The sequence below is a fragment of the Abrus precatorius genome, unplaced genomic scaffold, assembly GCF_003935025.1.
Source record: "Abrus precatorius isolate BTA unplaced genomic scaffold, Abrus_2018 Scaffold7, whole genome shotgun sequence".
Lineage (NCBI taxonomy): Eukaryota > Viridiplantae > Streptophyta > Magnoliopsida > Fabales > Fabaceae > Abrus > Abrus precatorius.
This window is the reverse complement of record NW_020874417.1, coordinates 26,193,163-26,337,341: the sequence shown is the minus strand read 5'-3', so window position 1 is coordinate 26,337,341 and position 144,179 is coordinate 26,193,163. Positions and strand designations below refer to the sequence as shown.

General features: G+C 28.3%; 10 protein-coding genes and 1 pseudogene across 14 annotated transcripts; 7 read left to right on the top strand and 4 right to left on the bottom strand.

Moving 5' to 3' along the window:
• Positions 1 to 33,826: 33,826 nt before the first annotated feature.
• LOC113871681 (putative F-box/FBD/LRR-repeat protein At4g13965) lies at positions 33,827 to 48,261 on the top strand. The gene is made up of 2 exons (XM_027508780.1): positions 33,827 to 33,906; positions 47,385 to 48,261. Exons 1-2 carry the CDS (start codon positions 33,827 to 33,829, stop codon positions 48,259 to 48,261), a joined length of 957 nt encoding a protein of 318 aa, XP_027364581.1.
• A 3,845-nt stretch (positions 48,262 to 52,106) lies between these two features.
• Positions 52,107 to 55,321, bottom strand: LOC113872987 (probable mitochondrial import inner membrane translocase subunit TIM21). The gene is made up of 6 exons (XM_027510911.1): positions 55,038 to 55,321; positions 54,784 to 54,962; positions 54,620 to 54,668; positions 53,638 to 53,757; positions 53,144 to 53,332; positions 52,107 to 52,552 (listed from the first exon to the last, which is right to left on the bottom strand). Exons 1-5 carry the CDS (start codon positions 55,176 to 55,178, stop codon positions 53,159 to 53,161), a joined length of 663 nt encoding a protein of 220 aa, XP_027366712.1. The 5' UTR covers positions 55,179 to 55,321; the 3' UTR covers positions 52,107 to 52,552; positions 53,144 to 53,158.
• A 4,520-nt stretch (positions 55,322 to 59,841) lies between these two features.
• LOC113871680 lies at positions 59,842 to 65,027 on the top strand. The gene is made up of 6 exons (XM_027508779.1): positions 59,842 to 59,982; positions 61,478 to 61,695; positions 61,778 to 62,015; positions 62,115 to 62,200; positions 62,652 to 62,743; positions 64,747 to 65,027. The coding sequence occupies exons 1-6, from the start codon at positions 59,842 to 59,844 to the stop codon at positions 65,025 to 65,027; spliced, it is 1,056 nt and encodes a 351-aa protein (XP_027364580.1).
• Positions 65,028 to 66,194: 1,167 nt separating this feature from the next.
• Positions 66,195 to 72,615, top strand: LOC113872073 (testis-expressed protein 2-like). The gene is made up of 7 exons (XM_027509314.1): positions 66,195 to 66,563; positions 67,002 to 67,219; positions 67,865 to 68,552; positions 69,206 to 69,572; positions 70,103 to 70,188; positions 71,041 to 71,235; positions 71,633 to 72,615. The coding sequence occupies exons 1-7, from the start codon at positions 66,351 to 66,353 to the stop codon at positions 72,302 to 72,304; spliced, it is 2,439 nt and encodes an 812-aa protein (XP_027365115.1). The 5' UTR covers positions 66,195 to 66,350; the 3' UTR covers positions 72,305 to 72,615.
• Positions 72,616 to 73,195: 580 nt separating this feature from the next.
• Positions 73,196 to 77,212, bottom strand: LOC113871679 (annotated as a pseudogene).
• Positions 77,213 to 79,608: 2,396 nt separating this feature from the next.
• LOC113872631 (probable aquaporin TIP-type alpha) lies at positions 79,609 to 80,849 on the bottom strand. The gene is made up of 3 exons (XM_027510333.1): positions 80,717 to 80,849; positions 80,299 to 80,549; positions 79,609 to 79,992 (listed from the first exon to the last, which is right to left on the bottom strand). Exons 1-3 carry the CDS (start codon positions 80,847 to 80,849, stop codon positions 79,609 to 79,611), a joined length of 768 nt encoding a protein of 255 aa, XP_027366134.1.
• A 1,296-nt stretch (positions 80,850 to 82,145) lies between these two features.
• Positions 82,146 to 84,289, top strand: LOC113873409 (UPF0426 protein At1g28150, chloroplastic). Its single transcript, XM_027511514.1, has 3 exons — positions 82,146 to 82,289; positions 82,365 to 82,511; positions 83,913 to 84,289. The coding sequence occupies exons 1-3, from the start codon at positions 82,236 to 82,238 to the stop codon at positions 84,087 to 84,089; spliced, it is 378 nt and encodes a 125-aa protein (XP_027367315.1). The 5' UTR covers positions 82,146 to 82,235; the 3' UTR covers positions 84,090 to 84,289.
• A 1,158-nt stretch (positions 84,290 to 85,447) lies between these two features.
• On the top strand, positions 85,448 to 86,220 carry LOC113871678 (NDR1/HIN1-like protein 6). The gene has a single exon (XM_027508778.1). It carries the CDS (start codon positions 85,471 to 85,473, stop codon positions 86,218 to 86,220), a length of 750 nt encoding a protein of 249 aa, XP_027364579.1. The 5' UTR covers positions 85,448 to 85,470.
• Positions 86,221 to 88,311: 2,091 nt separating this feature from the next.
• LOC113872691 (coiled-coil domain-containing protein 12) lies at positions 88,312 to 93,052 on the top strand. The gene is made up of 2 exons (XM_027510440.1): positions 88,312 to 88,836; positions 92,411 to 93,052. The coding sequence occupies exons 1-2, from the start codon at positions 88,410 to 88,412 to the stop codon at positions 92,470 to 92,472; spliced, it is 489 nt and encodes a 162-aa protein (XP_027366241.1). The 5' UTR covers positions 88,312 to 88,409; the 3' UTR covers positions 92,473 to 93,052.
• A 3,154-nt stretch (positions 93,053 to 96,206) lies between these two features.
• On the bottom strand, positions 96,207 to 104,205 carry LOC113872155. Of its 3 annotated transcripts, none has more exons than XM_027509473.1 (13): positions 103,941 to 104,183; positions 103,005 to 103,056; positions 102,242 to 102,513; positions 102,084 to 102,158; positions 101,933 to 101,991; positions 101,661 to 101,796; positions 101,003 to 101,099; positions 100,832 to 100,898; positions 99,206 to 99,304; positions 98,447 to 98,536; positions 98,161 to 98,315; positions 96,898 to 96,999; positions 96,207 to 96,782 (listed from the first exon to the last, which is right to left on the bottom strand). In XM_027509473.1, exons 3-13 carry the CDS (start codon positions 102,492 to 102,494, stop codon positions 96,638 to 96,640), a joined length of 1,278 nt encoding a protein of 425 aa, XP_027365274.1. In that variant the 5' UTR covers positions 102,495 to 102,513; positions 103,005 to 103,056; positions 103,941 to 104,183; the 3' UTR covers positions 96,207 to 96,637. The 3 variants fall into 3 exon arrangements, 2 of the variants coding, with proteins under 2 accessions (XP_027365274.1, XP_027365273.1); XR_003505841.1 differs by having other exon boundaries at positions 96,212 to 96,782; positions 98,207 to 98,315; positions 102,242 to 102,510; positions 103,941 to 104,205; XM_027509472.1 differs by having other exon boundaries at positions 96,252 to 96,782; positions 102,242 to 102,510.
• Positions 104,206 to 129,893: 25,688 nt separating this feature from the next.
• Positions 129,894 to 132,381, top strand: LOC113872361 (dof zinc finger protein DOF4.6). Of its 3 annotated transcripts, none has more exons than XM_027509863.1 (3): positions 129,894 to 130,032; positions 130,505 to 131,421; positions 132,125 to 132,381. In XM_027509863.1, coding segments are annotated over exons 1-3 (942 nt in total). In that variant the 5' UTR covers positions 129,894 to 130,008; the 3' UTR covers positions 132,126 to 132,381. The 3 variants fall into 3 exon arrangements, with proteins under 3 accessions (XP_027365664.1, XP_027365663.1, XP_027365662.1); XM_027509862.1 differs by lacking the exon at positions 132,125 to 132,381 and adding an exon at positions 131,524 to 132,090; XM_027509861.1 differs by lacking the exon at positions 132,125 to 132,381 and having other exon boundaries at positions 130,505 to 132,090.
• Positions 132,382 to 144,179: the final 11,798 nt, after the last annotated feature.

Sequence of the window (144,179 nt, the reverse complement as noted above, 5' to 3'; positions counted from 1 at the left end):
TTGAATATTCAATTATAAGAACACAAAATTTATAAAAAAAAATTAACGTATAAATTATAAATTTATAATATTATCAAAATTTCTTAAATTATACAATAATTTATATTTTTCATTTTTTTTTAAGTTACAGTTTAAGAAAACAAAAAGAATTACGCTAAATAAAATAAAAGACAACATTAGAAAATTTAAAAGATAAATTATTGTAAATATATTTTTAAGATTTTGTAAAATTTAAAGAAAAAAGTGACTAGCATTTTTATTTTTTGTCAAAATATTTAATTATATTATTATATATTATTCATATTTTATCATTATTATTTATATTATTATCTCAACTTTAATTTGGTTATTAGGATAATATTTAACGAAATTTTATATACGACTCGTATATTTAATTCTACATATTAACATGTCGTAATTTTGATTAATAAAAATATTAATTTTTCATGTTACGTAAAAATATTCTTCTCTTTTTAGTTTTTACTTTGGTCATAATTCAATTTTTTTTTAACTATTTTATTTTCTTCCTCTTTCTCTATCATAATTTGAGTACTTTAAAATAAAATAATTAATAATAATTAATACATTATAATGATATATAATACATTATAATAATGTATAATCTATTAATGTAAATATTTTATTTATTATTTAACATATAATTATAATGAAAAATTTAAAAATTTTAAATAAAAAATAATTAATAATAGTTGATATATTAGCATTTGGTCACAATATATTTAATTGTTATTAAATGTTATAATAATTATTATAAATTCAAAAAAATTAAATAAAATAATTAATTATGATAATTGAAATTATTTAAATACTATTAAATATCATAATAATAAATTAGTAATATGTTTAAAAAATATCAAAAGTTAATCAGATCTAGTTACGTCTTTTAATTTTTTATTTACAATATTCAAATATTTTTATTTTTACATTATTTTAAATTAAATTTTGATATTATAAAGTCTAAATCTTCACCCTCAAAAAAATTTGTACAATCATATAAAATAAAAACATAAATTAGTCTTTAAAATGTTATAAGAATACTTTATCTAATATTTTGAATATTAACATATTAAACTATATTTATTTATCAGTATTTCATATATTTAGTATGTGATTTTTAAATTTGTTTATTCAAATAGAAATTGTAATGCTTTTGATGATTTTTTTTAAATATTTAATTATAAATTTAAAAAATAGTGTTTCTTGATTAAAAAAATTAAAATATTTTTTTAAACTTATAGTTCGTTTTTGAGACATAAAGTAAAATACAAGCAATTAAATTAGATTGAGTAATTAAAAGCGTATCAAATATTAATATTACAATAATAAGAACAACATACACAAAGAAAAAATATATTTAAAAATAATACTTATATCTTAATACAATAATAGATCTGCAACAAAATAGTTAATATTAAATGATTTATCATAACACAGATTTTAAGCTAAGTATTAAATGTGATATTTTAAAATTATAAGTCAATAATCTATACATAATTTATTAAAAAATTTATATTAATATTTTGCTTCAATTTATTTGTGAAATAAAAATACATTAATTTATATCGACCTTACTTCAAAATATTCCATATATATTAAAGTGTATCTCATATTTGAAAAATAATGTTAGTTATAAAGTCAGGGATTAACTCACAGAGAAAATTCAAGTTATTAGATGAAAAGTTATTTATCAATAAAATATTTTAGTCATTAAATAGAACCAAGCCGTGAGAATGTTATAAAGTCAGTTAAAGCTGGTACTTATAAACATGAAAGATATTCGTTTAACAACTACTTTATCATTCATCAGAGATAGAACTTTTATCGTAAGTACCAAAGAAAAACAATTTATCCTGTTCATACTTAATTAGGTTTAGTTGATAATGATTAAAATAAATAAAACTTACTGACCCTAAAATGATTTTATTTTACGAAGACCGGTGTTGGGGTTGGAGCCTCGGGTCTTTAAACTCGCGCGATTGAAACGTGCGATTACAAAGACACTAAATATTTAATTTATCAAAGCCAACCAAATAATTAAACCCCAGACTTTCCCCTCTTATCATCTCAATACGAGTAAACTAAAGCCACCTATCAAGTTACTGTATACTCTTATTATTTGTGCAGAAAGGGTTGCATAATGCGACAACTGATACCCATGTCCCAAAAAATTATTTCACTGGATAACCTCTGCACCAGACAAGCAAATCCTAAGAGGAAAATACTCCTAAAATACCAAGTGTCATACAGCTAGCTTCTTCAGACAATTAATAGACTTGGAAATTAAATAATTATTTTTAACTAAAATTCGCTTAAATTTAGCTAAAGGTTAATTTTTTATTTTTTAATAAATTATTTATTTTAATTAGTATGAGCCGGTGAATCAAACTCATCTGATAAATTTTTAAATTAGATAAATAAGTTATAAATTTGTGAAAACAACTTAGCAAACATACTCTACAAACTTAATTATTCGCAAATTAAACTTAACACCAACTATAATTATAACGTATTCAATTTAATTATTCTAAAAACTTCATTCATCAGCTTTAGCTAATGTGCTGATGTAGATTAAAAAAAAAAGTTTACCTAACCTTTTTTTATATATAATAAGAGAGAGGTGGTAGGTGAAATTAATGAAAATTAATATCTCTTTTCGTTTAGGTTAATATTTTTTAAAGAAGACTTGTTTGGTAGCCGCAGCAGTTTCAACGCATGTGCATGTTGGCCACTTGATTAATTATTTATAACAGTATTGTGTTTAAAATTAGACTAGTTGTAAAGAGTCAGACATTACTTTACAATTATTTGGTTAAATTATAATTAAATATCGATCAAATAAGTTAAAGTCCTCCCAATTTAAAATTTTAATAACTTTTTAATATGTATTTAGAGATGTATGATAAAAAATTTATTAACATATTAAATTCTGCAATATTTTAATAAAAATTATTACATATAATTTTTTAATTATGTGTCGTTATACAAGTTAAAGACTCGACAAAACTTTAAACTATTCAATAATTGCTATCACGGACGATTTAAGAAACTGAGATTGTTAATCCTATAAAAAGTTTATATTTGTTAAGAAAGTGTGTGCAATGGTTGTGAATTTCTTTTTTCAAGTAAAGAGGAAGGAAGAAAACCGCTGTTGGCATCGTGACAAATGGAATAAGGACATAAGCAAACCTTAGCGTTTGACGTAATCACGATGCGAAGGTATCGTGATATGAAAAATTTTAAGCATTGTATTGAAGATATTTATAATAACGAACCCATGAATTGAATTTCAAGCAATATTACGGTAATCTAATGCATGTAAGTCATATAATTGAATTGAAAAAGTTTGTAACAATTGTGTATATTAGCAATATTTTTAAAGTTTTCTGTGAGATATTATTAAAGTCATTTTATTCTAGGAGTGATTGATATTGTAAAATACTTTTCATCAATAATTTATGAAGTGTGGTAATAAGTAAAGTAATAGAAAGTTGGTTGGAGCTATTACAAATAGACATACATTCTTGAGCCATGAATCTAATGCTTTATCTTGGACTTATAGTGTTGCAATGTTGGTGTCTCTATGTTTTGACCACCTATCAAGTTTTGTGGTATTAAGTAGATGAATAAAAATGGAAAAAGTAAGTTATCATCAAGGTAACAATCTTATTATAACAAATGGTGATGAAATGTCATTAGGAGGAGTTGGTGTCCTTTATTGTTGATAGTGCATGATTGTTGTTTAGGTTGGCTTATCGAATAGAGAGAGAATAATTAGAGAAGTGGTATAATTGATAGTATTGAACCTATCGCAAACATAAATAACATGATCAATATGTGTAGTGGTGTTGTTCGTAGGAAATGCAAGCATATGACATGTTGTAGTTGCTCTAAATGTATGGGTCATAAACAATGTAAATATTGTTAACATGTCATTAATATAAGTCAATCATTGAGAATGAAAAATAATTGTAATTCTTTTTCAAGGATCTTGTGTTTTCAAGAAAGTTATAGAGAGAAAAGCATAGTATGAGTTTATGTAGTTTCTGTAATGTATGGTTATGTTATAATTTTTCACGTTTTGACTGTAAAGAAGATTTAATCATGTTTGGTTATAATTGTTTTGCATAAAACTTAGTGGGATGGGATAACTTGAAGACATCAAAATGAAATTATCATGACTGCTATATTATTGTTAACCACTGCTACTATTGCTGTTATAATGTTTCATTATGTAATGTTGATAAATTTGTTGGAGAGTTTGACGAGGTGATAATGTTTGTACTAACCAAGTTTGATGGATTATCACAACTTCATATTTGTGAACTTAACATTGTCGGTGTAATATTATTTTACTTTTATTAGTACAATTATTTTACTTTTATTGGTACAATTTGATAACTCAATCAATGAGATACAAAATGATCATTATTCTTCTTCAAGCAACATGTGTTGTGAAGATATAAATCAACTCACTTTATCATTGTAAGTTGAAAATTGAGAGAAAAATATTATTAATAAGTAATTTAGTTTATTTCACGTACAAAAGAGGTTATTTTGGTCCAATCTTAATTATCATTCAACAAAAAGCAAACAATAGGAAGATTTATTTCAGATTCAAAAATTGAAGAATTAGTGAGATCAATCAAACATTTAATACCAAGAATCTAATGGTCAATCCAAAATTTAATTTAAGGTCATTTCCTATTATCCAAAAATAACTATATCTAAGAGCAGCCTAATTATTAGCAATGTCTTTTTAAATACTAGACACTGATTTAGATTTTTTTAAAAATAAGATTGCCATATGAATCAAATTTATATTTAACTATTAAGATTTTAACCCTTAAATTTTTAGGATAGTTGATCATCCTCTAACCTAAATTAAAGTTTATGTATATCTCTAAAACCTAAAACGCCGTTGCCTTTTGGTTGATCGATAATTTTCCATAAAATCAAATGACATATTTTATTTGATCAAGTAGAACCTCAAATAAAACTCCAACAAAGTTTATTAATTTCATCTTAGAAGAATAATTTAAGATTGAATAATATAATTTAAAATATTCATAATATTAGTATGAGCTAAGGTGATTCTACCAACGAAAGAGACAGAGTTAGCTTTTCAATTTGATAATTTTTTTTCTTAAAGTTATCTATTAATATTGAATACAGACCTTTTTTAAAACTTATACTAAAATTGGAAATTTTTAAATAAGAATTAAGACACTTAGATCAAAAAAATTCTAAATGTTTAACTAAGTTCTTTAAATTCAAGTTAGAATTAGACAAAAAGAAAATAAAAAGATTTTCTTTAGTAATATGTTAATCGGAGACATAATAGAAACTTTCTATTTCAGAATTAATTAAATTAAGCTAATTAATAGAAGAAGTGTTGACAACTAAAATTAGATTATTTGTCTAAAAATAAATGGCAGTAAAAATCTAATTTATCATAACCAAGAATGCAATTAGTTAAAAAATGAAAAAAATTCCTGACTCATCTCAATACGAGTAAATTGTTTAGAGATTTTATTTTATTTTGACAAACGCACCAAATTTTTGTGTAGTGGATGAATAAAAAGATTATTGCATTTATAAGGATTGCTAGATATTTTTGTAATTTCTATTATTCTAATTAAAATAATAAATTTCTAAATATTTACAGATATATAAGTGATTTTAAATTTAATATTAATTTTTGGTTGTTTGAGTTCATAAAAAGTAAATGTACAATACAAATGAAAAGTGAATTAAATTAATATGATTAGATTCTGGATTGAATTTTATCAATCATTCTCCTCATACTTTGGTAATTACATACATTAAACATGTTTCATAATTATAGATGTACTCTCTTCATATTCTCTTGTTTTGATTTCATGCATACAAGTTTCTAAGAATAATTCCTTAAATAATAATTCCTTATCTATTCAACAAACACTCTAATATTACAATCAAGAGCTATTTAGCATACAACACATAGAAATCTAAACCCTAAACCCTATAGTTATAAGATGATTTTCTAACTCACCCCAGATTCTCAAATCATGCATCATTCTCGGTAAAGTAGAATCAAATATTACAAACATAATGAAATCATCATAACTTATGAAAATGAACAAATATATTAAAAATACCAAAGTGTTTAGAGTATAAAGATTACAAGTCCAATAAGGGTTTAACCGTCCACGACATACATTACAATAAGGGAAAGAAAGGAAGAGTTTAGAAAATAGTTCTCCAATGATCTTCACCACTTTCTAAGCCTCCACAATTGTTTTGCACTTCCCCAGTAAAATCATTAATTTTGGGACTCCCCTTTTCTCGAGCTGAGTTTTCTTTCTTATGGAGTAATAAATGAATTCTCACTGAGGCGATAATTCTTACTGAAGCGAGAAGACATTTCTCGATCAAACCATAGGTTTCACTCAAGCTGGAAAGGGATTCTCACTCTTCTTGCTCAAGCGAGAATTATGCAAAAAGTTAAGTCTGCAACATGCATTTTTGCTCAAGTAAGGAACTTCTCACTTGAATAACACTTGGTCAATCTGGGTGACTTCACATTGGTTTTCCTTCAATCCTTATTAAGCCTTTGCTCTAAGAAAATTTACACAAAAAAATAATCAAATATTTTTTCTTTTTAAACAAAATAACAATAAATGTTAAATTTAAATAACTTCAAATTAAAAAATGCAAATTTATATTACTTGAAATTAAAAAAATTAAATTATAAACTAAATAAAAGAAAATAGATAAGTGTTCACACATGCACAGTAAACTACTGAGAATTAATACTTATCATAAACTAAAGATTATGTGCCACTTGGTATTTAGAAAGACTCACCATAGATAAGCTAATAATATTTTATTTATAAAAAATTAATATAATATTTAACTTTTATAAATTCACTAAAAATGAGATCATTTATTTTAGAATAAATTAACGGCTGTGATTATGAATGAGAATTATGGGGCTCTAAACTTTTTTTCTTATCAAACCTACTACTCAAACTAGAGATTTATGTTTCTTATTTTTATAATTTTATATGATTAATTGAGGCATGATTCTCTTAAAAATTTTCATTTATTATATTACTTAGTGCAGTTGAATACTTTAATATAAATTATGTTTTAATATATATTGAATAAATCCATATAAACATTTTTTATACTCATAAATAAACTCTAATAATATTACCTAATTATTTAATATTATTGAATATGTAGCCTGTGTGTGGTTGAAATATCTTTTCATTTCAACTCCATTTATACAAGATGTAATGGATGAAAATGTACAAAAACCCTACTATTGAAGGAAAAGGGATGTTGAGTATAAGGTCATTGTCTAACTTAATTCTTGTTTCTTCATCTTGTGATTATCTACAAAAGTATTTCCATTTAATTCCTCGTTAAAAAATTTGTAGATTTCATCTTAAGGTGAATTGACAAAAACTTTGCTATTTGTCCTTTTACTAATTTTTCCTCAAATATATAATTAGTAACGATCATCGTACACAAACAAAAGTGAGAAGAAATAAAAGAAAATTTTAATTGACGTTTTTTGCTAATGTTTTTTAATTGACTTTAATTTCTATTACAAATATACGTTTCTTTTTTATAATCACAATACATTTTCTGAAATCATTTAGAATCATTTAAATAGTATAATTAGCCGGGCACGGGTAACAGTGTAGATTTAATGAAAAATTGGTAACGACAAAGAAAGATTTTTTGTCTTGATATACTATTTTGGAGTACATTTAAATTTATATGCTAATAATAGGCAAGTAAAATAACGTTAATTAATTTTGTCGTGTATTGCGACATATCAATGTTATCATCCGAGCGAAAGTCGTTGGGTCCAAGCGTAGAAATGGAAGAGCAGCGGGCGCGTGTTAGCTGCAGAGTTTTTCAACTTCTTGCAGGTGGGACATGAAAATGTTAATCAAATACAAGTGAACACAAAAACCTTTGTCGCTAATAAACAATGTGATATAAAAGTAAGAAAAATATATATATAAAATAAAAGTAATTATAATAATAATTCAAAAATCAACGACTATTGATTATAAAAGAAAATTTTGCAGACTCAAGTTTTCATCTCTGACTATAAATTTGTAAAAGAAAGTAAGAAGGGAGATAAGGCTCCAACAAAAGCGCATAGAATAACCCACCACAATTAATCTCATAAAGGAAAACCATATGAACTCAAACAGTGTTCACAGCTCAGAAACGGGCAGTGAAAACAAGGAAACGGCGATAGATATTCCGAATGATTTGAAGGGAAAAAAACACACTCAGAAGGTTTGCGTGAGCCGTGTCCCGAAATGCCTGCGTTACGGGAAGACAGAAGCTTTTGTCCCTCACTTTGTTGGCCTTGGGCCTTACCATCAGGACCGTAGTTGGCTCACCATCACCACAGGTTTGAAGATAGGTGCAGCAGAGAGGGTGCTCGGATTGAATGGCGAATTACTTCAGAGCATAAAAGAAATCTACGTCTCTGATGTTGAAGATCTCTACCACGCAGATGTGCCCCTCTCCACTCCCTTGCGTGTTGATGGCTTGTTCTTGTTGGCTTTGCTTTCTCACTGGAGTGCTCCCCAAGACCACTCTTTCTTCTTAACTGGAAAACACGGCCTTCCCCTGGTCAACGCTGTTGGGGTTGAATTGACCATCAACGCTATCATCAGGGATGTTTTCATGCTCGAAAACCAAATTCCCTCTTCTGTTCTTACGCAAATCAGCCTAGCCCTCAACCACAAAAAGCACCAGATTCAACGAGATGGAGAGGTTGATCATGATGAAGGCAGCAACAACAACGCCAGAGAAATTGAAGAAGATGGAGAGGCTGATCATGATAAAGATGCAAAGCTTTTGGGCTCAAACATGCAAAGCTTTTGTGAACACTCATGTCCACTTGTCAAGTCAGAGAAACTCTCCAAAAATCCTCAAGACTACAATCATTTGCTGGATCTCATGTACCATTTGATTGTGCCTGAGTCCGAGTACCTGACTAAGCCTCAGGATGAGGCCGACAAAAGTAAAAAGCACGGTGCAGATAGCAAAACTAATCCTGGTTTCCTAATGATTGTCTTCGGTATCATTATTTTTGTGTTTCTTTTTGGAACGGGTATGCTTAAACCTCCTACCCTTCAGAAGCCAGAGTCTCAGCCAAAGACTGAGACTGATGTTGATGCTCAGGAAGACAGCAAAAGTTCATGTTCTTCCAAATGTTCTTCCATAATTTCCAGATGCGGTTCCTTTTGCCTCGGGATAGTAAAATTTTTGGGGTCCATGATCATTATCGCACTCTTGATCGTGTTACTTATCGTCTGTTGCATTCCCAAGTTACTTAAATGGGTGTTTCTTTCTTTGTATGGTATATTGCAATACTTGTCTGGTCCCATTAAAAATGTTGTTAATAGTGTATATAGTACGCTTTCAGAAAATCAAGGTGAGTTCACAGGCCTCAGGAACTTTACAACGCTAGCTGGAAGATTTAAGAACGTATTTGACGTAATTGGGGAAGACCCAACCAATTCGGACAAAGATTCTCGTCCTCATGTAACCATACCATCCGTCATGGAACTCCACAAAGCAGGGATTCGCTTTCAACCTGTTGAAGGTGGAATCATGACAATGAAATTCGACGAGGCCAAGAGCCAATTTTCTTTGCCAAGTATCAAATTGGATGTCAACTCAGAAATCATCATGAGAAACCTGGTGGCCTACGAGTCATTATTAATTGATTCCGATGGACCCTTAATCTTCACAAGGTACGTTGAAATCATGAGAGCTATTATAGACACCCCTGAGGATGTGAAGTTGTTGGTATGTGAGAAAATCATTGACACCAAGCTAAGTGATGCAGTGGTGGCGGATCTTTTCAATGGGATGAGCAAATCCATTAGGCCTACCCATGCTACAAAATTGGACGATGAGATAAAAAAAGTCAACACCAAGTTCAAAGATTCTCAGAAGGTAAACAAGGCCATGAACAAGTATTCGAAATCTGCAGGGAAATTTTGTGCGGTTCTTGGGGCTCTTGTGTTTTTGGTTCTCACGGCTATGCAAACTTATTGCTCCTTTTATGATTGCTCTGGCACCTCAAAATATGGTAAAACGCCTCAAGGTGGGGATTATAATAGAAATAATTATTTCATAAGTTCTATTTGAGTTTCAGTCCTTCAGTTCATGATTTACAAGTTGAATGTCACTGCGTATGGTCGTTGCATCTTATGGTTGATGTACTGCGTCTGGTTTTATTCCCATCGATGAATGTAATATATCTATGAGATGTTTTAGATGAATAAAAAGGCGGGGACCATTCATACTCAACCGACAAGTAAAAAAGAACTGTCAACTTATTTTATATATACATCTAAACGTTAAGAGTTAAGTAAGGAGGGTAAACGATGAATTTTATCTATTTTAATATATTTATTTTGATAATAAATAATAACAATTTAACTATACGATAGTTTGAGGGCTCATTTAGTGGAAGATAGGACAAAATAGTTTATATAGTATCTTACTTTATTTTTTTATATTAGTATTTTGGTTTATTTTTAATATTTGTTGAATAAAAATATAATATTTATTATTCTTTGAATATGAGAATATATTTATTCTATTAAGATATCATGTTTTACTTTTGTTGTTCGAATTTTTATTTTAAAGAAGATAATGCTTTTATTGTATTCCCACTCATACTATATATCATTTTTAATATTTTATAAAACAGTAATTACTTAAAAAATATAATTTTGATATTTTATAAAAATAATATTATATAAATATTTTTAGTGAAAAATATTTTACTCATTTGATAAAATTTTATTTATTTTTATTATTTTATTTTATTATAATTATATTTATTCAATTATATTTATTATTTAAATATAATTTATATCTTGTTATTTTTTATTTATTTCTAAATTTAAACGAGATTACTTAATATTACTCGTTGTCTTATTCTAATATAAATCAAACATTAAATAAGATAAAACTTAATTTTTTTTTGTCATGTTTTATTTTTATTTTTATAGTTTTCTTTTCTATCAAGTTGACGAACATTTCAAAAATTGAAGACCATTAGAAATTAGAAATAAAGTGAAATTTTGTGAAGACATTAAACAATAAATTCTCATATTCGTCGATCAATATATGAACAGGTTTTAAAATATGTAACTACGAATATATATTTAAAAATATTAAATATTTTTAATTATATAAAACTGTATTAGATATATTTTTAATAATTTTAAATTAACAAATATTTTTATTTTTAATAAAAAAATATTTAAAAGTGCTTAACATATGTTAATGACGCATATTAAAATAATTGATGTACGTATGACGTACATTTTAAGCACGTGAATTCTAAAGAATTTTCGGTGAAAAAAAGGTAGTAGATAAAGTTTAAAAGAAGGTCAATAGAAATATTATATTTTAATACGCGTTCTCATGTAAGAGCTCCACATTTTACCTTATTTCAATATTTATTTATTTTTTAAAATTTGAGCTGCCAATGATTAATATTTGCTTAAAAGAAAAGGGGGAAAATCGAATAATATGATACCAATGGTGTGTTTCCACGATAAGTAAAATAGAAAAAAAAAAAAAAAAAGTAAAGAGAGTGAAAAATTAAGTAAAAATAAAATAATATCATTTAGATGAGTTAATATTTTTTATTTATTTAAATAAATAAAAAGGAGTAAAAAAATAAAATTGTATTATATATAAAATTATATATTTTGTATTTTAAATAATATATAATATTTAAAACAATCTATAGTATTAATTTATTAGTTAATTTTATATTATTTAATTATAAATTTATTTTATAAAAAATTAATTTAATATTATAATGATAAAATAAAAAACTTTAATAAAAATAAAGCTTTATGACGTCAGCAATGTGCATGACATTGGCGTCACCTTTGCAGTTTCAATTCATGCACTTTAGACACAACATGACATGATAACAGATGGGATGTAGATAATATAACGGCTTAATGATCAAAATAAAACATTTTTAAAAAATAATTATCAAATTAAAACAAAAGTAAAACTTATTCCTTATTTGGAGTCTTTTTTTGCCACATCAGCTGTGAATTCATATATAAAGTGGGTAAAATTAAATTTTTACTATTTATTTATTGAAATCGTCTAGAAAAGAGACAAAATACTGCAAATTTAGACACGTGTAGCCTGAATTCGTATAAGGATAAGACGAAAAGGGCAAAAATTTTGAATTAAAGTTTCCCGCCTCCAAACACGTGAGCCAATCAACATATTTCGTCTCTGATTAGGACGAATAGCTGATTTCGTCTTAGTCAGCAATGAAACATATTGATTGGGCCATGTGTCGGTGGAGGCCTTCCCTTATCCCCCTTCTGCGTTTGCACACCTCCATTTTTTCCATTGACGACCCTGTGGATAGCAAATTTCTGGTCGTTTTAGCTTGATTTCAGTGAGAATCTTCATCCATTGCAGAATTGTGTTCACATTCCCTTCATTTGCAGTCAGTGAAGATATTTTTTAATTGAAATTTGAAGGAGGTTGGGAGAACCTAAATCTGCTACACAGTCACTATTAAAGGGGAAGAGAAGGTCGTCGGAGAGAGACTATCGTGCAGGGAATTTGCCACTATTACAGGGAACTCTTACTCGCTGAAAACCGCCATCTCCGCCGCCTGAAATCTGCAATCGAGGTATGGAAAAGATTTTGTATATTTTTTATAAATAGAAAAACGTAATCAAAATTTTAGAAAAAAATAAAAAAAAATTGAGTAATGAGAGAAATTTTAATTTTAAAATTGATATTAAAAATAGAAAAATGAGAACTAAATTTATTACATTTTTAGCTCGTAAAAAAAATCTGATAGTAATATTTAGATTAAAAATATAATAAAAATAATTTTGGTAATTTTATAGAAATTAAAAAAATAAATAAAATTTGTAAAATTAAATTTTTAGTGATGTTTATATTAAAAATTAAGCTGCATTTAGAATTATTCTACTAAATTCAGGTGTCAATTAAAAGACAACTTAAAAATAATTTAAAAAATTAAAAACAATATTAAATAGTTAAATAAAATTTAGAATAGAAAATTAGAAAATAATTGTATCAAATTAGTTGATTAATTATATAAGAAATGATAATTAGAAAATAGTGTACAAAACTTATAACATAAGTTATTTTTTTAAAATTAATTATGATTAAAATATGTAAATAGATATATTTATTTATAATTAAAGAAAAAATTTAGATAATTAAAAAAATTTATATTAAAAATTGAAAGTATTAAAATTAACAACACTAATAAGAAAATTAGTTATCTAATATAAAGAAACAGAGAGATATAAATTAGTTGAGATAGATTATTTATAAAATATAATTTAATTTAGAAAGAAAAAAATTTGAATGTAGAATATAAATTTTTAGAGTGATTGTAATTAGTTTAGGTTAATTATTGATAATTATATAATTTAATAAATGATGACCAAAAAATAATTTAAAATAAACAACTTGTTAATTAGTGTTGTTATTGTATGATATAAGATCTATAATGGGAAGTATTACAAAATTTTGAATGTTTATAGTTTTTAATTAATATATTAATTTCTTTTGACGTACTAAGTTTAAAAAGACATGTTAAATTTAGGAAAAAAATCTATAAAATATTCAAATATAGTAATGAACAGTTTTATTGTATTTGATTTACAATGATTAAAATGAATAAAATGTTATAAATAATTGTTTTGATTTTATTTGTATTACAATGATTAAAAAGACAACTTAAAGGTTATGAATAATTTTATTTAATTTTATTTGTATTACAATGATTAAAATGTTATAAATAGTTTTTGTATTTAAATTATGTGATGAAGAAAGAACAGTTTGGGGTATTATACTTGATGCATGATATGAAATTATTTTGTATAATTTATATTAAAGTTTAAAATTTTGACCATGTTATATTTTATATTTTATGTAGATGGCTTTATCTTCAGGATAGAATAGGGTCATTCATCTTGCACCAAATGATCCTTCATTATTGTGCTTATAGAATATTCATGTGTCTGAACATATTTGGGATGGTCAGGATCATCCTATTTTGAAAATTATGAAGAGTCAATTTTTTCCAGCTGGTTTGGATGGTGTTCAAGAGGAGATTCTTCCACATTTAGAGCTTGCAGGATTTACTGGGATTCCTCACTATGTCAGTTCCCATTAGACCTCTCGTTGATCACTGCATTAGTAGAGAGATAGAGGCCAGAGACACACATTTTTCACTTGCCTCCAGGCGAGTGTACAATCACTTTGCAGGATGTATCTATGTTGTTAGGTTTACGAATTGATGGAAGACCTGTGATAGCACCTATTGGAGTTAATTATGATGATATTGTTGAGGAAAGCCTAGGGATTAGACCATCACGTCCATATTTTGTTGGTAGCTTCTTGAAGACGAGTTGGCTAGACCAACATTTTACCCATGTGGCGATGCATGCACAGAATCCTTTACAGATCACCAAATTTGCTATGGCTTATATGTTGCGGTTGATTGGGGGTTTTATGTTGAGTGATCACTCCAACAGTAGAGTCTAAGTGAGGTACTTACCTTTACTTCAGGATTTTGCTGTCACTAGTAAATATAGTTGGGGGTCTGCAGTATTGGGATATTTATATAGAGAGCTGTGTATGGCCACCAACATTGATCGACATGGTTTAGGTGGATTAGCTGCATTACTTATGATGTGGGCATGGGATAGATTTCCATTTCTAGCTCCTGGAAACCCGCTTCACACACGACTCCATCTTCCATATGCTACCAGGTAATATTAAATATTTATTTCATTAATATGTTTAACATACCTTATGTATTAACAATATCTGTATCTTTTTGTAGGTGGTTGGCCAATCAAAGAAATAGGAAAATGAGGAAAGACATATCTTATTATAGATATAAATTTGACATGCTTAGTGGTGAAGCGGTAAACTTGGATTAACATTTTAGACATATGTTATAGTCATATTTTAATTTAGTTATCATTATGAAAACAAACCTGAATATGATGTATATTGTGTGCAGACAATTTGGTAACCATATTCTATTGATTTGATTAATTCGTTACCAGCTATATGTCGTGAGGGGGTGGATTTGTGGAGGGCTGTTATGCCTCTGATATGTTTTCAGGTGTGTGAGTGGCACTAACCAGATCGAGTAATGTGGCAATTTGGTATGGTTCAACATATACCTCGTGCCCCTTATCAGCCAGATGCACTACATGACTTAACTATGCGTGGGAAGGCAACAGAGAATTGGCAAGAGAAGCTGAGGGATGTTTTAGACATTTGGGAGAGAAGGAGAGAGTGGCTCATGACCAATGACCCCTACATTGGTCAGCTAAGTTTCAACTCTGACTATATGCGGTGGCATAGAGCTCACACTAGACATTGGATGACAAAAGACGCAATTGTCTCATCGTTACTTGTAAGTGTAAACTACATATTTTACATTTACTTATGTGTATTTGTAATGACATTGTTAACATACATATATATTGTTTTATAGGGTGATGGACTTGAGAGAGCCCACTACTTGATGACAGATGGCCATGATTCATTCACCTTTGATGAGATGCGAGACTTATGTCAATCTATGCTAGTTTTGAAGAATGATTTGAACCGCATTATGGAACCTATTTCTTCATCTGATCCTCCAATGCAGAGTGACAATACTGAGGATCCAATTGTAGATGTCGGTCAATCGAGGGACCGTAAGGAAGGCAAGGAATTACAGCGTAGACGCACAAAGGTACATGCGACAGATATGAATTAAATCATGTTACCCAATTTTATCACTTATTTTTTCAAATCAATGTTCTTGAATTTATGGTTGAAATTGCTCGCAATATGACGAATGCAATAAACATGGTATGCATTAGGAGGTTGCCATCCAAGATGTGGGTTTGAAATAGCACTTTTGATACTTTGATGTCTATCAGATATTAAACATATTCTTGTCTTGTTTGTTACGTGGACACGAATTATTGCCAAAAACTATTCCCATGCTGACATAGTCTCCCCTTCAACAATAGCAAATGCTAGTGGTAGGACATAATTATTCCCATCTTGCGTTGTTGTAATCAACAATGTATGACGATACTTACCATACAAAAATGTTCCATTTATTTGAATAATAGGTTTGCAAAAGTTGAATGCTTCCTTACATTGATGAAAACACCAAAACAATCGCTCAAATACTCTAAATCTGTTGTCCTCCTGATGTCCAACAACAAATGGCTTCGTTTCAATCTTATAAATAGAACCTGGAGCATGAAATTGCATGTTCTCTAACCATCTTGGCAATGTCGCATATGATTCATCCCAATCACCAAATATTCTTACAATTACCTTTTGTTTCGCCTTCCAAGCTTTTTTGTATGAAATTTTATATCCAAATTGAGTTGTCATCCTTTCTTGAATTAGACTTATAGGCAATGATGGTTCAAGATTAACCATACCTGCACAAAACAACAATAAAAATTGAACTAAGTATCTTTATAGAAAAAAGATATGACGAAATAAGATATTATTCAAAACTTACCAATTATGCATGACGAAATCAAATCTGAATCTAGTTTGGTATGGTCTTGAGAGATTGTAGGGTTGAGACATGTATGCTTACCCACACACCTTGTTATTTTCTACTTTATTGAATTTTTAAGCAATGATGCTCTTATTCTCCATGGGCACCCGTTGTAACACATCTTTCGAGTCAAATAACAAACCCACATGTAACACATCTCCAATAACCCATGAATTATCTTCACTAATTTTTTCAGCTTCAATTTCTTGGTCTGGGTGTTCCCACTTAATAGATTTATAATGTGGACTTACATTCCAAAAAGGTATTTCACCTACAACTACATTTAAACATACAATATTCATCATTCACAACAAATAAACAATTTAATCAATATACTTTTTAAATGTTACCTCCAACATTTTCTTGTTGTAAATTTAAGTTTGAATCAAAATCACCATCAATGTCTGTATCTGACGAGTTGTTTAACGGAATATGTCCTTCATCAATATCATTTATCTCATCATCACTATTGACTTCATCATCTTCATCTTCATAATTGCATAAATCTCTACATCCTTCAAAATACAAACACTTTTTCAATATGTATTGTCACTAAAAAAATTTAAAAATAAATTACAACAATATAATTTATACCTTCTATAACATTTATATTGACAATTTTCATAGGGTTAGGCAGTGACATTGATAAGCTTAAGTCCAACATATTCGACCCACCTCTTGGACTCTCACCAAATGTAATATCCACGTATAATTCAATAAGAGTTATAATACTTTATTGTTGATATGCACTAATCATACAATCAATGTCTTCATCATCACATATATCCAATGCATTGTATTTTTAGCACTTGAATCAACCATAAAACGAGAAATTATTCTAGATATGACATGATTATTACTAAGATTCAACTTGTCATGAATCTTTTTCTTTAAATTCATATAACTTATCCATCTTCTTATCTTTATCATTTTTTTGTTACCTTCAAATGTCACACTTTCGTTTCCAACAATATTTTTTCATTCAAATACACAATAATAATAATCTCATTCATACTACATTTATAAAAAAAAACATATTAATAATTATTTACAATTATACTTATTTATAAAAAAAAACATATCAATAATTATTTACAATTATACTTATTTATAAAAAAAACATATCAATAATTATTTAAAATTATACTTATTTATATAAATAATATAAATAAATTATTTGTAACACACAAACATATTTTTATTTTTCATATTATTTTATATCATATAAAATGTAATATTTTTAATACATATTCCACATATATAAAATAAAATATTCACAACAACTCTAACATTATTTTTTTAATTAAACAAGTTTATATTAAATATCTATAAACTTTTAAATTTTTTATTAATTATCTAAAATGTTATTTTTTAATTTTAATCTACACAAAAATATATTTGTTAAATATTCATAAATTTTAACTATTTCTAATTAAATAATTAAAACTTTTTAATAACATAAACATTAGAAAAAATTTCAAATATTACTAACTTCAAAATCTTTGCAATCTTCAAACATATAGTTCCCTTGCACTTTCAATGTGATTTTAAATGTGCACTTTCACCATGATTTTCAATGTCCCATTTCACACTTTATATAGTAACATTTGGCTGGATAAAAGGGTGCAGCTGCAAGGGAGGGACCAGTGGGCAAAAAGAAATGAAATGTTTTTTGTCTAAATTATAGAGAAATGAAATGTTTTTTGTCTGAATTATAGAAGAATTAGGGAGCCTTTTCGTCTAATTTGTAGATGAAATAATTAGATTCAACCACGTGTCCAGATCCTATGATTTCATCCTAAATTGAGACGAATAATTAGTATCTTGACACCTGTCCATCGTTTTGCCTCTCATACATACGAAATGCATGACAAATGTCAATATTTACCTTATTTCGTCTCTATTTTAGACAAAATAAATAAATTTAAAATAAAAAAATAATTTCGTTTGATTGATATACGAAATCACATCTGATGTAGCAAAAAAAAAATTTTCAGACAGGGAATAAGTTTTAATTTTATTTTAATTTGATAATTATTTTTTAAAAATGTATTATTTTAATCTTTAAGCCTAATATAACAGCTATTGTATTTTATATTTTTTTCATATATATTTTAAAAAATTTTATCGCGTTATAAATTATATATATATATATATATATATATATATATTACTAGTCTCACATATAAAATAAAAGTGTGAGTATATAATTATTTATAATATAATAAAATGAAAAATTATTTGGTGTACTTTTTGGGTACAAAATGAGTAGAGAAAAGAAAAGAAAAATATGAAGTATAATAAATAATGAGATAAAAAAATATAAAAAATAATGTAAGAGAAAATAAGTTTAAATAAATAGCAGTCGATAATAAATAAATCAACGGCCGGTAGGTGTACACTTTTCTGTCAAACAAAAAACTGAAAACTTTTCTGTAATCGGTAGGTGTACACTTGCACTCTGTATAAATAAAAATATTTTTCATATATTATATTTTTAAGGATATATATAGTAAAAAAGAGGAGAAATAGAAAAGAAAAAGAAAAAAAAAAGGGGGGGAAATAAAAAATTAAGTACGAATAAAATAAATTATTGTTTAAGGATATAGATATAATTATTGTAAATAAAAGCAATATTACATGTTAACCAGGGATAGTAAAATTTTGCACATTCGTGAATTTTTTCAAGTAAAATTTCATTCCAGATAAAAAAAATAAATCATGCTACAAGTAATTGCATGTTTGATAACTTCTTTTTAATATACTTATTTGTTAACAGAAGTACAGAACAGGGACAAATATTATAATACTTGTTAAGGTACATAAAATTATCGAATTATATTTATACCATCACAAACTTTATTTTAACTCAGTTATTTTATGATTTTTAATGTGTTTGAAGTCACTATTGTGATAATATTATAGTAATAAAATATTATATTATTTTCACAAATAAAGTGTTTTATTTTTTAATGATAATATTCTATATCATATTAATTTTAAATAATTTTTAAAAATTAAATTAATATTCACTAATATTCATGCCACATGTAACTAAAATAATTTTGTCAAAAACTCACCTATTGAAATCTATCATAGATATTTAGTAAGTTTTTATTTACAAGTATAATTAGTTAAAATTTATTATTTATGTTTTATTCTATTAACATCTCTAATATTAATGTAAGATATAAAAATTCTAAGACTTTCTGTTAAGTCACTGTATTTTTTATGTGCATGATGTGATAAAATAATTCTTTGATCTTAGTAAATTTTATGGATAAAAATTGTACTATAAGAGTGTTGACAATGAATTTATTAAATGTAGTAATAATTTTTAATAAATCTTTGATATTATCATACTGATTGATAGAACTCAAAATAACAATAGAAATATTATTTTTTATTAAAGTCACAAAAAAAACTATTAAATTTCTCAATTTTTTTTAAAAATCAACTACATCTATAAGAGTGTTAGTCTTAGTAATTGTCAATAATTCTTCTTTCATAATAGCATAATTAATGTCTATGTAGCTCAAATATTAAAAAAAATTTCCTCTTTTAAAATCTTATACAAGGAAGCAAAATTAAATCAAAACATTAACTTTCAATTATTGCAAATCAACTCACATTATGCATAGACTTGTATAATTTTAGTTCTCTAAACCTTCACTTACTTGAAATGTGATGATGTAATTTTCTGAAAAGAAAAGTATGCATAGTAACTCAAAACAGATGAATATATATAATATTTATAAAGTTCAAAATGTGAAGAGCTTTGTAAAAATTCAAATATTCATATAAAATTAAAACGTTAGATAATGAATTTATTATATCATAAAAATGAACCATATACATTTAACAAACTATATTCTTAAAAAATAAAAAACAAAATTATTGAAATGTCAATGAGTCTATATAATTAACTTAAATTTTTTAGACTAAAGAAAGTTCTTAAGTCACAATTGAATAAATACAGACTTGAAGATGAAACTAATAACATTAAACTTACTTTGTTTGACTTGAGAGAGAAATTAAGAGAAAAAAGTAAATTATTTTTATTATTTATTTAAATATAAAATTAAAGAAAAGATAAAAATAATATTTCTTTTACCTATACAAATGAAAAAAAAAATGATTACATTGATGGAAGAAAAAACAAGAACAAGAAAGAAAACTTGCAATCATTTCATTTATGAAATAATGGTATTCGGTGATGAAATCTCCATGTTGACTTTAATTTAAAATAATAGAAATGCATTTATTAATGAAATATATTTTTATTGTAAATATAAGTTTAAAAATAAATAGCGAGGTCAACATATTTGACTTGGTCAAATTTTATCAAAAATTTTTAGGCCATATTCTCCTGAGATTGAGGGAGAGAACGAGGATGTTTTTAAATTAAGAGTTAACACTAATAATATAATAATAATAATAATAAATTATGTTAAACTTAACATACTCTTTAGGTGGCTTAAGTTTAATCTTTTTAATTTAAAACAAATATTTTTAACTTTAACAATAAAAGATTGACTTCAGGGCAAATCTTATGTAGACTAAGTTGTAAATTCTTAATTAGTGATATAAGGTATTATCTTTAAGCTCAAAGCATCCAGACATAATCTAAACTAGTATTCTTCTATATAAGTATTTTTAAATTAAAATATTTTAACAAAAAATTCTTTAAATTTTATTATATAAATATTCCTTTAAAATAAACAATAATTATGTATTGAGAACCTAAATTAATTTTGAACTTTTAAATTTAAAAAATATATTTAATCTTTGATTTTAAAAGAAAGAATAAAGATGAGGATGAGCCACATCCTACCATACTGTTTAGATTATCAATCGAGTGATGGAAATTAAAAGATCTAATCCATGTAAGATGTCAAATTGGTGAGACTCTATATGCCTACTTTGTCCCTTGGAAGGACACTAGGTAAGATGGATCCAACCCAAGTGATAAAGTCAACGACGTGTTTCACATTGTTCTCTTCTGTTCATTATTATTTAAATAATTTTCAATTACCTTAATTATATTTAATTTTTTAAATTTTAACATAAAGATGTTAATTATTATAAATATTATTTTTTTTGTTTTTATAAAGAAAAATTTTTTTTCACTAAAATACAGGATCTAAGCTTCAACTAAAAGAAGTTTAAATTTAATATATTATTAATATTAAATTTTGTACATAGTCAATTAAATAAATAGGTAATAAATATATTTGTTAAATTAATTATTATAAATCTATTAATTTTTATTAATATAATAATTATAATTGAATCACACTTTATACTATTAATATATTTCAATTAGATTATTATAAATAGAGAGGGGAGAGTGACGGTATCAATTATAAGGAAAGAGAGGAAGACCATCACTCAAAAAGAGTAAAAGAAAAAGGAGAGTTACTCTAATGGAAATCCCTAATATATGAAATCTATTGATAGATTACAACTAAGCACCATTGCATTAAATTAAATGTTTGAACATATTATGATAAATATTAAGTTATATAAGTTAACATACTGTCATTTATTTATATATAAGTCTTTAATAGTAAAATAAGTTATAAAAGACATTAATAGTTAAAGAATAATTTTATTATCAAATGATTAAATAATATGAACAATTATAGATATATATTTCATTACTATGGTAAAATAATAGTGTAAAATGATATATATTTTTATAAAATAATATTAAAATTATCTCAAATACAAAAAAATAAATAAACATAATAGGCAGTAAACTAATATAATAATTAAAAAAATTATTAAGCAATGTCTTAGTATTTACCTTTTTATCCTTCGTTAATGTTTTATTATCTAACAAATTTCTAAGCTTTTATATTAAATCTTAGCCATTGAATCAAAAGCACCTGACATCAACAGTTATGAAAAAGAGGGGAGGATATTAGATGCATCTATTTTAATGTCACATTATTCTTTTTAGTCTACCAAACTTTTTCCACCACTTAAACTCAAGCCATTTACTTCCCTTCTTTGAACAATAACTTTTGTTTGGATTGTAAACGAAATTTTTTTTTCCTTTATTATTCAAAGTATAATCTTTTTATACTTAAGTAAGAGACTTGACAAGTGCATCTACTAATCCTTTACAACTTTTGCTAAAAGATCGTCCCTTTAGATACTTGGAATCATTAGACTCAACTAACATTTGTGAAGGTTCAAAAAACCTACTAGTTCTATGAGAAATTTCTATTTTTTCTTTAAGGTCTCTAACTCTAAAGATCAAGAAAGATAACCCAATTAAAGGTCTTTTTTGTGAATCTTCTACTTTTTCTTTGAGATCTTTAACCCTCAATGATATTGTTGACGAAGCTACCAAGGTGTTTTATCCTTTCCAATAGCTTAGCAGCGGGGTTCAATAATTATTAGAACAACCTCCATTATGTAAGTAGCATTTATTTGCTGGAACAAAGTCAGGACTCTTAATAAGGGACTATAGTATTTACATAATGACAAATTATATTATACTTCATTGTTGAATTTTTCAATTAGATAAAATGCATTTACATGTCTTTCTTTATCTAGCTTATTAGTGTATGTGTGTTGTGTTGTGCCATTTTATTGTTACTCCTACAAACCATGGGTATATGTTTGCAATTGGGTTCGTTGCTACATCTAAATTGTATATGCAAATATATAATATAGTCATTTTTTGTCAATTATAAAATATAATATAATATTTTTACTATTTTATTATTTGAATTATTTATAAAAATTATCTAACGACAAACCAAAAGTTAATGCAACTCTTAAGAGAGCACTCTAGCTTATGAGAAAACTCAAAAAAAGCTTTCAATTTTTTAAAACGAGAATTAGAATCTTTTAGATGAATTAAAAATTGAATGGTGCTTACTTCAATGCCTGAATATTAGAGAAGGCATCTAAGGCCTTCTTAGTTAGACCAGTAAGATAGCTTCAATTGAATTTATATTTGAGAGGACATATAGTACCCTCTGTAAGTATTAAATTAATTTCTATATTTAAGGATTTAAGAAAATTTTATTTATTCATCAAGTACTATGCAATGATGGAAATATGTTATATTTAAAATTGGAACCTAAAACGAATAGTCAGCATAAATACATCAAACACATTTCTCTTATTAAAGAATCAAGAAGTTGAATGGCAAACATAACGAGTAATATAATATGTTATACTATTGTGACCAATATTTGTATAGTAAGTAATGTAATGAAATATGTTATAATATTGTTCTCCAAGTTTCTTCAATGCTATATGGGGCCAAACTTGATTGGGGTTCAACCAGTGCTCAAGAGTAACAAACTATTATGCAACAAATTATTAATTTAAAATGGCTTCAGCTAATAAGGAGATTGATTATTCGGCAAACATAAATAGGCAACATGAAAAAGATTTATCTCTAATATATCTTACTCACAAGAAATTGAACAAAAAATTCAATCAGCAAGTACAAAGTTCCCAAGATCTTGCTACTAAATTATCGTAGAAAAATTGTCCTATTGTGAAGTTGAATCCTAAAACATTGTCTTCTACGTTTTCTTAACTTGACAATTCAATCAGTAAAGATTGCTCACTTATTTGATTGTAGATTATGAAAATTAGTTTTAAAATGCAAGCTTTGTACTGAAACAATAGAGTTAGTTAGTTGCATATAGTTATATGTCATGTTTGTATCACATTATAAAGTAATATTATCACACTTTACTTTAAGAGCCCTTTATGTTTTTGAATTTGTACATGTCTGATTTTCTAGAAATACATTGATCACTCTTCTCACTCACCATAAAGTCTATTTGTTTTATTATTAATTGAAATTTATTTATTTTTATTTTGAAATATAATATGTTATACTATTATAACCAATATCTTTGCAGATTATTAAAAATGAAAAACAATGACGAAGATTGTATTAATTTGAATGATGAAACAAATATAAATGAATTTTACCAACAATAACAATGGTTAGAATATTGAAGGAAAAAATGTCATTATAGTCGATAATTGTGTGAAGAACATTGAAGTTAGCAATGACATTGAAGATTATGTTTATAAAAAACTAAATGAGTTGATAGTTGAAGATATATTTGGTCTTGAATTTGCATGAGTTTGATGCATGTGAATTTTATTGGAATTACGCAAAATACCATAGGTTTGTTTCTAGAAACGATGATATTGATCATGATTATAGAGAAAATATTATCATGCAGCAGCTGGTTTACAATAAAGAAGGCTTAAAGGATAAAAAAATGCCTCGAGAAAGTGAACCGAGTTAGAGAACACAAACTTGTGGCTCAAACCAATTGCAAAGCCAAGTTTCAGTTCACCTAGATTATAAGACTTCAACGTGGAAGTTTGTCACTTTTGAGGAATCTCAGAATCATCAACTAATTCCTATACATTATGCCCATTACTGCCTAAAAATCGTATATTGAGTGATGCATATATGACGCAAGTTGATAGTTTGCATTTATATGGAGTAAGAACAACTCATATGACCATCACATAGAAATTGTAATTTTTGGTTGTGCTTGTTTGTTAATGAGAAAACAGAGACATACAAGTGAATTTTAGAATCTTTTATTGAAGCTATGTTAGACAAGCAACTCAAAACACTGGTAACTTACTGATGGTGGTGGTGCAATGAGAGAAGCTATTAAGGAAGTATTTCCAAATGTCTCACACCAACTATGCTTATGGCATCTCCAACAAAATGCAATAGACAATGTTAAAAATTCTAAATTTGTTAAGGATTTTAAGTTTCTAATTCATGCAAACTTCTTTTTAGAAGAGTTTGAACTAGAATAGAACTAGATTATTGACAAATATAGTTTTTCCAACAACCACTGATGAATAAAGTATATAGAATAAAAATAAGGTGGGCAAATGCTTTCTTGTAAGATAAATTTTTTGTCAAGATCAAAACTACATCATTGTGTGAAAGTATTAACTCATTCATAAATAGGCAGTATGATAAAAAAAAAACTAAATTGGTAAATTTTTTGCATAATTTTGAGAGGACTATATAAGAATGTAGACATAATAAATTGGTTTCTGACTATAAGTCTATTTATATGGAACCTATAATGACTACTATTTTATACAAAATTAAAGCTAAAGCTTGCAAAATTTTCACAATGAATAAATTTAAGGTAGTGAAAAATGAGATAGAAACTCTTACGGCTCTAAATTTCCTTAAAAGTTTAGAATATGACAAGAATCTAAGATTGAAGATGAATAAGTTTTGCAATTCAAAGATTGAGTATCTTGTTCTTTATGAGAAGATTGAGAATAAATTTTAGTGCGATTGTTGACTTTTTAAAAGTTACAGTATCTCGTGTGTTCATATTTTTTATGCTATGAAATACGAACATGTAGATGTTAATCCAAGTAACTTAATTTATAAACGATAGATAAAGATATCAAAGATTGATCACATTTTGACGCTTTTAAAGAAAGTTAACAGTAAAAAAATAATTATGTTGCAGAAAGCTACATTGGCTGCTACTTGTGACAAGCTTTGCAATCTTGTTATAGAACAATCAAATGATTTTTTAAAGATTATTAAAAAGATTCAAAAATTTATCATTATTAAAATAAAGATGCGACGTAATTCTGAGAGTAAGTAAAGCATCTTTTAATTTGTTATTGATAACCTAAAGTATGGTTAAGACTAAAGGTGCTTTGTATAAGATAAAATATGGTAAAAGTAGACTTTATTCTCATTGTAAACAAACTGGACACAGTTCAAAGATGTCTGCAACCATATGTGAGAAAAATTTTATGTATTATTAACAAAGAAGATTTATCTTTGATATAAAAAATAATTGATTATGTAATTATAGTATATTATTTATTTAAAATAAAATTTATCTATATTTTATTAATGTCCTTATAAAGTTCTTTATTATTGTTTGATATATATGTGAATGTTTTGAAGTTTCTCATGATTTGTAGAATAAATTTGAAAGGGAGGTACCTTTATTTGAAGTTGAAATAATAATTATGGAGCCAATGTTTCAAAAGTTGTACTCCTTTACATTTATTGTAAACTTCAATAAGGTATAATTGATATTCACTACCTTTAGTTGTGAAATGTTAAATACGTTACTTTATATTCTACAAATTTAGTTAATCAAAGTTAGTTTTTACAAACTGCTAAGTGAAAAAATATGAGTGATTGAATACGTAACCTTTTCATTTTGTTTATTTTTTCCTAATATTGTGGTAGTTCTATTTTGTTTTTATTCTTTTTACTGCTAATTTAAAGTATATTGCGGGTGAGAGTATATCCTAGAAAAAGAAAATTGATCTTAATAGTTTAATGCATAAAAAAGTTCTGAACCTAACTAAGGAAGATATGAAAAGGCAGGTAGGTGAGTACATTTATCATTATTATTACAATGGTGGAAAAGGTAATCCCACTTCTTGTCAATTGGTATTATCTTAGCTTTCTCTTTAAGATACATTTGTTCTTGATAGTAACTTTTTTTATTTCATTATTTATTCACTCATCTATCTCATTATTCTTAACTTTGCCAAAATTTGTTCTTATTGAAATTTCATAGTTGAAAATTTACATTGGAGCATAGCTGATTTTATTGTTGTCTAATAGAATTATTGTGAGTTCATAAGTTCTTCGGTTACACTTAGAACCTTTTTACCATCTCAATCATCTAGCCTAAATTTTATATATGACATCTCAATTGATATCCTAATAATACTATGAGATGTATTCTAGATGCCTAAGCTATGAAATATAAAATGATCCTTAATTCTCACCTCCAAAACATTGCTATCCTCATGCCTTTTTTTCATTTATTCCATTAGTTTTGAATACTTTTTTAAGCTATTAAAATAGTATCTAGCTTGCAAATTATAAAGGCACTTGAATACCTCATTATCTGATTACTATTGTATTATATTTATATTTTATTTATATTTTTATAAATGTGTTTATGTTTGAAATTATTGATCTTACTCATAGATTGCTTATACCAATAAGTATCTTGCAAAATCACAATCAATATAACATTATGGAAAAAGGACATAATTAAAGTATTAACATAAAAGAAATTGAGGTATAGGTTTGTAATTTCCTTTAGAGTAGACTATCAATTTTTTAATTTGATTTGAATATTATCTAACGGTGTTCTTTAGAATTTTTTGCAATTTAGCAGGAACAACACGTAACTGTTACATTATATTCTTTGCTGAAAGATTGACCTACTCCTAGTTTGGAAAATTTTTTGTATTTCTACTCCAACATGAATGGCATTATTAGGAGCAAATGTTGTCAATTGAAGTTTATTCAACAAACAAGGGTAAAAATGGTAAACAATTAGAAAAAATTAGTTTGTAAAATTTTTTTCTCTCATGTAAAAAAGAACGCAAAAGTTACACAACAATTGCTCAAATATTTAAAATAAGAACAAGAATAATGCTTTGAGATCAATTGAACTTTTTATCATATTATTTAAGAAATGTTACAACATAGAATTTGTTACCACGTATAAGTTGAGCAATTCAATATTGCATATCGTTATGGATGCACTTGAATTCACTTTGGAAGAAAAAAGGATCAAGCTTTATAAAGGAAAGGGTTTTTTTCATTTTAATATGTGGTGGCTCATGTTTGGCTACCTAACTTTTATTTCTCTTATCTTGCTTTGGTATAGGTTTCTGGAGATTTATGTTTGAAGGACTTTGGGTTTGGGTTGATTTTTGTTTCGAAAGTCTAAGTTCAAACCACCTTAATGGAAGGATGAAATTTTTGTGTTAACAATAAATAAGTAGAGCTTTTTTTTATGATATACTATATATGATTTATAAATTTGTAGCAATTGATTCATTTAAATATCATAATTATGGTTAATCAATTTTAGAATGCAATTGTTTCTAATGAATTCATTCAGCTACTTGCCATGATTTTGATCATTTACCTTGTAGACCACATTAACCATCATGAAGCACTAATATCAAATTTGTTTCGATTGTTGCACCATATCACAATTGGAATTATGTATTTGCTACAAAATAGGTATTTTGTGATTTCTATCAAGAAAAATGAACTCAAATTTTAATTAGATTCTTTTTCTACATTGTGGCATATAGGCCAAAGACTAATTGGCTTAAAGATTTTAATTGAAATTATCTAAAAAGAAAAATAAACCCTTAGTATGTATTTGATGAAGCATTTAATGTGAAGTAAAACATAATGAAATAAGAAATTCTTCAAACTAACATATGTGTAATTTATTTCAGTTGTTTGATTATGTTAAAAATTATTTCAAGCCTTCAAATGGGGTGAAAGAAGTCAGACTAAAGTATATAGGCTCTATTACAAGAGATAATACTAGCTACAACAAAATGAATTTAAACACCTTCCTTAACCAAAATTACACTAAAAATTTATAAATAAATAGTTATTGTCACCCACCATTTTGCATAAATACAAGAAACCGAAGCAAATATAAATTCTTATGGTAGAACTTTAAAAATGGAACAAATGCATTAATTACATCAATTTTATTTATTTAATTATTTGACATATAATTACTTTAATATCTTGACCAATAAAAATTTATATAAAGAATAAATTAAAAATAATAATTATCAAAGTAATGTATGTAATAATTTCCATAATAAAATATTTGTAACCATAGAAATTTTAGTTTTATTTTATTTTATACAATTTCAAAGTAAGTGGTGACTAATGCTAAAGTATGTGATGAATAAAGTATATTTATTGAATTTGGTATATAATTTTCATTTTCTATTTGTTAAGTAGGCACAAAATAGGTAAATGTATATAATAGAAGTGATTTTTGTATTTTTATATCAAGTTCAACAAATATTTATGTCATACTTTTATATTATAGTTAATTTAATTAGTTAAAAAATTAATTTATCTAAAATTTAAGTATCCCGATAGATATTGAGACAAATAATTATAATAAAAAATAAAATAAAATCTATTACATCAATTAACTATAAGAATAATTTTATTTTTATCTATATATGTAATTTTTATACAACTTTATTTATAAAAAGTTGTTAGGTAGAAATTAAATTAGGTAAGAAAGAAAAATTCTAACTCTTATAAATTAAGCACTATAATTCTTTTTAAGTAGTATTAGTTTATTCATAAAAAATATTTTAGTTTTATAATAGCTTTTTAACATATAAGTAATTTTTAAAAAATATAAATTTTGGTAAACAAAATTATTTATATTTTTTAATTTTACATGTTTACTAAATTTTAAATCTTATTTAATTTTAATAAAATTAAATAAAATATGTGGATAGAAATCATTTTTTTAATTAACATTTTTTAGCACCTTTAATCTCTTATAAATATTTATTTTTATGGTAATGGTTGATTATTTAAAAATAATAATAGACTATATTGTTTCTCACGTTTCTATTATCTGTATTTTCACTTTTTTCTTATGTTTTCAATCTTATGAGCCATATAACAAAACATGCTTAGACATGTCTAAGCATTGAGAGCTCGCACAAAGAGAACTTGCATCTCTAGGCATTAACATGAAAAGTAAGACAACAGTACAAAAGCATCAAGATGAAAGTTCATGACTCAACGAAAGAACGAAAAAAAAATGTCTCTATCCTTAAGATATCATCTTTGTCTAGGTACTATCTTTGAAATAACTTCTTGTACTTTTATTTGTTTTTTTTTTTCTTTGTGAAATATCAATTTACAATGTCCCTATCATATACTTCATGTTCATTTAATTTTGTAGAAGTCTTGAGTGGATTACACACTCTTAGATATAATAAAAATAAATTCAAGGAAATGACATTAATAAGAGATAATTAAAATAACCTCTCAATGATATGCTATAAGGTTGAATCCATAGCATCTCCTATTTTTATATCCAACCAATTCAAACTCCATTACATGAAATTTTTTTCTGAATCATGTCCTGAACAATGTGAAATGGTAATGACAAAAATATAAACGAGCCTATTATAGTTATTATGTTTCTAATATAAACAAGTTATGATGAAAAGGATTGATAATTTGGAAGTAACGATGAGACAAATGAAGGAATAATTGCTTAGTATAGACTACTCATTTTGCCAGACAATGTTTCAACACTTAAAAAATTGACTATGACCATTTGGAGTGCAAATGAAATGATTATGAAAAAATTAGAACATGATCATTTAACATCAACAAAGTTTATTCAAGAAATAAGAGTGGAAATGGTGAATGATTTGAAAAGAAATTAATTGGCAAGAAATTTTTCTCACATGTATAAAAGAACTAGAAACTAACAAACGTTTTGCAAATCACAAGCACACTAACTGACTATTACATTCAACGCAAGTCTACTATTTTGGTGTTTTTATATTTATTATTCATTCTTATTATTATTAAAATTAGCATTTCACAAGTTCTATGTTAGTTATTATATTTAGTGGTTAAAATCACTATTTAAATTAACACATATGCATCTTACATCTTTAAAATATCAAGTTTTGACAAAATGGATAGGTATGTCTAGTTTTTATTATCCAATACAACTTCATAATATATTGCAAATTAAATGGTACACTATTTAATAATCTTTTTTTAAGTTATCACTTTTATTTTATATGGCTTATGGTTTCAAATTGAATTTTACTATTATTTCAATAAAGAAATTTTCATACATACATATGACAATTGGTGCATTGTTGATAGAAATATATTATAAGGTTTAAAACCCAAAGAAATGATTGTCGAAGATGTAATAATATATTTTTCTTTTAAATAGTTATACTTATATTCATTAATATTGTTTGGAATTATTATCATATAGGTGCTTGATTTGGTAGCTTATACGTTAACACATAAAGAAAGATTAAATTTTGAAGACCTAAGATTTTGGTTCATACCTACCATTTTTTCGGTATCATTTGAATTTGTTATTTTAATTTTTACCAATGATTTTATTTAATGTAACTACAATTTTTTTTAACAATGCTAGTATATTTTTAAATCATAGAATATTATCAGTATTCTTTTACGAGTAAAGTTGATTTCGTATTAAAAATGACAAATAATAGAAATTATTTTAGTACTTATTTGATCCATTCTTAACAATGTGAAGATTATTATATTTTCATATATAAATAGATATTTGTCCGTATAAATGAAGAAAACATTAATTGGTTCTTAATTGTTATTATCATTTGAAAAGAGAGTTAGTTGTACTTGATTCATTCCTAGTTTCATTGAAAAAAAAAAGAATTACATAAGAGAAATGTTAAGAAAGTAGTAACTATTATCCACCAGCATTATAAATACAATTTTACCAATTTAAATTTTCGTAGTAAAAGAAATAAAATTTAGATCTTGTAGACTATATATATAGAATAACCACTATAGCATGTATTATTTTACAAATATGATTTACCATATAGATATTCAATTTCAGAATACAAAATTGTGTAACCGAAAGAGACAAGCATTCAAAGGCTTGACTCATAAGTGTAATTTATTATGCTTAATCTATTAACTATTTACAATTGTTTAATAAAAGTTAAACTCACTTAATTTGCTGCATATATAAATGTAAGAATGATTGTGGGGTTTGAGTAGCAAGTTGGATGATACAAATTAATGTGAATGAATACAGAATACAAGTAAAATTAAAAAAATTTCATAATATTTTATAATTGTAATCCAATAGGAAACAATTATTAAAATGAGTTTTTGTTTACAGGTTAATGATGGATAGAGATTGTAGATTAAAATCTTACAACATAATATGTAACAATTTGATCACAAGGTTATTCGAACACTTGGGAAAGATTAAAGAATAGATGAAAAATATTAGATGATCGTATTTCATATATTGTTAACATTATGTTAGACTATTAATTTGTAATGTCTAATAGATATCTCTTTTAGATATAAATTATTTATTATGAATATTTTAGATTATATTATTTCTTGCTTTTGGACTTTATATCAACATTTAACTGCATCTTTTGCAATAATAAGCCAAACTAACCAATCTAATTGATTCTAACTTGAGCATTTTATCAAAATATTAGAATTCATATCATGACACAACTTTTTTACAATCAAGTAAATTGATGAACAAAAAGGTGTGAAATTGGAGCATGAATGTATTCCCTTAAAAAGCTGTTGTGCATAGAAATCAAGTTGAATATTTAAAATCTGAATAGGATTTATCAGTAAAGGTGGATCAATCATTTATTGTGTGACTCGAATACTCATTCAAAGTAATATTTTTCCTTTGAATGAATATAATAGTCATATGTTTCATATTACCTATCAATCATATGCCATTGTTATGTAGAAACAAAATTATCTTGCTCGGTAATTTTGGGTATGATTTGCCCAAGCAAAACACCATATTCATCGTTTACTTTTAAAGGAGCTTGAAATGAAACAAAAGTTAAGAGAGCATTATCACTCCACAACAGCAAAGTGATGTACTTCGTTGCCAATCACAAAACAATTTCTCCATGAAGAAATCCACAACAAAGTGAGCACAAACTCTTGAACATAAAAATTATCCTCTCAATCCATTTAATGAATAGATATAATTCTCAACTTTCTCTCTCATTACAAAATTTAACATCAATGTGCTTAATATAACACTTTAATTTAATTTTCAAAAATAAATTTTGTAAAAATGAGAATAATAAAATTTTCATTTAAATATAATTTCCCATTATAGAATTTCATCAAACATTTCAAAATAATAAGAAATTACAAGTTTATATCAATGACTGTTACAGGACTAATTCAGTTGCATCATAATTTCAAAATAAAATATAAGTCCTATAGCAGTTCATCCATCCCTTCATTGAGCCCGATGCTGATTGTCTTGGTCACCTGAAAAATAAATGTAAAACTGAGTACTCTACACTATCCAACACACACATAACATAGAGACTCACCTTGCACACCAACATGTATTCTAACATAATCTACTCAAGTACAGGCAATCATAGACAACACTTTTAACCATTTCATTTTAATTCATAGTCAATGCACTCACGACACCAAAAACATGTTACATACACATGCGCTTACTGAACGTAGTCATGCTCACTATGGCACTGTGATCACAGATTTACACCATGGATGGTCGTCGGTTACCCCCACATCACGGATACCTCGTGTGCGATCATGAGTTGCTCGGCAAAGGTGTTGGTCAGAGGTCTAGTCAGAAGGAGAGTGTGTGGCCTGTGGTGCACCCACACTCACTGTTAATGTCACCACCACTCTCTTTTTTCTAAGGTATTTCTACCGTTCTCATCTTCTACACCTCCAGTGTATCACTGAACCATTCATAACATATTCACAACCGCATTTAATATGCCTCATTCACACGCATTTCAATTGCATACAACATTCATATTTGCACACGGCACACAGGCCCACATTCATTCACATTACACTTACACACGGCACAAATGCCCATGTTCACCAAACAAGGTTCAATCATACAGTTTTTATAACAATTTTCCTGAAATCATTTTGTTCATCATACACAACATTTCTCAATGTCAATAATACTAGGTTCCACACAAGATTTCCCCTATACTCTATTACAATCAAGTCATTTTCATCCAAAATACACACCTTCCTACGTGTTATTTCAATCACAACTCTACAAGTAATAATATAAATGAATTCTCAAACATAATGAGATAAGGTAGAGTTCTCCCTTACCTCAAATTGAAGACCCACGCACGAAATTAACAACAAGAAGGCTCCCCACACGAACTTAGTCCTAAATACATGGAAGAATTCTATAAGAACTAAGGGAAACCGAAAAAACAGAGAATGGGGATGAGAAACCAAGACCTTAACCATTCAAACTCACCTCCAAGTGTTCCTCACACAAATTCAACCTTTAATCTTGCTCCCAAACGGCTTTGGAGGCAATTTAATCATTGAAATATGGTTTGGGATTGAGAGAATCGAAGAAATTTTGAAGGAGATATGAGAAAAGAAATTCCCCAAACCTTAAACATCTTTAAACTTTCAAGTCGCGACACTCTCACTACAGCGATCTCACTGCAACAACACCCTCTCTCGCTATAGCGAAAATCTCAAAGGAAACTACACTCTGATTTTTGCAGAATCTCGCTATAGCGAGACCCTCTCGCTACAGCGAGACTGCACCCAGAATTACACTCCAAACTGTCGCTCTGTCGCTACAGTGAGAGACCTCTCGCTACAGTGAGAGACCTCTCGCTACAGCGAGAAGGCAACAGTTTCACTCCTTCCTCCTATGGCTCTCTCGCTACAGCGAGAATACCCTACACTATATACTTAGCCTATTTCAAACAATCCAGAAAATCAAATCTCGATACACAATCAACATCCACATCAGATTTTAAAAAAAAAAATACACATGTTTACACGTATATTATCGTCACCATTCTATATTCCTCATTATCATCATTAATCCATATCAATTTATCACGCACTCAAGTGCACACTCTAACATCCATTCACACACACACACACACACACATATATATATATATGTATACACACACACACATTAATAATTAATACTACAAAATTTGGAGTATTATACCTAACAATTAAGTACAACAAAATACTTTATTTTTTGCAACTAGTCACCTTATAACAATTAAAATCTCTATATTGTAAAGGAGTAACAACAACTTTTTGTGCAATCTCAGCTGCAAGGAGAAATTGGTTTCCTTAGAAATTTAACCTTCTTTTTATAAAACCCTTGATCATGACATTTAAAAATAAGTACAATTAATCAAAATATTATAGATAGAAACTTAAAATGATCATGCTTCATAAACTCACACGGTTGTCTAAGAAAAGGGCTTGACTCTACAAAACACTGCCCTTTTGATGGTTTTTCTCTAATAGCATTGTTTAAAAACTTTTGGCTTTTATTCTACATAAGCATGCATAAAAATTAAGCAAAATCATAACTACCACAAATTATATGAAATAACAAGAAAAAAATAAAACAATTATCAAAGACAAAATTCTTATTAAAGCTCTTCTTTGTCTCTTATTCTTGGATATTTTGATTATATCATCTATCAATATCATTACCCATTAAATATATCAAAGTTTCAATAAAGGACTTAAAGTAATACAAAAGGTTCTATAGTGTAAAGGCAAAGCACGCCTAGTGTAAGGTCCATGTTATTCTCGGTAAGAGCAATGAGTCAATTACCTCAATTATAAGTGATTTTGCTACCATATGCTATAATGTATAAACAAGTTAATGAAAAATACTTAATAATAGTATCAGAACCAGTTATAAGAAAAAAGTGACGAATGACATCAAATTGGTAAAATAGATATGTGATATCACATTGATAGAATCAATTATAGGAAAAATATGACAAATGAAAAAAATTTCTAAATAGTAAAACAGAGCATACTAGATCTTCCAAAGAGATGTGTGATATTAGATTAGTATTTTATTCATAAATTCAAAACTTTGTCTCAGAAAGATTTGTGCGATCAAATTAGTCCTTTGATATAGGAATTTTGCCATCAATTTAGTCCTTCAAATGACATCAAATTAGTCACTGAAGTACAAAATTGATGATATTCACCATCATTGAAGAAGTAATTCGATAATATGATGTCATGTTTAAATTTGAAGAAATAAAATGTGTTTGCTTTAAAAGGTGACGGAATGAAGATTTTGATTGAACTCACATGTTCAAATCTTGATAGAAACTAATGAACTATTGTTTTTATTGTTGTAAGAAAAAAAGAAAGTGAGAGGTTATATGAACTTACCTTCTTTAAAACATAGACCAAATAGTGAAAGGTTTTCCAAAAAGTAGTTCACCAAACCAACTTAAAGTGTAGCTGACATGAATTTTAAATAGATTAAAATTAGAATCACAACGTGACCAAAACCTTAGATCACTATGCTAGAAACGAGTTTTTTGAGTGCTAACTTAGATAGCGGTTAATAGAGACCGTTTTGTAACAATATATTTAGAAAGTGGTTAGTGTTGAACCGCTCTCAAATATATACTTATGAGAGCAATTTTCTGTCAACTACTTTTACATCTATACTTCTGAGAGCGGTTCTCTAACCGCTCTCCTAAGTTATACTTTAAAGAGCGGTTAATGATGAATGGATTTTTGTTTTGCATAAAGATTTGTCGTCAACCTTTACCAAAGTATGCAGAAAAATTTGTAGTATCTAGGAAACAAACTTAGGTTGTCTCTAATGACTTTGGTTTGTAACATACATTGAACATGTTGTAAACATTTACTATAAAAGCAATTAAAACAAGGGGGTTTTGTGTGATTCCAATTTTAATATAAAGACAAGTGATGAAATTAATGAATCCAATCAATGAAATGTGCAATCCTTAGTTTGTTCATGTAATTCTATCCCTATCCCTCTCAAGATTCAATATTTTTCCTCTTTCTTTGAATTAGAGTAACTCAAAAACCAAGAATTAACCTTAAAGTCTCATATGAATTAAGCAATTTACATAGGCTCCAACTATTTTTCCTAAGATTACGCAACCTTAGAAATTAACTTAGGATTAAGCAAACCAAGTTAAGAATTTCATTAAAACGAATTAGGGTTAATTAAGCAATGTCCTGTTCATTCAAACATTAATTCAATTCAAGAGTTGGGAAATATAAATTCATAAAGGAAAGGGAATTCTATTGACATTCATACCTAGGAATTCAAGAATCCATGAACTCACTAAGGATTACAAGAAAGTTTAGCCTTCCATAAGGATGGGTCTTACAAATTTAAGATGAAAGCAAAGGGAATTCAATGACATCAATGCAAGAATTAAAGGAAAGTGAAGAGAAATTGTAAATCAAACCCTAAGATTGGCCTTGACTGTCACTCAAGGATCCTAAGCTCTACAAAATTCTCCAAAAGTGGCAAAGAATCAAGTTATGAAAAGGATCCGTACCCTAATTTCTAAAAATCTATATATATTAAGTCTGACGCGACCTCATAGTGATCACTCTTGCAAATAAGAGTGATAACGCGCAGCATTCCTCAGGCTTTTCCCTTTCTGTAGTGATCACTCTTGTGTATAATAGTAAATACTCCGGGGGCACGTAGTTACTCTCACTTTTTAGAGTAAACACGCGTAGACTATTCTGGTTTAGGCTTCACTGAGTGATCACTTTCACTTCTGAAAGTGTTTACCCGCAAAGTTCTTCATCCTGGAGCTTTCTGGAGTAATCACTATCACTTTTGAAAGTGATTACGCGCAGACACTTTATCCTAAGCTTTCTGGTGATCACTATCACTCACGAGAGTGATTACGCGCAGGCTTGGTGGTTCTCTTTAGCTCTGGAGTGATCACTGCTGCTTCTGAAAGTGGTTACTCTAGCCTATCCCTTGAAATCAGCTCCTTGGAGTGATCACTATGGTACCTGAGAGTGATTACTCTCAGTTCATATTTTTCCTAAGAGCCAAAAATTCATGAAATTTGTCTACAATTTCTTGCACAATTATTCAAATGATCAAAATTGCAAAATATATTCACAAAAAGTAGTGGAAATAAGACAAAAATTAAGAAAGCTATAATATTTGACCTAAATGAGATTTTTATGTTATTTACAATCCCTAAGTCTATTTTTCATATTAAAATCATATAAAAAGCTAGACAAAATATCTATAAATTATGGATTCATCAGTTAGCGCTAGCATTGAATTGCTTTCAGATTTATACTTTTGAGAGTGGTTCTCTATTAACTGCTCTCTAAGGTCACTCTTTGAGAGCGGTTAACATAGAACCGCTTTCCAAAGTCTTTAACTTTTATAAATAAAATACGCTTTTATGAATCTCTTCGCTTTTTGTCTTGCTAACTTTTACTTCTATATGTTTTTTTCATCTCTTTAGCGTCTGTAGATTCTCTTCATCTCATCTGCACTAACAAATTGTTCTTTTTTCATATCTGTAGGTATATTTTTTTTCACAGTTCTTTCTAATCTTGCTAACTTTTACTTCTGTAAGTTCTTTTTGTTTCTTTAACGTCTGTAGGTTCTCTTCATTTCCTCTGTGCTAACAAATTGTTCTTTTTTCATATATGTAGGTACATTTTTTTTCACAATTCTCTCCATTCTTTCTCTCTTTCTTTTTCTTTTTATTAATGATAAATCATTCTTTCTTTCTTTCTTTTTCTCTTTATTAATGGTGAGTCATCTTACTAATTTGTTCTCTTTTCTCTACTTACTTGTGTTTGGTTCATGCGAATGTGGATTATTTGGTTAACACACCTTATAAACCTAAGATTCAATTTTGATTTGTGATAAAAATGAAGAAATTTTGAATGTCAAACCTATAAATTAAAATTTAAACGTAATAATAAATTAATTTTAGTTTATAACAGATCTAGAAAATTCACAAAGAAATAAATTTTAGATTTGCGATCATACTTTGGAGAGCGGTTCCAGAACCGCTCTCCAATCTTAACACCTATACTTTGAAGAGTAGTTTCGTGGATAGCGCGAGATTTTAAAGCAGTTCTAAATGCTTTCTAATTTAAAATAGAACTACTCTTAGATCTTTTTTTTGACGTAGTGGATATAGTTTTAGGCTTTGAATTTCATGAGTCATTGTTGCACACTGTGAATACCCAATTTTATCTGGGTCCCTGTCAAAAATAAATTTCAAAACAAAAAAATTAAATATAATAATTTCTTTTTTTAAGAGGTTAAGAAAATAGATTAAAAAAACACTAATTTAAAATTAAAATTAAAATTTTCAATTTTTAAATGTAAAATCAGATTTAGAAATGGTCAAAGTAGTTTGAAGATTTTTAGGAAAATGGATAAAAAGAAAAAAAATTGATTACTGGTCATCGAAAAATAAGGGAGTCTTTATTAGGATCTAGGGTTTTAGAAAATGCCTATAAATAGGAAGCTTAGGTCTTCAGAGAGGGGGACTTTTAGGTGGACACCTTTTATTTTCTTTACAGAGATAATTTGAGAGCACAGAGAGAAAAAAAGAGAGAATTCAAGAGAGAAAGCTCAGAAAACGAAGAGAAATAAGAGATTAGAGAGAGAGAGCTTGAGAAACAGAGAGAAAGAGGAAATAGCTAAAAAGAAATCAACTGAGAGTTAAAGTATATTCCTATAGATCAATTGAAAAAAACATATCTAGAAGGTTGAAGGAAAAGTCGACTTAAAAACTCTGAGTCATCACAAATGAGTCAACAAAAATATAATACACTTCTCTTTATCATTTGGTAAGAACTACTATTTCCTTTCTCTTTTGTTGTTCCTTTTTTCGTTTACTCATTATATCTTTATGTGTTTTTTCTTTTGTCTGTATTGAAAATTTTTCCTTTTACAAATCCTAGTTTATCTAACCTAAAAACTTTTCCTTTTCTTATAAACCTACAAAATTTTTAATTTTCCTTTTAACTCTAAAATTTTTCTTTCTGCAAATCCCAATTTTCTTTTTTTAACATGAAATATTTGTTCGTTTTGTAAAAAAAAAAAATTCTACCCCAAAAATCATTCCTTTTGCAAAATCTTAAAGAATCTAATTTTTCTCCAACAACCTTTTTTTAATGATAAATCCTCTTTTTTTTTCGTAAACCTAAAAACCCTAATGTTCTTTTAACCCTAAAAACCCTCAGTCAAACCCTAAAAAATAAAATCCAAATCCATGAAAATTATTTTTTTTTTCTAACTCTGAGTATTACCTTTTTTGCTAACCCTAAAAACAAACTATTTTTTTCTAACTCTAAATTATTCTTTTTTGCGAACCTTAAAAACAATATTTGTTTTTCTAACCCAAAATCATTCTTTTTTCTTTTTGCAAGGTCTAAATCAAACTATTTTTTTAACCCTAATATTTTGCAAATTATAAAAATTTAAGTTTTTCAAATCTTAAAAATTCTTTCTTTTCATAAATTCTAAAACCCCTAATTTCTTTGCATATCTAACCTAAAAAAAAACTTATTTCCTAAATTGAATAAGAGTTATTTACTCATTATTTTTGTTTGCTCTTGTATTTGTTTATTTGTTCTGTATGTCTCTCGTTTGTTTCTTTTTTTTGCGTGCAAAAATCTCATATTAAAAGGTATATCAACTTTTCATTATTAAAAAAATATGAGTCTTTTGAATCCACGCAACGGCCAAGTAATTTTGATAGAGTGGAAGATCCACCTTCAACGTTGCTTGGCTCGTAAGGGTTTATTGAATAGTCGTGTGCTAACTTGAACCCTGTGCAGGAGTGGATTTACTTAAAAATGATAATAATAAAGAAAATCAAGTTTTTTACAAAAAAAAAAAAAAAGAAAGAAAATCTTTGAAACTTATTCAAACATAATTTTTGAAAAAGAACTACGTGGTAGCTTTGATTCTTCTGTTGCATACGGAAGATACGTAAGAGTGGGAACCTGACCCGTCAAGTCCAATTTTTTTAAATTCTTTTTCAGGTTCAAAATATTTTTAAAATTATTTTAAATTAAGATTAATTTCTAGCACATTTTCTTTATAAAAATTAAAAAATAAATTTTTTATTTTATTTTAAAAATAGGAAATAAAAAAATAAAGTGTTAAGATAAGTTTTTTGTTTTACTATAATATTTCTTTAATACAAAAATAAAAAAAAAGAATAATATTTTTACAAATAAATCATTCCTTTAATTCAAATAATTTTTATTGTGTTTCCTTATTTTAAAAAATGAAATTAAAATCCCTTAAAAAATTTGTAAAAATTAGAAATAAATCTAAAAATAATAATAACAACAAATTTGAAAATAGTAAAAAAAAAAATTAATTAGTTTCTTTTAGAGTGAAATGAATGTTTTTGAAGTTAAAATAAAATTTTGCACAATTAATTAGAAGATAACTGTTTTAACCAACGGACGTCGTAAGGTGCTAATACCTTCCTTACACGTAAATGACTCCCGAGCCCAAATTTGGTTTCAAAGATTTTTTTTAATTAAAAATTTTTTTCAATATTTTTTTTAATAAACTTTGGTGGCGACTCCTTGTTATCGTCGTCCCGTCGTGACCCCGATTGCGACACACACAAATAATATATCCTTCAAAACTAAGGATAACACATTCACATCTAACTCATAAACTTCAAATACTTGATCGTTTATTTAGGAACCGTAATAATTAGTTTAGAATACCAACCCAAAATTTCATTATAAGTCAAAGGAAAATTCATTTAAACATTAATTCCTTTCTTAGTAACCAAATTAAAACACTCATTCTCAAAACGTAACTCATCATATCAATTTACCATAAAAATCTGTCAGAAAACAAACAAAAAAAAAAGAAATACTTAACAAATAATCAAATAATAATAATAATAAAGAATACAAACATACACACATAATAAAACATCTCATTCCTGAAACCATGAAAAATTCTCAAGTTTTGAGAATTTAAGAAAACTTAAAAATTTAAAAAAAAAATTTTAATAATTACCCGTTACAAGAATTTAGGTGTGTCAAAGTCGTTAAAGGCATTATCCTATCCTCCATTTTTTATTTTTACTCTTCAAACTTCGAATCTAAAACCTTAACACCAACAAAATTAAGTTATATTTTAATATTAAAAAAATTAACTAGAAAATCAGCAATAAAAAAACACTAATCAAAAAGTTTGAGAAAAAGAAAGAAATAGTACAGTAGTCATCAATTTTTTTTCTTTAAATACCTTTTTACATTGAAAAAATATTAAAGATCTATTTTACAATAAAAAAACAAAGTATAATAAAAATAAATATTAAATTAATTAAACTAATATTATTTCTTTACGTAAGTGGACATTTAATACCCCTCAAATATGAATTACCATAGCTACTACCTTTAAAATTTTATTCTTATAAACTGACTCGTGTGAATTTTTCATGCAACATACTAGCACATTCTCATTACACACAAACACCTTCTTTCGGTACTTTTACTGAATCCCAAAATTATCCTTTTGTCACCTCACCAAATAGACACACGTGGAGGATAAGAAACAAAGGCTTATAAGCACGACGAGACGGGAGCACCGTTAGATCACTTTCCCACAACACTCATCACACACCTTAACCGTTACCACTCTCAGCAAAGTATACTGGATCATGAATAAGTACTACTATTTTACCTTGCAAATAGTAGAATATTCAAAATTATAGATAAAGTAAAAGATATTAATTGAGGATAAGAATTTTGAATATACAATAATTTGTGTTCTTATTTCAACTTGATGATCCAAGTCAAACAATCTCAATTTTAGTGAAAGTATATGGTTTGAGTTGGTTGAAAATTTGTCAAAAATCAAATTAATTCGATTGAATTTGATTAATTTATATTTTTTTTTATCTCAAATTGATAGTATGTACACCCCTAAAATTTACATAAAACATTAAATGAATCAATAGTAATGATAATTTTACATCTATATCTATATTTATATATTTATGTAAAATTGACTGCACATAATCATTACAGAGTGTATTAAATTTTGAAACATAAAAATTTATTGTTATATATGTAACTTCATTTACATATTACTCTATACATTAAAATTCAGAATGTATAAAGTCATTTGCAATGACTACACTTACTTATTACTTTGTACATTAAAAATTGAAATGTATAATTTATGAATTAAAATTATATTTTTATTCACACTTATTATTTTTAAATTATATTTAAAAAATATTTATTATTATTGACGGTTATATTATGTTACAAACAACAACATAACTATTTATACTATAAATTAGTTTAAATTATCGTTATTAAAATTAATTATAATATTTTTATAATTTATGAATTAAAATTATTACTGTATTTTCATATAATCTATATTTTATTATGTACTTCAAACACTAAAATAAATTTTAAATTACAAAAATTAAATGTATAAAATTATTAGTTTATATTATATGTTGTTAAATTAAATTTATAATAAAATATAAATTTGCATATTTAAATTGTTTTATTAATTAGTTTAACATAATCTATATTTTAATATGTACTTCAAATATTAAAATATAATTTAAATAAAAAACACATTTATAAAATTATTTATTTATATTATATATTGTTAAATTAAATTTCTAATCAAAATATAATTTTCTATTTTTTAAATGATTTTATTAAATATTTTAATATAATCTATTTTTTAATATTTATTAACAATACTAAATTGTAATTTGAATTAAAAATACTACATTTATCAAATTATTAATTTATAATATATATTATTTAATTAAATTTCTAATGAAAAGATAAGTTTATAAATTTAAATTATTCTATTAATTGTGTTAATATAATATACAGTTTAATATATATTTCAAAAATTAAAACTTACTTTAAAATTAAAAAAAAATTATGCTTTCATAATTATTAGTTTATATTATATATTGTTAAGATCAAATAAGATAATTTAAAATTACTTTCATAATTTAAAAATTGTAATCATAATTAATTTATACTTATTATTTTTAAATTGTATTTAAGAAAAATTTATTAGAATTGATAATTATATAATGTTAAAAATGATAATAACAAAACTACTGTAAATAATTTTTAGTAAATAATTTAAACAAATTTCAAAAATTTTTAGGTTAAATGTTAAAAATAGAAAAAAGAATATTAATTAAATTGTACAAAAATACTTTTGAGAAAATTTTATAAAATTCTCGAATCATCTTTTAATTATAAATAAAAATGTATATTTATTTTTAACTTTTATTTAATATTTGAATGTTAATTATTCTTTTATATTATATATTATTAAATTAAATTTTAAATGAAAAGACAAGTAAACTATAATACAAATAAAAAGACAACTTTTATTATATTAATTTTTTATTTTCTAACTTTTCATATATCAACAAGTAGAATTTCATCTCTACTTATATAAGTCATACAACTTTTGAAAATTAATTACGGTTTTTCTATTGTCATCCTTTTTCTTTGCATTTTACAATCATGTTAGCTGTCAAAAATTATCTACTCACGTAAGTACATATATTTTTGAGTTTGATATTTTTAGTTTGTTTCACTAAATTGTGTTATATATTTCAATTTAATTTTTTGAGCAAGCATAAAGCTGTATTTTTTTTAAATGATATTATGTATTGAATTTTATTTTTAACAGATTAATTTGTATCAAATATATCATTATTATTCATGCTTTTGTAAGAGAATAACAAGTTGCAATAAAGATAAATGAACTTTTCTTAACGATTTGAATTCAACAAAACATATATCTCCAATGGTAAAAACACCAAACCAAAAAGAAAGAGAAAATTAATGTATAAATTATAAATTTGTAATGTATTGTTTAAATTTCTTAGATCATAAAGTAATTTATATTTGATATTTTCTTTTAGGTCATAACTTGATGAAGATGAAGCAGAAAATGGTGAATAAAAGGCAACAATGGAAGATTTAGAAGATTAAATCATTTTTATTGCAATATTGTATAAATGCTTTTAATATTATGAAGACTTTAAAAAGAAAAATGTCATCAAACATTTAAATTTTTTATAAAATAATTTCGTTATCTTATTATATATATATATATATATATATATATATATATCTTATTTTATTATTATATATATTATGTATTAACTTTGTTCTTAACATAAAATTTGTTTAAATTTTATATGTGACTCATAAATTTTATATTATATCAACATCTGTAATTTTAATTGATATAAAGATTAATTTGTATATTAAATAAAATTATTATTCTCTTTTAGTTTCTACCTAAATCTTAAATAAAATTTTTTTAACTACTATTTTTTTATCTACTTCTATTATTTTATTTTTTTTAAAATAATTTAATAGGAATTGACTTATCATAATTATGTATAACCTATTAATGTAGATAATATTTTATTTATATTTTATATTATAATAATTACAATAACAAATTTAATTTTTTTAAATTAAAAAATTAACAATATTTTTACTTAATGATTTTGTTACAATTTTTTTATATAAAATGTTATAATGATGATGTTATATTGTAATTTTTTTAATGTTATAATATATAGATAACCATGTTTTCTAATGGAAAAATTTTGTCAGTTTGTAGACTTAAAGTTAAGTCTTAGGATATTAATCAAAATACAGGTATTATACGTAAAAATATTAATTCAATACAAATATTTTTTATTAATATAATTATTTATTATGTTATATTTTTAAAATTATATATTTTTATTTTAAAAAATATTTAAATTAAGTTTACTAAATATTATTTTTTTATTATAAAACTATGTGATATATCAAATATTAGATTATAAATATAGACATATAGATATCACAAAAAAAAATTATATTTAAAAGCAATCATCAAATCTCAAATACACCATATTTATATATAAAATATATAAAAAATATTATATATAAAAAAGTATTTCATAATTTTTTTTAAGATAATTATATTTAATATAATAAATTTTTTATCATATTTATATATTTATATTTAAATTATATATTTTATATTTAAAAATAAATAAATTTAATAAAATAAAACAAACTCGTGCAATGCACAGACATATTTACTAGTTTAATCAATATAACTAGCTCTACTCACTAGAACCCTAAATGCACGTGGGCCTTTCTTTTCTTTACTTCAAATGGCAAAACAATCAATATATTAAAACGTTAGAACTTATTAATAACTATTTTGTCAAAAAGAAAAATAAAAAATCAAATCAAAATTAAGACAATTGCAGTTGATAGATTTGGATAATTTTTTTATCATCTCGAAATCAATCGCCATAAAAGTTTGCATGAAACATTATATGCATGAATTATGATGAGAGTTTTAATTCCAATACTAATATACCCTATTTCCCTCATAAAACTCTAAATAAACGTGCAATTTTATTTTATTTTATTTACGTTTGTTTCAAATGATGAAAAAAAACAAGTTAGCAGGTGCAATATTTTTAAGAGGTACTTTGCGTTTACAAAAACTTTTGAAAGACAGAGCTCAAATTTCTATCTTTCTTTATAATTTAAACTATAATTTGGAAAATAACAGCAAACAAATAAAACAATACATACGCTTCTAACATTTTACATCAACTTCTTATTGAGCCTACTGATATCAAATAAAAAAAAGAGCAAAATATTAGGAATTTAATAATTTCAAATACTATTATTTTGTATTGGCGAATCAATGAAACTAATAAACATAGGGAAACCGAATGCAATATATATACCCTCCGGTTTTCACGCATGGCAGCAGAAAAGAAAACGTCAGGCCAAAGTTGCACAGCACCCACCAAGTTCCAAGCTGAAGTCATTCAAACTCACTGCGGTTAAATCATCTTACATATCACAAAGCACCACTCTTGTGAGCTGGAATTGGGTCCATTTCTGTCCTTTTTCTCCTTTTTTTGTGTGTCATATTAAAGGTGCGCGGTATTTTCGCCTCATCACTTTCTTTTCTCCTTTTGCATGCATCCCAATTGGACACTTAACAGCTAACGTTAGCATATCCGTTACTAGCTTTTCATGAAACAATGCCCAAAAGAACAAACTGAAATGGCATGAAAAATGCTCAAAATGAGATGATTTTGACAATGACAGCTTTTGGGGTTTAGTGCAACTTCCTTGTCTATTTTTTTATGCGTAGTTCTGTATCTATATGAAACTTAGTGTGTTGGTAACTTGGGTATGAATTTGTAGCCTTGATCTTACAGAAAGAGAAACTGTGAAAATGATAATGACAAGGAGTATGAGTCGGAGGAAGAGGAGAGAGAGTAACGTTGATCAAGACAGGCTCAGTGACTTGCCTAGTGAAATTCTGCTACATATAATGTCATTCATGATGATCAAAGATGCTGTTCGAACTTGCATCTTATCAAAGCGGTGGAAGGATTTGTGGAAATTTCTCCCTAATTTTAAGTTGCATGTCTCTGAATTCAGCAACCCTTTTAAGTTTTTCGATTTTGTGTCAGGGATTGTGTCTCGACGTGATGGAAACCATTCCCTACACACTCTTGATTTTCATCGCCATAGTAGTTGTCGATATCAGATTCTGAAAAATCTCATGACATATGCTGTGAATCATCGTATTCAGCAACTGAGAATCTTTGTTCCATCCAATCTTTGTTTGCCACCTTGTGTCTATTCTTCTTGGTCTTTAACATCTCTTCATATTTCAGTTTCCATGTATGATTTCAAAAGAAGAACCAGAATCCCCAAGTCTCTCGATCTTCCATCCTTGTTATGTTTGCATCTTGTTTATGTTGCAATTTCGGCTGATAAAAATGGCAATGCTGAACCCTTCTCGAACTGTAAAAAGTTGCACAATCTGTACCTTGATCATTGTGTCGTGCTCTATCCTAATGCTCTTTTCTCTCATAACTCAGAAAACCTCAATATAACCAACCCCAAACTTGTCAATTTGATGATGGACTATACTTATAGATTAGGCCACAAAACTGTGATATCTGCTCCTAATCTAAGTTGTTTCACTTTAAATGGTGCTCCTTTTCAGACATTGCGTGGGCAGGAACGGGAGAATCTGAATGTTGAGATTCAATCTTCCTCATTAACATAAAATCGAGCGAACACACCTTCCATGTCTCCTCAGGTAATATTCGGAATTATTAAATCTTTTACAGAAGAGAAGAGTTGAGTATTTCCTCCAAATTGAGATTTGACATGCATCATTAGCATTATTATTTATGTTTCAAGAAACGTGATCTTTTACATTCGTAGCATTATCGTTTACGTTGCATTTCAGGAAACATGATATTTGACATTAGTCTCAATGTAGTCAGAAAATAGTAAATTCACTCTACTAGCATTTTTAATGAATTGTTTAACTGCTTCGTTTTTGGTAGGATGTTCATGAATAGCTTGTATAAAACATAACCAAATTAATTCATAGAAAATCCAAATAAAATGATTTGATTACAAAACCAATCCACTTGTCAAAATCGAATTAAGTTTGGTTGAACTAACTTTAGTTCGAATTAGCCAAACCTAGTTTTGAAACCCATTTTTTTAAAGCCAAAATCAGTTTTAAAATTGCTTTATGTTTTCACAAAACATTTATATAAGAAAATATAAAATAATAAACCACAAAGAAAAACATATTAAAATATCCTAAAAAAATCTATTTCTTTTCATATTTAATTAATGAAAAATTGCAATTACAAAATATACAATGCACATGTCCAAATAATAACTTTAACTATTGATTAAAAGTTATTGAAAATTACAAAAATATAAAAAAGAAAATATTAATTTAAAAATAAAAAAGAATGAAATACATGTGATTTTTGTAACTTTTAATAAAATTATGTTAAAAAAGTATATCGCTAACACCTGTGAATAATAATATTAGTTTTGTCAAAAACTTTTAATTGAAAACCAATTTTAAAATATCTTGGATGACAACCAAATTAATTTTGAGAAGTGAAAGTGGATTGATTTTAATATTCAACCCTTGTAGTTGGTTTTTAAATGGGTTTGCCTTTATACCAAATCTATCCATACACATCCCTCTCTGGATAATAAATCTTTTTCGTCTTTGGACCTTTCACTGATTTGATAAGTTAAGTAGAATAAAAGAATTTCCTTTCTCTACGTTCATCGTTAGTTTGCAAGATTGGTGTGAGTGGCCTTCCCTTTTTCACTCCAAATGTTTAGAAAATCATTTTTTATTGATATTCATTAGGTTTCTGACAAGGTTGAGTCTTTGCTTGTGTTTTGAATTGGTATTCTCTACATTTAATGAATCGTTAAGCTAGTCATGAGTACAATAATTAATTATAAAAATGGTAATTTGTTAATTGAAAAATATTTTACATCGATCCAGTTTTACATAGGGTCAGCTATATATGCTTTGTTATGATAAGATGATACCCTTTTATTAATGTCTTTGTTGTATGAAATTGTGTAGCTATGGAAGGTGACAAATTAAGAGTTCCATTCAAGGAAGTAAATGCCCTAAAACTAATTAATTGGATTATAAATGGAGCAATGCAGTTGATATGTAATTGAGGTCTGTTGATCATCTGTTCATACCTGTATGCATTTCTGTTTGTATTCATCAATGAAGTCATAAATTGGTAAAATAATAGTGTTGTAGGAGTAGCAGTTGATTCATTGTTGTTCCAATGAAAGGAGGGAAATTGATCAAAGGAGGATATATTTTATGTTCTTTAATCTATTTGTTCGATTATCAGTATCAAAGATGTCCTAAGTCAACACAAGCGATCAATGGAAGAGCTTAGAACGCCCTCTATCATTTACATAACATGAGAATGTAATTCATGTAACTTAAATCCAACTTATAGCTTGATTGTGACATTTTATCACCGAAAAAAGCTAAGAAATGAATTTTTTCATGAAAATCTCCCTACAAAGTCTGTTTGTTTCCCTTTTTGAAAACACTTTTCTCTTTTTAAAAATAAAAGATAATACAAATTTGGAGTATAAATATATATAAATATGCTTAATATTTTGACTACAACAATTTTTTTCTTTTAATATTTCCTTAAAATATCCTTTCGCCCAGAAAACTTTCAACAGGGTTATTAATATTATAGATAGCCCCTAATATGTACCTACGGATGACACGATCTCTTAAATGATAAAGAAATTATTTTGGAGTGTAAATATATATAAATATGCTTAATAGATTTCATATCTCAAATTATTATGACAGAAAAATTAAAAAATATTCACAAATTTCAAAATTAAATCTATATAGTGTTACTGCAGAATTAATTTTGAGAGAAACACACAAATTTTAGTCAAGGGCAACGAATATTGTAAAAATGGCTCAGCCAACGCAAATATGATTCTCAAAGTAAACCCAATGTCTATTTGATTCAAATTCCAGTTGAATTGTTTTTTAATTATTGTATATGAATGAGATGTATGTTAAAATTAATTTTAATCACAGATATTACATTAAAACATATACCATAGTCCATAGTGTATAATAACATCATGAGATGTAACCAAACGAATCCTAACCTTGCACCACCAGATATAAAATTAAGTTATCTATGGTGAATTCAAATTCCATCTAGTTAAGTAATCGCGCATTTATGCGATAACTTAAATTTCAACGACTGAAGATCGAAGAGATTAAATTTCACTCTAAAAAATGAGACTGAAGAAAAACTTAAAATCCAATCCGATCTTCATTTGATTGCTTTGATTTGTGAACATACACGAGTTGTTAACTACATCAAATCCATTTCAGTCTCAAGTCTGAACCACCTTTCTTCACAGGAACAAAACCCCAACTATTATCCTTGAGTGATGATTGGGAGTTAAACATATGACCACGGTCAAATTATCATGCTCAGATTCATCCACTGCAAAAGAAAATATTATTAAACTTACTACTAACTATACTCATAATTAAACCCTATGTTAGTCACAAACTATCTATCCACCGCAAATAGACCATCGCTTAGATTCATCTTGGATTTAGTTACAACTCTAAGCACCAATTGTCACCTTTCGATTAACTGATAACGTTGACATTCTTAATGCATTACTGTCGTATTGCTAACATTAGTCACAAACTTTTATATCTTTATGAATATATCTGTCTCTAACTTATAATTACAATTAAGTCTTAACTTTATTATAATTTTATTTATTTTCTCACGTTTTGTTTTCTTTAATTATAATATTTGTTATTCAATTATCTTGCCTATGAATAAACATTTAACTCAATCATTACAATATTATTATATCTAATAAATTTAACTTTAAAGCATTATTGTAAAAGAATTTCATTATCAATCAATTAAAATATATAATCGATAGTTTTTTGAATTAATTACCAATTATTTTCACTAATAATAGTGATAATTCATGATTAGATGACAAAATAGAAATATTTCCATTATCGATCCATTTCAATTAAAAATATTTTTTTATAATTATTTTATAAATTAATAATTTAAACACTACTTTATTATTATTATTATTCTATTACAGCACATAGCGGGAAAATAAACTAGTATTAACCTTACAATTCGAATATTCGATGATTGGAATATCAACATCTCGGATCGATAACGGGGCTCCCAGTGCCAGGGGAAAAAATAGCCTCAATGCAAGCAAGGCAAAACTTTTCAAAAATAATTATTACGATTCTACTCTGATACTGTTTTATTGATATCTAAATTACAGTTCATTTGCAAGTTAGCTCCGCTTAATGATTACGTAAATGTTCACTTAATTATCTCCAAGATCAAGATGATCGTCCACAAAACAAGTATATTAGCCAATTCAGTAAGTGATCCAAATGCAAAGCATGCTAACAACTTGATTATTTATTTTCCAATTAGTTTTATAGAACATATTGATTCTTCTTGGTGTGTCAAAATAGTTCAAATCAGTCTAACATCATTACTATCTCTGCGGTAACAATCAACATCAATCATATACGACCCATATCAATTATCGTTCTGGCTACAATCACCATATATATTCATCAGTAAAAATTTGTGTGCTACAACCAGCTACCATAATGTACTTCACAAACCAAGCCATATGGAATTAATTGTCAGCAATAAAACAAATTAGCAGATGGAATTCTCAATTGCTATCAAGGACAAAGTAATTGCTCTGGCCATCGTTACTAAGATCCTTGCCCAAAACTTTTCCTCATATCTGCAGGTTCTAAATGAAAAAGAAATAAAATAAAATACTGAACCTGAGACTTGGGATCCAGTTTCTCACATTATTTGTAACTTTCTTTAATTGTCTTTCCTTCTTTCAACTTCATCCCTTATGGAACATGGACTGGCTACGGTGGTCAATGCTGATAGCTGAAAAATGCAGCCTCTACTAATGGCCCAAATATCAAAGACCTGCATTAAGCGTTTTACAGTGCAATACTGCAATCAAAATACTTATACTCGTAATTCTTCAAGTTCTATTGGTATGCATGAAAAATATGAATTGGACTACAACACCAACAGGTAAAAGGAAAGTTTCCTACTAGTAAAAACAATTTAGAGTATATGTTACAAGGTTGACTCGTGTTAGATAATATTGGGCCAAAACATTAAGTATTGATCAGTGCCCATAACCGAATATTCATAAACAAGCCACTGTAAGCAAGAGCATAAGCGAGATATCTGGGTCATTAATGAAGGTTAAAAAAATAAAAATTATTGCCTTCCTAACATTTGCAACAGGTTAATCAATTAATTGAATGTGCAGAAGAGAAGATAATAGTCAAACATTTTGAAGCTTTGCCACTTCATTTTCTTTTGATTTTCTTTATCATCTATCCTTTTCTTATTCAGGGATGAGGGAACTGGGAAGTATAATGCAGGAGGGTTCCCACCTACAATTTGTGTCGTGAAAAGTACGACCTCAACATCAAACAGAAACACAGATAACACGGTCTAGTATCTGCAGACTAAGTATATACAGGTAATGGGGCAGAACAAAACCTTTTCTCATCTAGACTACTTCTTTGCATTGTAAGATGGAATGTATGACTCCAGAATTATTTGTGCAGCAGAGGGTGCTCTAATCTCAACAATCAAGTAAGTAAACTTCCATTCATTGTCAGCTGGGCTTTTGAACATCTCCGAGAATACTTTTCCATGACCATGGGGCCCCCGGATATAGAAATTAACCTATAACCCAAATTAACATATTTGAGTGTGAATCATATTATCAAAATAAATGACATAACTACTAAACAATAAACATCTTCCCCCATAAAAGAAATTTTAAGATTTTGAAAATCACATAGGAACGATACAACAATGCATCCAATGATGTCTTCTTACACCCTGTCTTGTTCTTTCTTTTTCATCTTTGTCTCCTCCCTCCCAACATTTTTTGAGTTATTTTTCAAATCCCAGGGACATATCAGAATAGTTCTCGTAAAATGCGTATGCATCTGCAAATAAATTTGACTAAATGCTGATAAGCCTACCTCTACATGCTCAACACCATCTTCATCAGTCCAAACCCTGTGAGGAATTCTTTGGCGAGCAGCACGATTTCTACTCTCCTGACCATAGCCTGTAATTGGAGATCCAATCCTCACTCTTACCTAGTACAAAGTAAATCCAGAGCAAGTGAACATAAAAGCAGCCAACTGATATACAATTAAATACTATTCATTACCAATAAATAATTTTCAAATCATTGTATGATTTAGAGCTTTGGTATGTGCAATTTTTTGGGTAGAATTTGGTATTTGCAAAAAGCGTTTTGCTAATCAAAGCCCTAAAGGAATTAAAAATAGAAAATTTTTATTGAGAATCATATTAAAGAATGCATTGGAAATCACAGTAAGTCTTCATTACTATTATTTTTAATATAAACTTTCCTCTTTTAATTCCTTAATTAGTGCCCTAAGACCATAGTTATCATTTGCCGTGCAATACTTACAACAGAACTAAAATAGGCATGCACTCCCTCCCTTTCATTTACATACCTAAAAAATGTAGCAAGAATCATTGTTCGCTGAAGTGTATATCGTTTAATATAAACTACTCAAGTTGAATATAGAAAATCAATAACTTCATCATATACGAGTCTTTCACCCAACTCCAACCACATATTCAATAACACTGGTACCTCACTATATACTGAAAGCATATGAAATGACTAACTCTAATAGGTAAATGTCCCCATGATTATACATTACATACTACAAGACTTCAAAACATTTGCTATTTTCACTCCGACGCAGAGCACCAAGCATCAGCTTATCAACAACACCAAAACACAAAACCTAGACATTAAAATTCCTCAAGGTTTGTCTGAAAACCATTCCATCAACCAATTTCAGTTGTCATTACTTCATAGCATCTCCCTACAAATGGTGTTCGTTTGCATGATTGAAATGCTTCATTTAGGTTTTCTTCGTATGCTCAGGAAATTGGAAACAAAGATAAAACTTCCCTCACCTGACCATCATCCTGAATTCTTTGAAGAGCCTTGCTGTAGATCTTGTACCTGTTACAAGTTCATAACAGTCAAACTGACATACAAGAAATTAAAAATAAATATAAATAAAGACAAATTTTAGATTGAGTAATGCTACATAATGGTAGAAGAAAAAAGTGTTTACTCCTTGGGTTGAAATATAAGCTCCTTGAAAACAGCATATCCAGCGGCGGCAGCGATTCCAAGGCCAGCAAGAATGACAACACTGTAAGATGCGCCTTCAACAAACGTCACTGGCTTCTCCGGAATGTTATAAGTGGGAGCACTAAAGGGATCCTCAACATTAGCAATGTCCTTTTTACTCTACAAAAGAACCAAAAATAGGTTGAAACGAAAGCGATACAATGCAAAACAGTGTTGCTTAATTGAAATGAGTACCTTATCGGTGTTTTCCCTTTTGGAAGAAACGAGTCTTGCGAAGGAGGGGAGAGGGAGATTAGGGGTTTGGGGTCGGAAAGGTGCATTGTATTTGTGGGTGAAGGCTGAGGCTGTACGGTGGGAGAAGATTCTGCGAAACATTGCGGCCACGGAAAGGGATCGATGGAGACTTTCTTCGACTCGATTTCAGTGAGTCCACAGTGTAGAAGGAAGGAAGATGGATTTGATTTGAATAGTAACTGAAACAGAAACAGGGTTCCGTGTTCATAAATTGAAACCACCTCACTTCAAAACGGCGCCGCCTCCTCCTATTTTATCCCCAAAACGTAACGCAGTTTACCTTTTTATTATATTAAAAAAACTGTTTTTTTTTTGGGTTATTTAAATGCGTATAAATAGTATTATATATATATATATATATATATATATATTAATTTACTGTATTGAAGAGATAATTTTTTATTATTAAAAAAACACCATTTTATTTAACAAAATGTGAAAATTTAATGAGTTAATGAATTTTATTTTAAAAAGATGAATTACGCTTCACATAAAAAAATAGATTATACTCTTAAAGAATATATTTTATATCATATTTAAAAGGACTTGTTCGAATAATTTTGACATTCTGATTTTGTACCATATGAATTATGTCTTTATCACATACCAATTAGCAACATAGTTTTGAATTATATCATTAATATTTATTAGGTTTTCAAGGTATTTATCATGTTTATTATTTTAAATCCTGTTATATTAATATAAATTTTGTCTTGACAGAGGAAAGAGATTCTAACAATAATAAATTTAAATATATGCTAATATATCATAAATTATAATAAAATCAATATTAAATTTTAATTAAATTTGAAAATAAAAATTCTTTTTCTACAACATATGTAACATATTTTTTTTAATAGCTTCATCTTTATTTACTTATTTTTAAATCATAGGTAACTTTGAGATAGTTTACATTAATTTTTTGAGTATTTAACAAGTATTTAAGATTTAAATTTAAAATTACATATTAAATTAAAATAATTTTTACTAATATATTCACATGTTCAGTGACATATTTATCTTTAATTTAAATTTATTTAACTTATTCATTTTAAATTTTTGAAAACTTTTAATTTATTTCCTTATAATAGATCCACTTGTTCATTAATCACTTCTTGTTATTAAATTCATATCATAAAAACAAAAAGCATTTAAAATTAATTTGTAATAAAATTTTATTTATTTTATTTTAAAATTTATTTTAAAATATGGTATGATACATTTATTTTAAGATAATCCATACTTATAATTTTGTAAGTTAAAATATATATTTAGTTTTTATAATTAATTATTATTTTTAAATTATTTATTATTGTTTAAAATTATGTTTTAGTTATTTTACATAATTTTTATTACATTTTAATCTTTATAATTATAATATTTAAAAATAGAATTGTTCAATAATAGTAATTTTTAGTGTTACTGTTATAGTAGTGAAACTAATGCATAACAAAATATTCAGATAACAATGTTTATATATATATATATATATATATATATATATATATATATTTATTTATTTATTTATTTATTTATTTATAAACGAGTGATAATAATATACAAGTAGATTATATTTTTGTAAAATTGTTTCTTTTCATAATTATTTGAAGTTTTTGAGGAGTTTTTTCTTATTATTATTACTATATGTCATGTATCTTTCATGTATTGAATATTTTTTTATTAATTTGTATTGTTTTTAATATCATTTATTTAGTTTAATTTTAACTTTAATTCCAATTAAAACTTAAATATTATACACTGTATCAAATTTAAAATATTTTTTATAAACTGAATTCTCAGATTATTGTAATATCAATCAATCATAATCTAAAATTGATTCTTAATTTTAACTTTCTATATTTTAAATTTTAAAATATTTATCTTTCTAATTTAGTTTTATTTAATGTAATATTTGTTATTAATAATACTAAATAACTTTAATGTTCACTAACATGTTTACAATTATGATTAAAATAGTTACAGTGTTTTTAAATTAATTAATTAAAAAATTAAACAAAATAGAAATTGATATCACACACTCCCACGCATTCAGCCTCCGATACAACATCTCTGATACCACTTATCATGAATACTTATCAAGCAAAACGACATCATAGAACTATATTTTCACTGGTCAACACCTTGCTATGACAAAAGCTTTGCCTGTGGTGATGCTACAAATATATTTTGGATTAAGGGTTTGGCATATCATATAATGCTATAAGGTGTTTAGGAATATGATGAAGAATGGTTCTTACACTTAGAAAGATTTCAAATATTATATGTATAATCATGGAGACTAATCAAAATTTGATGACGGTTGGTATGCTTTGCTTTATGAATATAATAAAGTTGATGGAAACATTGGGTTGGAGAGTATCTTGAAGGTGAAAGAAAATGAGCTTATTGTTCTACGAAGAAAGTTTATATAATTGTAATGCGAAACACTCAACCTAGTTATATGGTTTGAGCTCTTTCCCATAAACTAACACGTGACAATTAATCCTCAAACACATTTTTTATATTTACCCATTTTTATCATCTAATTATAACTGGTCTCAACTTTTTTAGCACTCGTCTTCTAATCATATTGTAAAATGTAAAAAGTATCTTCGATGTAAAGAAAAAAACCTCAAACAAATAAAAGTTTCTTGACAACATACCTCTAACTTTTTTTCTTTCAAGTTTCAATAAACACCAAGTAAAAAAATCTCTTATAATCTATGTACTTCTATATATAAATCACAAGTCCCTGTTATAGAATAAAAATACTTTTGATAGTTATTCTTAACAAGAGTATTTTAGAAGTTAGTTCACTTTTTAGAATCAAAAATTTGGGTTAGCCTAATGCTTTGGCTATTTCTTTTTTAAAACAAGTATTAGAGTAAGTTTAAAAAATAGCCTAACAAGTGTAAATCAAATAAGTGATTTAACTCTACTTATAAATTATAAGTTCTCATTATTGAATGAGAGTGTCTTTATAAACTGTTTTAAACAATAGCATTTTTATGAGTTAATTTTCTTTTTCATAGTGTCATGTAACTTTTCTTGTATTAAGTATTTATTTTACTTTAAGACAATTTTAGTTTAATTTTTTATTAGCAAAATTTTTATTTATTTTTATTATAAAAATATATATTTTTAGTTTAATCCTATTTAATATAAAAGGGTACTTATTAATAATAATTTAAATACTCTCTTTTTAATTTATAAATTTATTAAATTAATAAATAAATAAATAATATGTCTTTATTTTTATCAAAAAATTATTTTAATTTAATAATATCTGTGTAATGTACTTAAAAACTCATTAATAATTCATTTTTAAAAAAAGCTCATTAATACAAATATTATTTTATATTATCATTTAAATTATTTGATGCTACATCACTATATTCAATAAGAAACTTAGAATAATAATATTCTTATAATAAATTTTTACAATAATATTTTATCTTTATATTTTTTTCATCGTATTGCTCATTTTCTCACCTTCTTTTTACTTCCCTTTCTATCTTTTTTCTAATTTATAAAAGAAATTATACAAATTTATCATATAATTTTTCAAAAATTTATAATATAAAAATTAATTTATATGGTTTTTAATGCGTATTTAATGACTCGCAATAATAAGTTATACATAATAAAGTTGTGTTAAAAATTACATAATATTATATTATATAATTAAATGTATTAATAGCATTAAATGTTATAATTTTTAATAAATAATTATTATTTATTTAATTTTTATTATACACTTTTAAATGCATATAAATAAATTATATTGTTTCCCTGGGTTCACCGAACTAATTAATAAGGATATCGAATTTAAATTTTGTGAACCCTCGTACTTGTGATGGCACTTTGTAATGTATCTCCAAATGAAATTGTGAATTTTCTAAGAAAGGGGTAAATTTTTTAATCTCCTGGAGTTTTAACCAAACAAAAGTAGATATTATTATTTTTAAAAAGAAATGTATACTCTTTGAAAATCGAAAAATAAAAACAGGTGATGGTCACGTGACCGACCATGTGGAAGAGATGAGAGCTAATGTTATCTTTTAAAGAACAGAATTAAGAAAATGAAAAAAAAACAAACAACGAAACAAAAGGCTTCTAAATAGATGAAATCCTAAAAAAAAACTGACACTGTCTCACACGCGGCGAAGCGAACTCTCACTCCCTCGCCACCAACCACTTCTCTTCTCTCACTCTCTTCTTCTTCTTTTCCCTTTTTTTGTCAACTTTTTATTTCTCTCTCTACCCCAAAACAACCCAACCCGTTTCTTTTATACCCGCGACAACATAAAGAACTCGTTGACTCACCCTATCACAAAACCACCCACCTTTTTTTATATAAATTCCTTCAGCTATCAAAGCTCCTTCCTATCATAATTGAAACATTTAAAGAGAAGAGAGAGACAATTATTTATGATTTGTTTCTTTGACAACTGTGTGAGTCGTCTCTTTATCTCTCTTTTCTTCATTCTTTTTCTTTTTCTTTTTTTGCATTTATGGTCAATATCTTTCTCTTGCTTTGCTTCAACTACGTGAAAATTGTAATGTTGAGAATGTAAAACATTGCTGTTTTTTTTTTTTTATTCCTAAAAGAATGTTTATACGATTGGCCTTTTCTGAGAAACCAGTGCTGAGTGTTGAGATGGAAAGTTCATCGATTCACAATTGAGGGATCCTTATGTCACACATTGCTTTGCTGTTCGATCACTGCAACGACTCCACTGAGATGTCTGAATATTTTCCGTCGCTTTCTCGGGAAACTATGTCCTCCGCGTCGTCGATGAGTTTCGGAACGACCTTCTCCAATCTGGACACCTTTCTTCTACGTGTAACCCCAGATGTTCCTTCGCACACCCTTCATATCCAGGTAATCAATTTTATTGTTTCATTGCTTCTTTTTTTTCAACAGTGAAAACATGAAGATATAAATTCTTATTCAAATTAAGAAGTGATTTTGATTCTCTGCTCTGTTCTCTCTCCGTATCAAGATAGGTTATTGATTTTAAAAATAGCAATCAATGATGGGGTCAAATCTACCCGATTTGACCTTGGTTTTTTCAGGAATTTTTAACAATATTTAATATTTATTTTTCGGCTCACGTAAGGTTACGTTATCCGCACCGCAATCTAAAACAAATTTTGTTTTTATTTTCTGTATCAATTGTCAATTTTAAAATCAATGATCTGAAAAATGTGTTTTGTTGACTCGCCCTTTCTAAATTAACACCTTATTAACGACGGTTACAACGATTTTGTAAACATTATTTTTAAAGTTAATTTTAAATATGATAAGGTTGCATGATAAACTATTTATTATATATGAAATATAATAAACGTTTTTTAATAATTTTTTTATTTTCAATTATTTAAAATTAATATAAAGTAACTGTTAATATTTTCAAATACACATGTTAATAATGTTTAATAATTTAAAATATAATTTATAATTTTTAAAAAAGATGAATCAAAACCTAGCAAACCTTTGTACGTGGTCGATTTTATCTACAGGATTTCGTTGAACCGAACTATTTTATTTGGTGAAAATTGAGGCTCTTTTTTTCATGATTTTTTTATTTTGAAATTATAAAAATATGAAAAAAAATATTATTTTAAAAATTACGACGACTTTTAAATTTTTTCTAAAAATCGTATGTAACAAACTAATCCGAATCCGAAGATTGGTTAGTAGAAAAAGGAAAAAGGTCTGTTTATGGAATTGGTACGTGAATTAGGAGCAAAGCTTAGTGGAGGAGTGGAGAGTTAATGTAAGATGTTGCGTGCCACGAGAATCTCGTGTGTGGCTTACCTTAATTCCATGTGTTATAGTGACTAGGTATCCTGCTTGAGGTATTTTTCCACTTTCCACTTCGTGTACTATTTTGGTTTTGTTCCATTATTTTTTATTCTTTGCAACCATGTTAAAATTGTATAAAAAATTATAATAAACTATTATAAAAATTTTAAAATAGAAAAATTAAAGTTAGATAACAATTTGAAGTCCCTTCTACAAATTCTTAAATTATTAAAAAATAAAAACACTTATCTAACTAAATAAGAATAGTTTGTTAATTTAGAAAAAAGTAATTTTTAATTACAAATTCCAGTTAAAGAATTCAACATAGAAAGTTTTGATTAAAAAATATTAATGAACTCCTATAATTTTGAATATATTTCTAACATTATTTTTTTTATTAAACATGTTTATTTATTGATTTTTTAATTAATGTCTCTCGAGACATTGAGATTGATAATTATTTTTCTATATGACTTTTGCTTGTTTGTCTCTAGCAAATGTTAGAAGTGGCTATTGATTGGTTAATTTGTTTTCTTAACTCTCCTTGCTTTTATCACTTATTTTGCAGAAGTGCTGTAGTGATCTAAATAGACAATGGCTCCCTCCTGGCAATGACACAATTGAATACTTCAATCTGAACGATCTATGGAACTGCTACTGTGAATGGAGTGCATATGGTGCTGGTACACCTGTGACGTTGGAAAGTGGTGACACTGTAATGCAATACCATGTTCCATATCTGTCTGCCATCCAAATCTACAGCAGTAAATCTGTTGCAACTTCTAGGTATGCAGAAAACAATGCTGTGTGATGATATATGATATACTAAATGTGTCAACATGGTGTGATCCATCTTCTTCTTTTGTAGGATTCGGAGAGAGGATAGTGAAGGAGCTGAACTTGAATCTGATTCCTTGAGTGAGGAAAGTGGAAGTTACCTATCTAGATCATTAAGTAATAATTCTAGCAAAGCATGGGATGCCGTTTCTTTGGATTCAAGCTGTGACATAGTTGGTTCATGGCCAACAAGGGATATGCTTGGCTACCTTTACTTACAGTACAATGAGACTTCTCCACCATTCCGGAGGGTTCCATTTGTTGAGAAGGTTGCCTCTAACTTCTAAGCAGTATTCTTAACTTTTCAGCGGTACTACATATGAATACATTTTTATGTTCTCTCATTCTGCTTATGTTTTGTGTTTCAGATCTTTGAGTTAGCTAAAAGTCATCCAGCATTGATGACATTGAAGAGTGTAGATATTTCCCCTGCAAGTTGGATGGCTGTTTCTTGGTGAGAAGAATGAGTTGTTCTTGTTATCCTGAAAATTTGTTGTACATGGAGATGAACATTTCAATTTGGAAGTGGGCGCTCCTGTTGATAAATTGGCCTTGTTTTTTGCCTGTATTTCATGATAAATGGTCTGAAGGAAAGCTTTAAATTTCCAATTAGCTTTATAAGAACCACTATCTGGAATATTTTGGCTGCAATTTTGGTGTTTTTGAAACATTTGATAATGTGGTTTTCTATGAATTGTCAGAAATGATGTCTTTTAAAAAACAGCATTTAATCAATTTTGCAACTTTTGTTTTCCCTTTTTCTCATAATTATGTATATAAAAAAACAAGTTTTTGGTCAATTTTTTTCCACACTGTGAAGTTTATATTTACTTCCAGTTAGATCTCTAGTTTCTGTTTGATTTTATGAGAGAAAGATCTTATATTGACTCGTTGTCATTGGATAGGTACCCGATTTATCCCATACCAAGTCAGAAAGGTGAAAAGAACCTGGCAGCAAGCTTCCTCACTTACCATACATTGTCATCTTCTTTCCAAGGTATATTGATGTAGTGATTGGTCCATTTCCAGTCAATGATGAGTATGTTTTTAAAAAATCAGGAAAACGTGTGCTGATTCTAACATCCTCCTTATCTTTTCTGGAAGTCTTTAGAGCTGATATGGCTTCTCCACCGTTATATTGATATGGTTGAAGATATGAAAACTCCAAGTCTCATAAAACTCAGTGGTTCCTTTCCAACCACTATTCCACCCCGTGTCCACCATTTCCACAAGGGGTTGATTAAAGGATCATCACACCCCTTCATCAGAATGACAAACAAAATTCCATCCACCACCGTTTTCTCACTCTCTGTATCACTGATCTCCACCCCAACGAGTTCCTTCCCCTAGAAATAAGGGTTCACCATGACACGGAACCTTGAAATCCTTTGTAGGACTAGAGTTAAGAGCATGTAACCTTAAAGGCATGTAGTGTCCATGTTAACACTTGAATGAGAATGACTCTGCGAAGATTGTCATCGTACTCTGAAAGTCTGGAAATGCATGTTCTTAGCCTTAGCAAGAGTTTTGGTAACTTGTGTAGATCATCTATTATTAACCATCCGATTAAAAAAATTCAATCAACGATCATGAAATTTGGAGAAGTGATCATTCAACTTTTCGAGAAGCCATCTTTCAAAGACTTCTAAACAAAATAGGGTGGGTTTCTTTAAGCATGGAGTATTACAATATAAATCCAATTGCCAAATAGAGTTTTTATGAGTAAATTGTAAATTTAGTTTCTATTATTTCTAAAATCCATTAAAATAGTCCTTAAACTAGATAAAATATTATTTTAATTTCTAATGTATGCAATTGTTAATCATCTTAATCTTTATAATTTAAATAAGAACTAATTTTTAGCACATGCATGCAATTATTATTCATTCTATGTAAAGATAATATGTAGCATTTAATGATGATGTAAGAAATATTTAATCAATGAATTTAGTCTTCATATAATTTTAAGTCTACAAATTGTTTAGAAACTAAAATAATAAATTTTGAAAAAAAATAAATTTTAAAGCATGTCACTCTATTATGTTATCATTAAATGTTATATGACATAATTAAATAATACTTAACGTGTTAAGTTAGCTTGTCTGTTTAAATAACTAATATTTAAGTAATGATTAATAATTACATGCGGTTAAAGACTAAAATAACATTTTGTTTAGATTATGAATTATTTTGATGAATTTTTTGAATTATAAGAACTAAAATTGACGATTGCATGCATTGAAGACTATTTTGATGAATTATAGAAATAATAGAGACCAAATTGATAATTTACTTTCTTTTCACTTACTTAGAAATTGATTTTCAACAGAAAGGTAAAAATGGGCCCTTCAGTACATAGTTGTAGCATTTATTTATTTATTCCGAATTTGTATTTTGATGTAGTTCAATGAAAATGGGACGAAAGTGTTTTACCAGGAGCGGCGAAGTCCTCTTACTATGACATAGATGTATAGTTTGCTAATCAATATGCAATACATGCTAAAATTAAGGTTGTTGATATTTATATTTGAGCCCAGAGCAGACAATAGATTGTGTTGTTTGCTTGTTTTAATATTCTGCATCAAGGAAATTACTTAGTTATAATCAGATTTGATGGGATAGTGTAGAAACTTATTTTGCTTAGATAATTGTTTAAGCCATGATAAATTTACACACTTTCAGTACATACAAGCAATATCCTTTACATTGTAATACAGTGTTCTGCCGAAAAAACATTTTGATTCACCATCTGTTCCTTGTGTAATTTTGTCAACCACCAATATGTCAACTTTCTGGTTCTACTGAGACACTCAAAGAACAATAAATAAATAATTTGGTCAAACTAGATTTTTTTTCCTATGGTTCACAATTCTTGGCTTGGGGCACATCATTTGTTGTGATTGAGAAGTTGGCCCTGATCTCATTCCTGCTGATTTTAGTTGTATTTTGTTAAAGCTGGTTCATAGTTTAAAAGTTCACAACTTCTATTTGTTTTTGCAGATTGTACAAACAATTATGATGACACTGAGATAGGGGAAAATCTATGTTGTTTAGATGGCATGAGAAGCATTATAGCCGAGAAATGTAATTCGAAAAACAGCGGTTGTATATCTCTCTCACCATTTGGGCTAGCTACTTACAAAATGCGGAGAGATATTTGGTTAAATCCTTCTGATAATGGAAAGGTGTTGGATCTGTATAGTGCTGCAGACTCGTGGTTGAAGCAGCTCAACACTTACCACCATGACTTCAAATTCTTCTCACTCAGATACAACTTGTAAATTTTGGTTGGTGTTCATTCCTAACTGACCACCCCTTTGCTTAGGTTGGTACTTTGACTTCGGCATCAGAAGCTTCCCTAGGTTCAAGTCCGCAAAACACTGAGAAAATGAGGTTATATGTCAAAAGGATGATGTATAATCCTTGAGCAATGTTAAGTTTGGTTTATTAGGGGTCTTGTGAAGTGAGATATTTTCTCCCCAATCTTTTTTTAGCTAAGCTACTTTCCTAGAAATTTGACAGCAGAGGTAACTAGATTATTCTCTCTTTTGGTATAGTTGTTTTTTTTTTTTTCTTCTTTAAGTACTTGCATTTTATTGACTTTTGTATATCCTTATTTATTTTAATCTGGATTCAAGGTAGATGCAATTATTATTATCTTGATCAAAGAAATTCTTTATCTGATTAAGTTCTTAGCTTTCACTTTTTGGAGGGGTAGCCTCCAATATTGCAACATATCATTTTATGAGGCAAAATTGCTCAATCAAATGAGATTCTGAATGCTGCAAGGCCACCAATCCAAAGACGATAAATTTGCTAGAATCGGGCCAGTAGGGATCAAGAAAAATTACTGTTTACTTTGCAGCATTGTTCTAGTGACACTTGGGAATCAACTTCCGTGAATTGTGGAGATAAATGAGCAAAAGCTTGACATAAAAACGGCCTTGGCATACTATGTTGGTAAAGCGCATGGACATGAGCGTGGTTAGGTGACCCATTAACAGTAAGCTAAGACAGTGAGGAGGACCACATAGATAAGGCAATTGTTTTAAAAAAAGTTATTTTTTAATTTAAAAAATATGATAACACCCTCTTTTATAATATATATATATATATATATATATATATATATATATTTATTAAATTATATAATTTAATAATTATATAGTATTTTCAAAAAATTATATACATTTAAAATTAATTATATAATTTAAATTAATTTTTAACGTATGCTTAAAGATAAATGTTAAAAAAAATAATAAAATTTTCTTAAGAATTATAATATTTAATTTTTCTTAAAAATTACTAAATATTAGATTTTACGGTCTCTTATAATATTTAATTAAAATATTTATTGTATATTTTTTATTACATGTTGAAAGAAAACATTATAATTTAAATTATTATTTTTATTTTCATATAAAAATATGATTCTCACTTAACAGGATAAACAAAATCCATGAAATCATTTAGATTTGATGATAGTTGAATAATAGCTTCTGACGGTGTCTCCATCACATCAACGCGCTTCCTTTCCGTGCACTCTTAAACACTAACTCGTACGCGTTGATGCGAACCTTCCCATTTTCAAACACACGTCTGAAATGGTTACGGCTATGGGTTCGATTCTACTGGGTTTCGGTCTCGGAGTGGTGGCCATTGTTGCTGCAGAAGCTCTGGGACTGTTATGGATCATGAAACGGTTGCGGCACAAGATCAAGCATGACGAAGCCACCCTCTCTTCCCAAACCCATTTCGCTATTACACAGTCACTGCTTGATCCCCAACAGTCTCTTGACTTTGCGTTTAAAAAGCAGGTTAGCACTAATGGATTTTGTGTGGCTTCAGAATTTGAAACGCCCAAACTCAACATAATGTGGTTGGATATAGTCATGCTCATGGTAGAGATTATTGTGTTTTTAAAATAATTTATTTATAATGGAAATTATTAGTCAATGAGCTTTCTAGAAATGTAATTTTGGGCTGCTGAAAGAACTTTATGGTATGGTTCGTATATTTGATTAGTTAGAGCGATCATACTGAAAGAATGGTTGAAAACTTTGAAAAACAATGTCTTGTATGAAGTGTGGCAAAAAACCAATGGTTCTGTTATGTTTAAATCAGAAGGTTACACTTTTAAAAGGTTTCTTTGGATAAAGGTTGGTTTCCCAAAAACTAACTACTATTTGATTAGGTCTGATTAATTTATTTTTTTACCTTAAATTTTGGGATTCTTCATTTGCTTTGATTTTCAGGGTGTGGTTTGGGTTCTAGAATCAGGAAAAATTCCAGAACCATCAAGAGAACAAAAAAGAAAAAAGGAGCTCTTGGAGGTTTCCCCTGTTAAAATGTATGGACAAATGAAGGGTCAATCGCTAATTCTGAGAGGCTCTGATGGTTTGAGCACAACTATTGAACTCAAGGGCTGCACAGTTCAAGCTGTGTCAGCATCAATCCTTTCTTCAAGAAAATGGTAATGTGATTTATTAGGTGAATTTCATGTGCATTCTTCTTCCTCCTTTTTGTTTTATTTATTTTTTCCTCTCGCCACTTCCCTCATGTTTTCTACTTCTATTACTACTGCTTTTTGTCCTAGTGGCGCATGCATATATGTATGACCCTTTCTAGTGGGAATGTGAGTAAAAGAAGTGGCAAAATTCTCTAACAGGTGGCTAGAATTACCATAGAGGATATTTTGTTCTCAGCTCCTTCTACTACTGCCTTGCCATTGTAGAATTTATTTGAATATGAAACTGTTATTCATGTGAAATCACTGCTGCTGTTATCCTTGAGCAGTATTACAATTTGCAGAAATCCCAATCCTAAATTGGTTATGTTAGAGTCACTGTTCCTCTTATTTATGACTTGCAGCTTAGAGAATGTAAAAAAATGGGTTCATTTGTTAGAGCTTCCCTGATATTAAATTTTACAAGGAGAAATCCCGTTTCCTTTGTGCCTTGCATACTCTTGAATAAGGTAACTTGTGATATGTTGGATTTTGGGTATTATAAGTAAAATAATATTGGAAAGATAAAATTTAATTTTGACTATGGGTCATTTATTGAGGAAGATATGCTTCAAGTTCTTATTTGATTGGTGTTGGGGATGAATCTTATAGGGCAAAAAAGTTTCCCATCAAAGTGGAAAGCAAGACCTCTGTCATATACAATGGAAGCAAAATTATTTACATATATCTTGAAACTTCATGGGAGAAGGAAGCATGGTGTAAGGCTCTCTATCTGACTTCATGTGATAAAAAAGAAAAAGTTAAACAGGCTACCCAGTTGCATGAAGAGTTTCATAGTTATCTGACATCCTTAAATTCTTTATACCATTCTTTTATGAAACCATCGGTGGGATCAAATATTGAGGCCATAGAAAGAGCTAGTAGACCTGATGGTTCGTCCTCGAAGGTTCGTCAATTTTTGAAAAAGTTTGCTAAAAGAACTTCCCGAGTTGGTTTGGAAAATATATCAACTTGGACCTCACTGTCAGGCCATGAGATGAAGAAGAACACCGAGAAGCTTCGTGCTTGCCAAGATGCAATTTTGGCCACTAGATTGTTGAAGACTACTTCAACATCAAAAGTTCTTAAAAATTGCTCAGTAGATGATGTTCCACCATTACCTTCAAAGTCATGTCATTCAGGAAGTCAGAGTCTTAACTCTGTCAGCTCTGATGCAGAAGCTGATGAAAAGTTTGGTATTGATGAAGGAACGTTATGTTGGAATTTGATGATTTCCCGGCTCTTTTTTGATGCTAAAGGCAATGAGCAGTTAAAGAGATCCATGCAAGCAAGGATTCAGGTTCAAGCTTTTCGCATTTGATGTTTACTCGTTTGCTTTGAGTGTTAGTTTTATTGTGTGTGTGTGTTTTTTTTTTTGTTTTTTGTGAAGAAGCTTATCATTTTGTCGAGGTATCAAATTCCTGCCACCTATCTATATTATTTATTTAAAACGATAATATTTGCTTATTCATGTTGGAAACACGATAACAGCTGTTATATCTTTCTTTAACCTCTTTCATTGCTTGTAATTCCTAAAACCCAAGTTTAGTAGTACAAGCTGGAATCTGTTAAGCTTAAAAACATTAAGAATATAGAAGCTGCTATCCTTCCAAGTCACTCTAAAGATTAATTTTGTAACCTTAACTGATTTGGTAAATTTAATATCTGACTATATCTAGCAGTTCAAAAGGAAGTTAACCCATTATCAGAGTTTTTTGAAAGTTATAGAAGAAAGAATTAGTTGATTGCAACATTTGTTTGAATTGGAGGGGTGATTATTCTTTTGAACATGATTTTCCCCCTGCCCTTTACTTGTGAACCCAACTTCACTTCATTATGGTTTTTATGAAATAAATATTGATTACATCATTTTGTTTACAAGAACTTCCCACAGAAAACTTCATTTCATTATGATTTCTATGAGATAAATGTTTTTTTTTTCCTTTTTGGCAGAAAACATTGTCCAATATGAGAACTCCCAGTTATATTGGTGAAGTTATCTGTACCAACATCAATATTGGGAATGTTCCACCTTGTATTGCAGGAATGAGGGTTCTTCCTATGGAAATGAGTGAGGTATGGGCCTTAGAAGTTGACATTGAATATTCTGGAGGTGCTGTATTAGAGATTGAAACCAGGCTTGAGGTTCGTGAACTAGAGCTCCAGGCAGGGACACAGGACTCAAATCCACAGCCAAACAATGCTGGAGCTGTCCCATCAGATCTTCTTGAAGGTTTTGAATATATTGGAAAGCAATTAAATTTTGCAGAAAGAACAAATGATTTACTAGAGCAAAAAGAATATGGTGATGGGAACTCAGGTTAGTAAATTAATCCTATCAAACCCAATTATTTATGCACTTTCTCTGAGAGTCCTATCAATTCCAAGTATTTGTGAACTCTGTCTTTGCCTTTTGAGTCCTATCAAACCCAATCATTTTATGCCCTTTTTCATTCTTCCTGAAATCCCACTTGAACTTAATTGATTGCCTTAGAGGATTTCCAATGTGCTTGCCACCTAGGGTCAAACCACTTTCTAAGTTTACAGGTAGATGGAGATTATGGGCAGGGGCTTCCAAATCCTGTAATTTACTATCTTTGATTCTTTTTATGAGTTCACAAGTTTTTCCAATTACAACAACGGCAAAGAAATTGTGTAATTTTCACATTTGTGCTCCCCCTCCCTTCTCTTATTTTCCCAAAGAATACCTTAATGGTTTTTCTACCTCTGCTTGTCTCCTTAAAGAGTAAATTCCAACATGTGGAGGAGGAAGTATTGTCATACCTAGATAGTATTATATAAAGCATTTAGATTGTTATTGTGATGTTTATCTTATTTTTCTCTAAGCAGATGTGTTTAAGAGCACTGTGTCTTCTTTAAATAATGGATCAAGATGGAAATCTATATTAAATTCTGTTGCCAAACAGGTTTCACAGGTACCATCTGTTTACTATTCCCTCCTTTATTCCATTGGTTGTTTCTTCCCACATTCTACTTCACATTTTGCAGTATGTTTTTACACTATTGGAGTTTGGCTATTTTAATATTGTCATTTGGTTGTATTAAATGGGTGTATCCCTCTCTTTTCCTTTTTTTTCTGGGTTAAATAGCAGGTAGGTATGACTTGCACACATCATTATAGTTCAACTAAGTTCTAATTTTTTGCCATCACATATTTTGGTGCATGATATTGTTGTATGGTTCTAATCTGTTTGTGGACCTTTGAGTATATTACACCAACCTACCTGTGGCCTCTCCATCTCCAGTGTTAGAAATTATACTCAATTTTTCTATTATAACTTCTTGTCAGACCAATATCTCCACTTTGTTATCCAGACACTTATACCCTGGATAAAATATTTTCATTACCCCGTTGGAAAATCAACCTCAAGGATAAATGAATATTCTACTGTAAAGTAGGAATGTGATTAAGAGTTTGAGAGGCTTTGTTAGAACTGAAACCATTATACATTTCCGCTATATATATATATATATATATATGTTTTGACTCTGATTCTGTATGTTATCTTTATTTTCCCTCTTTTTGGTTCTGCATGTGTGGTGCCTAACCTCTTTTTGGATTTGACAGTTTTCAAAGCCACTCAGGATATTCCAAATGTTGTCTTTGAGTATTTTTTTTATCGATTCATACACAGGAGCCCGTTCAAATATTTGATAATGTGCAGATGTTTTGTTTTTCTTTGTTTCTACCTTCTAAGTAGTCATCAGTTCATAAACAGCTAAAGTTGTTTTATTCTCTCAAGTAACGGATCATTTTTTATCAAAAGGTTCCTCTCTCTTTGGCAATAAAAGTAGCTTCCCTCAGAGGGACATTGCGCTTGCATATAAAGCCACCTCCCTCTGATCAATTGTGGTATGGTTTCACATCAATGCCAGACATTGATTTCAACTTGGAGTCGTCTGTTGGGGAACATAAGATAACTAGTGGACACTTTGCTTTATTCCTGCTCAATAGGCTAAAGGTACGATAGCTCTCTTTCCATTTGATTTATAATTTATGAATGAAATTGAGCTATAGACTAGTCTTTCCCGGCTGTTCATTACTTCAAGTTTGAAATATTTTGTTCATTTACATGTGTTTTTTTAACTATTTAGGAACATTTTACATCATCATCAATATCAATAATTATATACAAAGATCTTTAATTTTTTTCTCCCTCCATTTGCCAATTTATATTGACTTCTTTTTGAGTGCCTATAAACTCTCATTATAAATGTCCTACCTTTCTCTCAAGTGAGTAGCCACAGAATTCTGGCTTGGTTAATATCTTTTACTTTTTTTATCTGTTTAAACTCTTCTTTTTAGAATAAATAAGAGTGGCTTTCACTTGCAAACTGAATTTAATTTTGCTCCTGCAGACAGCAATTCGGGAAACTTTAGTGCTCCCAAATTGTGAAAGTGTATGCATCCCATGGATGTTAGCAGAAAAGGATGATTGGGTTCCTCGGAATGTTGCTCCATTTATATGGATTAAGCAAGAATTTGGAAATGGGACTTCCACTTCAATTGATTCCAATAATCAACCTTCTGTTGGAGTGAAAGCTAGGTTGGAAGCTACTGCAAGCAGCTCAAGCAATGATCCGGAGCACAAAAAACAAAATCCAGAGAGTACCGAATCTAGTCCAGAAAGCAAATCTTCAGATTCTCTAGCACTTCCATTAAGTTCTAATTCAGTAACACTAGAAAGCAGCAGGAGTCTGGAAGAGCTGACAACACCTTTGTTAGTGAATGACAAACCTCAGGAAACTAAAGATTTGAAAGAATTTAGGACACCATTGTTACAGAATGACAAGCAACTTGAAACTAATGAACAAAATATGGAGAATAATTCGGAGTTCCAAGCACAGCACAAAAGTGTGCTGGAGAAACCAAATCATTCTATTGAACAGGAAGATGGACTGCCAAAGAAAATGGGTAGAAGGGAAAGGATGCTTGATTTGGGCAAGAAGATGAGCGAGAAATTGGAAGAGAAAAGGCGCCACATTGAAGAAAAGAGCAGACACATTGTCGAGAAGATGCGGGGACCGTAAGAAATAGAAACCAAGTAAATTACAAAATGTTTATGATCTGTTGAACTTCTGAAAGACAAACTATCCATACAACAGCAGAATGTGGGGTATCAGATATTGTTCACTAAATGCGGTTTGTACTTTCTGAATGCTTAGATGATCAAAATTAGAATGCAGCTAGATTACACTCATGATCCTAGCGCAATAAAAATTGTTAATTAATGTAGTGTTGTAAATTTGCCGTAGCCACAGGGACATCAGAAAATTTGTTTAATATCAGTACTATTGATTCATGCCCAGTCTTATATTTGAGATATTTTTTTTATTATTTTGCATACCGTTTCTATTAATGCCTTTGTTATTGAACAACTGCGTCGTCCGACTTGAATTATCAAACGAATCGTAGAGTTAGGTTTGAAGTTTAAACCATTAACCATGAAATGAATATTCCTCTTCTACTTCATCTTTACTCTTAACTGTTAGGAGGGTTCTTCATAGTTCGGTCGAAACCGAGTTTAAGTGGGTAGTACTCAAACAAAACTATCTATAACCATATATACAATTGCAAGTTTGGTAGCTGTGAAAGTTATAGAAATAATGTCAACTCTGTAAGAAACCACAAAAGCACTATGGCTTAATAATGCACTTCTTTTGGAAGTATCAACATCTCATATAGCAAGCAGAGTTCAGAAATGATGGATTTTTGGATATAGAGATCTGAAACACTTATTTCATTGAAATTGAGAGGAATCGCAAATACAGCTAGAAGCACAATGTTATGTACATTTATACTTATCTTTGCTGCTATTGAAGAATAATATCCTGTTCCTTTAATTGTCGTTCCCATTTTGGAACGTTGAATGGTTTACCAGTAAGGTTTTCGTAAGTTGAAACCTGATTCCTCTTCTTCATCTACCTCTCTGCCACTGGAAATTTAGACCTCTTGGGAGTGAGGAGATGCATCTTACAAGCATGTGAATCTAATTCAACAGATATTTCTCCCGAAACCAATGTTTGTGTTGAGTGCTGCTGAAATCATTACACATTATCAAAAGTCAAAACCATGGAAATCAGAAATGCTCTGCACTGTTCAGAATAAAATAAGTATATATATCATACCTTCCATAAATCTCTTGCATCAACTATAGTCCCTGGTTCTAGGTCAATGTCAGACCAGGTTGCAGTCACCGTTGCATTTTTTGAACTTCTATTCCATAAGATCACTGCTACCTTCTTACCATGAAGAGGACCTGCCCAAACCAGCCCCGTTACAAATCTATCAAGAGGCTGTGGTTGAGAAATCTGACATATATTTTGCACATGTATATTGTAGATACTCTATTTGTGTGTGTAAGATTAAATTAGCTGAGATAAATGCACTTCAAGAGAGTTCAGTAACAGTATCTGAGTTTTTAAGTGAAATATGAAAGAGTAACAGGATATTACCTCCAAACCTTTGTTGTTTTTCACGTTCTTTCCTTGAACTCCAAGTTTGTCTGCAATACAAGAAGATTAGAAGTTTTAAATCTTTCTCTGTTGAAGAAATTAAATATTTTGTCTGTTATGAAAATCTAAAATGTTTTTTTCCTGTTCATGCCTAGGTTCACTGCAATAACTTCCAGGTTGCTTATCACAGTTCATATGTGGTGTTGTCCATTGCTCGAATATCACCACCAATAACTCCTCAGGTTGCTTATAAAGAAGCCTATTTATACACAAGAAAATAGTAAGCAGCAAACTACATTTTCCTGAAAGGACTTTATGATATATGGCAATGTGTCAATAGCAGATATCTACGTTTGTTTCATGGTACCTTAGCTAAAGCCCATATACTGAAATGGGCACGATATTCTTCTGTGGTCATGCCTCCATTTCCAACTTCTAGCATATCAGGATCTAAGATGCTAAAAAACAAAGCCATATATCAGGATATTAATTTCCAATTTTCATATCATCAATATTTTTTGCAATATTCTGAACTGCTGTGGTATACTTAACAATATTCAACTATGTAACAAGGTTAACTAATTACCATTCCATCCTCCAGGTCCAGCATAAGAAGCCCATCGGTCATTTGCATCTGCTATGGAAGTCATACTGCAGAAGTAGTAAATGTGAATCCGTTCACAGTATGGAAATTGAGAGGTTGGTACTTTCTTTAGCTCAAATTATTATGTTAAACCGAAACAAGCCACTCTTCAGCCATATCTTTGTCTAGTGTTCAGTAAAATAATGAATGTGAAATGTATCATTCATGCTTACCTTTTCCAGTTATCCTCAATATCTCCCGTTGTTCTCCAACTATTTCCCACACTCTTAGCTCAAGTTGCTGGGTCTTCCCATCCCCTATTTTTGAAAAAGCTATTAATTATAAACAATGCAGTTTGTGGCAACTTGGAGGGAAAGAGCAAATGGAATAGTAATTTGGAAAAAAAAATTGTACATCAGAAGTGGGACAACTTTTGTTATCTCCTTTGATTTTGGAGAATATTTTTGAGATTACACAAAAAAAGTCAAATGAGAGATAACAACTGGATACAGTGTCAAATATGATGTCAATTGTTTGACATTCAAATGAACAGTACTAATCATACATTTCATTACCAATTTGACTAACCATTCGCACTTAGAGATAACAACCTGAGAATGAATAATGCATTGCCATATACTAAGACAAATATAAATGTAAAATGTTTGTCAAAATGTGCTTTTGAATCAAAACGGGCCAATTGAAGAACTTTTATGTTAATGTTTTCCAATGTGGTAAGCAACTAAGCTAAAGGGTACAAGAAAGAGAATATAGCTTATTGTTATTGACTTATTGCAATTAGCGTTCATTTTCACTTATTGTAAATGCAAATTCTGTAACAAGCATATATATTTAAGTAATTAGAATAATTTAATATTTACCTCTCTCTCTCTCTCTCTCTCTCTCTCTATATATATATATATATATATATATATATATATATATAAAGGTAAAATGAAAGGATAAACTAGACTCCAAAATTCAAGTATATTATTGATCAAGATAGTAGTAGACGTAGTCGAGGAAGTATTGATATAGTCTAAAAGATACTTATTAGTGCATATTTTATATTCAAATAAATTGGATGTACAATTTTTTCATTTCTAACGTATTAATATATTGCACCACTCATTCTTATAAATTACTTTTAATTAATTATGTAAAAATAATAATAACTTTAAAAAAATTATTTTCCATTTAAAAAATATTTATTTATATAAAAATATTTCCCTTATTTACACGTATTGGAATAAAATATTACACAAAATGCATGATAAGATAATTACACGTATTGAAATTACACATTAACTTTTTTTTTTTTTGCTAGTACACATTCACTTTTTATATCATTGTCAAAATTTAGATTTTATATTTTATTTACGAGTATAATTAATCTTGGTTATGTGGGAAATTTTTAAAATATTTATAAAATAAATTTAGTATATATTATTTAATTTTAAATAGAGTAAAAAGCAACTTTATTAACATCACATAAAACTTAAGATAGTATAATTATATATAACATTTTTTTAATTTATATATTATAAGAGATATTACATATCCATATTATGTAATTTGAAAAAGAAATATTATAAAAGGATATAAATATTTAACTATAGTTATATAACATAAATTGATTATGTAATTTTTGTTACTAACTGAATTTTGTCATTCTAATTGTTGAATAACTAATATGTTTATATTGATAATGTATATTAAATTTTAAATAAATTAAATGTTTGTAAACATATAATTTTATAATTAAAATTTAATTATATTTAAAATACATATTAAATATAAAACATTATTTGATAAATTACTAATTAATGTTTTATTTATATGAATTATGTAAACTCAATCTATTTTAAAAATTTAATTTAATAGTTCAGTTGAAAAAATCAAATATTAGAATAACTAATTTTTTCTAATAATTATTTATAAACAATAAATTTTATTGTCTAACTTATAACAATATTAGTCCCCATTCTTGAAAGAAAACCATTACTAGAATACACTGAGTTTTTTTAAACAGATGAAAAGTTAGAAAAAAAAAATTGAAAAAATTCATTTATAAATTACACATAATTTTTTTCATTTGTAAAATTTGTTTGTAAAAAGCCCGCCTTTTGGCGTGTAATGTTCTAGACTGATATTACAAATAGAAAAATTCGTCAGTAATTTATAGATGAATTTTTTTACAGATAAATTGTTTTGTCTGTATTTTGAAACATATTTTTGACCTTTCATATAACTGTTTATAGACAACAAAAAATTCGTTTATAAAATCTTACAGACTGACATTACAAACAGAAAAATTTGTCTATAATTTGAAACTAAAGCGCAAAATATTAAGTGAAAATTACAGATGAAAAACTTTATCTGTAAATAGGGTATTTAAACACTATGTTTTATTAAATCAGTTACAGACAGAAAAATTCGTCTATAACATGCGAAATAGATCAATACCTCACTTTTCTTTCTTCTTCCTCCTCAATTTTCATTTTTGCATGTCTCTCTCATCTCCCCCTCTCTCTACCATTTCTAGTTCTTTGTCATTGTGAGTGGTTGGAGTATTTATTTAGAAAATAAATTATATCATTGTATTCCTAGTATGATACTCTAACTTTTAATCAGTTTAATTTTTTTATTTTTGATGTAGAATAGACCCTTATGTATATCTCATTCCATTTTGGATAAAAGCTCTTAGTGATTGTTCTAGTTCTCTCTCACTTCTATTCATACTTGGCCACATAATAAGCATTTGTTGGCCTTTTACCATTATTTGTCTTCATATGTTGGAGCCCTGTAGCACTCAAAATTCTCACTTCAAGTATTCCAATTGTTTGCTTCCAAAGCTTCCAAAACTGCCTAATAGTTGACCTTATATCACTAATATACATTGTTGATTCTAGCACATGATAAGCACCCTCAAGACACACTCTTAATTGTATCCTACTTGAGAACTTATTTTCATTCCTTTTGTCACCTCCAACTTTTCAAAGTTGTACCAATGTGAATACATTGTCTTGTGATTCAAAGAATCTCAAATTTGTTCAATAGAAAAATAAACAAAATGACAAATAAAAAAATAAAATTAAATAAACAAAATGACAAATAAACAAATTTAAAAATGTTATATTGATTTACCAATGCAGAAATTATAGATGAGTCGATTTTATCTATAAACTTTGAAAAATTTGTTTGTATTTCGCGTATTTTTTGTAGTGAACATTTTCACGATGGTAAGAATGTTTTGCACAATTATTCTCTTTCTCATAATGTTAATTTATATTATCTTTCATAATTATTTAATTTTTTATCATTTTATATTAATTTGAAGTATATCTTTTATGTTAAATTTAAATTTTACTTTATTTTTTTTGGATTTTGATATACTATATTAAATTGAAGATATCTTCCTCTTTTAGACTATGTATTTAAATTTAATTTGTAAATTTAACATGCCATATTAATAAAGATAAAGAGAATAATTGTATTTTATTTTTTATAATTTATTATTTAATTTTAAGAAATTTGTCTCTTTAATTATGTTTGATATAATATAAAATTTATTATTAATAATAAAAGCATTCATTTTTTAAATTTACAGAAGTGATTAAATTTAAAACATTTATTTTTTTTAGTTTTAAAAATATTTGAATTTGATAACATTCGTATAATCTCGAAAAATTTACTGATTTTTGAATATTTTCAAAGACCTTAAGTGGTATCTTAACACTTTTATTGCCCCTCAGATAAAAAAATTATTCGTTATGCCCTAAACAATTTATTATTACTTCTTATTGAACTTCCATCTGTGAGCAACTCTAATAGGTATCCTATATCCGAATTAGAGGGCAGCATACCGCAACAAAAGTGATATATTATATAATTTATATTTTAAATATATTTTGAAATTTTATTTTTCAATTAAATATATTTTTATGAATAATTTATTTTCTTTTATAATTTTATCTTTTTAATCATTTTTCTATTTTTTATTTTTTATTTTTTTAATGAATTTCATTTCAATTTTTAAACTACTACTTACTTAAATTTATAAAATTAAAAATAACATAATAATAAATAAAATTTTAAAACATAAAATAATTTAATAATAAATCAAAATCGAAAAAAATAAATTAAAGTTAAACCTAAAAAACAAACACGGCTTTATTTTTTTTGGGTCAACGACACCCGGTGTTAAATTTTCCTTTTTGAGATATGAAGTCTTGCAAGATGGAAAGACCAAAATTGACCATTAATTTGGGCGATAGAATTTGAGAATATCAAAGATTGACTTGGGGCTGTTTGGGTAGAAAAGATTAACCAAGTTTTATTTCAATATGAGAGTTCATGTTTTAAATATTTAATCCAATAAAGTGAGAAATGCTTACAACAAGATAAATTATTTTCACAGGCTTAATTAAACACTTGATTTTTAAGTTAAGCGGTTAATTATATGATAAAAATAAATTAATTCTACAGAAACTTTTCTAAGCGTGTCATAAATGTTTTTGGATTAGATTTTTGGAAAATAACTTTTTTATAATTTTTTAGAGACATTAAAACAAAAATGGTAATTTTCCCACAAAACGGTTTCTAAATGTCTCTAGATCAATGCTTTTTTGGGTCTTGGTTTCAATCTAGAACATTCACCCAACGAAGAGTACTTCTCTTTATTGATTGTAAATATTGTACTTGGGTAAAAATTAATCAAATTAAACAACTTAAAAAATATACTTATTTAAAAAAACATCTTACCAATATCTACTGAGGGGCAAGGATTTTATTATAATTCTATATTTTTAGAATATTTCTAAAAGCTCTTATAAATTAATTTCTTTTTAACAATATTGTCAATTATAAAGTAAAGAATATTACTTTTCTTTATTCTCAAAATATAAATTAATGGACAAAGTTTCATTTCTCAAGAGGAGAATCCATGTTTCCTATAAAACAAAAAGAGGCAGCTATTCTCTTTATATTTAAAATGTATTTTTAAAATACATATTAAAAAAATACACAATTGAAAAATAAAAACAACAGTAGTCGTGATGATTGTGAATTTTGAACAATAAAACTAATTCAACGTACAAGTGGAGAAAGCACAGTTTATTGAATATATACAGAGGACAACATCTCCACACTTGAAGAAGTTTTGAATGTTGATATTGCAAACCAGCAAACAAAAAGAAATGCATACACACACTCATAAGCTTAAGAGGTAAAGGGGGAAGGTGACAAGAAAAAGAGGATCCGTAGGCTTACACACACTTCATAATACAAAAATGAACTAGTAATCCCCAGCAGCCAAAGGTTGGTGATGATGAGGAGGCTCAATTGGGACCATAATGTATTCGTATAAGAGTGCTGCCAAGGCTGCCCCAAGCAATGGACCCACCCAGTAGATCCAATGGTAGTTCCATCTCCAGCCCACCAAGGCAGGCCCAAAAGCCCGAGCAGGGTTCATGCATGCTCCATCAAAGGGCCCACCCACCAGGATGTTTGCCCCAACGACAAGTGCAATGGCTAAGGGTGCAATTGTACCTATGTTACCCCTTTTAGGATCAATAGCAGTAGCATACACTGTGTACATTAGACCAAACGTCAAGACAATCTCAAGAATAAGGCCATGAAACGCTCCAAGACCCACCGACACATTGAACGCCTCTGGTCTCTACAATAGCCAACCGCAATATAGTTAGTCATTACTCATTACTTGTATTTTTATTATACTTTCACTTTCCAGAGGAATTTTATCCGAAAAATCTCAATAGAGATGATGTTTTCATCCTTAATTTACATACAACCAATGAAGCCAAAGATAATAATTTATAATCAACCACAATCTAAATTTTGGAATCTTAAAAATGGATGGGTAAATTGAAGTTTAGTTGAGTAACTTCATATCTCTACTATTGATGCATGGATGGGATCATAGAAATAGAAGGAAAGGTTAAAGGTGGGATTTGACGTAGCATACCATGTTGTTAGTCACAAGCCTCAACAAGAGGGCAGCCACTATAGAACCCAGAAGTTGAGCAACCCAATAATAAAGGGCTCCAAGGACAGAGATCCTGCCACCAAGGAGAGCACCAAAAGTGACGGCAGGGTTGACATGTCCACCAGAAACATGCATGCTACCAGAAATAGCAGCAAATAGAGCAAAAGCATGAGCTAGTGCAAGCACTACTAAATCACCAGCTGATGCACCTGGATCCTTGTAAATCTTGCCTACAACCCCACAATTAAATCACACACTCATCATGCACCACCAACATATATACATAAAATAGCATATTCATAGCACGCATGCACATATATTTACCATAAATTTAGTTGCTAAGTATGGACATGTAATTAATGTAAGTAAGGAGAGAGGTTTTAAGTATGGTACTGACGGAGAGCAAGTGCAGAGCCTTCTCCAACAAAGACAAAGATGCAAGTGGAGAGGAATTCAGCTAAGGTAGCTCTCATGGAATCTGGGTGGTTAGCCTCATCCAACCTTCCAATCGCATATCTTCGAGTTGCCATCCCAACAAACCTTTCTTTTTCACTTTCTCTTGGGGTTGGTGTTGGATTGCTAAAAGATATTGTCAAAGACCCAGTAGGTCTTTCAAGGCGTTGTTGACCCCGATCCAGTTGAAACTTGAAAGAGCTAACACAAATGCCAAGATGATTCTTCACTTAATACAAGAGCTACTTCTTTTTCCATAAGCTTGATTTGAAGGGTGAGAAACTTTTTAAGCTTAGAAGAAGGGGTCATTTGCATTTGCATGCATGACTGAAATGTGGAGTGCCACGGCTTATCACCCAAATAGGGATTCGACCTGAGTGGGACACGTGGATTTATGAAATGCGCAACGTTGGGCACGTGGTGAAATGTGTTGACTGCTCATTTCAATTTGAGATCTTCTATTTATTTCAATATACCCCAATCTTTATCATCATAAATACCTGTGTCTGATTCCTCTGTTTGTGTTCATCCCTTTGACTAAACTTTCAATCTTGTCTTCGAGATCGTATAAGTTGGATATTTTAATCATTGGGATATTCAAAGGTTTTATTAGCCCCTGATTTTATAATATATATATATATATATATATATATATATATATATTATTTTTATTAAAAAATTAAATTGAATATCATTTTATAAATTAAAACATTTTAATAATTTAAAAACTAAAATATTTTGACTTGAGAACTACTTTTCTTCTTCTATGTTTTAACAGTAGAACCAGCGATAATTTTTTAATTTTTTTTCTCAATGATTACAACACCAAATTGTTACTAACGCGGTCGTTCAACTTCTCGGTTTGGGCTTACGTTTCTTAGATCCAGACCATAAAAATTTTCTTTGATACTTCTACTAATGTTCCATTTAATAAAACCAGAGAAAGAAAATAATTTAATTTAATGCAAATTTTGTGTTTGATTGTTAACAGTATCTTCTTTCTTTTTAAGTTAAACACGTGTATTTCATATTAATTTTTATTTTTATTATTTAAAATTAATTAGTAATCAATTAATTTAATTATTAAAATATAATTATATTTTAAAGGCACCTATATAATGAAAGGCATTAAATGGAAGTTATAGTTTCTTGTATTTTATTTATTAAAAAAAAACATATATTTTTTATAAATGTTTTTTATGTTTTATTTTATTCCAGAGAATTTTTAAGTTAAAAAATTTATAATTGTCAAACACAATATACATGCGTCATAATTTTTAGATAAATTAGAATTAATATTTTTAAGAAATAAATTTAAAATAATTTGTATTAATATATGTTAACGAAATTTTGATATTATTAATTATTTTACGAAAATTAATTTCCGTAATGGAGATAATTGGCCCTTACGTAGCTAGCTGTTGGATTCGTGTGTGTTGGAACCCAGGAAGCTTAGCCTAGCTATGACTACGTCCTTCTTGAATTCTCCTCTTCCACTGCCAATGCCATGCACTCGGGTTCGTTATGATTCTACTTCAATCTTCGTTTCCTCTCTAATTGTGTATCTAATTCATGAATTTCACACTTAACAGTGCAAATTGAAGCAAGAAGTTAGGTTATTATCACGGCCACGGATAGGAGGAATGAGCAAAAGCATGGGTTTTAATGCCCCTGCAAATGGGGTTAAAGCGTTTTTCTTTAATCCTGCACAAGACCCCATCGCCAAAGAAGCTCTCAAGGTATTCTTTTTTATACGCGAATCATCTCTTTAATTATGTGGACAGCTTCTTTTGTTTCTGGGTACTGAAATTTTAGCATAAAAGTATGCGGGTGAGATCTGCAGTAATTAATCTTTTTACTTTTGATTATAGAAAACCAAAGTAAAATCTTGTTCATCTTAAATTTGCCTCATCAATCTATACTCTGATTGGCAGCATCTCATGACACTGGTCTCAATTACCCCTTTTATTGTTTCATCTGTAGTGTAGTATATACGCAATGGAAAAATCTTTTCTGAAGTGAAATTGACTTTAAAGTGAGCCAGTAAGGGTGTATCTGCTCGTAAAATTCAAAGCTGTGCAAGATCTTTCAAATGAAGATGAGAAGTATCCATTGATACCATATGGTAGCCCTGTAGTATATGTTTGGGGTTTCAAGCTGTGCTTACGTTGTACATCTTATCTCACTTTGAAGCCCCAAGGGGGTAGGTTACATAGTAGGGAATCTAGATTTCTAGATACTGTAGCCACTTGGAATTCAAGAATCTCTAAAGAAACTTAATCCCAATTGTTTGATTCAAATTTATCATTATTGAACTAATCACAAATGTAATATGTTGTCCCATTGAGGAGATTCATTGATATTTTTTCAATCTCTATGATTGATTGGTGGGACTATATGGTATGATTAAAATATTAGCATGCTGTTCCAGATAGTCGTGTCATGTGACATTGTTTGCCAACTTTAGAAGTCAGGTTAAGCTAATTATTGTCCATTGTCGAAACACTCTTTTTACTGTTTCATAACCAACTGAATTATCAACAGATAAAACTGCTGGTGGGTGATATTTGAGTAAAAATTATCTGTCAATTTTGTTCTTCAGTGAAAATACTTGTTTGAAGTTTCCCTATTAATTACATTTATCTTTTACCAACACTTGTGATCTTTAAATGTAGTTCTTCTGTTTTAGATATATGTCCGCAAGTAGAGGGCAGAGACTTTTCAGTGCTCAATTTTGTACTTTTTTTAAGTAGTTACTCCCAGCTGAACTAGCAGCTATAATCTTAGTTATTTGTAATATTGCATATGCATGCTATGCCTCCTTAGACTTGTCTCCTGTGCTTGAGTAAATTTTATGATGGAGCTGAAATGCAATTTATTTGACAAAGTAACTAGTTCCTGCTCAATTCATGGGTAAACATTTTAGTGATTTTACTCTGTTTTTATCCAGAAAAAGGGAAAGAATATTTTTGTGTGTGCTGCTAACTTGAAAACTTGTTACCTTGTCTCCCAAGATATAGTTAAATTGTATTTTGTTGCAAGACAATAAGCTAAAGCACTCCGTTCTGCTCACAAGGATGTTCGTTGGTGTTGAAACTTTGACGTGTTTTTCCCAACTTTTGTCATTGCTATAATTGCAGGAACCAGTGGCATTCTTGGGTGGAATGTTTGCGGGTATTTTAAGGCTTGATTTGAATGAGGAGCCCCTCAAGGAATGGGTTAATAGGACTGTGGAAGCTGCAGGTATCAGCGAAGAAGAAACCAATGCAGAAGAGTCAGCAACTGAGGCAGCTCCACAAGAGATTCAGATTGAGTAACAATTGCAATTGTTTCTTCTGTATGCAAGTTTTAAGAAACTTGCTTGGGATTAGAATGCCAACAGAGCTCTAAAAATCGGTTCAATTCGTTATGAACTATAATCTTCATATTACATATGTGAAACAGAGAACAGCTCTGACTTAGCATTCGTATTGGTTTGATAACTTGCTGGATTTGGTATCAAGTCTCTGTTTTGCTATGCCATCTAAAATTTATCCTCAAGCATTTTATTTTGGAAACCATTTGTCTTAACCTGCTATACAACTTACAAATTCTTTTGTACCATAGTTTTGTTTTGATATAATGATAAAGTGATAAACTAAGTTGTTTAGTCATGTAGTTTGGTCTGGTCTCAGAAACAGTTTCTGCCGAAGGTGTATTTTATATTAGTGAGAGTTCTGTGCACGAGAACGCCATTTTAAAATTTGTTAGTGATGTACACACAATTTCTCATCACGAGTGGCCCCCAGTTGAAGGAAATTACACAGTCCGCACAATAAATTCAAACACAAGCATAGTAGTTGTGCAGAATAAGTTTTTATGTAACCAAATATAATTCTTAATTTCGACGGGCATGCATTAGAAACTATACCTCACTAGATTTGTTGTTGTATATATTCTTTATTTGTTTGCAAGGAATGTCCTAAGACCCAATGGAAGTAAAAAGAAAATTGGTTAAGCTTTTGTTAAGACTTAATCGTATTTGCCGATATTCCATGATGTCTTTTTGTGAAGTGCGTGAAACGTAGCCTTAATATGCAAGTAAAGTTTCCTTCCTTGCCAAGCAAGTTCGGAGAATGTCAATACGTCTATCCCCTCATTTTATGTCAAGAATTACCGGCACTTGCCATGCATTTGTTATAGTTGAAATGACGATGCATGGTGCATAAAACATTGTAGTACATCATTTCACATGGGAGTGAAGTGGCAAAATCAGTGACGTGCAAAAATTCTAGTAAGACTAAGTAATAGAAATTTAAAGATATGCAGTGCACGTAAGTAGCATTGTTCTTTTACCTTAATGCTGACGATTTGTCACACCGACATCACTATTCACTACAGGTGTCCTAGCCTCAACAAAAGGAAAAATGTAAAAAGGAACTCTTGTCTCTGACGTAACACAACAGAACGAATTGTCAATATTTAGATGAACTACCACTATCTATTTCGGTAATTTACATGCCGTTTGTAGGTGAGGAAGGTAACCACACCACAGTATCTTTTGAGAGACCAATCAATCCATCTTCCACTTCATATTTAGAAGTCAAATAAGTAAAGTCTACATGTAGCAGCAACACAAACATTGTGTGCCGAATCTCCTCTTACCCATTGTTCCCCCCACAAAATTTGAGAGAAGCACTCAGCAAATCACTTGTACTCATGGCAGATCATCAGAGGCAGAGGATCCACCCAATGGAGGTAGGAGCACCACCCCCTCCAACAACCCCATTGGTGCCTCCAGGTTCTTCAAGATCAGAAAAGGGTAACCCTTTACACCATCCTCCCCTACTACATGCTATGCCAGCAATATACCCTACACCAAAAAAAAGAAGCTGCTTTTGTAGGTGCATATGTTGGACTCTATGCTTGCTTGTGCTGGTGCTCATTATCTTAGCAGCAAGTATTGGAATCCTTTACCTAGTCTTCAAACCAAAACTTCCCAATTATTCAGTTGACACCCTGAGGATAAGTGATCTAAGGCTAAACTTTGACTTAAGTTTGTATGCAAGATTTGATGTGGAGATCACAGCAAACAACCCAAACAAGAAGATTGGTATTTACTATGAGAAAGGTGGAATGTTGAGTGTGTGGTACACAAACACAAGGCTTTGTGAAGGTTCACTACCCAAGTTCTATCAGGGTCATCAGAACAAAACAATGCTCAATGTGTCCTTGACTGGTCAAGTGCAATCTGGAAGCACCTTGATGAATGCACTCCAACAACAGCAGCAGACAGGACGCATTCCATTGAATCTCAAAGTGCATGCACCAATAGCCATCAAACTGGGGAGGTTGAAGCTGAGGAAGGTGAAAGTCTTAGGCGAATGCATGTTGGTGGTTGATAGCTTATCATCTAATAATCTGATAAGCATTAAGACTAGCAACTGCAAATTCAGGATGAAACCTTAAATTTCCACGATGGAAGAGTTTGGCTTAGTTCGTGTAATTTTATTTGTATTTTTTATTTTTTTGGGTTGGGGAATTAATTTTTTTTATGAACAATACACTACTATTGCTGCAGTTGCTTACAATATTTTTGTTGTCTTTTATTTTAGTCATTGATGATTTTGATAATCTGATAGCGTGAGATTGATTGACTGAATGAATGCCTCATGATTTGTTATCAAGAATGTGCGACTAATTACCAATTTAGGTTGAAAAAGATGAATTAAGTGAAAATAAATAGGTTTAGTGTGAGTTTGGGTAAGCACTAAGCAGTAATAAAGTTGATAATAAATTTATTGGAATAAATTTTTAAAATATTTTGATAAAATTTATTAAAAAAAACATAAAATATTTTTATAATTTTCCTGTAAACTTTATCATAAGCTATTTCTCTAATTGACGGATTGGATTGGAAGACTTTATTCTTTTATGAAGAATCCAGTGTTAATGAACTTTGTTACATTAATATATTTCTTTTAATTCTCAAAGACTAAGGATGTAAGATTATCTCTCAAAATGCGTTAGGAAAACTGTTTCTCTTACACTAATTTCTCAAATTAAGACTCACTTGAACCTTAATATTTGCAATCTTCAATACTCCATACATCCACTCTAAAACAACACAACCTATTAGTAGTCACACCCCTTGTGAGTGATTATCAGCATTCGAGTCTCATATAACTATGTCATCCATTCATCATCAATAGTTTGCCTATCAACGTGGTAGCAATTTTGTACCCTCTCCGCATTGGACCACCAAAATTGTATTAGAACAATTATATAAATAAATAGATATGATGTTAATTTTTCTAAATTAATATTTTATTAAAAATTTATGAAACATTATATAAATTAAGGTTAAGAATTATTTATTTTTAAAAATAATTAATGAATATTTGGAGGATTATTAAATAAAAAAATAAAAAATATTTACCATTATATAATTATTTAGAACTCATTAGTTCTAATTTATTTGAATTTTAAAGGTGGAAATTTTGGTAAAAATATCTAAAAGTAAGAAATTTGATTCGATAAGCGGCTTGACAACTTTGGATAAGAAATGCTCTTAATACATCTTAGGCCTTAAGATAGGATAAATCATAGTTATTATAAAATGAAGATAAATTATGTGACAAAAGACACTCAGAATTAAATGTCACTCTTATCATAGGGCATTTTAATTAAAAGTTTCTTACTTGTAGGAGTTCTTAAACCCTGAATCATAAACAACAACAATGCATGCTACCTTTCTTTACTCTATCTTCTCTATTTTACCTCTCTTTTCTAATCACCATGAATAACCATGATTTTGCATTTATCAAGAACCATTTCTTTCTTTTATTTTACTTTTTTTTTCTTCTTCTTTACACACTTGTCTTGAAATACACTCAAATAAAAATCTTATAAAAAAGTGTACATCAAACAACAAAGCACAAGCATAAACAGTGTTATTTTCCATCTCATTCCTCTATAGTAATGGGAGATGATTCAATATTCATTTTCTCTTTCTTCAATATTCATTTTAGTATAGAAATAATAATAAATTCAAATATTTATTTTGAAATAAAATTATTTTAATAACTATTCTTGTTTTAATTAAGTTGCATAATTTTTCATCTTTTCTACATTAAATATTTAATATTATTATTTATTCATCATTTTTATTTATTTAAATATTATTTTAATACTTCAATTTATTTCAAATATTGAATTTTTTTGTCGTGATAAAAAAATAGTGATATACTATATCAAATCAAGATATATATTTTTAAGAAACAAATTAAAACTTAAAATTATTTTAATATTAATTTTAAATTTTGATATATTATATCAATAAATTAAAATATATATATATATATATAAATTTAAATAATTTGTTTTATTTAACTTCTCTTTAGTTTTTTTGTTTTTGCACTAACTCCTCTTTAGTTTTAAAAGACTTATCTTTATCTAATATCATAAAATATTTATTATTGTAATTTAATTTGTTTGATAAATTTGATTTAAAATTTAAAATACCCGTAACATACCGAGAACTAGTTAGTATATAAAAATGACACAATGAGTAAAGGGGACTGAACTCACTGAGCGACTGAATTTGAAGGAGACGGATTAGGGTTTCAGCTTACAGAAATTTCGATTCTGGAAGAACAATGGGCAGCGAAGACGAGTCGATTGAGCAAGCCGTTGCTTCCCGTCGCGAAAGATTACTGGCTCTCAGAGCTGCTCAGGAATTGTCCAATGCTCCCGAACCTGAACCCGAACCTAAGGATAATAACGACGATGAAGATGAAGATGAAGAACAAGAAGGGAAGGGAAGTTCCTCAAACGGGAGCATGAAGTTCCGTAACTATGTTCCTCATGATAAGCACCTTCAGGAAGGGAAGCTTGCCCCTGCAGTGCTCCCAAAGTTCGAAGACCCTGTGGCTGCTGCGCCTCCCCCACCCGAGCCTGAGGCCAACGACGATCCCTTTCTCAATATTGCTCCCAAGAAACCAAATTGGGACCTGCGTAGAGATGTGCAGAAGAAGCTTGATAAGCTCGAAAAGCGAACTCAGAAGGCTCTCTATCAACTTATGGGTATGTGCCTCCCCTTTTGCGCTATTTATTTCTTATTGTTGTTGCTCGATGAAATATCCATCTTATTAATATCTGTTATGTGCTAAGAAGATAATATAGGCAATTTATGTTAGTCCATGAAACAGAAATAGTATTTAGGTTAAAGTTGGCCATTGTTTTGTTTGATATCAGATATTACTGAAACAAACAAAAGTTTAGGGACAGAAATTAAACATAAGAATTGAGGATCACTTCAGAGGTGTGTCTTTGCCTCAACTAAATATATTGGTCAATATTACTTTCATATTTCTAGAGAAGTGAGCTTATTCCTTGCTTTAGACGAGGTTATCAATTTATCATAAATTGCAATTCAAATTGTGAATCATCAAATTAATTTTTGAATTGTGAGTTGTAATGGCAATTTGTCTATAGCAGTACTGTGTAATAAACAATTTATAAAAGAAACTAAATTTATAGGGTTGTTATGGTCAAGTGAGCAGATGATATGGCATGCAAAGTGTCATTCCATGTGGCTCCTTGCAAGGCATAACACCTTTAATGAGAATGCAACACATGGTGCATGCATGCAATTTTTATAATGATGTATATTATTATTAATCCACCCTTATATAACTAGTTAGTGTCGTTGCTCTTGAAAGTGAGGTAGGGACCCAAACTAACCTGCAGAAAAATGAATGGTTTGGATTGGGTAAATGAGTTGGTTTGGACTCAAAAAACACACAAACCAAATCAACATGAGGACAGGTCTTAGGTTAGTCAAATAAAAACTGATAGAAGTCTGTTATACTCATAACTATTTTCTAGTTTTTAAGACTGAAATCACATTGCAAGATTGTTATTTGTTGTGACCTAACCTTCACATTCCCATTCTCAAATTGTTGCCCAAACCTTACTGCTGTGCTGCTGTCATCCTGTCAACCCCCGATCCCCCATTATGTTGTGCTGCTGTCATCCTGTCAACCCCCAATCCCCCATTCTATTGTGCTGCTGCAAGAATGAATCAAAGAATGGTAGCTTAGTTTCCAACTATGATAGATTTTTTCCAATTTTTTATATTTTCCCTATTTTTTGAAAAAAAATATATATTGTTGAGCCAATCAGACATTCACCCAATCTAAATCATATCAGGTTGGTTCAGCACTGTTTGTACTCATTTTTTTCCCAAATTCAGCTTGACCTGATTCCACCCATGCACGAAAAATATCTACTAACACTTGATGTATTTTAATACAAATAATAATTTGACAACATATTTATTAATATAAACATAATATCAATTAGTATTAGCACATAGTTAAACCAAATAAAAAATATGAAGTGTTAAGATATGTTGTTATTCCTAATAAAAACAGATTGTTTTAATTAATATACATTATATTATAATGTAATGTTCTTATAATAATAAATTATAAAAAATTGCATGCATGTACTACGTGTCACATCTTTATTGAAGGTGTTATTTCACAGCACTTCTTGTAAGGTGTTATGTAAAATCGGCTATTTCATGTGACACCTTGCAATCAGCCTCATAGAACAGTCCCATGCATCCTATGTTTCACATCTCATGGAAGGTGTCATTCCATGTGACCATGTAAAAGGAGTTATTTCACATTCCTCTTGCAATATACCACATCAAATGGCGCCTTGCATATCATGTGTCGGATTCTTATTAAGGTGTCATATCATATAACTTCTTGCAATATTTCATGCAAAAGGAGCTATTCCACATGGCACCTAGCAAGGATCCATTTCACAAGGATCCTTGCAACACAGAATAATGCCTTGCACATACTATGTGTCACATCCTTGTTGAAGGTGTCATTTTATGTAAGTTCTTGCAAGGTGCCATGTAAAGGAAGCTATTCCATATGGTTCCTTCTTATGAGTCACATAGAATACTGCCTTGCAGGCCACATCAATGCCTACGTTACCAGAAACTCATCCGTGTTTAGTTTGCTATATATTTTTGGTAAATTATTTTTTAAATACTACTATTTTAGTTAAACTGGCTAATTGTAATTTAAACTGAATCATATGATTCATTATTCATAGATGCAATGAAAAATAGCTTAAAATATATAATAAAAATTATGGGAAGTGGTCATTGTAGTAATTTTGAACTACAAATTGACAACAAGACACCTTAACCACAATGTTATCAATGGCAGATGGCGAGTCATGTTGGACAGAAAAAAAAACTGCCCTAAAATTATGGCTGATGCCATGGTGGGGCGGAAGCATGTTGATCATAATAATATAATATATATATTATATCTACAAAACTATATTAAAAAAATCTCAAAGGTCACAGTTTTCTGGGCTGTACGTAGAAAAGGATAGTAACATGGCTGGAAAACGATGGAAAAGAGAACACAGCCTTTGGAGAAGATGCAGACTGAGTGAGAAACAGAGCACTGTTTGAAGAAGAAAACCATAGCACCAGAATATGCAAAATAGACACAGAGAGTGACAAATAGAGCACTGTATGAAGCATAAAAACAGAGCACAAAGAAGCAAAATAGAAAATAGATGCTGAAAAACAGGGCCCTCCACTCACAGATGCCAGAAAACAGCCGAAAAGGATGTCTTCTCCAGCAAAAATGGTGGAGCTGAAGGAGAAGCTGGCTTTAGAGAAGAAGGAAGAAAAACAGAGCATGAGAGAGAACATATGTACGTGTGACAAAATGTTCATTTTTCCCTTAAACCCAAAATAACAATATAGCAGGGGCAAAATTGGACTTTGCTCCCCTTCTCCATCATGCTAAATAAACGACCACACACCGGGAATTCGTTTGTGATTAGGGCTCAACCTCTACAATAGAAGAAATACTCCAAAACAGCAAGTATTTTGTGGCCGACCCCTGCTCCATGGCAGCATGATAGCAACGTTATCAATAAGTATGGTTTTGGGTTCTTGGGTCACTTTGAACCGGGCTAGGTCAGAGGCCCATTTCTTTTTTTTCTCAAAAACTGGCATTTTCTGCCATGGCCGCTAGGCACATAATGGCCGCCTTCGTAAATCCACCATTTTCTGTATGGTTGTGGCAGTTTGGTTGAAAACCACCACGGACATAGCTTAACCATTAGTTTTATGAAAGAAAATCATAAGCCATATGTCATGAGCCAAAGTGAAAACTAAGCAATGATATAGCCAAATAAGGTGTGCATAGAGCAAGTGACTGTCTGAAGCCTTTATCTTAGGAGCATGAAAACATAGCAACAGAACGACCAACCATTATACAGAGTGACTGTGAAAAGCAAAGTGGTAGAACAACCAACCATGATGCATAAATTGTTGGATTTTTTTTTCCCTGTTAGATACCATGTGAATCTTTTGATGATATGTGTGACTTATAAATTTAGCATTGTCAGCAATTTCAGTTGGTTGTTGAGTCCACTGGCCATATTCATGCAGCCTTTATCTATGTTCTGTTTTAGTTGGATAGCTGCCCTTTTTAGTTTTTCTATCATCAGATCCTAGTAGTTTGTGTAAATACTACACTTTCGTTTAAATCACTTATGCGCCTTCTAATGAATGTGGAGCCATTACAATGGATTTTTTATTTTCTTACAGTGGAACAAGAGAAGCAAAACCAATTGGCTGAAGGAGATGATACAAATGGCACAGCTGACTAGATTGCAATTTGTGGCAGCAGCTGAAAGATATTGAAGCAATATGCTGAAAACCTCTATTCCCATTTAAGCTGCTTAACGCTTACAATATTGGCTTCTAAACACAAGTCATTGCGATTTTGCAGTGTGTCGTGAATGTTGTATCATTCACTTCTCTTTCAATGACTGTGTGTGTGTGTATTAGATCTGTTTTTAGAGGTGAAATTTCCCTGGATTCTGATAGGTGTATTATTTTATAAATATACGCAACATTGCTCAAGTATCTGATATGTAATTTCTATTTCTTTTTTTCTCAATTTTAGTTTCCTATGTTGAGACTAAAAGGAATGCTTAAGCGGGTGATTAATGATCTTCAGGGCAACTGTTGCGACAATAATTAATTTTCTTATTTGATAGGATAATATTTTTGTTATTATTTTTCTATTTGATAGAATTTTATTCTATTTCTCTTTTAGGATCGTTGTTCTTCTTTTATAGGATTTGATTGTTGTTTCTTTTTTCTATAATTACCTTAGTGATTGTATTAAGAATTATTGAAAAATTCTTATAAGTAAAATTACAAGCAAAAGGGGATTCCTTTTGTGTCTTTTTCTGCAGTCATTAGAATTGGTATCAAAGCTCGATCTTGGCACCTTATGGCAGACAGGACTAAAGCATAGGAACAAAACGTTTGGAAGAATCAGTGAGGTTATTAAAGGGGATGACAGAGAAACAGGCTGTTGCCTTGTCTGATCTAACAAATATGGTGGCGGCTATCAGTATGAAATTCGATCAATTCACCACTTGGAGACAATTCAACTGGCAGTAGCAAGGGTGGTTATAGTGCGAACGATTCTCAGAATAACAGTGATTTTGGCCAAACTCGATTTTCTAAATTGAATTTCCCAAAATTTGATGGTAAGAATCCAAGTGGCTGGGTCTACAAATACAACTGATTCTTTAGCCTTGATGGGGTTGAAGGAGAAGAATGGATGAGTATAGCCTTAATTCATTTGGAGGGTAAGACTCTTGACTGGTTTCAGAATACGAAGTGGCTAAATCAAATGTCAGTTGGGCAAAATTTTCGGTCGATGCGGTCTCTCAGTTGGGTCCCAATATATATGAAAGCTTGGTGGGACAACTAACAAAACTAAAATAGACTTTTGCAGTAAAGGCATATCAAGAACAATTTGAAACATTAATGGCCAGAACTATTGGTTTATCTGAAGATTTTTTTGTGCAATGTTTCATTAGCGAGTTGAAGGATGCAATCAAGAATCAGGTAACCATGTTCAAATCAATAACCTTAACCCAGGCCATTGGGTTAGCTCTATTACAAGAAGGCACAATAGAGGTTATTCTTAAAGAAGCCAAATGGGTACATAAAGGTGGTGTCAATATCACTAATTATTCAACAAGCAAAAAGATCGATAACAATTTGCCTCCGATCACGAGAATTTTTGCCGCTGAAATGTAGGAAAGACGTGACAAAAAGCTATGTTATTACTATGATATAAAGTATAAGTCTGGCCACATATGTAAAAGGAGTTAAATTTATCTTTTAGAAGGGAAGGACAACGAGGAAAATGATCAGGTTGCTTCTGAAGGTGATGATCTTGTTGTTTCTCTTCTTACAATCTCTAGATCAGCCTCTCATCAAACTATGATGATTTGCGGGAACATCAAGAAAAAGGCCATTATTATATTAATTGACTCAGGAAGCACTCATAACTTCCTTGACCCAGTTGTTGCAAAAAGAAGGGGTTGCATAATCTAACGTATTAGCCCTATGAAAGTGGTTATGACAGATGGAACAAAATTTGTGAGCAATGCAATTTGTAGGCAACTTAAGTGAACTATGCAAGGGAAAGAGTTTCAAGCTGATTTGAGACTTTTATCCTTAGGCGGTTGTGATATGGTCTTGGGAATTCATTGACTAGCAAAGTTGGGGCCGATATTATGGGACTTCAAAAGTTTGAGAATGGAGTTCTATGTTATAGGAAGAAAATTTGTGTTGAGAGGTGCTACTACAACTCTTATTAAGATGATATCTGCAACCCGTATTCAACAAAAACTGAAACATTTGTCTCAATCATTGGCTGCCCACATCTATTCCATACGAATAGAAGATGAAGGAAAGATAAAGGGAGATGAAAGTGATCAATCCAAGGAACTTGTTCACTTGCTACAACAACACTTGAGTATTTTTGCTAAGCCAAAAAGATTACCTCCCCAAAAGGAGTATGACCATAAAATACCTCTTGTGCCAGGATCAGTCCCACCCAATATTCGACCATATAGGTATCCTCATGTGCAAAAGAGAGAGATTGAAAAGATGGTGTAAGAAATGCTCGAAGTTGGAATGATCCATAGAAGTGTGAGTCCCTTCTCCTCTCCATTATTGTTGGTTAAAAAGAAGGATAGATCGTGGAAGATGTACATGGATTATAAGTCTCTTAACAATATTACCATCAAAGATAAGTTCTCTATCATCGTTATTGACAAATTATTAAATGAGTTACATGGGACAAATCTTTTATCTAAGTTGGATCTTTAATCTGGTTTTCATCAAATAAGAATACATATTACTAATATTTATAAAACAGCATTTAGGACCTATGAAGGTCATTACAAATATCTTGTTATACCTTTTGTTAACTAATAATGCTCTCAAAATTCAAGCCTGGAAGACAAGACCAGTTTTCTAAGAGAGGGAGAATGTTGTGACAATAAATAATTATCTTATTTGATAGGATAATATTTTTGTTATTATTTTTCTATTTGATAGAAATTTATTATATTTTTCTTTTAAGATCGTTGTTCCCTTTTTATAGGATTTTATTTTATTTTTTTTAGAATTTGATTGTTGTTTATTTTTTTTTTCTATAATTACCTTAGTGATTGTATCAAGGATTATTAAAAAATTCTTATTAGTAAAATTACAAGCTAAAGGGATACCCTTTTTGTCTTCTTCTGCAGTCATTAGAGCAACACTACCCTGCCACCAAAGATCTACCCATTCTTTAGGGATTAATGATCTCTATGCGTAGGGTATAGCCCTGGATGGCCTGATAAATCAAAATCCACCTTATATGCGCATAAAACTTGGCGCTCTGTTGATAGATGAGTTTTATGCCTTCCGAAAGGACCGTCTTACTGACTTCACACGGCAAAGGCTTCTCTTTCTTCAAGGTCATGTATAATTTCACTGGTTAATATTAAATTCAAAAATTATCCGACCAAAAATGTTCGTATCTCTTTTCCTGGACTTTTCTTGCTCATTGTAGTTTTTTTTTTGGTCGAATTGTAGGGTTATATCTATATATCTAAAACAATATTAAATTGGGCTTTTAGCCCTTTACTGTACTGTATTATTGCAGTCATGCCCACAAAGCTTGCCCAAATAAGGAGTATCGACCAAAACCAACTCTGCCCAAATCAGAAAGCGTACAAAAAGGTGAGAATTATTATCTTTTCAACAATACCTTTTCTTCTTGACCCATAAAACAAATATTATTTTAATTATATTAGTCAAACCAAAATACAATCAGTTTTTCTAACAATTATAACAATACATTAAATTTTATTACTTAAAAAAGGTCAATATATACTTTTGTTTGTATATCCTTCTCCATACTGTACTGTATTTACATGGAGGTTTAGCTGTCACTGCACACTCTAGTTTGATAAAATGTCGAGTTCATCTTGTTAACTGTACTGTGATAGATACTGTTAACATGTCGAGATCACCCTGTTAAAACGTCATAAATTCCCTTAGCATTTCGAATTTTAACACAACCTCAAGGAAATTTTTCTTTCTCCGCAATGCACAAGTCAATTTTACACACGATCACTTGTACAACTTGATTTAACAAATGGAGGATTTGACTGCCTTTAGCAAAACAGTAATAATCTTATTATTTGGGTATTGGTAAGGAAACCCTTTCTTTTTTTCCCCTCAAATAGACAAATTTACATAGTAACACAACTTAAAGCTCTATTTCCACTTGTGGAGAGGATGGGAGGGAATCAATTTATGAAGAAAAAAAGGGTAAAAGGCAGACACAATCAGAAATAGTTAATTTTCTTCTATTGACAAGCACTGAAAAATCACCCTTCTGAGCTTGAAGTTGAATGTCTTCTTTCTGATATTTTTGAGGTCTGCAAATATATGTAGTTTTTTAATTTTTCATCCCTTGAGATGGTTGGGGGCACCACTTTGTCCCCCATTCACGTTTTCTGTTCTCCAAGATGGATCCACCTGAGGAAGTTGATATTCATCAGGTTTCAAAGCCAAGGCAAAATCAGGCAACGTTGGCGCTGTCTCCATGATTCTGTTATATGAACATTGACAAAAAAACATTATTTCATTAAGCAAGAATCATTATCAATTATTAAATTCAAAATATATTCAGGCAATAATTTACTCATTCACTCTGCAAAGCTTACCTCTCATAAGAGTACAGATCACGGTTTATTCGCACCTTGCTTGAAGTATCCTTAGGAATTTTCTCACACAGATATTTCATAGTCCCCCAAAGAGGTGGATTTCTGCACCATGACTGCCAGTTAGATGGACCATAAAAAAGCATATTACCACCAAAAATACTATTTTTTCTTTAACCAAAACAATGGTATGAGATCTCAATGATTAAGGTTCTGTTCATAAATAGGGGCAATGAGAATGGTGCCTAAACAAAGCTCTTATAAAATATGTAATATTCATGTCAAAGAGTTGAAGTACACAAACTGACCGCATATTCTAGGGAAAGGAGAAGGGATAGATGACTTCTTTGAGATCCTAACAAATGTTCCCTAATTTTATTTAAACAAATAAGTACACCAGAAGGTGTGGCTAAAATATTTTCAGGTTCTTGTATATATATACTGGGAACTTCATTATGATTTTCAACATATAGAAGAGATTATATTAAAGTTTCCAATTTTTACTTTTCACTGTCATTTTACTAAGATCCATAATGAGGACAAAAGATTATTTTACTTTCGGAGGTGAGACAAAGACCAAAACTATGAAGTTACTCAAGAATGGATGCCAAATTAAGGTGTTTCACAATTTCAATAAAATCAAGGGCATAGAAACTACCATGGACCATAGTTTAATGTTATTTGAAACAAAAATAAATGTGACATTTGCTAGTTTTCTAGCCAGAATTGTAAATAATCATCTCATATGTCACCTGATCACCTAAATCGGTAGCAATGAAACAAACGCATGCTGACCTCAGTGAGTTAAACCATGCCTAATGTGGAAGAAAATATCTACAATTAGCCTTGCAAATAGACAACAGTCAGGAACCAAACCTACCAACGGCCCAAGCTTAGTACTAATTAGTTAGCTGCTCAAAGTTTCTAACAAGGTGTATCTATATCACCGGCTAAGCAATTTTGGCAGAACACATCATATGCTAAAGGCGTAAGAACTTGACATGCCAGAAGTGCCATGAGAAACACTTGTCATTCTCTCAAAAGGAAGCATAAGACTAAGGTCATTGGCCCATGCAGAATCATATAGGCATCGTGTTTATTCCATTCATTCTAAGCATTCCTTTTATTATCTTCACATCCAGAGGATGCATGACTCATTTATTGGATCGCGTCTCCAGGCGCTTTTGAAAATTAAAATTAGAACTCTTTTCTCAGGAAGATAACATAAAAACATATCAGTTTTTATAAGGGATTATTATGAATAACCTTGACAATGGAGATGCTGCATTGAATGCATCACATAGCTTCTTACTTTCTTTGAAATACTCATCTGCCGCTTGCAAAGCAGCTACAGCCATCCCATGAGATTTCTCTGTGTTTCCCTCATCAAGAATCAAACCATGATAATAATAAGCTGCAGCCTGGTAAGATATCAATTACAGGCATAAAGGAATCAGTAAACCAGAACATTCCACTCAAGTCATATTACTATAAAGTAATACATAATAAATGAATAGCAAGATGAAAATTAGAGGGGAAGAAAGGCACAAACCTTTGCTTCAACGTACTTCCATTTCACAAAAAGACCATGCTTTTCGCCCCAACCATTTGTTAATGGAAGGTTCATTATATTATCTTGAGCCTGCAACAGTGTAAATAAAGTAATGTATGCTGGATAAATGTACTCATTTTAACATACTAATGCGCATGTGCATGCACATACACAGTGTACATAGAATTGAAATAAAGATTTGTCGTACGGAAAAATGCAAAAAATTCAGAATCAAGAGAAACAAGTTAGAAATCCTGTCAGAAATTTGGGATAGAACAAATAAACAGGATAAAATGAGTGCTAAGATATCCCAATGAGAAATAACTGAGACAAGTTAGTTACTTGGTTTTGAAATATTTTTAGAAAGAAACAAGCAAATTTTTCAACATAACAGAAATCATGCTAAAAAACCTTATGCAATGCAAAGCCATAAAAAATTTATTCCACGGACACAATGATACCCACTAAATCTGAAGTGATTAGTAGTTCGTATACTTTAACAAACTACTCTTTCATTCTACAGATATTGATTTGAAGTGCACAAGGCTCTAAACCACAAGGTCACATATTCAAGTACTAAATCAAGCATTGTTTACCAAGAAAAAAATTTATCTAAATATTAAATTTAGCAATCAACATAGTACTAAAACCAAGCAGAAGAATGTAGTAAAATGACAGTTACTATAATTCCATTCAATACAACTCACCAATCAATAATTGCTAGCATTAATTTAACAATGGAAAGATTTGCATTTGTACCTGTTGCCAATATTTCACCATCTCACACGCAAGTCTACGCTTCACAGCAAGAGTGGCTTTTGTACTATCAATTGCCATTCCAAGTTGGATATCTACACCCTATTACACCAATGAATAAATAAGCAAGTATACCCAAAATAGATATGAGAGAGGGAAAGCCATCTATATCTATATATTGAACAGTCCCCTTCACCAGTCTTCCATGCAATGCTGTTTAACATTTTATATGGTATTTCCCCACCCCAGATTTGAGAGTCACACATACACAAGTTTGATGCTACAGTACAATATTGTTCTACTCTAGTCTCATCGCCCTATCAAGTAAGACAAGACTTTGTTGTTGTTTGTTATCATATTCTCTTTACACCAAGCAAATTGATCCCCACAACATGCAGTGAAGCCCATTATTTATAAAAATGAAATCCCCAGAATTGTAGCATTATTATTAAGGAGTCCAGTCTAGTGAAACTTAATAATAAACAAATAATGTGATGAGAATCTTAGGAAAATCACACCCAAAAGCTAGCTGTTGTAATTGGAGAGTTCAAGGCCTTATCAATCTCACACTAGAATCATATACCTCCATTGTAAAATTGAAGCCTCATTCCTTGAAATTGGATCCTCACATAATGTGTGTAATTTTATAGTAGATGTAGGCAATACAAAATGTATAAAAGCATTTATGCATCTTCACCTAATAATTAATCTTTAGAGATGGTTCATAATATGCTATCTAAGCCTATCCCACTCTTACTGTTAGGCAACTCATTGTTGGGCAATTCTCAAGAGCGTCTTCATTCTGTCAAGTCTTGAACATCAATAGTGTGCGTTAAGATCCAACATTGGCCAAGTATATGGACAATTGTCCTTTAAGCTAGGTTTGAGGTTCAGTGAAGAATAGTCCATTCTCAATCTAATATGGTTCAGACCCAATTGGTTTATGAGACAGTATCAGAGCACTTCAATGACTAAGTAGACTAGAGTTTGATCATAGAACCTATATTCTTCTAAGTAAAAAATAAATTTCAATATCAAGGTAACATGGGCCAGTGTGTTGTGCACACTTCAATACTAATGAGCTTGTGTGAAGGGGTGTGTTAAAGATATAAAAGTACAAAACCATTCAAGTGTCTTAATTTAGCAACTGAAACTTTTCAGACAATTGATTCATGATATGGTTTCAGAAACTATCCCATTCCAATATTAGGTTCCTTTCACACTTGGAAATTACATATTCCAAATACCCAGTTCTGGCCACAAGGAGAATCAGTTAAGATCGTAAACTATTCACCTATCCGGGACATGTATCACTTATAATGACTTGGGCAATCCTTTCCTGAGTTAGCTTTTAGGATCAAGTTAGGCCTAGTCCATATAGTAAATACATACATAGCAGAGCTAATTCTGTTAATCATTTGCTTGGATAGACAACATAACTTTGTAAGAATAATGGAGAAGTTTGCTGCATTAAATATACTTACAAGACACATTAGTTTTAGTCATTAAATGTGATGATTTTTATTTCTTAATTCTCTGCTTGACGTCTTATAATTTAAGAATGCACAATGAACTATGAAAGGCATGAGAATTCATTTGGTAGGCCCGCACAAAAGAAAACATTAATACCTGTCCCAATGCTTGTAGACAGAGTGCTCGAAGAACTCCTTCCGCAAGGTCTACTGGTAAATTTCTCCTATAGTCAGAACCAATGGTAAGAAGATTAATAAAAATTGAAGATGACTGTTTTTAGATTACTCAAAACAGTGTGATGAGTCAATTTTATACACAGGTGCAAACCTGAGTTCAGCGGGCAACTGAGGAAGAACATGCCTGACAGCACAATCAAGATACCCAGCTGCCTTTAAGAAGATATCAACAGAAGCTCGTCTGCTTTCTGTTAGTAATTAACCAAAAGATCAAACATCCCGAAGTGTTGCATCATATAATACAACAAAGAATATTTTTCCAGCTAATCAGCAACCACAATATAAAACCAACAGGTGAAAAAATTATCACAAAATTGTATTATTCATTGAATCAGGAGATAAAATGTCCATTCCAAATTATGATAACTAAAACATGAAAATTATTTACTTCATATGCAATGCATGTGAATCAACTCCTACTTATTGGATGGATCCACCAACATGACAAGACAAAACGAAAAAAGAAAGCCAAAATTATATGTCTTCAAACTTCAATAGAAATGTGACTATTAATTAAGACACACCTTTCATGCCATATTTAAAGTATAAGTGAAGTATTTGCATAACCACAAAATGACCCACACAAAGAAGAAATAAGAGTAATTGAAAACTCTAGATATTCACTCAGGACTCTAATTGGAACTATTTTGATCAAATGTATTTTGGTTGTTTGATGTAATGAGCAATAAGATTATGGAGCAAGTAACAAGAAATTTGTTGACATCTACCAAAAAAATCTTATCATGCACCTTCTGATACTTTCGGCTGATGACCATCGGTGGATGTTCTTGGAAGAAGTAATAAATTAGCCTGTGATAGTGATAGCATTGCCATCAAGTGCAAAACTGACAACACTTCATACCAAGCATTAGACATGGCTGTTTCCTGTGAAAAAATTTCAGTTGCACCCAAGAAACAAAAGAGGAGGGGGGAGAGAGAGAGAAAGACAAAAAACATCAACATTCTTGTGTATGAAATAAATATCCCAATCAAAGCAGAAAAACATATGCATTTCAATTACCTCTGCATCATCTTCCTGATTCACCCAAACAAATTGAACTTTGTATTGTAAATGGCTTCCTGCACAATAAAGATAAGCAATTAATCAGGACATGTTATGGAGAGAACATGCATCATGTTTAAATGGACTAAAAGTCTAAAGCATGCTTTACCATCTTTGACTAATCCCAAAAGTACTGGCAAGTAGTCTTCAAGAGCCTGCTGAAGATCAGCCAGTGTTGAACCTCCTGAGGATGAAATTGTGTGATGCATCATTAAATTGATCAACTCATTCATTATTATAAAATGAATCATCCTTGCTAGCACTAACCATGTTGAGTGGCACTCTTCCTTTTGGTTCTTGTAATTGTAGGACCTTCTTGGCCAGCCATTACAACTATCCGAGTTCTAAGAGCAGACAGGCGTTCCACTATATTCTTAGACAAGTAATCACCAAGTGACTGTGCAAAATCAACGGGTTTGGGAATTCTTAGACCGGGAACATACACAGAAACTTCCCCAATACTCCCTGGCCTCCTTCTATTTCCACCAGAATCCTTTGGAGTGGAAACCAAGCACCCCATGTCCTGTGCACTATACCTGCTGATACAAAGAAGACACAGTGAATCACCACAAAGAATCTTGTGTTTGTGTGCACACAACAAGTTCCTATTGTCTCTGACATCAATCTTCACAAACTTATGAACAAAGTGATGGGAATAACAGTCCCACAAATATATTCCAGAAACAAAGATAATGATTCATCAATTAAAGTTTGAAAAGTTTTGAGAACATTTACAACTTACAGCGAAACTAACAGTAAAAAAGCCATCAACACTAGTAATTAAATGTCAACCAACAAAAAGGTGGTAGTAGGTTACTCACGAGCAGCATTACATTTTAAGTTGTACCAGAACTCTCCATATTATTTTAAAATTGATATATATTTTATTCAGCAACACTAATTTTTCTTTTATTTTTTATTTGGCCCTTTTTTCAGCAGCCTTAATGCTACACACTTCTTTATTTTTCTTCCTCATTTCATAATCTTAACCCATAATTAAAAATAAGAACCAAAGATTTATCCAACTAACCTTGTCCTTTGCCCTGGCAGTTCACTGATCAGGTCAAAAGTTCTGCTATTCTCTGTGCCAAAAATTCACAGGGGAGAAACGTGAGGTTGAGAAAAACTATAAACACAAAAGCAACTGGATCACAAGAATGGCATGAGACATGACAAGTGTGGTCCGTGTCAACGTTTCATTGTGATGTCAAAGGGAAAGGTTTCAAAAGATTGAAACAGACACGCATGCTAATAAAACTAAAAGGTAGCACTCTCCTCGTGTACCCCGTTACATCAACAACACAAACCCAACAACATAAGCTCAACCAGAATGAGAACTTCCTCAAGGTAAATTAGCTTCAAGGAAAAGGTTTTGGATCACAAAATTGAAGAAGTTGGCAACTGATATTCAGCAAAGAATGAGGATTGTTACTTGTGAGTAAAGAGTTTCCAAAGAAATCCAAACAAGCAACAACTGCACAAACTCAAAGGAACACTTGCAGCATTGTTTTATCTCTTCCTTGTACTAATTCATGAACCAACGTATCTTGTGACAGCTTCAAACCACTCCAACTAAATCCACCGATAAATTAGGAAAACGGTAATGCCCCAGAAAATCATAATGTTCCAGAAATAGACACTCATGTTTCAAGTTCAAAACTTTTTTAAAGCAAAGAAAAAAATGCTCCATTGGGTTGATGGTGATGAAAAATCACACAAAACCTTAAATTTCAGAACTGGGAATATTCCACCCCCAAAAGAAAAAAAACTTTGTCAGAATTCATCTCAACACATAAGTTGAACTGATTTTCCAACACGGTGAAATCCAAAGCAATACCCAACCCAGAAAAACACTTGTTATAAAGAGGAACAATTTCCACACTTGAATTTATCACTTCCAAGGAAGAACAAAAAAAACTGGACCCTGAAATCCAATTCAGAATCAGACGCAACTAATGAGTCTTACCATGAAAAGATAAAGTGTGAGCAATTGAGCAAAGCAGAGTGAGCCACCCAATTGCAATCCAATTCAGAATCAAAGGAACCCTAAAACAAGTAAGCAGAGCCCAGAAGCACAGTGACCCTGAAGCTGAAGATCAAAGAATCAAAAAGTAAACTTTAAAAGAATGTGATGCTAAGCGATTCCTTCTGAGAGACGAACAGAGACAGAGACACAGACAGAGACAGAGTCTTCTTTGAGAACAAAATTATAATTATATTTTAATTATTATGGAACATTGAGATATTGCTTCTTTTTATTTATAAACATAAGCTATAGCACTGCCTACAAGGTTGTGACATAAACAGCTAGAAAATGCTATTAGCATTAGTTGCCTTTATATATATTATTATTAACTATTAACCATTACTATTAATTTATTAGTCTACTATTAGTAGTAATGGCGCCCATTTTTGCAAAACCACGTCCTTTTAAAGCCTCCATTGATTCTCTCTCTCTCTCTCTCTCTCCCCTTGTGTTGCGTCTCCCTCGTTACTCTCTTTTTTTTCTTCCCTTTATTTTCTTTTACACCTAACTTTTATTAACGTGTGTCTTAAGATATAAAGTTTAAAAAGGAAATAGATTAAACTAAATCATATTCTATTTTCCAAAAGTTTAAAAATACTATTATATTCTTGAAGAGCTTGTTAATTAAATTAGAATCTATCATAAATATAAGTTGTATATATTGATATAATAATTTATAATTAAATACTAATATAAAAAATATACCATTAATATATTTAAATTAAATTCTTAATACTTAACAAAAGAAACGTTGTTTTATTGGGGCACTTGCAACGGCACGAATATAACTGCTACAATGTACAGAAGCATACACAAAGGGATTGCTTGCCGTCTCAGTCTTTTTTTTTTTTTTTTCCTAGAAATAAAAAATAAATATTTAATTTAAAACTTACAAGTTGGTACTATATATGCATAGATTAGGTCTGCAGAAAATTCAATCGCATACAACTGAGGTCATAAACCCTAGAGCTGATCCTGATCCATTCCCAATTGCTGCATGTTTTTTAATGAGCCAGTTTTCATTTGTTTTCATCATTGGTCGGTATTTTTTTTATGGATAAAATTATATTTTCCTCTCTCTTTTTAGGTAAGAAGAGAATATCAGTCCTTAAAGTGAGATCTAATATAAAAGATAAAATATAAATATTATTTTACTAAAATATATAAAAATTAAATTCTTCAAATTTCAGTGCGATTTTCTAATCAACAATTATTATTGCGTAAATTTAAAAAACAAAAAAACCTGACCCTCAATAGTCTGCGTCAATAAAATAGGAAGTGCCGGTTGTAAATAGCATTTAAAAACACGTGAATCACTTCCAAATCGTTAATGAGTCCTATTTATGACTACGAATGCCAAAACTTGAAGCCATCGTAAGTCTTCTTAATTAGTGTCTTTTGATTTTGATTTTCATAAAAGATCATTTTTATTAATGAATATTTGATTGTTGACGAATATAAAATTATTTTTATACTTAAAAATAAACAAAGACTTAATCCTTAAGCTCTGCTTCAATGCGTGCTTGGAAATAATTTAATTTTACGGTGACATCATTGAATGTAAGTTAAACTACGTTTAGTATCTCTTTTTCCTATTTATAATATTCTGCAAACTTCTTTTAATTAGCGATGTAGGGAAATTCTATATGTTAAGATGAGATGTGATTTAACGTTGTATTACATAAATTAATGTTAATATACACAAATAAATTTATAGAAAGTTTTTATTATATATCTTCTCTATTTAGGTTTGAATATGTACAATTCTTTTTTATGTTTAATATACTTAAGTTTAGATTATTAATATTTGGATACTATATTAAATATATATCTAAATAATTCGAATTGAGTCAGTAAAACTAATATAGTAAAGCACCTCTTTCAAATTTTAAATGCATTTGTGTTCTTAAAAACTCGAACCTTCTTCAGTAGAATAACTCTCATAAACTCATTTATGTATTTGATTTGATGATGAAACTTGAAGTCAAGATATCATAATATCTCATATTATGGACGGAATAACATGATTAAACGTCCACTTAATTATGATCATTTACTAATTAATTTATTGCAGTATGCGTGTATTATTAATGTAAACTTGTTTATATTAGTAATTAACTAATTAAAATAGAAAATAAGTACATTTTTAAAATTAATTATTATAAAAATTATAATTTACAAACGGTGAATTGTATTATTTGGTGAATATGAGTTGATATTTTAATTCGCTAAATCAAATATTGAAGGGCGGGGTTCCTGTCTTCACTTAAGAGCAAAAACATTGGAAATTTGATCTCATTTATTGTAAAGAGTGCTGACAGCATGACACGCGTAAAACACAATGGAATCTGCAAATAATCATTTTAATTCCACTGTACATCTCAAGACTAATGAATGGAATATGCAACCATATGGAGACTAATAAGCAATGCCTCATAATTATACAGCCTCTAACATGCATGATAGACCTTTCAGAACAGGAAAGACCGGCAAGTGTTGATGAATATTAATGTATGAACATTAATTATACAATATAAGTATCGATATATGTGTCCGTGGTGAGTTATGTGACGTGCCTTGATAGAAATGATATCTTGGCTTTGCTTACAGAAATGGGTATGTGATGAACAGTGTTGAGAAAGGGCAACATGTCATGAGAAAGAATCTTGTAGGCTTTTGCCACCACTTCAAGAAGCCGCCACTTTGGTGCAAAATGGACATGTTTCTTCTGACTTCTGAGTAGTAATGTCACTGAGGTATCATGTCGTATTTCTTTCTGGTTGGAAGAAAATGCATGAATCAAAGTTATATTAACTACACTCACTTTGTAATTGAGAATTAATGATCTCTAATTGAAAAATAAGTAAAACCAAACAAAAGCTAGAAAAGTTGAACATGGGGAAGCAATGAAAGATAGTTGACGTTAAGTGGTCCAATGTGGGTCCTCCCCACCATCCAAAAATATTTATCCTTTTGCTTCTTTAATTGCTATATTTCTTATTCGTCCCACAATTTTAGAAATATTTGGCTAGCTACCTCCTATTCCTACAATGTTATATCCGGGTATTTCATCTTATTATATAGTACTTATAAATATAATAATTTAAAAACTGGTGCATCTTTAATATGGGTTCATACGAGTAAAGCATGTAGTCACACGTCATTAAATTTAAAATAATAAAATTTGTCAAAACATGGACTCGCACAATTTAGTTATAGTAATAATATTTTAAAATTTTGACTCACATTATTCTCTCCTGTCGTGTATTCGTCTGCAGCAAAATTTTAGCTTTTAAATTGTCATCGAAAGATTATAAAACATTATAATATTTTATTATTAGTCAATCACACATTCAACTGAATTTATTTTTTTCTTTGTTAAAATTTATAATCACAAAATAATTTTGAGAGGTCTATTTCAAAAATTAATATTAAACATGAAAAAGTCATTTTAACATTTCATCATAAATAAAGGTGGGTGATTAGGAAAAACAATTTGATTGTCATTTATATTATTATAATTTTTTGGTTAGTCTTGGAAATGTCATAAGAACTCTATTAAAATTTTATAAAGTTTTGAGAAGCTAAGATCACTTCCATTTATTCCAAGAACTTATTCTGACTCTTGCTTTGTTATTCTGATGAAGTTAATTCAACTTTAATGGTAAAGCAAGCAATTTTTGTTATTCAATAGTAATCGTACGAATTATTTCACAATTAAATATTATTGAGATATTAACTAATAAATTATACTATTAACTTGTATGTTATTCGAAAAGTAAATGTTACCCGTATATTTGTTTATTATTTATTAGTCTATGTATAAAAGAATAGTGTCCCTTTGTAACATTTGTCTAATATTAATCTTTCTCAGTGAAATGTTATTCATAAAATTTTATTTTAATTCTCAAGTAACATATTTTTTTATTAAAATATTATAAAATCATGAAACAGACTTGTTTAATAAAACATAGAGCGCACTTTATTTTATAAACCGTGATAAATATTAATAGTAATGTTTAAAAATACGATGAATAACGTGTTATTAATATTTATTTTTCAATAAATATTGTAATTTTAAAAACTAATAATATATTACACCATAATAACAAAAACTTGTCGATTCATAAAACTTAGAATATTTATTTTTATTACTATAAAAATAAGAATTATATTTAGAAATTTCAATCATAATACCTGATTTTTTTAATCGTCACTAAATCAATAACAATTTTTTTTTTGTAGTGGGAATAATGCTTAAACATTTGATCTGGTCACTTGGGCTAACATTATTTAACAAAATTACGTCAATATAAACATCAAATACATTTGTGCATATGGAACAACATATATATAAAAGACGTGGCAATATCAATAAAATAATAATATAAAAAATATTTTGCACGTGGATAAACATTAAGGATAGATATGACAAATGATTTCGGCCCCGACAAATTCCCAAGACAAGTTGCTTTCACAGTTTCATAAGCATTGTCTGTTTATATTATATTTTAATATAAATTAATGGTTTTTTCACTGCTTTATATTTTTCACAGTCCTTATTACAACTTTAGTTTCAATGATATACAATTACGAATTAATAATGTCTTAAGAAAGGATAAAGTCACAGTTAAACCTTTATTTAGTTATATTTTGTTATTTTTTAAAGGTTGATTTACTTAAATTATTATTTAAATTATAAATATTTTTTTTATATTTTAAAATTATATATTTAATAAATGAAAGTTTTATAAGATCATTTAGAATAGAAAATTACTTTAAAAAAATTAAGAAATACAAAGTTTAAGAGGTGAGAAATCGAAGTTGAACATTTCAACCATTAGAGTGAACATTATATCACTCAAATATAGAACAATAAGGTTTATTTAGATAACTGAGTATTTGATAAAGATTGTTAAGTTGTTATCAAAATAATTAAATTTTTTCTAAAAATTTTAACGTATAGAGTTTAACTTAAATTGATTAAAAAAATACATAATTAGCTAATTTCAATTTCAAGATTTTAATAATTCAAGTAATAGTTTAAAAATTTTGTGAATTTGAATCAATTGAATTAAAATAATAAACGCAAGTAACTTGATGAAGAATAATAGGATAAAAATTATCAATCATAAAGTTCTGATTATCACAATATCTCAATATTTTAATTTAAGTTTAAACAATTATCTAATTTAATTATCAATTTAATCAAATAACTTAATTGAAATTGATTAGATTATCAGTTAACCTAATACACAATTAATTATTAAATTATAATATCAATCAAATCTTAATATGAATTTTAACTATCAAAAGAGTTAATCATGATCATAAATTGCAAATCTGAGATTAAAAAAGAGAAAAATAAACTCGAAGCAATTGATACAAAATTCAAACTAAATTTACTTCATATGGATTACATAAATTGAATGAGAGGTCTAGTCTTTTATTGAAGTACTAATCAGAGTATGAATAAGAAGATGTGAATTTGAAAAGAGAAAAAAAGAATATTGAGGGAGAAGTTTTGGAACTAAATCTAAAGATTAGAAAAACTAAATTGTCCAACTTCAATTTGAAGTCTCATTAGTCTATTTATAAGCTCTGATTCAATTGTAACTAAAAGTCCAAATACAAATAATTGATTACAATGGTCTAAATGTGATCCTTTATACAAAATTCTGCACATCAACCTTAACTTCAAAAGTTAATAAATAATCAATAACAACTTCAAATTTAGCAATCTATATATGAGTTTTGAAGCCATAAATATCTAAAATTCAATGCAACTAGAACCAAATAAAAATGATATTTATAAAAAAAAATTATGACCAAAAAAATAGGCAAATGTCAAAATTGTCAAAAATATGAAATTAAAATATTTATAAATAACAAATTTAATTTATTTTAATTATTAAAAAATAATAAAAACTCTAAAAATAAAGCATATAAAAAATATTTTAGAATCAAAATAAAATTATAAATATGAATACAAAATGTGGCATCAATATTATAACCCTTAATAAAAAAGAACCACAATGTTTTAAGAGTTTGAGCGTTGCAACATCAAGAGTGGACACTCCAACTTTCAGAGAGCTCGAGCAACCTAAGATTGGTATGCATTCCAACATCCAATTTGAGCATTCATAATTTTAGTTTTCTTTTTTTATTTTTTCTCTTTTTTTCCCTCTCATTTTCTTTTTTCTTAGAGGTTTAAAAGACTTCTTTTGTCTTTTTCAAATTATTTATAAAAATTTATTCTACCATTTTTTTTTATTTTTGTTCTATTTTTCATGAGTATGTTGTGGCTATCTTTTTAAATTAGAATAGAATGAAATTTGTTTATCTATCTTATATTATTTAATATAATCTCAATTTATTTACTTATTTTCTTATAATTTAATTAAATTACTATGAATTTAATGCTTTTTATGATTTAGCCGATTAGGATTAATATGATTTGTATGTTTAAATTGAGCAAATCAATATAACTTTTATGAAATCTTTTTAAATACTTAAATCATTATGTATTTAATCTGCTTAAGACATTAGAAATGTTAAGTTAATTTTATAAGAAATCTTTAAAAAAAATGAAATTGATTTTAATTCACTGCACTTGAATTTCATTGCTTGAGTATGAAATAGATAGAATATCTTTCTATATAAAGAAAAAAAATATAAAAGATTTCAATCTTAATATTTTTCTTAAGTGTATTTTTTTATGAATTTTGTGTGTATTTATTTATTTGTTTATTCATTAAGAAAACAACAGAAGTATTTTGATGTACTTTCATCTAATTTTCTACACAGTATAACTTTTTTTTAATTGTCAAATAAAAAATCAAGAAAGAAGTATTGACTCAGTTCTCATAAAAACATACAAATATGCTATTTTAAAAGAATTTTTGATATATTTATTATTATTATTTACATTTTTAAATAGACAACTTAGAAATTTATCATCAAATATCAAATTAAATCACTTAAATGCGAGAAAGAAAAGAGTTAGTGAGTTAATTAATACACAAAAAAAAGAAGTCAGGTGTGTAATTATGTTAGCAACATATTTTTATAAAAAAAAGTACATAAAGTGTGTTGTCTCTAATAATATATATATTTTTATATACTTTTATTTATTGATTAAAAATAAAATTATGAAAGAGCTAGATGTGTATATATTTTTTAATACTAAATAAATTTTAGTCCATAATTAAGAACATGTTAGAGAATAAATTACTAACATATTTTTACTTGTAATTAACATTTTTATCAGATAAAGTTATTTAAAACATACAATTATATGCTTTATATGTTTTTAATTAAGTAAGGATGAATTATAATTTCATAATTCTTGATAAGATTTAATTAATAGAAAATATGAAAAAAATAAATTTGATATAATTAAAACATGTAGTTAAACTAATTTCAATTACAAAATCTATATTAAAATGAATATTAATTACCATATGTGTGATTTCTTTTTACATAAAACAAATGGTCACTTAGATTAAGACGCACAGAGAAAATGACATGGCCAAAGAAACACATAAACTAAAATGGATCCTGGGATATTCGAGAGCGCTCTATATATATATGTTACCTGTCGTTAGCGGATGAAAGTGCATGATGCATACTCTTCCTGCAACCAAGTGCTTTATGATATCTCATGCCAACATGAAACCTAGTCCATACATTCAGCGGCTAATGATCCAAATTAAGGGTGTAAATTAGTTAAACTATTTGTATTTTTTCCTTTTAGTTTGAACTAATTAAATATTTAGACAAACTCAGATAAATAAATAAATTATAAATTAAAGTTAAAGTTAATTATTTAAATGAATTAAATTTAAATTTTATAAAATTAACATCAGTAGTTTGTTAATAGTACGTGTGTATATGTATTATTTAGATAGCTGTAGATTTACTTTATAGTTAATTTTAAATTTGTAAGAATTGTATTTTAAATAAATGATTATATTTTTATAAAAAGTCTATCATTTAAATAAATTATTTTCACTTCCAAGTTATCTTTGTAAATATAAAATTATATTTTATTATTATTTTTTCGTTTCTAACTTTATTTATGCTAAATATTATTAACAAAAAATCAATTAAATAAAAATTGTTAAAAACAATAGTCATGTCATAAACGAGCTAAAAATCAAGCTAAAATGTTATATTTTTTAAATAAATCAAAATTAACTTTTAAATTTGACTTGTTAGTCAAAATATAAAGTTAAACAATTTTTTGTGAAGGCAAACTTAAACATTAAGTGCTTGTTTCACTTTAATTTATTTACACTCCCATAAAGTAAAAAATGAATGTACCAAACTTAACATTGAAACGAAGATCAAATATTAAGTATCAAAATGGACTGAATTTAATGGGCTATAAATGTGTTACATAGACGTAGCATGTGTGAATTGATCTTCTTATATCACTTGTGATGTAGTAAGTAATGCTAACAAAGATTCATGGAACGTGGACACTGAAGTGAAAAGAATGAAAGAAATTACAGGAAGCATTGTTTTTGGTTACATGATCAGAATGTGATTTTGTTAGAGAGAAAATGTTGTGAGAATCCATGGAGTAGGGGCCAAACATTTGCTTTTGAAATATTATTGATTGGGTGTCTTTTATGAAACTATAGATATTGTATTTATTTGAGGTTGAAGAGTGATTGAAGTTGATATAGGGAGTGTACAAATAATTTAACAGAATTTTATATATAAGATTGTTGCGTTGCTGTTTGGCCACCGACTAATCATGTAGCATCGCCGTCCAATGCTGGTAAATCTTCCACGTGCGCACTCACGTGACGTCATCGGAGCGCAGCCGTTGAGACAACCCTGGGCGGTGGCGAGCAGCAGATAGCAGTGAGGGAGTGAAGGTTGGAAATTGTGAAGGAAAACGACGGGGACAGAACGTGATCTTGCCGTTTTCATTGGTGGGGGCAGCCAGTGGGTGTGCGACGCGTGGAGGAGACGGTTGTTGTGGGGAAGGCGACGTTGACAGTTGAATGGTGAGAGAGGGTAACACGTAGAGTGGAGCTGATATGTTTCTAAAGGGCTTTTGTTTGTTTTATAATAATGGGAAGACCCACTCATTGTTTTGTGTTCTTGAAAGTTGGAGAAGATTCAAGGGAACACTGTGCCACTGTAGTGTGGTCATGGAGAAGATCTCATTGGTTGGAGCTACCACAATTGCACTGTAAAGTTACTGTTATTTTCGTATATATCTAAGTTAGTGCCTACTACTGCCTTTTCGGCTCGTTTAAGGGACTGGCCCGGCCCAGTGGGAATACACATTCATCCCAGGCCCAGTCTTTTAAAAATGAATGAATAGATGGCGTTTCTGATCCTTCATTAAAAATATTTTACCGGATTATCTCCTATAGCACTATTCTTTACCTTTCTAACTGAATGCTATAAAAAAAATTTTCAAATTAAAAATTTTAAATCTTAAACTTATATTTTAATATAAAATTTTTGAATAATCATATAGTTAGAATATAAAATTTTAATAAATAAATATAATTTGATATATTAATATAAAAAATATTTTTATAATATTTTAAATACTAACTTTTATTTTTTTTGGATTGAAAATCTTTCTATAATTGTAAAAATTTAGACTTTATATTTAAAATTTTAAAAGTACATAAAGAGAAATGTTTATTAACTCTTGAAACAAATGATATATATAGAAATTAAATATTATATTTAAACTTAATTTACAATTAAAACTTTATATTTTTTTTTACTTATTCATTTATTATGATATAAAATTATTAAATATGAAAATAGAACAATTAAATCATATTCATTTTTATTGTTATGATATTTAATAATATTTATTTTATTTTAATTATTATAATTAATTAGTTTTAATTAAATAATTTTGAATTTATCATCATCTTTATAATATTTTATAAAAAACAAATATTGCAACAAAATTATTAAGTATAAATATTGTTAATTTTTTAATTTTAAAAAATTAAATTTGTCATTATAATTATTATAATATAAAATATAAATAAAATATTATCTATGTTAATAAGTTATACATAATTATGATATATCAATTTTTATTAAATTATTTTAAAAAAAATTAAAATAATCAAAGAAGAAAAAAAAAGAGTAGTTAAAATTTTTTTAATTAAGATTTAGGTAGAAACTAAATGATTATTTTTAATATAAAAATTAATATTTATATCAATGAAAATTATAAATACTAATATAATATAAAATTTATTAATCACATATAAGATTTGTCTAAGAACAAAGTCAATATAATAATAATAATAAAGAAAGAAATATATATAATAAAATAACAAAATTATTTTGTAAAAGACTTAAATGTTTGGTGACATTTTACTTTTCAGATTCTACACAATATATTAAAAGTATTTATACAATACCACAATAAAAATAGTTGAATCTTCTAAATCCTCCATTGTTATCTTTTGTTTACCATTCCTTGCTTCATCTTCCTCAAGTTGCAACCTAAAAAAAATATAAAATATAAATTACTATATCATCTAAGAAATTTAAACAATACATTATAAATTTATAATTTATACATTAATTTTTTCCTTCTTTTTGATAAATTTGATATTTCCATAGTTAGAGATATAAGTGAACAACTTACTGCCAAGTCATTTTCTTTTATTTTTGCATTTGTATTGTCTAAACATTCTTCCTTCTCAATATGTATATATCAAGCAATGAAAATAAAATTATTCATCATCGTATTATAAACATTATAAATGAAAGTAATGAAACTCTAATTTAATCTCTTATATTACTTTCTATCAGCTTCACAGTTATATCTGTAGTGAAACTTTATCTTTCACGACTTTCAAAGTAAGTATTTATTTTTATTTGAAAAATATGTGAAGTACTAATAATTTTTAAAAGTTGTGGAGACAACTTTAACCCTTCACCATCACCCTTAAAAAAATTATCACATAAAAATAGTTATATGTTTTAATATATTTTATTTATATAATCAATCACTTGGTTAGATTTTCCAATAAGTTAGAACTTAACACATTTGCTTACAATTTCAGATGTTGTAATAAGATCTTTTAATTTTACTTATGCTAATTATTCAACAACCTCATCAAATAAGACAAATATAGTTAAATCTGTAGAATCTTTAACATCAAGCTCAAGACAAAATATGTAATGTATATAAATTAAGATAATAATATATAATTCAATTTATTTTAATATGAAAATTTAAAATTAGAATACATAATGATAAATTAATTACCTTGTCATCAGATACTCAACGTCTTTCTAACATGATTCACATTTAAATTTTGTAGTTGTGAAAGAAACTTTCTTCTTGCAATGGGAGCAAAAAAACTAATATCAATTATTTTTAAGCAATATATCGTTTACAGTTGCAATACAACTAATTACGACATTTTGAAAATAATTTATCTAAATAAAATATTTGAAAAAATAATAATACAATTACTTTAAAATTCTTTTACAATAGTGGATGTGAATATTGCAACATTGATTTTTGAATCCTTAGATACATTATCTTTTATTATTTTTTCAAACAATGAAATATAATCATCTCACAATATTACTTTCACTCTATTTCTCCTGCAAATGATTTAACCAAAATTATAATATTTTTTAATTAATAATAACTTTAAAATAATTGTTTATACCTCATGTCTTGTAATTGAAGTGTCATGGCATTAACTTTACCTAGAGCAGTTATTTTTTCTTCAATAGAACTTCTGTGTATGACCACTCTAATCACATCTATTCATAAAATAAATAATTTTAAGAAATAATTAAAAAATTTAATATAAATTATATAACAAATTTTAGTAAAGTTTTACCGCAAAATACATATTAAGACATTATTTTCACAACGACTTTTTAGATTTTCAAAATTTACAAACTCAAAGATATAGAAAGGAATTATGTTATCATAATAGTTGTGGCATAGAATTGCAACATGAAATGATAGTTTTCAACTACAACAAATCTATCTTTATTCTTTGTCATTTAAAAAATTGTTATGAAATATATTTTTCTTTCCTTTAATATATCTTTGAATCTGTAAGAAATATTCTGTCCTATGGAAATATGTATGTAATTGTTCTATAGAAAAGAAAAATTAATCAATTAGAAAATTTAAAAATAAATTAAGTTAGTTATAATAGAATAACATATAAAAGACAACATAATTATAATTTATTAAAAATAATAAATTTTAATAGGGAAAATTTAAATCTAATACCTTTTTATCAATTAGTACAATATCAGTATTAATTAACTATTTATTGCTATATATATTTAATGTATCTCACAGTCGTAATATTCATATTTTTAGCTATATATAGTTAGTATATCTCACAGTCGTGATATTCACATTTTTATTTTTCAATCATTTGTTGTTGTTGAATTAAGATTGTTAAGAAAAATCAATTTCTCGTCATTAAAACTTGTTGTTCTCCTACAAAAGCATGAAAAACATAAAAGTAAATAATTACTTGTGATGAATATAAGAAAGTAATAATAGATTTGATACAAATTAATTAGTTAAAAATAAAATTTAATACATAATATCATTTAAAAATAATATAGCTTTATGCTTACTTAAAAAAATAAATTGAAATATATAACACAATTTAGTGTAACAAAATAAAAAATATCAAATACGAAAATACATGTACTTACGTAGATAGGTAATTCTTGACTGTTGACATGATTACAAAATACAAAAAAAAAAAAGATGACAATAGTAAAAATGGTGAGCAAGTTTTCAAAAATTGTGTAAACATCACTTATATAAGTAGAGATGAAGTCTTTTTTGAAGATATATGAAAAGTCAGAAAATAAAAAATTAATATAATAAAAGTTGTCTTTGCATCTGTATTATAGTTTACTTATCTTTTCATTAAAAATTTGATTTAATAATATATAATATAAAATAATAATTAACATTCAAATGTTAAATAGAAGTTAAAAATAAATATATTTTTATTTTTAATTAAAAGATAACTCAAGAACTTCATTAAATTTTCTCAAAAATATTTTTATACACTTTAATCAATATTTTTTCCTATTTTTAATATTTGACAAAGAAAATCTTAAAATTATTTATAATAAATTTTAATATTTTTTTTATTAAATATCATTTTACAGTAATTTTGTTATTATTATTTTTAACAATATATAATTATCAATTCTAATAAATTTTCTCTAAATACAATTCAAAGGTTATAAATATGAATTAATTATAATAATAATTTTTAAATTATGCAACTTATAATAATTAATTTCAATAATTTTTTATTTAATGTAATTTTAAATTATCTTATGTATACTATTTTTATATGTAAACTTGTCTTTTTACTAAACATATAGTTTAATAATATATAATATAAACTAATAATTTTGTGAGTGTAATTTTTTACTTCAAAATAAATTTTAATTTTTGAAATATATATTGAACTATATATTATATTAAATTAATTAATAAAATAATTTGAATATGTAAACTTATCTTTTTTTTTTTAAATTTAATTTAACAATATATAATATAAACTAATAATTTTATAAATATAGTTTTTTATTCAAATAATATTTTAGTATTATATATAAATATTAAAATATAAAAATAATTTAAATATGTAAACTTACCTTTTTATTAGAAATTTAATTTAATAATATATAATATAAACTAATAATTTTATAAATGTAATTTTTTAATTTAAGTTACATTTTAATATTTAAAATAAATATTAAAGTATAAATTATATTAAACTAATTAATAAAATAATTTAAATATATAAAATCATTTTTTTATTAAAAATTTAATTTAATAATATATAATATGAGGTGATAATCTTATAAGTGCAGTTTTTTAATTCAACGTATATTTTAGTATTTAAATTATATATTGTATTATAGATTACAATAAACTAATTAACATAATAATTTAATATGTAAACTTATCTTTCTATTAGGAATTTAATTTAATAATATACAATATAAATTAATAATTTTATAAATATAATTTTTTAATTCACATTATATTTTAGTGTTTGAAGCATACATTAACATATAAATTATATTAAATTAATTAAATAAATAATCTAAATTAATACCATTTTAATTTAAATATAACTTAAAGTAAAGATACAATTTTATTTTCAATTAAGGTAACTCAAAGATGTATAGATATTTCTTATTTAAAATTTTTGATATAATATAACCATTAATTATAATAAATTCATCTTAAATATATTTCATAATAAGTATCAATCAGATATAATTTTAATTTATAAACTATGAAATATTATAATTAATTTTAATAAATGATAATTTAAGGTAATTTATAGTATGAACATTTACATTGACGTTTGTAACATAATATAATTATCAATTATAATAAATATTTTTTAAATACAATTTAAAGATAATAAATATAAATAAAATATAATTTCAATTCGTAAGTTATACATTTCAAATTTTAATGAATAAAGTAATAAGTAAATTTAGTCAATAAGAGTGATTTTATAGGTTTCAAATTTTAATACAATAAAATATAATTTCAATTGGTAAGTTATATATTTCAAATTTTAATGCATAGAGTAATAAGTAGGTGGAGTTACGTATATAAAAATGACTTTATACGTTTTAAAATTTAATGCATCGAGTAATAAATAGGTACACTCAATAAGAGTAACATTATAAGTTTCAAATTTTAATGCATAAAATAATAAGTAGGTGCAGTCAATTTTACATAGATATATAGAAGATTGCTTTTAAAGTTATATATAACATGCTTTGTTTTTTCCTCATAGTTTGCATGATATATTTAGTATAAAATTATATATTAATTTTATTTTAGACATATTATTTAGTTTGGATATTGTATACATATTGTATATCAATTTTATGTATTATTGTTTATTATTTTTGATACTAATGCAAACATTTGTCAAAATGAATTTAATGTTTAATGATAAAATATCTTTAATTGATTAAAATTATATATAATCTTAAGGTCATATTAAAAACATTAATTATAATAAATTATATGTAAGATGATAAAGTCTATCCATAAGAATTATATTGCATTTGTATGATTAATTAGGATAAAATATCATATTATATTTCTTAATCTACCCACAAGAATTAAAAAAAAAAGAATATAATTTGATAGTTTTGTAAGACTTCAGCCCACATCGAAGTTTTATGTCACTAGATTAATGGATTAAGGCGTATTTGTATTAATGAAATATGACATTTATTTTAGCCTCAAATTATAATGATAAACATGTATTTTAAACTTTGCATTTTTTTAATCTGTGAATAATTCTGATATTAAATATATTATTCTTAAATTAAATAGTGATATTATAATATTTGGAAAGAGAAAGTTCCTTTATATTTGGGATGAATCAACATTGATTATACTGTTAGAAAAGAAAGAACCACTGACAATTACTGAGACCAACACACTAAATGAAATTGATCTTTATGAAAAGTGAGAGAAATCTAATTGCCTTTTTGTGACTTTCATAAATATCAACATTTTTACTTGTACATGAGGTTATATCAATCAACATATAATGTCAAAGATTTATTAGATTTATGATGAGCAATTTACTACATCTAATAAATCTCTTACCTACACACTTATAATACAATTTTCATCCATGAAGCTTACTAAGATTAAAGGAGTACGCGATCACATCATGCGTATAAGGATACCATGTATGACTCAACTGAAAACTTTAGAGGGTGATGTATCATATTTTAGGTTTATATTTATGGTTTTATTTTAATTTATAAACACTTTTAATATGCTTTGTTTTTAAATTTTTTACCATTTTCTACTTATTGGAATAAATTAGGCCTAGTACAAATAAATGTTTTAATATGGTTTTATTTTAATTTATAAACACTTCTGATTTAGGGAATGTGATAAAATGCTTTGAGATTTTGAGACTTGACCGAAATAAAAATCCTTGTTTTTACTTTCTCTTGAATTCTCTCGTTCTCTTCTTATTTTCGCCTGTGTTAGGTGCTTCGATAAACCTCCTGTTCAATTCGCGAAATTCAAATGTTGTAATTCTGATTTGAGTTCTGGGTCGAATCACTCCGAATTTGTTCTTTTTTTCTCTAACCTCAAATTTATGTATTGTGATCGTGATTAAATTTTCTGTTGTTAGAATTTAAATTAGGATTCAATTGATATTCTAATTTGATACTTAATTTGGATTAGGTTAAGTAATAATTTGATTTAATCTATGATCTAGTTCAATTAAGTTATTTGATTGAATTAATAATTGAATTAGGTAAACGTTCAAATTCGAATTAAAATATTTAGATACTATGATAATCGTAGTTACACGCATTTGGTATTCTATGGATTGATATGTCTTAATTTATTTTTACTTAATTTTAATTTGTTTGTAATTTAATTTAATTAATCCGTAGTTTTCAAACCCCTAAAACCTTACTTTCATTCTTTTAAAAAATCTAAAATTAAATTTAGCTAAAAATGTGTCCCTGTGAATCGACTTAGGTTTAGCTCTATACTACAAAATCTTTAGAGCACTTAATTGTTTTGATAGCGACTCGATATTGTCTATCAAAGGGTACAATGTATGATTCTTTCCTAGTACATTATTTTGTGTACCTTGCCTTACCAATATGCTCCTTTTAAGATTTCTTATAGCACACAAGGATAAGTCATCTATTAATGAATTTTTGACAATGTGTGTACAAGAAGAGGAAAGATTACTAATGGAGGAAGGGAAGAAGATAAACTCGACTACTTTTGGAAAGAATTAGAAGAATCAAGTTAGTTACAAGAAAAAATTTCTACTGACTTATCAGTCTTTAAATAGTTGTGGCGTCCTTCCTTCTAGCATGAGGCCTTTTCCTAGTGTGTCATATCTAGGAGAAACAAAACCGTGAGAGTTAAGCCCCAAAGCGAACAATATCATGCTAACCAGTGGACTGGGTGTATGTTATCATTTGGTATCAGAGCCTGGGCCGGAGCCGGTGGACCTTATCGGCGTATCCATGGCGGCTTAAGTGTCTTATCAGTGCGTCCGTGGCGGACTCTCTCGAAGAGGGAGGGGATGATGAGTCCCACATCGGTTGGGGAGAGTGACTTATCAGTCTTTAAATAGTTGTGACGTCCTTCCTTCTAGCATGAGGCCTTTTCCTAATGTGTCATATCTGGGAGAAACAAAACCGTGAGGGTTAACCCCCAAAGCGGACAATATCATGCTAACCGGTGGACTGGGTGTATGTTATCAATTGGTATCAGAGGGGATGATGAGTCCCACATCGGTTGGGGGAGTGACTTATCAGTCTTTAAATAGCTATGGCGTCCTTCCTTCACATAAAGAATGAGTCAAAATGTTCTTTTTTTGTGAGAAGAAAGGACACACTAAGAAGGACTACCTAATTGACTTGATAAGAAAGGTATTTTATTTGCTTTTATTTGTTATGAATCTAATATGGTTAATATTAATCAAAATATATGGTGAATTAATTGGAGTAAATCTAAATTCCAATGCATTAATGAATATGTTGGTCCTTTAGAGACTGATGATACTAAAAAATTTAGTTGATTTTGAAGATCCCTCCCAACAGATTTAATCCATCTAATCATGGAAGTCTAACTTTAAGGCAATATGGGTTCCAAAACTTAAAAGAGTCTGCATTGTTGTGGGAAGCCATTTGAGCTTCTAGGTTGGCGATCCTAGTGAAAAAATTTTTTTTTTGGAAGGACATCTAACTTTTGAGAAGTTAGGCAATGGTTGAGTCTAACTTATCAGTGATTTTTGTGTGTCCAACCATGTACTTCTCACATTGAAAGCACCATATGTCAAACCAATACCTCTCTTCCAAGGAAGGTTTCTCCAAAGAAACAGGAAAAAAAAAATTGATTCCTTCCTTTATTGAATGATACTAAATACACATATATAGCAAAATCAGTCTTTAATAGGTTAAATACCTCACTACGCCAACACACATGTTTTAAAAGGGAAATATAAGGGATATATATTCTTTTACAATCATGTTATCAATACTCTTTACACCTTTCACTTATTACTTAATGGAACATGTAGTTTTTCAACCATTTGGGCATAATCCTATTGCGTTTAAGCTTAAATTATGAAATTGGACAATCCTCAAAGTTATAGTCCTCCAATTGAATAGCCTCTCTTTCAACAACTATGTCTTCAACTTCATAGCTCCCTATTTTATTTTGGGCCCTAACATAAAATATGGTACTAATTAGCATTTGTGATTGCATAATCTATTTTTTTTCTATGTTGTTATGCTTTGTCTTATTTCTTTCACGGTATTCCTTTAGAACTATAGGTTAATACCTTAAAGAAATGGAAACCATGAAATGTTATTGTAGCCAAACTAGTCCTTATTTGAAGTAAACTGACAATATAGACAAACTGATTAACAACATTGACGCAAAGTCCAAAATAGACAAGTAACGCTTGAATTACTTAGGCGTGAATTGAGGGTTATTTTGATCTAAAATATCTTTTTGGTGTTCAACCATGCAAGTCTTGTCTTCATGGATGTCTTTTCATTGTGAAGAATCTATCATCTCTCACCCTCCTCATTTAAACCAATACCCAGCCACGCATAAATATATTAATAAAACTTTCATATATATATATATATATATATGGTTAAGATATTCTTACACTAGTGTAAGTTTAAAAACTCTTACACTCAATCTGAACCTTTCATTTAACTTAAATCTAACGGGTTATAATTTATTATTTTACTAACCATTAGATTTAAATTAAATGAAAGACTCAGATTGGGTGTAAGAATTTTTAGACTTACTATTAAATGTAAGTTAAATGAAAGGCTCAAATTAAATATAAGAATTTTTAAACTTACATCGGTATAAGAAGATCATGTCTATATATATATATATATATATACATATATACATATATATATATATATATATATATATATATATATATATATATATATATATATATACACATGCATATATGTGTACACTTGTTAACAAATGTTTTATTAGTTGATTACCTTTTTTATATATATTTTGTTTCTTACCCTGGTTCCCATTAGGCCCACAAGCAGATCAAGATCTTCAACATTATCATCATTGCACGGTATACACTTCTTTCATTACTTCAAAACCTTCTTCCCATTTTGAGATTGGCATTAATAACAAACCCCTCCGGAAGTCATTGTACCTGGGAACGTTCCTCTCCCTACCCTATATATAAACTGCATATCAATATATAGCATTAAGCTTCTCCATATGATCGATGGCCCAATACTCAACTGGCTAATGTACCAAGAAATGGAGATTTAGCATCACCCATGTTTTGTTCTTGGTCACCCATTCATAATAACATGACAGAAGCCCAACATATGGAGGTTTTCATATTACCCCTATTTAATTACTGTGCTGATTGAGATTTTGGGTTTGCTTTTCTTCGTTTTATTTGGGCTTATATTGATAGCTTATGATCAATATGGATAAATCCTTTGATCAGAAAAGATTTTGAATGATAAACAAATTCAACCATCAACAAACATTTATATTTATTTATGACTCTTGCTTTATACTTTTAAAATTACTTGTGAATGAAAAAATTATGGTTATTGGATCCAATCATATTATCAACCTACTTTTCATACGAAGTTTTATTAAAGAGTATTATTTTTTTATTATTTGCATCGACAAAGAATTAGAAAAGGTTCGTGTTTTCATGTGACGTTTTTAGTAAGTTTTTCGTGCACTATCAAGTAGCAAGAGAGTAAATATATCTTAAACGTATGTTACATTTTTTAAAAATATTTTTGAATTTTTTTTAAAAAGGTAAATATCCTAAAAATTTACAATTACAAATAATTTTTAACTTTGTTATTTCGTTAAGTTATTGTATTGATTTTAATATTAATGTATTAAAATAAAAGTGATAATTAACATAAATTATTTTATTATATCATGGATAATTATAAAAATAAAATTTTATCTATGAAAATTTAATATAAATAGTTTTTTATTTCAAATTTTAAGTTTATAATTTTAATACATTTAGAACTCTATATTAGTTTTGTTATAATGCAATATATGAATATCATTAAATTAAAATAACTTTTTAAAAATCATAAGTATGTTGCATTTTTTTAATTTTATATTTTTAAAATTTTTAAAATAGTATATACTTTTTTAATAATATAAATATATTATTATGTTAAATATGACTAAATCAAAGAGTTAAAAGTTATTTTAAAAATAAACTCTGTAAAGTTATTAAGATTGCATATTTTTACCTTAAAGTGGTTTATAGTCTTAACGTAGGTGAAGCAATAGAATATATTTTATTTAAAAATAATAATGTAACGTTATGTGAGACAGAATAAATTTGCAAGAGAAGAATTAACATATTTATAATTTATAATCAGATAATATCAGAAAATTAATTTAAAAGAAAATATATAGGTTAGGGAGGATAATTTATTTAAAAAACAAAAAATATGAGTTATCATTAAGGACAGAAATAGGTCAAAATGTAGATACAACAGAGTTTATATCCTAGCCTTTTTTAAGTCTAGTCCAATTTAGTATATTTAATTAATAAGCTCAATTAAGTTTTTTAAAAGCTTGATTAATTAAATATATTAAACTTGAGTTTAAGAAAAAACTTATTATATCTATTAGGATGATCTATTTAAAATTCATAATAATATATAATATAATTTTATATAAAAATTATAATATAATTATATATTAAATTAATTAAATTTTAAAATAATAATATTTTAAATTAAAAATCTTAATCCTTTTTTTTATAATTGAAAAATGTCTCTACTATATACCCTCTAAAAGAGAAAGTTCTGTTTGTTGGAGTTTTTTTTGCATATCTTGTATGAAAAAATATTATTAGTTGTACATTTTAAATTTTTATTTGTTGCATTTGTTAATTTTAGGTCTAAAACTTATTTAGTTATATTGTATTTGTTGATTTAATGTGTAAGACTTTACGCTACTAGATTTGCTTAATAATTTATAAATTAATATTCATTTTATTGTATTTTTTGTATGTGTAATGATTTACTTATTAAATTATATATATCATTTGAAAGCGATAAACAATAATATGTAATTTTATTATACATATTCAAAGTGTTGAATATTTTTTAATAGTTTATTTATATGTAAGCCTTATAACTTTTAAAAAATATACTTATTTAGATGGTTTAATAGTTTACTTATAAAGAAGCTTAATAACGTATTTAATATCTTGATACAAAATAGACCATTAAACAGACTAATAGACTATATCAAGCTTTTAAAAATGACATATTAAGTTTAATAAAAAGCCTATAATATATAATAGGTTAAACTTAGACTTCAAAATTAGTGGACAGGCTAGACCTATTTATGCAAAGTTTAATATATTTCCATTCCTAATTATCATGTTTAATTTTACTTGTGATATTTGATTATGCTATGGTAACACGTTATTTTATTTACATATTTTTTTTTTTGTACATTTTCTGATATTTTTGTCTAATGATGAATAATAGACTCTTTTACTGTTGTTATTAAATAAAAGTAAAAAAAAATGTTTATAAAGCGTTTAAATTATTAAAAAATTAATTAAATTTACACAATGATCTATAACATGAATTATATGAATGATTATTCGTTCCGAATTGTTGTACATGTCATAGAAACTTATACGTATAATTAGGAGTAAAATGAAGTCACAATTTTAAGTATACGATTGTGGAATGTAACTCATTCTACGCTGGTTTAAGTTGGTAAACTCCTGTATTGGTTTCTAAAATTTTAAGTATCAATTGCCATAAATTTTATTTTTAAAAATTATAATTTAGTTATGAATTTATTATTTTTATTTTATGAATCTCACCACTTTTTATTTATTTATTTTTCTTTCTTGTTTGATTCCTTCTTAATTATCTTTTTTCTAAGTACCTCAAAGCTTCAAACGAGAATACCTTTATTTTTTTTTTGTAGGGCCCACCTTCAAAGTTAGATACTCCGTATCTGACGGCTTCAAATCGCCGCCACTCCTATTCTATGTTACCCTACCTCTCCCACTACCCTACTTCTATACTCTCTCTCTCTCCTTATATATATATATATATATATATATATATATATGCCTCTCTTTAGATATATTTAAGTATAAATTTTTAATATAATATTTTTAAAATTTTTAATCATGTTATTTTTTAATTAAAATTAAAATTTAATATTAAAAATAATATTAAAAACAGAAAAATATTATATCTAAATTTTATTCTATATTTAATTTTAAAATACTAATAAATAATAGCTTTCATTATTATATCTAAAATTTGGTTTGAGTGACAAATGATTCGATAAATTTACCTACCACATCTAATTGTGCAACTCGAATCAGATTCAGATTAAATCAGATAAATTTTTTTTTTCAATATTTATAAGTTACCTTAGTTGCTTTTTTTTATTTTTTTCATTTAAATCAATTTTTCTTAAAACTGATTACGTGGATTAATTAGTAAAAAATATTTGAATTTAATATATAAAGTTCAAATATTGGTAAATATAATTATTTTAAACATGTCACGCGTTTACTAAGGTAAGCATTAACATCCATTTTTCTTGGGTGAGACTGAGAGATGAACAGGTAAAGAGGGAAACTCTCACTTACACAATGTTTGATTCCACTATATATCAATGCTACAAATGGGACTCACCCATCTCCCACTTGTGATTATTGGCTGCTTCAATTTTAACATAAAATATATGCGGTAAGTGCATTTGGTTTGGCAATTGCATCAATTGTCCACATTGCGCTTTCTATTTTTCGTGCTTGGAATAAACATTTACATTTTGTCAAGCACGGGGTCGTGAACAATGGGTGGGACCACCCATACAAGCTCTATAAATGACTACCCATTCACCAATCGATAATTATTTAAATGAATAAGTTTTGTTCCTCAATCAATCCTTAAATTATATTTAATTTGATTTGATAATTTGTCTTGATGAAGTAACGAGGTAAACGATATTCATAAACTGGTACTGCTTATGTTAATTAAGTGACGATACCTATGTTGTCTTGTTAGGTAATTATAATGATGCAAAGAAGGAGAGAAGCAGAGGAAACTGTAGAGCAGTTTATGCAAATTTAAGAAAAAAGGTACCTTGCGTGGGGCCTATGTATAATTTTCACGGAAGCGGTGGTGGAGATGGATGAGGGGTCCCATTTCATCAATGAAAGGCTATGATTACAATTGGAACCAGGAAACCTTATAATATTGGATCATGTTAACGAGAATTGAAAAATATTTATTAAAAAACAATATAGAAGTGCCTAAAACATTTACATATTTTTGAATTGCAGTGAATTTGATTTTGGGATGGCCAAATGGGTAGACAAAGCTAGCATGATGACACCCTGGGTAGTGGCCACTTTGTTCTCCACGTATGATAGACATATACACCTGCGCCATGTGATTCGTGACACGGAAACTGCTGCGCATGTGAATGCTTGTGGGGTGTGCCCAATTCCATCATCGCCTGGGGATTTTGGCCCATAGAACAACATTCACTCATCACTACTCCCTATGTTCTTCAAATCAATTGCATACCTGAACCAACAATACATTACATGGTTCAATTTTACCTCCTTAATCTATCAGCAGTGATTTCTGTGTGTGTAATACCAGTGATTCCATGCATGGATCCTTGGACTTAATTATTGAAGAGTTACTAATTTTTTTTAATGAAAACAATGATGCTTGGTTGAGAGTCTAAAATAGTGACTTCACCACACCAGCTTTAGGGTTCGGCAAGCCTGTTTGTTAGTCTTGGTCAAATGACTAGCTCATAAGGGATTGTGTTTCTGGTAATATCTTTACTATTATTATTAAAATAGCAAAGGCACATCAACTTAAACGAAAAAAATGACAAAGTAAGAAAATCGTATATCATGGATGTTGATTTGATTACATTGTGTCCAATTGCACAATGGTAGCCAGAGAATCATATAGTTTGAAAAATAGGGTTATTAGTATATTTGGAGGGTAAGTGAATCAATCTCGGGAATAATTGAGTGATGAATGGAGATTGGTGAGATCTTACAGTGTAGCATTAGCAGTATATAATTGAATATGTTGCAGCAGGAAAAGCTTTGAAAATATGACGCTATGGTCTAGCGACCCGCATGAGAGTGGGAAAGACGCTCCTTTTGGATGGCGCCAAAGTCAATTAACATTATCATTCCCACCAAATGAAAATAAAATTAAATCAAATCATTCCTACCTAATACCTATAAAACCTACCTACTAACATTTCTCTGAGTTATAACATTTTTTACTTTTTTATATATTTTTCTTTCTTTGACATGTGACTTCATCGTTATTTAACACTTAATTTTTAATTTTATACTTGAATTAAAAATGCATAAGATACTTTGAATATTAAAGCCCTTCCTCCAACACACTTGTCTTGTATGTATACACTCGTGGTTTAAATTTAAATGAAAAAATATCAAAGCTAATTATAAAGTTTTGGTTTGATTTAAGTGTGATTATATCAAATAATTTGAATTAAACAGACCCAATCATAGTCGGATTAGTTAATTTAGTTCGGATGATCAAATTTATTAATTTATATAAAAATGGACAAAATACAAAAAATAGTATATTTCATCTATTAAAATTTTATAAGTTACAATATTTAGTTGAAGTCTATTTAAAGTTTATCAAATAAAAGACATAAAAATATTTTATTAAATAAATCAAACGAATGGTTTTTACCTATTGATCGTAATTAGTGGAAGTAATGTGGAGTAAAATATAGTTATTTAAATAATATAATACTTTTTCTGTTAAGTTAGTTAATAAATAATTAATAAAATTGTAATTCATTTATATAAATAATAATTAACAATAAAATAAACAGCGGCCCCGGTAAAGCTTATTTAGATTATGATTTTTCCGGAAATACTTTTTAAAGCTATTGCTTTTCATATTTTACTTAATTTTTTACAAAAATAAATTTAATTAATATTTGATTATTTACTGATAAAAATATAAAAATAAGACATTATTTGTCACTAATTTAAGAATTTAATCTAAAATAAAATAATAACAAATTTAATATTTCATAAATAATTAGTGATATATTTTATAACTTTCTAATTTATAAATCTCCTCGTTATAAACAAAATGAATTTTTAACTAACCCGTAAATTACGAAAATGTCAAAATCGAATGTTAATTTTGCCTGCAGTGGTCAAGTCAACAAGATTTATTACTTGGTTGTGTAATTTTAAAAAGAAAAATTGAATGGGAATCCTCGTAGCCAGCGATTCGATAGATTTAAATTTGCAGACATATATTCCCTTGGCCAGACCACAGTCGCCACACAAATCGGTACTTGAAATATTATATTCATAATAAATTATATTTAAGTAGATTTTTTAATTTATAAAAGTTATCATTTTGGTTTTTTTAATTTTATTTGTCATTGTCATTTTATATAATAAATAAAATAAAATAAGTTCAAGTGGCACTAAATATAGTCGTAGGAGAATTTTGACACTTACCTGATTCAAATAGATTAATTACCACATAGATAAAAATAATAATAATATTTACTGAATTATGATTATATTTTTATAAAGCATGGTGAGATTATGAACCAAAAACTAATTAATTAATTGACACCACCATGTTCTCTTCTCTATTAAATTGATAAAGTTGGAAAAGGTGATCCATTGATTCATAGTTATGCACCGTCCCACACTCGCAGAAAAGCCACTCAAAAACATTCCCTTTTTCAGCTTCTGCAACGGGTTTCAACTAAAATACAAAAGCTACCATCATTTCTCTTTCAGCTTCATTTCACAACAGCCACCCTGCGTTTCCCTCAACTTCATCCTTTCATCCTCTTCCTCTTCATCTATCCATGGACACAGCTCAGTGGCCACAGGTAATTAAGCCATGCTGCTCCTTTTATATCTTTTTCTTAATTATATTTTATATATCTAACACTCTTAGCTCAATATTGCTTTCTTTTGATTCCTTCTATTTCCCTTTTTTGCACCTGCTGCAAGTGCTATACGTGCCCACTCATCAATTGTATTCATATATCTTTCAATTTTCTTTAATTTATGTACCTTTCACTTTCTAACTTTCTTTTCCTTTCCTTTTGTCATAAATAAATTAAACAACTTTCGATTTAATCTTTTATTCTGCAACTCTTTTTAATTTTGAAAAAGAAAATTCATTATTATATGTTCATAATCTCACCTTTCATGCTCATGAAAAGTAAAGCAAGTAATTAACCTGCTTTACTTGTTGTTTTGTGATTGTATTTCTAATTTCATATTTGTTGCATACAGCTACATGCTTTAATTTTCTTAATTAATTTGTTTGTGCATGATGATTATTTTAATTTGAAGGAGATCGTGGTGAAACCAATAGAAGATATAGTAGTGACAAATACATGTCCAAAGCCTGCAAGTGCTGTGGAGAGAAAGCCAAGGCCACAGAAAGAACAAGCTCTAAACTGTCCAAGGTGTCATTCAATCAACACTAAGTTCTGCTACTACAATAACTATAGCCTCACACAGCCTCGGTATTTCTGCAAGACTTGTAGAAGGTATTGGACTGAAGGTGGGTCCCTCAGAAACATTCCTGTAGGAGGTGGCTCAAGGAAGAACAAAAGATCTTCCGCTTCTTGTTCCTCACCTAGTAATAATTCAACCAATAAGAAGCTTCCTGATCTGGTTATCACACCTCCAAGTTTGTCACATACCACTTGCACTCAAAACCCTAAGAATATTATTCATGATGGCCAAGATCTTAATTTGGCTTTCCCAGCCACCACCACTACCACCCCAGATTTTAGAAACATATCTGAATTGGTTCAACAAAATAACAACAACAACATGTCAGCTTCAGCATCTAATTCTTCAACAACAACAACTACTACTACTACTACTACTACTACAAGTGCTACTACAGCTTCAACTTCTCACCTTTCCGCATTGGAGCTTCTTACAGGGATCACTTCTGGTTCAAGGGGTATGAATTCCTTCATACCTGTACCGGTTCCAGCTGATCCAAATTCTGTTTACACTTGCGGGTTTCCTTTGCAAGATTTTAAGTCCACCCTGAATTTCTCTTTAGACGGAATTGGAAACGGGTATGCAAGTCTTCAGAATGTTCAAGAGACAAGTGGGAGGCTTTTGTTTCCGTTTGAGGATTTAAAACAGGTAGCTAACACCACCACTACAATGGATCAGAATAATAAGGAGCAACAAGGAGATTCTTCAACTGGGTATTGGACTGGAATGTTAGGAGGAGGAGGATCATGGTAATTCGAGCAAGTCATAACTATTTTCATACTCTTGCTTTCTATTAATATTCTCGCAGTTTCCGTTCGAACTTTTTTTCTGGTTTTGATGAGTTCCTTCAGATCATGGGGGACTCACTTCACTTGTTTGGATTTCTTCATAACTGGCTAACAGCTGATAGGATTGATCCATACATGGGTTTCTTTTCTCTTCTGTCAATTTGTCGTGTATCTAGCTCCTCTTCTCTTCATGACCAAGGTGGGATTTTGAAATGAAGCTTATTTTAGGCAGGCTTCAGTAGTACTCAGAAAATTAAACAAGGGTTACACTACATATTTGATTATGTGTGTTAACATATATAGAACAGATCAATATTAACCCCATTTTTTTAGGGTTGACAAGTAGCTAGAAGGGGAGGCTTGGTAAATTAAGTATTGCCCTTTTTATATTTCATGTGATTTCTTCTATCACAGAAGCAGGGCAACCCACAATACGTTGTTCCATCCATCATCGACTGGTTTGATTGTCTAGGTTATTACTCAATTCGAAAAAATTGTATCATGTACAAGAATATATATATATTATATGAATGAACTGGTATGTTAATTATGTTACAACTTACGAATGCAGATTGCAAATATTAAAGCTGTGAGTATCTATATATGTGATGCTTTACCTTGTTTTATCTTCCCTTTTCCTTTCTTTTTGTGCTGTGCTGTTTAGATACATTCAGGTTTAATGGAGCTGTCAGTTGCAGCAAGATTCATCTGCGCATTAAAACGTGTTATCATGAAGCAAGTTACTAGTAGCTAGAGGAGAATAAAGGCCAGGTGAGACTTCTGATATTTTCACGTGATATTGCAGTAAAGAAGTCTTGAAGATAAATGCTGATTAATTATTATTAGCCATCATAACTACAAACTATAAAGCTGCCTCAATCAAATGCCCACTTACTGCCCTATATAATAGTAAGAATTTGGAAATGGATAAAGATGGCTTCACACCCGCAAAGTGTACGTACTCTTTGAGAGAAGAGAGAGATTTTAAGGAAATAGGAAAAAAGTGATAGGTGCAATGGGGGGTGTGATATAAACAAAGAAAGATATGTAAATGAATACAGACTTTAAAGTGAGTAGTATTTTATATACATTTAAAGTGAAGAGTTTTTTTGTTTTAAAAATAATTTTGAGATATCTATAATCTATATATAAAAAACAATTATATATGAAATTTTAAATATAAAATAATAAAACTGTAAAAAAAATGTAACATCCAAAGTGACAGCAAAACTCGTTTGATGTGTATTTTAGTGATACATGAATATTTAGTCAGAATTCAGTCTTTGTCTCTCACACATTGCCACCATTAACGCGAACCAATGGCGAGTGTTTGCGTCCAACCTCTTCCTTTGTGTAAAAGAATCGGAAGAAGGAGAAAAAAAGAAGAGTGACAAGGATATGACACACGACAGTTTATTTTCCTTATTTTTCTGCAAAGGAGGGACCCATAAACATTCCCCTTGGCATGTGTGTAAAATAAGAATAATTAGACACTCGGCCCCACTCATCACTCCATCAAGATTCCATACCCATTCCCTTCTCTTCCAATTTTTCTCTGTCTTTTTCTCCTCATTCTGCGCTGTAACTCACTTTTTTCCATCTACTCTTCACCAAATTTTTCTTTTTTAGAACTTTATTTTTTTCTTTGTTTTCAATCAAATTTAAGTTAACTATTATTCGCATTTTTACCTCCTTTAAATAAATTATTAATAAATCTTGTTAATCAATATCTTGTTGACGGACTAAAAATTAATAAAAACATTTTTATAATAAAAATAGTGAATGAATTTTTTAATGAGACTATTAAACGAATTTTAAAGTAATATGCCTTAAGTATATGATGTATTACATGTATTAGTTTTAAAAAATGAAAAAAATTATTAATAACTCATCTCTGAACGGATACAAAAATATATAAAAAATATTGTGTGTGTGTATATATATATATATATATATATATATGTATTTATTGTATTTTTTTAAAACGTATATCGATTGATACAAAAAATATAATAAATATTTTTTAGAAGAAATTTATAATTTCACATTCTTAAAAATCAAACTTGTAAAATATTATTATTTTTCTGTAAATGACTAATATTTTTTAAAATATTCTTAGTAGCTCTTAATTTATATAAAAAACTTTAGTATAATTTTAATTTCATTCAATTCAGATTTGATTTATTTTCCTTTTTAAAAAAAGAGAAAAATTATAAGGAGCTTTGTCTTTTCTTTTTATTTTAAAGTCATTTTAGGTACATAAAATCTAATTAATTTTCTTTCAACATACTACACTTTGATTTCTAATTATGTGTATAAAAAATTATTTAATCATAAAATAAAAATATTATTCTCTCTTTTCCTCTGTAAATTTCATATCTCAAAATAAGATGTGAAAATTTATTTGAAAAAGTTGAATTATATATTTATTTTATATATTTAATATTTCTTAAATTTAATTTATACAAAAAAATTGCAATTTAATCTCTATATAATTTAGAAGGATTAAAACTTAAAAAATTATATAACTACTAAATATACTTATTTCTTGACTAACAAAAATTTTATTTTATTTTAAAAGTTTTGTTTATCATAGCTTTTAAAGTTGAATTTAAACATTTAAAGGAGAAAGTTTTATTAAAAAAGAATTATGTATAATAAATTTATCTTTTTAATAATATTTTACTGTAATTAGTTGTTTAAAACTCAAATTTAAAAAATAAAATTAGTATTTTATTATTTCATATTTTTATTGTTAAAAAATATAAGTTTTGAAGTCCCTTGTAATTTCATAATTTTTTGTTTAATCTTTTGAAGAAGAAGTTGCACCAGTGCATGGTTGCGTGTTGGTGGTGTTGTGGACGTGAAAATTGAAACGCATCTTATGTTCTGACATTGTTTGACGTCTGTATCACACCACTCAGAACCTCGTGTCGGTGCTAACGTGCATCTTAGTTGTCCTACCATCTACTTTGCTTCTTGATTCTTCACTACATTCTCATCCACTGCAGTTTATTAACCACGTTAAGGAATAACCCAGTTAAACACCTCTCATAATACATGATCATGACACTGATGTGTTTGGTAAGATTAATTTTGCAAAATTCACTTTTTTAAAACAAATTATATTAATATGTACTGAAATTCATTTTAATAACAAATATTACACTGAAACGTGTCATCATGGGTGAAATTGATTTGAGTATTAATCAATCATCCACGTCCACTCGGCAGTGGAGCCTCCCCACTTAGTGAGGTGAATTGACACTGCTGGTTATTCTTTCAAGTGTTCACATATTGTGGACAAACCAAAAAGAGGTGTATTCATCGTGACCCTGTTTTGTTTTATTATTATTATTACTAAACATGTTATGAAAATTAAAATGATTCTATGAAACATGAAGCTAAATATTGTCTATGCAGGAATGTGGTTGTTTGAGTATGGGGACAGAAAGTGTAAGTAAAGGAAATGAGTATGGTTGGCAATGATGGCTTGCCTATTGCATAACCCTTAGGCCCGAAGGCTTTTTGATCCGTTTTCTTATGATCTCAATTCACTGAAAAGGGCAAGTTTGTGATTGGCGATTTTCATATCATTTTTCACCATTCCAAACTCTAAGGAAGATAAAAACAACATTCTGCACTGTGCATATCTATATTAATGTACATTTGGCTCAGAACTGGACTTGAATGATGGTAAACACAACACAATATTGAGCAACTATGTTACTCAAAACATGACCAGGTACCGCTATTCAGAGCAAAGGCTATTATCAGATAAATAATTATTAGCACTGTGTTAATGTGCAATTCAAATATACAACAGCACGTCCAGAGATTAGATTTTGCACAGCAATTTAAAGCTTAATTTATAACCTTTCATTACTACTTTCTTCCATCGCATTTTATTTTCAGCTTTGATTTCCTTTTCAAGTTCTTTGTGTCCTTTTCGTATTTGTCAACTAAATTTCCCAGCTAATCTCACTCCAAGTGATTTTTAAATTTGTTTAAGAACTCGTAACTAAATATATCAAATTGAAAAAGTAAAAAATAAACTAAAATTGCTCATTGGTACTAAACTATTGGCCCAAGAATTCATGTGCAATCGCTTACATATGACTACAGCTAAACCTATAACCATATCTTCAACTCTAAGACTTTCTTTTTATGAATATTTTTATATTAAATAACAGTTTTGAAAAAAAAAAATTGAATAGTATTTTTATTAATTTCTTTGAATGAGTATATCCTGAAGAATGTTTACTAAATGAAAATAAAATTGGGAAGAGGTAGATATAAACTCGCTTAGAAGTTAATTGGTTCTAACTATTAAACCAAGTGAGTAACAAATAGAAAAGTGCTTGCCCGAGAAAGAGTGGACCTTTAGAATTCAAGTTTCAAAATGGTTTGGGTTGAACTAATCCAACTTTAAAACGGTCCAGCCTAACCTATCCAAACCTAGAGAAGCCAGAGACTAGTAACTAAACTTGTTTGTTTTCTGGATTTAAAAGTAATTTTTTTAAGTAAAAAAATTGTTAATTAATATCAATTTTATTTTTATTTTATAATTTTAAAAAATTTAAAATCAAAACAAAAACAAACTAGCCTTTAATATCTATTTATACTCCTATGCTAGATGATAGGAAATGCGAAAGGATTAAAATATTAAGAAGTTTTTAATTAATAGGTAGCGTCTCTTGTATATTCTAAATTTTAATATATTATTTAACTTTCAATATAAAACTTGTTTATTATTCATACTTACTTAGTGCTAGAAAATAATCCAAACCTTACATGTAGTGTCTTCTCTGCTATTCCTTTATGGGAACAGTTGCTCATATATTTATCTACAAGAACATGTTTGAAAAACAAATTATGTTTTTGATAAATTATTTTATTTTAATAATAATTTTTATTGTTAAATTTAAGACATAAAATTATCATATTTAAAAATATTAAATAAATAATGATATAAATACACCTTAAATATAAAAAAAATAAATATACAAAACTATTAAATTGTATTTGGATATAGAATTTTAAAATTCCAAAAAAAAGAATGTAATAATAAGAGATGTTTAAAGATTAGAGTGAACTTCAAATATGAAAAGAATTATGAATAATAAATACAAAAAAGTTAAGTATAATAGAGAAATTTTTGAATTCTTTCTAAAAATAAATTATTTAATTCTTTTATTTGATATAAAAATTATTTAATTAAAATTCTGTAGTATTTTAAATTTTATCTTTTTTATTATCCAAATAGATGAAGTATATTAATTTTGAAATACTGATAAAATACAACCTCAATGAAAAACATTTTTTTATTATTAAAATTACATCATGGTTAATGAGAAACACTGATAAAATATACAATATATATCAAGGGATCATTAATATTTAAAAATTCTATAAATAAGCAATGCTGAATCATATTTAAGTAAAGTAATTTGAACAACAATTAAGCATTTTAGGAAGGGTAGAGTTAGCTCATTTTTAACTGCATGTCCTGAGAGAAAATATTGTTGAAGGCTAAACTCTCTTCTTCTTTTTTTGTGTTAAACATCAACATTTTATTAAAGATAAAATATGAATACAATGAGTACTTTAACACATTATATCTTTAAAGAGAATTAACAATACTTGTCAAGAGATCATTAATCTAATTCACATATATAATTGAACTTTCCAAAGATCATGTCGTGAGTCACTTCCAAGAAAGATACTTAATAAAATTAAACATTTTACTAACATTTAGTACACGTTATCAAAGATAATATTATTTCTTTAAAGTCAAATTGTCCATATTACTACACCACACTATTACAGTTTCCTTCCATTTCTTTGTTCTGCATCGAATTCTACACATACTCAGTAATGCCTCATGCAAATTTTCAGGTAAGTATATACTGACACCAAAATATTTGAATACCATGTACCACGGTCTTATAAAAGTATTGCAATGCAAAAAAAAGGTATAATACCTCCCTATCTTTAGTATTATAAAGCCCACAAGTTTTTGAAGAAATTGTTAATTTGCATTTAGTTAAATTCTTGCGTACTAAAATTGCATTAAGTAACATACACCACACAAATATCACTACTTTTTTCGGTGCATTGACCTTCCAAATTTTGAATAATACCTGCATTATACACAATTTCAAATCACTATTTGCAATGAAGTAATTATTGATATAACGATAAACGAATTGAACCCTATAGTATAAGGTTAAGCTACCTTTGGTTGTTTACTTTCTCCACCTTTAATACAAATAATTGTTTTTTTATAAAATAGTAAAAAGAAAAATTAACACACGTCATTATTCTCCATCTGCATACTTTACAAATTGGTTATAATATACCCTTCTTTTTTTTTTCTCTACGAAATTTCAATGGTAAAAATATAATGTTAATTGCATAACAGAAACTCAAATTCTACTTAACTCTTGTGTGATGAAATGCAACCTTTGAATTATTGATATTGAGAATGGCAGAATGGTACCTTGCCTGAGAATACTATCACATACAAACTCCCAAACAGACCTTTAAAAATTCGGGAGGATTTAAAGACTATATTGGCGATCATGTTACTTGGAATTCCAATCATGGTGGCAGCATATATCAGCATCTCCTCCACCAAGACAGGATTTGTTGGACTACAACATGATCTTCACCGATTAAGACCAACAAAAAGGATAATGGGGCTTGCAATCAATGCTCAATTATTTACCCTTCCGGCGGAAATTCAGAATCAACGTTTGACTTAGAATACAATGTGAAATCACAGCTGGAAAAAGTGATCGGACAAATCAGCAAATTATTGAGTTGACTTTGTTTAAAGAAGTGAGTCCTCAATTAATTCATCAGTATTAGCATAATCATAACAAAATTAGAATCAACCTATATATGTTTGGAGACGTTACATGAGCTTTTATGATTGTTATTCTTGTGTTTTCACAACCTTTCATTTAGTTTTATCCACTCAGTTTTGTGGAGAGCTAATTATAATCAGTACAATTAAATAGGATCAACCCATTATCATTTTAAGATGTCTATGGGTTCTTATTTTTAAATAATTTTTATTTCAATAAAATACCTTTTTATGGGTGAATAAATAATAATAGTAATACTTTAATAAAAAAAATTACTTAATTTGAGAATAGATACTACCCTTTATAAAAAAAAAATTACTGATATTTTTTATACTATTATTTATTTTAAGATTTATGTTAACAAAAAACTTATTTTTTATCCATATATATATATATATATTACCAATTTTATCATGTAATATTTTGAAATATAATATGTATTTATTAATTTTAATGAATTAAATATTTAATTCTTATAAATAAGATTAGAGGTAGTTTTTAAAAACAATAGATATTTTTCCTTCTTAATCTTGTATTTGATTTAGAAAAAATTATGAACAACTTATTAACAATAGTTTATAACACATAATTTTTTATTTTTTAATATAAATATAAGTTGTATATTTAAATATATATATTCTATACTTGAAAAGGAGTAAAAATATAAATCATTGTCTCTACTAAAGTTTAAAATTTATAATACCTTAAATTTTATATATGCATTTTAAAAACTTATAATTCTCACTTTCACATAATTTTTCATTATATAGATAACATCGAGAAGGTTACTCTCACAATTACCAACGTAGAGCGGATGGAAGACCTCTTCGATCACTTTTATCATAAGCAGAGAATTAAGAAGATAAATTTAATTATTTTAATAAAAAGAAATTGAAATAAATAGGCATTCGTCACAAAGTGACTATGAAATGCAATTAAAGTAGCGAGAACCGAAAAGAGAATAGTTACTTGTTTGGGTGAAACAAACTAACAACACAAAATTGAAGTTGCTTGTGCCCCCAACATGGGAAAAGTGGCGAATGCGAGCATTACTGTCTTGCTTTTCTGGACAACATTATGAACATCTAAATCACTAAAGCCTGTGTTTATGTCTCTGTGTAGTGTAGTGGACCTGTCAGTGTCAGCTTTGCCAGTGAAAATGTCTGAGATTCTCTTTCCCTTTCTGTTTGCATTCCCATTTTCATTTGCTTATTTCTCATTTATATGTAATTGCAACTTTTTAAAAGCTTTTCTAAATAATTGTTATATGCCTTCTTTTTGGACTGGACCACAGTTTAATTTGTCATAAAAATATATGCATTTGTTTAAGTGTAATGTTAATTTTTGTGACCTATGAATGGCTTTTATTTGCTAAATAACACATTCTAATTTTAAAATTCAATTAGTCTCTCTCTTTCACACATATATAATGGTAAAAGCATGACTTTTTTATGGAAAAAAAATTTAAATATTAAAATATGATATTTTAAAAAAATACAAAAATATATATTTTTTTTAAAATTATTTATGACAATTTTTAATATTTTAAAAAAATATAATTTTCTTGAACGAGCTTTGATAATTTAAAATGTTTTAATTATCTTTTAAGAAATTATTAATGACAATTTTTTGTGTTTAATTTTTTTATAATTTTTAACCATTTTATCCTTAAATATCTGTATTTACATTAAAATTACTATTAACAATGTTTAAATTTTTATAATTTTTTTCTAAAATTTTATATTTTAATATATGTTATTTTTAATTTTCATATAAAAAAAATTCATGTCAGTAACAAGGTCTGTGAGATTTTCAAATTCTGGATATTATAATTTTTTACATACGTACGTCATTATTACAAACTCATAAAATTTTTATTCTTTAAACTTTTAGCTACATATATACTTATTTTATAATAAAAATAGCCTACATTATACTAATTATTAATTAATGTTAATTTATTTCTAAATATTCTTTTTAATCAATTTTTAAATATTATTAATGTGATTTTAAAATGCTATTTTTAACAAACACTTTTCTACTGTGTTACATCGTGTACTTGCTTTAAAAATACTTTTCCATCATTGAGTGAGTATGAAACATAACATGATAATAGGGATCAATTAGCTAGATAAACTGTTCAAAACAATGTGTTCAAAATATTTTTAATTTGTATAGTTATCTTTTAGTGTTTATATTTACTAAAATAATAAAAGTTATTGGAATGAAAATATATTTTAATCAAATGCAAACATTTTTTAAATTAAAATATTTGATAAGTTTTAAAAAAATATATTAATTTTAATGGTATATTTAGATTTAAAAGATAAATACAATAACGATATAGTTAAAAAGTTTCATCTCTTATTTTTTAATAAAAATTTAAAATTATTTTTTCTCAAACAAATGGAGGACTAATTAAGCGTTTATTTATTTATAATAAAAAATATATTTTCGATAAAAATATCTTAAATAAAAAGAATTATGATTAAGATTAATTTTAATATATATTTTAATTGTGTTTAGTAATATAAGTTTAATTCTTTAAGAATTAAGTATACTCAGTTTTAATATAAATTTCAACATAAATTCCTAAAAAATTCAACATCATTATGACTTTACCTTAACTTTACCGATACACAATGTTGGCAAACGACCAACACTTACAATACAAGCAGATCCGCTAACAGATTTTCTGAACTTTGATCAAAGCCCTGTGAAGTATACCCCTGTGATTAAGTTTGGTCAAATCTTGAGTGAGTGCAGTGACTGTTGATGCAACTAACTTAAAGTTCGAAAATAATAAATTTATGTTAAAACCAATTTAATATTATCTTTAACTTTTAATCAGTTATACGATTGTGGAAGAATTATTTCATTTTGAAATTTGAATGATATCAGCTACAGCAAACGTGAAGCTGTTAGGTAACTCTTAATAGTTCATATCAGTCTTTTTCATGACTATTTTATTAAAAATTGCTGATCCTAAGATAGAATTTGATCAATATTATTAGTGTTTTCATTTTGCAAACAATAGATAACTGGTAATGATCATTGAAGTAAAATGTGAAATTTTATTACTAAAAGATAGAAAAAAAATATATGCATATAATATTATATTTAAGATTGTTTCTTAGATGATTTAAAAATATTCTAAAAAAGGGAAAGAAGCTTATATATTATGTACATCTTCCCTGTGACGAGTCACAAACATATAATTACAGTACTCCAACAAAGATGAAGGCACAAATAAGAGGAATTATTCATTTAAAAGCAAAACAAAAGAGAAAAACATAATAAGGAAGGGAAATTCAAGAACGAGAAACACAATCACATGTGCCACCGTTTGGTAAGAGAACATGGGACGATAATAATAACTGAGCATAATAGTTTCTGTCTTATTCCCGTAAAAGAGGACCCATCACCCTTTTCTCAAAGGGCAAAGCATTTATGCTTTCCAGAAAGAGATAAAAACTAGAGATTGTATAGCTAAGCTGCGTTTGAATTTGACACATTATCATTCAATTGAAAAAGGGTCAACCAAATCTCCATAGTTCCGTCGTTTCATCATGTGTAGGACCTTATGTTCAATTGGCTGCAATATCATCAATCCCAGTTCTTGCATATTTAGGTAGGCCCCTTTCTTTAAATGTTTAAAGCAAAAGGAGAAAAAAACATGTTTCTTTTAAATTTCGGTGCGTGTTTAATGAAATAAAAAGTGTTATTTTTCAATTATCAAATACAATTAAAATAGGATAAATTTCAAATATAGTTTATATCATAAATATTTTTTATAATATTTAAAAAAAATTAACGTTTTATATCAATACCATGCTAGTATATCAATACCATGGTTTTGGCAAACTAAGGTGGGGCTTAAGAACAGGTTGACTTAAAGAAGTCCAATGCTAGTATATAAGTGATGGCGGAGAAGAAGGGAGTACTTTATGTTCAGGTCATTATTTACAGCAGCAGCGTAACAGTAATAAAATAGAATGTAGCTTGAGATCCAATGCTAGTGTCAATAGGTCATTATTTAAGCTAGAAACAATTAATATATTTTTTATTTTTTTTACTATTTTCTTATAATTTTTTGTTTACAAATTTACTCAAATAATTCATATTGTTTTTTCTTCATTAACAAAACTTATCTATAAGTTTACTTAAACATGTCATTGTCTAACTTCTCATGTCTTATCCATTGAGGGTTTTGGACTCTTTAAAATGATAAGCACGATCAAGTGGTTTTGATCCCTTACACCCACATGAGTGTTTGAAGTTGTAAGCATTAATACTAAGTCTCATATTAAATATCTGACCCAATAACGTGTTGGGTTACTGCAGACTCAGAGATGTTAGTTCTAAATTGTGGATCTTCTTGAATTGATGCTAAACACATGTAATAATATTCAAGATTAATTTAATTGCACGAATTAGTTAGGCAATTTTTCAATTTTAATTAATTAGCTAGTGACATTAAAAATACTTGTGGTTTTAATTATACTTCAACTTTATCCATTAAAACATGTGTATCAAATTTTACTGTTATAAGATTCACTTGAAACACCAAACTGGTGAAGTACATTCATTACAATCTCAACAAACAAGGTAGAGAGCTATAATTATGGATCCCTAAAAGGCAGGGAACTAGAAGAATATAGCTCCTGTAAAATTGTGTGGTCATCATCAACCTTTGGCAAATGACACACATACGTTAATACAGCTTATGTATGAAGCATGAATTCGTAAGAAAATGTCCTTTTTAGAACTGTTCATGTTAGCTTTTGTTGATTCGGTGCTCCTCATTGATTGAAAATCATAGGGTCGTTGAACACAGCAGTACGTCTTTTCATATGCTCTCCTTATAAGAATTCACCAGTTCCAATTTATTTTAGTGCTCTACAATTATTCATTATTTTAAGGATATTGGTTAAAATAATACTCAGAAATTAATCGTGATACGATGTGTTGGTAATTTTTTATATAAATATACAAATATTTTAATTGTTTTATTTAATATTTTAAAGATATTTTCTTAAAAAGCTTTGGTGATGTAGTGTTTGTGTGTCAGAAAAGACAAGGAAGACAAAGAAAACCCCACAAAGTGATTGCAAAACGCAAAGCTCTCTTACTATTAAGTCTAAATATGGTTGCTCTTCGCATCGCAAATGAAAGCCTTCTTTTTTTAGTGAGCAAAGGCTTATAATTTTGTCCCCTTCAGCCACCACACGCTTCATCATAGCTGTTGAGTGCCAAGCTACAGCATCCAAAAGTTCTACTCATTTTACCATACTATATCATTTTTTTTAAAATTTTATATACACAATAAATTCAATATTTATTTATATCTTTTGGAAACATATTATACGCAAGTAAAGTAGTTTAATGAATGTAAACATGCTAAAATTTGTGTTAGTTGGCTGTTTTATATAATCATAATCAAGCTCTTCTACTAAAACAATTACAGATGACAAAATATATATAATTAATCTTATGTCAACGTACTATTTATATAAAACTAAAGTGGTTAAAATTCACTTTAATCTTTGGCTCACTCCTCCCTCCCGAATAAACAATAATAAGCTGACATGAATTTTGTTATATACATAAAAACGAGCAAGAAAAAGATATCTGATTACGGGTATTTTGAATATCAGAATAATGTAACAGTTTAGTATTTTGAATTCGTTCAAATTCTTCGGCTGACATAACATTGTTTACGGCTATTTTGATCTATGATTAATTATGAGGTTACTTACTTTATGCCAAGTGTCGTTGAAGAAAAAAAGATATGAATCCAAGTGTTGTGATCTGATTATTATCCTAATATTTTTAAGGCACGCATGA

Bases quoted from the DNA above. Each gene is read 5' to 3' on its own strand.
- LOC113871680 (XM_027508779.1), top strand. From the start codon at position 59,842: ATGTCTGAATATTTTCCGTCGCTTTCTCGGGAAACTATGTCCTCCGCG. The intron at 59,983-61,477 runs GTAATCAATTTT...CTTATTTTGCAG, and splicing joins CGCACACCCTTCATATCCAG to AAGTGCTGTAGTGATCTAAA. The intron at 62,016-62,114 runs GTTGCCTCTAAC...TTTGTGTTTCAG, and splicing joins GGGTTCCATTTGTTGAGAAG to ATCTTTGAGTTAGCTAAAAG.
- LOC113872361 (XM_027509861.1), top strand. From the start codon at position 130,009: ATGGACACAGCTCAGTGGCCACAG. The intron at 130,033-130,504 runs GTAATTAAGCCA...TTTAATTTGAAG, and splicing joins ACACAGCTCAGTGGCCACAG to GAGATCGTGGTGAAACCAAT.
- LOC113872691 (XM_027510440.1), top strand. From the start codon at position 88,410: ATGGGCAGCGAAGACGAGTCGATTGAGCAAGCCGTTGCTTCCCGTCGC. The intron at 88,837-92,410 runs GTATGTGCCTCC...ATTTTCTTACAG, and splicing joins GGCTCTCTATCAACTTATGG to TGGAACAAGAGAAGCAAAAC.
- LOC113872155 (XM_027509473.1), bottom strand. From the start codon at position 102,494: ATGGGGTGCTTGGTTTCCACTCCAAAGGATTCTGGTGGAAATAGAAGG. The intron at 99,305-100,831 runs GTATTAATGTTT...TTGGTGTAATAG, and splicing joins GTCTACAAGCATTGGGACAG to GGTGTAGATATCCAACTTGG. The intron at 98,316-98,446 runs GTTTGTGCCTTT...ATATCTTACCAG, and splicing joins GGAAGTACGTTGAAGCAAAG to GCTGCAGCTTATTATTATCA.
- LOC113872987 (XM_027510911.1), bottom strand. From the start codon at position 55,178: ATGTTTCGCAGAATCTTCTCCCACCGTACAGCCTCAGCCTTCACCCAC. The intron at 54,669-54,783 runs GTAAACACTTTT...AACTTGTAACAG, and splicing joins CTTATATTTCAACCCAAGGA to GTACAAGATCTACAGCAAGG. The intron at 53,758-54,619 runs GTGAGGGAAGTT...ACTTTGTACTAG, and splicing joins GAATTCAGGATGATGGTCAG to GTAAGAGTGAGGATTGGATC.
- LOC113871681 (XM_027508780.1), top strand. From the start codon at position 33,827: ATGGATGGTCGTCGGTTACCCCCACATCACGGATACCTCGTGTGCGAT. The intron at 33,907-47,384 runs GTCTAGTCAGAA...ATGAATTTGTAG, and splicing joins GGCAAAGGTGTTGGTCAGAG to CCTTGATCTTACAGAAAGAG.
- LOC113873409 (XM_027511514.1), top strand. From the start codon at position 82,236: ATGACTACGTCCTTCTTGAATTCTCCTCTTCCACTGCCAATGCCATGC. The intron at 82,290-82,364 runs GTTCGTTATGAT...CACACTTAACAG, and splicing joins TGCCAATGCCATGCACTCGG to TGCAAATTGAAGCAAGAAGT. The intron at 82,512-83,912 runs GTATTCTTTTTT...CTATAATTGCAG, and splicing joins TCGCCAAAGAAGCTCTCAAG to GAACCAGTGGCATTCTTGGG.
- LOC113872631 (XM_027510333.1), bottom strand. From the start codon at position 80,849: ATGGCAACTCGAAGATATGCGATTGGAAGGTTGGATGAGGCTAACCAC. The intron at 80,550-80,716 runs GTCAGTACCATA...GTGGGGTTGTAG, and splicing joins AGGCTCTGCACTTGCTCTCC to GCAAGATTTACAAGGATCCA. The intron at 79,993-80,298 runs GTATGCTACGTC...TGGCTATTGTAG, and splicing joins GGCTTGTGACTAACAACATG to AGACCAGAGGCGTTCAATGT.
- LOC113871678 (XM_027508778.1), top strand. From the start codon at position 85,471: ATGGCAGATCATCAGAGGCAGAGGATCCACCCAATGGAGGTAGGAGCA.
- LOC113872073 (XM_027509314.1), top strand. From the start codon at position 66,351: ATGGTTACGGCTATGGGTTCGATTCTACTGGGTTTCGGTCTCGGAGTG. The intron at 67,220-67,864 runs GTAATGTGATTT...TGAATCTTATAG, and splicing joins ATCCTTTCTTCAAGAAAATG to GGCAAAAAAGTTTCCCATCA. The intron at 70,189-71,040 runs GTACCATCTGTT...TTTTATCAAAAG, and splicing joins TTGCCAAACAGGTTTCACAG to GTTCCTCTCTCTTTGGCAAT.